This window comes from Ornithorhynchus anatinus, chromosome 21, assembly GCF_004115215.2.
Source record: "Ornithorhynchus anatinus isolate Pmale09 chromosome 21, mOrnAna1.pri.v4, whole genome shotgun sequence".
Lineage (NCBI taxonomy): Eukaryota > Metazoa > Chordata > Mammalia > Monotremata > Ornithorhynchidae > Ornithorhynchus > Ornithorhynchus anatinus.
In genome coordinates this window covers 23,614,541-23,754,764 of record NC_041748.1, presented here as the reverse complement: position 1 = coordinate 23,754,764, position 140,224 = coordinate 23,614,541, and the positions used below count along the sequence as shown (strand labels likewise).

Below are 140,224 nucleotides of genomic sequence, written 5' to 3'. Positions count from 1 at the left end.
ATCCACTACCAGAATGATTGCAGATGGAATTGGGGCATTCTGGGTGAGATGGGTCTATGGTGTCGCTACCGGTCAGACACGACGACAGCATAAGAACAACAACAACTCATCTAGCCTGAAAGGTCCTAGGAGGCAGGAAACCTGTCTACTAACTCTGTCTCACTGTCCTCTCCCAAGCCCTCAGTACAGTGTTCAATATACAGTAGGTACTCAAAAAATACCATTGATTGATTAATTAATCAATAGTAGCACAAGCGTTAGTAATAGTAATAGCTGCACTTACCAGAAGTGGCATGGCATAGTGAATAAAGGCCGGGCCTGGGAGTCAGAAGGTCTTGGGCTGTAATCCTGGCTCCGCCTGTCTGATGTGTGACGTTGGGCAAATCACTTCACTTCTCTGTGCTTCAGTTGCTTCACCTGTGAAATGGGGATGGAGACAATGAGCCTCACATGGGACAGGGATCTTATCCAACCCTATTTGCTTGTGTCCACCCCAGTGCTTAGAACAGTGCCTGGCAAATAGTAAGCACTTAAATTCCATTATTATTATTAATAATAATGATGATAAAGGTCTGTACTGAGCTCCCAGGGGGTGTGATGCACTGTACTAAGCCCTTGGGAAAGCAACAGAAACACACTCATGCCCACAAGGCGCTTTCCCAGTTCTAACAGGGAAGGTGAAGAGGGTGGGAGATTTGACACAACACCACTGACCACTGACCAGAAAGAAACAAAAGGGTCAGACAGGGAGTGACACCATCCGAATGGCTAAATGGGGGAGGAGAGGCTGGGGCAAACCTTTTGTTCTCATCTGCCCTGGGGCAGAGTTTTGTTGTATATCTGCCTATAATTGTATTTATATTGATGCCTGTTTAGTTGTTTTGATGTCTGCCTCCCCCCTTCTAGCCTGTAAGCTCCATGTGGGCAGGGATTGTCTCTCTTTATTGCTGAATTGTACTTTCCAAGTGCCTAATACAGTGCTCTGCACAAAGTAAGCACTCAATAAATACAATTGAATAAATTAAAAATCAGGGGCAGGTCAGGGAGGGAGGGTCAGATTAGGATGGGGCGGGACAGTCTGCCCGGTGGGAGGGGCTTTAGGAAGACTTTCCTATGGATTTTCTTTAAAATATATACTCTATTCATATTAATGTCTGTCTCCCCCTCTATAATGTAAGCTCATTATGGGCAGAGAACATGTCTGATAATTTTGTTCTGTTGTACTCTTCCAAGCATTTACTACAGGGACCTGCATGTACCAAATGTTCAATAAATACCACTGATTGATTATTCCTGATTTCTGCCCGGCTCAAAAGCCCAGTTGCCCTACCCCTCCCTGGCACCAGCCTCATCAGGCAATCGTATTTATCGAATGCTTACTCTGTGCAGAGCACTGTGGAAAATACAACAATAAACAGATGCAATCTACCCACCACCAACTCTCAGTCTACAGAGACCGACATTAATAGAAATAAATGATAGATATGGACATAAGTGCTGTGAGGTTGGGAGGGGAATGAATAAAGGGGGCAAGTCGGGGCGACACAGAAGGGAGTGGGCAAAGAGGAAAGGAGGGCTTAGTGAGGGAAGTACATTTATATTGTGGTCTCCCAAGTCCTCAGCACACAGCGCTCAAGAAATACAACTGAATGAACAGAAAGCCTTTTGGAGATGTGCATTCAATAAGGCTTTTAAGGGAGGGAGAGTGATCGTCTGGGGATAGAAGGGCGGATATGCCCGTCTATGCCAGCCTCCACCCCAGCAGCCCTAATCAGGGGGCAGAGCTAGCAAACGGGCCCAGAATCATTCACTCATTCAACTGTATTTATTGAGCGCTTATTTGTGCAGAGCACTGCTCTAAACGCTTGGGAGAGTACACTCTAACAACAAATAGCCACTTTCTCACCCATTAGGAGCTCACAGTCTAGAACCGGCATGGACCCAGAGCTTCCCTCTCCCCTGGCTCCTCCCCAAGCTCGCTGAGGGCGGTTTGAATCCTCTGCCCGGCCCCGGCCCGGGAGATGGGCAAAGGAAAAGAGACCCAGGAGGGGCCGGCAGGATCCCGCTCACCGGGGTCCACCCCGGGGATAACGGCCCCGCTCCTCGAAGCCTCCAGCCCCCGAGCAAAGCTGCCTCATGCCAGGCGGCCTGGGGTAAGGGGGTGGACGAGGCATGCAGCCAGTGCCCACCTGGACCCTCGGGGCCCTGGGACGTAGACCAGGGCCCCGGCCACCTACCAGGCCAGAGCGGGGAAGGGGAGGCCTAGAGCCCCCCAGCCCCTTCTCTGCAGGGCTCCGGACCCTCCCGCACCTGCTGCTCCTCCTGAGGCCGCTGCCTCAGCTGCACAACGTTGCTCAACTCCCGCGCTGCCTGACCTCGGTCGGAACGGCCCAGCAACCTTTGCCCCCACTACGTCAATTTCTGCCTGCAGCCCCCAGCTGTGGGGATGATGAGGGGGAGCTGTTCTCGGTTGTGACCCCCATCTCCTCCCCATCACTCATTGCATTTACTGAGCACCTACTCTGCACGAAGTGCAGACCACTGTACCGATCACTTGGGAGAACACAATAGATTTCATGTGTGACCTCTTCCCTCAAATGTTATCATCTAGTGAAGTGCAACAAGTTGCAGGTGGAAGGGGAGGTGGTGTGGAGGGAGCAGCATGAAGGGGACAATATGGTGGGGGGGGGGGCAGTATGGAGGAGACACTATAAACAGGCAGTTTGGAGGAGATAGTACGAAGCAGCATGGATAGAGCATGAGCCTGTGAGTCGGAAGGCCATGGGTTCTAATCCCCCCTCTTCCACTTGACTGCTGTGTGACCCTGAGTGAGTCACTTTAACTTCTCTGGACTGCAGTTCCCTCCTCTGTAAAATGGGAATTAAGATTATGAGCCCCATGTGGGACAGGGACTGTGTCCAACCTGATCATTTTCCATCTACCCCAGTATTTAGAACAGTGCCCGACACATAGTAAATGCTTAACAAATACCATAATCATTATTATTATTATTAGGGTGGAGGCAGTTTGGAGAAGATAGTATGGAGGTGACAATATGAAGAAGGTTGTATGGAGGAGACATTAAGAAGACCTTATCTCCTTTTCTGCTTTGCTCTGATGCAGAGCACATGGGCTGGTGAGGCAGAGAGCCTGGTCTTCACCTTTTCCCAATTTGGCCTCGGAAACACTTCCTCCTGTCCACCCCCTTCCAGCCCCCAGAGACCATAGCCTCCTGGACACTTCTCCCCCAGGCTGCCTTCCTAGATTGGTCCGCCCCACTGGTCCTGCCCTCCCATAACTCCCAGACTCAAGGAGGAACAGTGGGGGTTCTTTGTCCCAGAAACTTTTCTTCCCTTGTTCGGGTCTGTTCACTGAACCCGTCCTCGCACCCCTAACTTCTCCATACTCTATGATTTATCTCATCTCCCCCATTACTGTGGGAGCCCCTCAAGGGCAGGCCCACCTCTTGGCATCTTTCTAGATTAATGAGAGCCTTTTATGGTGCTCTGGACATAATAGGTGCCCAGTAATGCACTCTGCAAACAGCAAATGCCCAGTACCACACTCTGCACACAGCAGTGGTACGGTACAGTGGTCTGCACGCAACACGTGCCCACTACCGTGCTCCGCAAATCGTAGGTATCCAGTACCCTGCTCTGCACCCAACAGAAGTCTGGTACAGTGCTCTGCACACACTTGGCACCCAGTACTGTGTTCTACCCACAGCAGGCATTCAGTCCAAAGCAAAAATGTAATGATGCCAGGAGTATAGTGAGGAGGACGATGTTGCCCTCAAAGACAAGAATGGGGGTTCAAAGTTGACTAACCCTGATTTTTTACTGGTCCCCCCAACTGGATACATATTTCTCTTTCTACCCCGCCGGGGTAGGGTAGACCAGGCTTTTGTGCCCCCAGGCAAGGCCTCCGGAGAAGGAGGGGAATTCCGGGGTGAAGGTCCCATGGCTCCAGATTGAGGCCCCCTCCTCCCCCACCCCGCCACCCCCACCGCCTGTCAATATAGCCAGAGGGAGGGAGCTGACTCAGGAGAAATGCCATAGCCAGACACAATTCAGGAAAGAGAAAACCTGCAAATATTATCTTTGGAGAAAGAATGTTGAACTTGGGAATGCGAGTGCGAGTGTCAGGACAATAATCGAACTGAGAAAAACCTTTTCTCCCTCCCTCCCTCGCTTTCCCTCCTCCTTTCCTGCCTCTCCCCGCTCCCTCCAGGCCAGCTGCACACAGGCACATAGGCCCCTGCAGAGAACAAGTATGCCCGTGTGTACCCCAACATACTATGCACGGGGGCACATATTCATGCACAAGCCGAATCCTGCAGACCCAAGTGCCCATCCACACACACACACACGTGTGTCTCTGCGTGTCTGTGTATACGGACGTACAGAGGCAAGCGGGGCACCATCACTCACCCTGCAATCGCACGTACCATCCAAGCCCACCCTGGCACCGGCCTGGGGGTCCAGGGCATCTGAAGTCAGTCTTTCACCGCCCTGTGGTGAGAACCCCACTTCTTGTCTGAAGATGGGTCTCTCCCAAGGGGTCTGGAGGGAAAGCAGAGGGCTGGACAGCCTCTGTAGCCAGGCCAGGCCCTGCCAAAACCATCCAATTCGCTGCCAGTGTAAACGTGGCCCGGGAGCTGCAGGGGGCCTCCGGGAGGCCTGACCTAATTAATCTCTAATCTCCCCACCCTATATTCCCCCTTGAATACACACACACAAATCACCCCCACCACCACAACAACACTTACAGACATATCTCTGTACTCCTCTGCTTCCTCCTTGCCCGTAATTCATTTCAGCAGCCATCTCCACCACCCCCCGCAGACCGTAAACTCCTTGAAAGCAGAGGTGGTGTCTACCACTCTACTGAACGCTCCCAAACGCTCCATACACTGAACACAATAAGTGCTCCTTGAACAGACGGATTGACTAATTGAGTGGGGCTGAGAGAGAGGGAAGGGGGAAGGAGATGAGGGGAAGGGGCTAAAGGAGTAAGAAGGGGAAAAGGGGAAGGAGGATGGGGTGGGTGGGGGGGAGGGCAGGGTCCCGAGTTCAGGGGCAAGAAGTCCCTCGGTCTCTCCCGACCGCGTCCTCGGCCTTTCCGACGAAGAGGCCCTTCCCCAATTTCGCTGGGCCGAACTGGACCGGGCCGCACCATCCCGGGAGGAAGTTAGAGCCCCTCCATCGACAGCCGAGACCCCTCCCCCCACCCTGCCCCCGGGACCCCGGGTCGGGGGCTAGCGGAAAGGGGGCGACCCCGCCACTCAGGATTAGCGGGACCCGCCGGGGGGTAGAGGAGGGGGGTCGAGAGCTCCGGCCGGGCCGGTGAGCAGAGGTTATCTCCCGGCCCTGGCCCCTCCCAACCCCGCGCCCCCCGCCCCACAGCTGTTCTGGGGAGAGAAATTTACCCAGCTGTTTCCGCTGCGGGGGGGACGCGTGGAGGGGCGGAGGCGGAGTGACAGCTCGGACAGACGGACAGGCTGACGGACAGCTCCGCCACCGGGGAGCTGGGTCGGCCCAGGGAACTCCGCCGGGGTCGAATCCCGAAATCCTGGGGGCGGAGGGCGGGGTTTTATACGGTGGCCGGTGGGCCACACCTGATCCGACCTTTGCAGGGACTCACCGGCGGGCGAAGGGGAGACCCCTTCGACTCCCTCGTCTCGACCTCGGCCGACCCCGGCCCCAGCCCCAACACTTGCATCTGTAATTTATGGATTTATCTCTTCACGCGTTTATGTCTATTAATACCTGTCTCCCCCTCTAGACTGTCAGCTCGTTGTGGGCAGGGAATGTGCCTGATGTTATATTGTGCTCTCCCAACCTCTAAGTACAGTGCTTTGCGCACAGTAAGGGCTCAATAAATACGATTCATAATACTAGTAATAATAATAATACCGACCCAGCTCTTGGAACGCTCTTTGACGCATCGTAAGGGTTTAACGAATACTATTTAAAAAAGCCAATCAACTGTGGTATATGCCAAGCTCTGGGGTGGATATAAATTCGTCAGGTTGGCACAGCCCCTTTTGTCCCCCCGCACCCATCGTAGGTGTCCTGAGCCCCCGCCTGGGGATGGGAGGGGGCTCTGGGGCCAAAGAGGACATGAGGGGGGTCTTCAGCTCCATCCCCCAGGCTCCGGCCGGGCTACGGGGAGACCGGAGAACGGGGCCCTGACCGCCCTGGCCACCTTGGCTACCCTGGCCGCCCTCGCCCGCCGCGGGAGGGAAGGAGGGAGGGAGGGAGGGAGTGGTCCCGCCCTTATCCCGCCCTCACATCTGGGACCCAGCTGGTTTCCCCTTCCTGCCGGGGGCCGGGGGGTCCGGCGAGGGGAGAGCGCAGGGGGCGTCTCGCTGCAAGGAAACCCTTACCGAGGCGGGGCCCGTGGGACCGGACCGGACCCTGGGGCGGGGTTGTGTGTCCGCACTCATCCCCAAGCACTCTCCCCTCTTTGAACAGGGACTAAGTCCCCCCAGTGCATATAAAACCCTCTCGGGACCCAACCCACACCCCCGACTCTCCCCTCTCCATCTCTGAAGCTCCCCCCGTGACCCAGCACGGACCATCCCACACTCCTGACTCTCCCCACTCCACCTCTTTCTCCCACTGACCAGCACGGACCATCTCACACCCCTGACTCTCCCCTCTCCATTCCCTTCCTCTCATTCATTCGTTCGTGTTTATTAAGCGCTTACTGTGTGCAAAGCACTGTTCTAAGTGCTTCGGAAAGTATAATACAACAATGCCCGCCCGGTGACCCAACACGGACACTCCCACACTTCTCCTTCTCCCCTCTCTATCCCTGATTCTCAACCCAGTGACCCAGCACGGACCATCCCAAACGCCCAACTCTCTCCTCTCCATCCCTAACCGTCCCCCAGTGACCCGGGATGGACCAACGAACATCCCTAACTGTCCCTTGTCCCCTCTCCATCCCCGCCCCCGCCCCATTCTCCCGTGGGGCGATGCTGCCGAAGCTCGGTCAGTTCCACCCGAGAGAGATCTCAAGGATGTGCGTCCAGTTTCGTCTTTTCTTCCCCGTCCTCCACCCCGTGGGTCACCCGGACTCCACCCGCACCCGTGTCGCTCGGGAGACCGACCCCTTGTCCTCTCCAAACCCTCCAGACCCCAGCTCTCTTCATCTTCAAATCTCCTAAAAATCCCACCTCTTCCAAGAGACCTTCCCGGATTAACTCCCAGCACCCCCGGTCCCTTCAGACCCACGTAGATGACCTGAAGATCATGTCACCACCCCGGTGCTTAGTACAGTGCACGGCACATGGTAAGCGCTTAACAAACAAATCAACCCCATTATTCTTATTATTATTTTTATTATTATTATTATTCAGCACCCCCATACACACCACCATCAGCATTTGCGTTCTTTATTCCTGTCCTCAACCCTCGTGCACATCTGGATGTTTTTATTTGTTTGTATTGTATTTATTTAGTTATCTGTACGTTCAGTTATTTGTTCAGCTGTTTCTTTCCGGTGCGTTTGAAGTGCTTCCTGCTTTATCCCTCTTCTCCCTCCGGCTTTCACTCCCTGTCTTTCTCCCCCCATTAGACTCTCCTAAGATCCTGGAGATAATAGTATTAGTCTTTATTGAGCCCCCGCTTGTTACAAGCCACTGTAGTAGGCGCCTGCTGGCGGGGAAGGTGGGACGCGACTACTGTTTAGTACCTGGCTCTCGGCAGGAGCTCGGTCCAACCTGATTAACTTGTATCTATCCCAGCTCTTAGAACAGTGCTTGGCACGTAGTAAGCGCTTAACAAGGACCATAATTATTACCATTATCGATCGATAATCGATCGATCGCCCGGCTGGGGTTGCAGACCTTCCCGGGGCTCTCTGTCCTGGGACGAAACACCCCGTCTCTGCTCCCGCCCCCCTCTTTCCCCCACGGAGAGGATGGGCCGACTTTTCTCCCTGGATGGGTGGGGTACGACCCCCTCCCCAGCCTCCCACCCCTCGCCCCCCGGACCTGTCCGGAGCCCTGCGCTCTGAGCCCCTCCACCAGGAGCCCAGCGTGTCGTGGGGATCCCTCCTCGAGCCATCCCACCCGGTGGACGGCGTCGACCCCCGCCCCAAACCGAGGGCAGGAAGGGGGAGGGAAGCGGCCAAGACTTGGCGCGTCAGCTGGGAGTGGGGTCTCCTGGCTCCCGAGGACCGCGGTGGCCCCACCGGCTTCCCTTGCCACGCGCGCCCCCTGCAGGACCAGGCCTCTGCCGCTCGAGACCCCCCACCCATGGGTGGGTGAACCCCTCATAATAATCATTATAATAATAATAACGGCGTATGCACTGTTCTAAGCGCTGGGGGGATACAAGGTGATCAGGTTGTCCCACGTGGGGCTCACGGTCTTCATCCCCATTTTACAGACGAGGCCCAGAGAAGTTCGGTGACTTGCCCGGAGTCACACAGCTGACAAGCGAAGGAGCGGGGATTCGAACCCATGACCTCTGGCTCCCAAACCCGGGCTCTTTCCACTGAGCCGCGCCGCTTCATCCCGGATCCCTGCGGACCCAGACCCTTCCGGCCCCCTCTCTGCGTGGGGAGGGGCGGTTCTCCCGGCCCCCCCCCCCCCCCACGGCCCTTTCATGGCAGGGGGGTTATTGCACCTCAACGTCACCCCTCGAGCTGGTGAACCGGCCCGTAGACCCGATCCCGCGCTGAGGGTCCGGCCGGACTCACGGGTCACGGATCAAGGATGAGTGGCTGCGGCCTGGACCCCGCTTCATAATAATAATGATATTTGTTATGCGCTTACTAGGTGTCAAGCTGGGGTGGATACAAGGTAATCAGGTCGTTCCACGTGGGGCTCACAGTCTTCCTCCCCATTTTACAGATGAGGGAACTGAGACACAGAGAAACGAAGCGGCATGCTCAAGGTCCCAGAGCAGACAAGTGGCGGAGTCGGGATTAGAACCCACGTCCTCTGACTCACAAGCCCGTGCTCTTGGCGCTGGGCTATGTTGTTTCCCCTCGGCAAGTAACTCCCTTGCGGGCGGGCGGCCCCCTCCCCCCGAGACCCAGGAGGGGCTCCTCTGCCCGACCCCAGCTCTACCCGACCGCCTCGGGTCCCGGCCCGCGTCTAGGCGGGCAGCCTGTCCATGGAGACCCCTTCCGCTCCCCAAACAGCAGGTGTGGGGGGTGGGAGGGGGCGCTGGGCCTCAACCCGCCTCCCCTGTCGGTCCCTTGATCCGTTTGATCCGCGTAGACCCGGCCTCTCTCCCCAGGCAGCTCGGCAGTCGGGGGTGGATTGGGGTTGGAGTCCCAACCCCGGTCAGTGGCCTGAGCGTGGCATCGGCCAAGGCGGTCTTCCCCCCGGGGGACACGGACGACGACACTCAGTTGCCGCATCTGTAAAAGGGGAAGAATCTTCCCGTCCCCTCCCCACCGCCCCGCTCGTGAAGGGTCAATCAGAGCGCGGGAGACGCATCGTTCTGGGGCAGTGAAGACGCCGCAGAGCCCAAGCTCTAGCCCTGCGTATTTTCCAGCAAGGAGTGACCAAGAAGGAAAGGCGTGAAGTGGGTGGTCGACTTGGGGACGCTCCCAAAAACTCAGCCTGGACTTTCTAGAACCGGCCGCCCCGCTGGCCCGCTGGGTGACCTTGGTCAAGTCATTTAACCTTTCCGTTGCCTCAGTTTCTTCGACGGGGAACCCCGTTTGGGACAGGGACTGTGTCCGATCCGGTCGTCTTGTATCCACCCCAGGTCTCGGCACAGCGCTTGGCGCAGGGGAGGCGGGGAATAAATACCATCATCCGCACCGTCGAGGAAACGTCACGGCGCGGGCAGGAAAAGAACCGCGTGGGTCTGGGTTTGCTCTCGGTTTCCCGGGGCAGGCCCCGCCCCCCACTTCCAGACACCCCCGCCCCTCTCCGCAGTCCGGGGAAACCGACCTCTCTGCTGACCTCTGTCCTGATCTCTCCGGCATATCCGGGCTTGACCAGGAGAGCGAGAATTTCACCTGCTCTCCTTCCGCTCGGGAGAAATCCGTCTCGGAATAAGAACTCGGAACCTGGAAGATAAGAATAACAGTGGTATTTCTTAAGCGCTTACTATGCCGGGACTGTACTAAGCACTGGATACAAGCAAATCGGGATGGACGCGGTCCTTATCCCACGAGGGGCTCACAATCTCAATCCCTATTTTACACATGAGGTAACTGAGGCACAGGGAAGTGAAGTGATTTGCCCAAGGCGGCACAGCAGGCAAGTGGAGGTGCCGGGATTAGCACACATGATCTTCTGACTCCCAGGCCCGGGCTCTAATCCACTACTCCATGCTGCTTCTAATATTAATTTGGAAAACGGAATGAGAAATTAACTATCCTCCAGACGGTCTTAAAAAAGGCATCATCGCCATCACCGTGCCCTGTGCTGAGCGCCTGCCGTGTGCCGAGCGTGTGCCGGGCACCCGCCGTGCGTAGAGCACTGTGCCAGGCGCTCGCTGTGGGCAGAGCATCGTGCCGGGCTCCTGCTGCGTGCAGAGCATTATGCTGGGCACCTGCACTGCACAGAGCGCTGTGCTGGACCCTTGCTGTGCAGAGCGCTGGGCTGGGTGCTGTGCAGAGCGCTGGTGCTGGGCTCCTCCTGTGTGCCTAGGGCTATGCCGGACTCCTACTGTGGGCAGAGCACTGTGCTGGGCACCTGCTGGGCGCCGCGCTCTGCACAGGGCGCTTCGGGACATACCAGAGAAGTAGAAGAACGGGTCCGTGACTTGGAAGGGCTCCCAGCCCCGCTGACCTTGTGCCCCACGTTCCGCACAGACCCCTCGCCATCAGCCCTCAGCCTCTCCCACCCCGGGGAAAGGCGGCACACCCGTTGTCGTTCGCCCACAACGTCACCACCCTCTCCCCCGCACCGCGGCCGACGGGTCCTAGGAGCTGGGCGGGCTGGGCATGGGTGGGCGCGGGTGGGCGCGGGGGGCTTCCTCTTCTTTGGCACACACTAGTCCCTGCAGCGGACGAACGAAAGGAAACGTTTAAGGCGGACGACGGACTGATCTCCGCCCCTTCTACGCCGGCCCTCGGAGGCCTGCTCCGGTTTAAACCCTCTAGACTGGAAGATCGTTGTGCGCAGGGAATGTGCCTGTTCTATTGCTCTGTTAGACTCTCCCAAGCGCTTAGCACCGTGATCGGCACCCAGTAAGCGCTCAAACAATACGACTTATTGGCTATATTAATGTCTGTCTTTCCCTCTAGACTGTAAGCTGGTCGTGATCAGGGAGTGTGTCTGTTATATGGTTCTAGTGTACTCTTCCCAGCGCTCAGTACAGTGCTCGGCCCCCAGTAAGCGCTCAATAAATGTGATTGAATAACTATGTGAATGTCCGTCTTCCACTCTAGATTGTAAACTCGTTTGGGGGCAGGGAACGTGTCTGTTCTATTGGACTCCCCCAAGCGCTTAGAACAGTGCTCGACCCCCAGTAAGCGCTCAATAAATATGATTGAATAACTATTTATGTGAATGTCCGCCTTCCACTCTAGATTGTAAACTCGTTTGGGGGCAGGGAACGTGTCTGTTCTATTGGACTCCCCCAAGCGCTTAGAACAGTGCTCGGCACCCAATAAGCGCTCAATAAATACGACTGAGGGGTTGAGTGATTCTCCCGGTGCTCATGACGTCGCGCGAGCGGCCTCAAACCCGAGGGAAAGGAGCGAGATTTAGAGGGAGAGGAGCCGTGTCGGGTGAGCGCTGTGCTGCCGCGAACCCGCCATCCCGCGGGGTCGGCCGGCCGGGGTTGGGACTCGGGTGGGGGCTGGCGTGGGGCTGGGGCTCGGGTGGGGGCTCGGGTGGGGCTCGGGTGGGTCCGGAGGCTGAGCGGGGCGTGTCGCTCTCCGGACTCTCAGAAACCGATGCTCTCGCTTGGCTTAGTGGCAAGAGCACGGGCGTGGGAATCAGAGGACGTGTGAGTTCTAATCCCACCTACACCCCTGGCCTGCTGTGAGGCCTTGGGCAAGCCACTTCACTTCGCTGTACCTCAGTTACCTCATCTGTAAAATGGGGATGAAGACTGTGAGCTCCACGTGGGACAAAACTGATTTACTCTCTTCCTACCCCCAGGGCTTAGAATAGTGCTTGACACAGAGTAAGCGCTTAGCAAATACCATTATTATTAGGATCATATCTCTCGGGGGTCACCCCCGCCCTCGCTCTGCCCTCAGCTTCTCCCCGCCCCCCGGGATTCTATTGCCCTTTCCGGCGAGGAGCTAATCTCAGTGGAATTACGACCTCGCTGCTTCTGCGTCTCTGCCAGGGCCCGGTCCAACCCGCACGCCTTGAAATCAGGATTAGCGACACCTGGGTTTTACTCCTCTCTGGTCCCCCTCCCGACCTATAGATGGGTGGGGCCGAGAAAACGCTCAGCCTCCCTGAGCCTCAGTTAGCCCGTCTGTAAAATGGGCCCGAGGGCTGCAAGGCTAGATTCCGGTCAGAAACTCAGCCCTTTCTGGTCCAGCTCAAAAAGAGCTCCCCGGGGGAAGGGGAGGGGACTCCCGCCCTCCACTCTGTCCCCATTTCCTCCTCTCCCCCTCTCCGGGGGGTCTGCCCAGTCCCCCCTCCCGCCCCCCGACCTTCGGGCAGATCCCAGGAGCCCGAGGCTGGCGCGCTGGGTTTCCTTCTGGCTTCCCGGCCTCCGCGCGGGAGGAGAAGCCAGCGGCGCCGAACGAGGAAATGGGGATGGGGAAGGAGGGGGCGGGGGGCTGAAAGGGGGCCCATGGTGGGGGGTGGGAGTTGGGGGATGGAGAGGGGTGGAGGCCGGGGAGGAGGGGGAAAGGGATGAGGGCGGGGCACGGAAGCGGTGCGGGAGAGTGAGAGGGATAGAGTGGGATGGAGGGCGCAGAGTAGAGGGCCTGGGGGGAGATGGAGGACCGGAATGGAAGGGCGGCGTGGAAGGGAGGGGGATGAGGGTCGGGGGCGGAAAGCGGATGGGGGATGGAGGGGGTGAAGGGGGCGGGCGATGGAGAGGACGGCGTTGGAGGGGGAGGGTTGTGGGGGAGGGGAGCAAGGGCGGTGCTCCAGGGGCGACTCCGGCCGCCCGGCGGGAAGAAAAACTGACCCGAACCGAGAAGAGGGGACGCAGCAGCGTCCGACTCGGCTCGTCCTCCCCTGGGGTCGTCCCCTCCAGAAAGGCCGCCTCCCCGCACCGTCTCCTCGACTCCTCCGTTTCCCATTTCCCGGTCTCCCTTCCGGCTTTCCAAGTCGCCTCCCCCGAGAAGCCCTCCGGGTGAGGTGGACGGGCAAGGACTAGTGGGGCGGGGGGAGGGGCTTCCGATTTGTTCGGATTGTGAGGGGGGTAGGGGAGATGGACCCTCCTTCTGTCCCGAGTTGAAGTTAAACGGATTGTGGCTTCCGGGAGGGACGGGACGACACCCCCTTACTCCCATCAGTTCTGCTCCCCGAACGCCACGGACCTCGTCCCTCTCCCCCCACAACCCGGCTGGGGGGGTTGGAGGTCGGTGGGCGCAGGGCCAGGCTAGGACCCACCCGACCCACCGAGGTCGAGGGACCCGATCTAGTCCCGACTCTGTCTGACCTTGAAGAAGTCACTCACTCTCTCTGGGCCTCTGCCTCCCTTCTGGAAAATGCTGGGGATTGAGAAGCCTACCCTCTTCGCCAGGGGCGGGATGAGGAGGTCGGCAGATGAAGAAAGAACAGCATAAATTCAGACTGGGGAGGTTGGGGGGGGGGGTGAGATTGTAATGGTGTGGTTATGGTGTCTGTAACTGGGTGACTGTGATTGCGGTGGTGGGGTTTGCGGGGATTGTCGCTGAGTTTGAGGGAGGAAGAGCGGGAAAAGGAGAAGAAGGGGAAAGGCTTGGAGACCGCCCCCTAAAACCCTCAGAGAGACACTTTGGGAGACTCCTGCAGAGACGACCAGGCTAAACCGGGACACAGACAGCTGGACGGGGATGGGGACAACCAGGGAGAGGCCGAGCCCGGATTGGGGGGGGGGAGGGCGGAGGGGGCGCGGACCCTAGCCCTGCTCCGCCCCCGGATCGGGGACCCGGAGGGGACGAGACCGCGGGGCGGGGCCGCGAGGGAGCGAGTCTGTCCGCGTCCTCTCTTCTCCCTTAATAATAATAAAAATAATAATGCTATTCGTTTAGCTCTTACTATGTGCCAAGCACTGTTCTAAGCGCTGGGGTAGACACAAGGCTATCAGGTTGTCCCACGGAGGGCTCGCAGTCTTAATCCCTAGTTTAAACATAAGGTAACCGAGGCACAGAGAAGTGAAGTGACTCGCCCGAAGTCACACAGCTGACAAGGGGCGGAGCCGGGATTCGAATCCACGACCTCTGCTTCCCAAAGCCGTGCTCTTGCCACTAGGCCATGCTGCTTCCCCTTCCCATCACCTCCTCTCCCCGCTCGGCCCTGCCCTGCCCTACCCTGCCCTACCTCCGACACTCCACACCCGGTTCTCGTCCTTCGCTTTGTCCTCTGGCGGCCGGATCTGGGCGGGAGCCAGCGGGGGGAGTGGAGACAGCTGCCGGCCTGGGTCGGGGGGCGCGGGCCTGGGGCGGGCGGGGCCCGCGACCATCACCCGCTCGTCCCCCTCCTCGCCGCCTCCTCCCTGGGCCCACGGAACCCGGGGGCAGTGGGGGGCGGTGGGGGGCGGCGGCAGCGGTGACCCCGGGGGCTGGCAGGAGCCCTGCAGATAACCGGAGGGGCATCAGCTTCCACAACGATTGGGAACTGGGCCAGTCAAACGCCGGCCCGACGGCTCCCGGCCTCGGACCGTCGGGCGGGGAGAGGGCGAGTTCAAGGCCTCGATCCTCCTCCATCTCTGGGGTCCGTGGAGCTGGGCCCGGCCACCCCGGGAGTCGGGGGTCGGAACCAGGGCGGGGAGGGGAGAGGGACAGATCCTCCCCCCCCCCCCCAGCTTCCCCTGGGCAGCCCCGAGGCCGGGAGCTGGAGCCGAGGGCAGAGGCGGAGGGAGGAGCCGTTTAACGAGGTCGCTTCCCAGAACTCATAAAACGCGCATTCCCGAAGCTTTCTCTCTTCCTCGCTGATGGCACGTCCCCGAGGCGGTCGCGAACCATCCCGACGCGGACACACACTCAATCACACCCACACTTACACACCACCTCACCGCCGTCGCCCGCCCAGACACCTTCCCGTGTGCCCGCACCAGCACACGCATACACAAACTCCTCACACTCCCGCTCCCGCCCTACGTCTGTTTTCTAATCAACGAATCTTTGGTCCCGGCCGATCGGACGGGAAAGTGTAAGGGAGCCGGGGTGACAACGAAATGTCGAGGATGGAGAGAGACCAAGAGCGGGGGACAGAGATAGAGAGACGGGGGGCTGGGAGGGGAGTTGGGGGGCACCTACGCATAGGCGGAGAGGCAGAGATGGAGAAAGAAGAAAAAGAGAGAGGAAGAGCCAAGGGAAGAAAACGAATCAGAGAAAAAGATGAAGAAAGAGAGAAAAGGAGGAAGGAGGGAAGGAAGAGCTAAGGGAAAGGGAGAGAAAAGTCACAGAGCAGGGACGTTTCCGCGGGAGCTTTGGATACATAAATAGGAAAAAAAAGAATGAAAAAGAGAGAGAGAAAAAAAAGGGAGAGAGACCGATCAAAAAAAAGACATAGGCAGAGGAACTAAAAAGAGGCACAGGCAGAGGCAGAAGGATGAAAAAGATAGACGGGCAGAGATAGAGAGACCAAAAGAGAGAGAGGGAGAGGCAGGGAGGGAGAGAAGAGGGAGAGACCGAATCCTAGAGGAGCCGGGTCGCGGCGTCCGAGGGCGCTTCCCGGCCTCGGGGTGGGGGCGGCGGGGGGTCGTGTCTCTTACCTGGGGGGGTAGGGGATCCCCGAGGAGTTTGCCCACGGTCGTACGGATGTCCCTTCCTCGGTGGGGGGCGGAGGAACCGGGCCGGGCCGGGCCGAGGAGCCGAGAATTGCATCCCGTAGCTCCCCGCGGGCCCTTCTTCGTTGTGGCGGCTGACGGGGCCGAGCCCGGGACCGGGGCGGGGGGCTGCAGGCGGGACTCGGGGCATGGGGAGGGGGGCGGCCCAACCCCCGACCTCCGCTCCTCCGAAATCCCCAGCCGCCGGGCTCAGCTTCGAACCTCCTTCCTCTCTTACAATTCGGGGTGGGCTCGGGAAAGCGCGGGGCCCGGTCGACACGGGCAGAGGGGAGGGGGACACGGTGCAGACCCCCGTTCTCTCTGTCACCCGGAAAATGTCAGCGAAGAGGAGAGGGAGAACGGGGGGACGCGGGGTGCCTCGAATCCAGCCGATCGGCCCCTCCATTTCTCTGCAAGTGTAGACGCGGCCTCAGGGCCGGGGTCTGGGCCGGGGCTTGCTAGGGCGGGGGGCAGGACCCCGAAGACAGCCGGGCCTCCTTTCCAAAGAAACGGGAAGCCGAGCCCCTTTTCCCCGGCTCCTTCGAAGTCCGAATCTACAGTGTGGTTCGCGGCGGGGACGAGAGAGGGAGAATCGATGCATCCGAATTACCCGGATTCTTCGCTTCCAGGGTTGGAGACGTTCTCTCCTTCGGGGGAATCGATCGATGCTCCTTCGCGTCTGGGCAACGGGATTCATCTCGGCCGCGGAGCCCGGCGGCGGGAGCAGAGTTTACGCAGGCCGGAGTCGAGGGCTGGGGCCGGAGGCGTCTACGCGGGTCGGGGGCGGGGGAGGGTCAAGGGGAGACCGGCCCTGTCTCCCGCCAATTTCAGCCCGCGGCCTGCCGGGGGGAAAAAGAGTCGGTTGGAGGGGTGGGGGTAGGGAGATTGTGTCTACGGGCGTTGAATTGTCCGTGTCGGTGCTCAGTCCTCGCCTATCACCCACCGGTCCCGACCCGATCCGGGGCAGAGAGAGAAACCGACCCGCTCGTTTCAAGGACCCGGAACGGCCGGACCCGGGGGGTGATTTCGGGTCTCACCGTCTCCATCAGTGCTTGGCACATAGAAAGCGCTTAACAAATACCGCCAATATGATTATCATTATTATTAATAAATGCCAGGTCCCTCGTGTGCGTGACAGGGCGGGCGTGATGGTGTGTACGCGATGGTGCGGGCAAGGCAGTGCGGATGCGTGAGCCGCTGCGGGGGATTCGATGTGCGGGTGTGGGGGCGGGGGGCGAGTGGGTCTGATTGCGGGTAAATCTGCGTGCCTGCGTGTAAGCGTGCGTGGGTGCAAATGGGCGTGCAAGAGCGCGAACGGGAAAGTTCGGGACAAACGACTGTCGCGGAGGGGGAGACTCGCCGTCCCCGCAGTGTCGCCGCCGCGCTCTGGCTCGGCCCGGGCCGAACCGGGCCCAGCCGTTGGAGCCCGAGGCCTCGAAGCCCCTGGTTCCCGTGCTTAGCGTTTCTCCCGGGGCCCAGGGATCGGACCGGCCGAGGCGCGGTGCCGCGGCGAGCGCGGGAAGCGGGGCGGGAGATTCCCGGATTCGGCTTTTTGGAGCAGAACCGAGCAGCCTGTCTCGCTTCTACACCCTCCTCGCCGGAAACGGGGACCCACCCACTCCGTCCCCACTCGCCACCAAGTGCAGAGGGGCCGTTCGGAACGGATTCGCAGACGGGCCTGACTTTGCCTAGTATTGGTAGCCGCAGCAGGATTGGTGGTCTAAAGAGCAATCGCATTTACCGGGCACCTACTCTGTAAGACTGAGTTGGTGTGACCACGCCAAAGTGGGTGCCTGCCTGCCTTGGGAACGGGGGGGGGGGGGAAGTCAGTCGGTGCCTGCCTACGAATGTGCGTGCTCGCTCTCGCGTGTGTGCAAATCCGTCCATCTGTGCGGGGTGGGTTGGTGTGGCTCTCTAAAGCCACAGACGTTATTGTCCTTCGTACTCGGAAACGCCGCTGATGAGAAATTCACCCGTGGGGCCTTAGGTCAAAAGGCAAATGCGTCACCCAGGAGCGCACACACACTTTCTCTGGCCTATCTGTGAGTGTGGGCCTGTCGTGGGTGTGTTGAGGGTGTGTGGGTGTTGACGTGAGGGTCCGTGGCTGCGGTGCGGGACACGGGTGGGGGACGCGGGTTTGGGGGTACGAGGCCCCGGAGAGGCCGGTGAACTGCGCGGGGTTGCGCGGGGCGGGGCGGGAGCAGGAAGTGCCCGAGCTGCAGAGGAGCGGGAGGAGCAGGAGGAGGAGGAGGAGGAGGAGGAGGAGGGGTCTGCCCCGGCCCACGGGGGGTGGGGGGAGCCTGGGGGGCGGGGCCGGGCGAGGCGGGAGAGGGGGGAGGGGAGGCAGCTCCGGGCCGGGACTCCGCACTGCGGGTTCGGCTGCCGGTTCGGTTCCGCTCGGAGCTGCCGGCGCCCTCCCCCCCACCTCCGGCGGCGGGTGCAGGGGCCCATGGGGCCCGGGCCGGGAGCGCAGAGCGGCCTCTAGCCGGCCCAGGACGGACCGACGGACCGACGGACGGACCCGCGGATGTTCCGCGGTCGGAGCCGTGAGTGTCCGCCTCACCGCGGGACGGGGAAAGCGCTCCAGGGTCGGATCCGCGGGGTGGGGGGGGGCGAACGGGTCGCCCCCGAGGGGGCTGGAACCGGGGCTGGGACGAGGGGCAAGGACGGGACGGGGACTGGCTACGGGCTGGGGCAAACGGAAAAGAAAGGGCAAGGGGAGAGGGAAGGAATCGAGCGGCCCGTGCGGGAAAACCGGCGAGAATCGAATCCCCGTCCCGCCCCGCTTTGCTCCACGCCGCTGAGCACTGGGAGCACTGGGAGCACGGGAGCATCTGATGGGGAGGGGCGGGCCCGGTCCCCTGGAGCTCGGCTCAGGCCGGGCCCGGCGGCTCCAGGGCCTCCAGCGACTCCGGGCCCGCGGGCGAAGGGCGAGAAGCGCTGCTTCGCTCCGGAGGCCCCGCCCCCTCCCCAACCCCCCGGTCCCGCCCCTCGGCCCCCCAAACCCACCCGCCGGCCCCCCGGCACCTCGGCATCTCGCCACCCCGGTCAGGTTCGGCTTTTCCCAACTCCCAGCTCTGATGGAGCTACAGAGGGGTCACAGTGAGTGCGCGCACACACACACACACACACCCCTATACACATCACACACACACACACCACGGACACACGCTCACGCTGGCACACGGACACAGACTCACCCTGGCACACGCACACGCAAAGGCTTCCCCACCTCACCGGGACACGGACGAAAAACACACCCAGAGCGCACGTGGACCCACACACGGCCCCGACAGACACTCTCAGAATGGCCACCAGACACACACATGGCTCGCAGACAGGCCCGCACTCCCACCGGCACACGGCACACAGAGCCACACATGGCAGGCAGACACCGACTCGCACACTGCGGCCCACGGACATTCGCGCAGAAGGTCCACGGACCTCACACACCCAGGAGCCGACAACCGGGCCGTAGGCCCCGACCGTCTCCCACGTCCCCGCGTCTGGTCGGAGATGCCGGCCAGGCCGGGCGCTGGAGGTCCCCACTCGGACGGACAAAACCCACCTTCCCCAGACAGACGGACTCAGCCGGACCCAAGCGACCCTTCCCTCCCCCCCGGGACGCAGTCCCGCGCGGACCCGGGCTCGCCCCGGGCCCCCGCCGCGAGGAAGGGTCTCCGGGCCGAATGGGTCGGGGCTCCGCTGGACTGGTTTTCCCCAAGAGCGAAGGGGGCGACGACGGGGATCGCGCCGGCCGGCCGGGACCTCTCTTCGCCCCGACGGCCGCGGCCTGGCCGGTTTCCCCAGCTCTGCCGAGGCCCGTGGCGGCGGCGGCAGGGGGGCGGGGGTTACCTGGGGGTGGTCGGGGCTCGGGGACCGGGCCGCAGGGCTAACCGAGGCCCTGGGGTAGCCCGAGGACGGAGGAGGGAGGGACCCTGGAACGGGACCCTCCCTGGAACGGGAGGCAGCGGGGGCTCGCGTGGGTCTGAGTTAGCGGGCCGGCGCGTCGCGGGGAAGGGAAGGGAGGACTGTCGGTGCGGGAGCGCTTGGGGGTTTGCGCGTGGCCCCGGGTGGGAATGTCGAGGCGCCTATCCGTGCGAGTGAGGATGAGCGCCTGTGGGCGCCGGAGCGGGTCAGGCCCCGGGCTCCCGGCCGCGGCCGGTCGGGCCTGACTCGGAGGGGGCGGGGGACGGAGGGAAAGGGGGGAGCGGGGGGTGGGGGGCGGAAGGGGATGGAGGCCGGGGGTGGAGGCGCTTTGAACGGAGACACTTACGCCAGGAAAACAAACAAGCCAATCAATCAATCCATCGATCCGTGGACCCCCGCCGGGACCCCCGCCGGGACCCCCTTCCCCACCCCCCCTTCCCCGCCCCGCGTGCGACTCCCCCGACTGCGGGAGTTTGAGCGGCACTTCCGCCCGGCCCCCTCCTGCGGTCCCTGCCCCTCGCCCCCCCCCCTCCCCCCGGCTCTCCCGCCCCCCCCCCCCAGCGGGTCCCCTCCCCCAGCCCTCCCCGCTCTGCCCCCCGCCCCTCCGCCGGGCGCTGCGGCGCGGTGCGGGGCGCAGTCGGGCGGCTGCGGCGGGGGCTCCCCTATGGACGAGCCCAGCCCGCTCTCGCCCAAGGCCAACGCGTTCAGCATCGCCTCTCTGATCGCAGCGGCCGCCCAGCGCGCCGGCCGGGGAGCGCTCGCCGAGGGGCCGGCGGCCGGCGGCCTGGCCAAGCCTTGCGCGCTGGGCAGCGGCCCGCCGAGGATGCATTTCAGCGCCGTTACCAGGGACATGGAAGGTACGGCGGGCCGGGGGCGCGGGGGCGGTGCGGGGAGCGGCGGGGGCGGGGGACCCACGCAGGTGCGGTGAGCAGCCCACGGGGCCCGGGCCCGGGGAGGAGACGCGGGGGAGGGTCAGAGAGCGGATCGGAGGGGGCGCAGAGTCGGGGGGTGGAGGGCAGTGGAGGGCAGCGAAGGGCAGACCCGGGACCCCCAGGCTCGCCGGCCCGCTCTGCCCTCGACCCTGAGCGACCGGCGGCTCCAAGGACCGGGCCTGGGGCGGCGGTGCCCGCGGACGGAATCGGGGCGCAAACAGAGACCCTTTCTCGGGGCCCCGGTTGGGGCGGGAGCGGGGGGAGAAAAGGGGGAGGGATGGGGACTGGGGGGGGGGGGAGGGGCAGAAAAAGCGGAGGGGGTTGGGGTTGGAAATATCCAGGTCACGGCCCAGGCCCAACTCTCAGCGGGGCCTTATGGACGCGGCCTCAGGGACGAAGAGGACTTTGGTCAAGCCCGAGCCCGCTGGGCTCCCTCCCCGAGTGGGCCTTGCCCCCGGGGCCCGGCCCAATCCAGCCCCTGCCCGGTCCGGCCCCGGTCGGACCCCGCTGAACGTTGCGCCCAGGCCCGGGAGCCGGGGTCCAGCGACTAGGAGAGCCGAGCAGGCCTCGAGCGGTCCCTAGCTGGGGAAGCGCCCCTGGTTCCCCTCGAAATCCACCCGGCCCAGCCGCCCGCCCGCCTTCCTCCGGCCTGCGGACACCCGAATTCGCTGCGGCCCGCGGCCGGGGCGTGAGGCGGGAAGGGGGGTGACGGCCGGACCCGGGCGGAGGAGCGCAGGGAACGGGAGCTGCGGAGAGAAAGGGCAGAGAGACAGGTCAACAGACGGACAGGCGAGAAGACCGGCAGAGGGCCGAAGGGGAGACGGAAGGCAGAAGACGGGACGATGAAATCAGAGAGGTGCAGAGAGAAGCGAGATACACAAACAAAAAGGAAGAGAAAACGAACCGGAGGGGAAAAAAACAGAAACGAAAGGAACGGACAGGGGGAAGAAAGGGGAGAAGAAGAATAGAGACGGGAGAGGGAGAGGGAAAAGACGGAGGGAGGCGGAGAAATAGAAAAAGTAAACGAGTGGGAGAGAAAAGGGAAAAAGGAAATCGAGGCAAGGAAATAAGGTGGAGGGGGTTTTCTCTGGAGGGAGAGAATAGGCCATCGGGAGCGAGAAAAGAAGGGAGAGAATTGAGAAGGGAAGAAAGGGGGTCGTGAGGGAGACGGAGAGAAACGGAAGGGAGAAGGAAAGGGGGACAAGAACTAACGAAGACGGAGAGAAAGAAACAGGGCAAGGGCGAGAAGGGACGGGTGGGGAAGCGGGGAAGAGAGAGGCCGAAGGAGGAAAGAGAAGGCAAACGAAACAAGGCGGAAACGAAAGGAGGCGCAGAGCTCAGAGCGGCCCCGGTTGCGGGGAAAACCGGGCCGGGCTCGAAAGCCCTCGTCCCGGGGGGGGGCTTCTTCCCCGGCCTCTCGGGCCGCCGCACTCCCGCCCCCCACTCAATTAACCGCCCCCCCGGGGGTCCGGGCTGGCCGCGGCGGCGAGGGGAGGGGGCGGGAGGTCCCGCGGCGCCGTCAGTCCCGGCCGCGGGCCTCTGCCCGCATAAAGGGCCCGGGACGGCGCGGGACGGCGCGGGACGTCCGGCTGCCCGGCCCCGATGCGGGGGTCGGGGGAGCCGGTCCTGCACCGACCCCGGCCGGGGGGCCCGCGGTGCCGGCGCAGGAGGACGGGGAGGGGGAGGGGGAGGAGGCACGGCGGGGGAGGAGGGAGGAGGAGGAGGAGGGGAGAGGAGGCGGGGCGCAGGGGGCGGGGGCGGCGAGAGGAGCCCGGGCGGGAGGCAGGGAGCGCTGCGGGCGGAGGAGCGGGAGCCGGAGCGGGAGCGCCAGCGGGAGCGGGAGCCGGAGCGGGAGCCGGAGCCGGCCGGGAGCTGACGGAGCCAGGGAGGAAGGGAGGGCGGCCCCCCGCCCCCGGCCCGGGCATGATCTCGGCCATCTCCAGCCCGTGGCTGACGCAGCTGTCCCGCTTCTGCGACGTTGCAGCTTTCACCGCCAGCAGCCTGAGCAGCCTCAGCGGCGCGGGGGGCTACCACCTCTCCCCCCCGGCGGCGGACCCCTACGCCCACCATGAAGCGCCGCCGCCGCCTCCTCTGTACGACCCCTGCCCCGCCGGGCAGCCCGCGGCCGCCCCTCCGCCGGCCGCCCCTCCTCCGGCCCCGCCGCCGCCCCCGGCCCCGGTCCCGGCCCCGGCCCCGCACGGATACCCCTTCCCGGGCCCCGCGCAGCCCGGAGGCCCCGAGCGCGAAGCTGCCGGGCCCCGCTGCGCCGGAGCGGCCGCCCCCAAGGCGCCGGTGAAGAAGAACCCCAAGGTGGGCGGCGTGGCCGTGCAGCTGGAGATGAGCTCGCTGTGGGACGAGTTCAACCAGCTGGGAACCGAGATGATCGTCACCAAAGCCGGCAGGTCAGACACCCCCTCTCCCCCAACGCCAGCACCTCTCCACGCGGGGCCCCCTCCCCTTGGAAACCAGCGGGTTGGTGCGCGCGGGCGGCGGAGGGGAGGGGGGGACCCCTGGATCCGCTCCGCGACCCCCCCATTCCCCGTCCTGCCCTGCCCCCCACACCCACACCGGTCCCCCGGGCAGACTCCGGTGTGGGTCGGGAAGCGCCGCGGACCGAGGGGGTCCCCGGCCCCTGGAGAGGGACGAGGCAGTTGGGTGCCGGCCGGGCCGGGCCGGGCCGGGCCGGGGAGTCGGCTCTGCTCGGGAGCGGCTCCGGACGGGCTCGGGGGGGTCCGCGGGGCCGGAGAGGCAGGCCGGCCCGCAGCCCCTCCCTGACGACCCCCGAGCCCCCCGGCCCGAGCCGCCGCAGTCTCCCGGAGTCCCGGCCGGCCCGGGGACCCGCTCCGAACTGCGAGGGGCGAAAGTTTCGCTTTCCCCGGCGCCCAAGGCAGGGGCTCCCACGGGGAATTTCGGGCCCCTGATTCCCCAAGCGGGGACGGAGGGACGGAGGAGGAACGCGCGGGACCGGGAAACGGCGCCTTGGGGGTCGCAGGCGGCAAACCCCACCTCGGCCCACCGCCGCTCTCACCCCGAGGGCTCCCGGCTGCAAGGACGGACGGACGGACTTGGGGAGGCGGGGAGGCGGACGGGCACGGGGGGGAGACCGAGGCAGAGACGGACCGACGGAAACCCTTGGCGGAGGCGGACGGACAAACAGAAACCAGGCGGGGGAGGAGACAGGCAGAAACGGTGGCGGAGAGAACGGGACGGACAGACGGACAGTGGCGGGACAGACAGTGGGTCCGCGGGGGGCAGCCGTGCGAGCGGGGGACAAAGGCGGCGGGTCGGGGCAGGGTGGAGTAGACGCGCCCGCACAATTCCGGGTCGCGCACAATAAAAAGTGAACTCCGGTCCTGTTGGGAGAGCCAGGCGCGCTCCCACGCCCACGAACGCGCCCGCGGGGGTCGGGGTCCGCCACCCAAAATCGGTCGGAAGGAGCGAAAAGCGGGATCGGCTCGACTGGCCGCGGGCCCCGGCGAAATGGCCGGCCCCGGCAGGGCCCGGCCCGGCCTGGTCCGCCCGCCCGCCCTGGTCGGGCCTGGTCCGGCCGCGCTGTACGTTTGAGGATCGACCCTCTCCGGACGGGTCGAGCCGGGGGTCGGGGGTCGGGGGTCGGGAGCCGGCGGTCGGGACCCGGGATCCGGGGACGAGAGGAGCGAATCGGCCTCCCACTGCGCCAATCCCGGATTTTCAAGTCTGGGGCCGCGGCCGGACGAGAAGGGGCGGTCGAGACGTTACAGTGTTTGTTTTCGACTGAAAAAGCGAGCACAGGGTACACACACACACACACACACACACACACACACACCCCGACCCCCCCCACCACACACACCCACACACGCACACACACGACTCCCTCACTCGTACACTCACATGGATACACCCCCTTCTGTAAACACATTCTCACACACTCACAAGCCGCCGAACAAACACCAGCGTCCTACATTCGTGCATACGCGGACTCCCATAAATTCACACACCTATTCATGCTCACACACCCGTTCAGAGAAACAAACACGGTGCGCGCGCGTATACACACACATACACACACACGTATATACTCTCTCACACACACACAGCCTCCCGTCCACCGCCGGTCCTTGAGGCCCCGGGACTGACCCTGCCCGCCGCCTTTCACAAAACAAACAAACCGAATTCTTCCTCGAGATTTTATTTTCCCGGGATGGCGGGTCAGAGGTTGGGGCGGCCCGGCTGGGCCCGGTTGGGGTGTCCGGGCCTTCCCCAGCCAAAGCGCAGCCGGGGTCCAGGGCGGAATCTCAGGCCTAAAACATACGGCGATGGCGGAGAAGCAGAGCGTCATTCCCCGACCGGGCGAAACGGACACCGAGTCCGAGGGTCCCGAGTAGCCTTGGCGTTTCGGGACCGGGGGGGCCTGGGCCTCCCGTACGGCCCCCACCCGCACCCATCCTCCGCCCCCCCGCGCGTTTTCAAACGCCACCCGAGATCCGCGCGGGGAACTCGGAGCGGAAAATTGAGACGATTATCCGGAAAATTCAGGATTAGGGAAAATGGACCCAAATTCAAACCGGGTAATGGAGGGCGAAGCGGAGACGAGGGGGAAAGGGCGCTCCCGGCCTAGCCCCCGCGGCGGACCGGGCTTCGGTTTGGGCGGATTTTCCCACAGTCATATAAATCTATTCCGCTCCTTCTCCCGGCTCCCCCGGGGAGAACCGAGCCGGGGAACGGTAGGCCGAGGAGCGGTAGGCCCAGCGGGGCGAGCAGGGTGCGAATCGCACTCCAGAGAGCCGCGGTGGGGCGGGCGGCCGGTCGGCGCGGGAGTTTCGCGTGGTCGGAAACCCGGGTCCGCCGGTCGGGAGCCGCGGGCTCCTCCCGCCGGGCCGCCTCCGGTCTCCCCCCGATCCGCACGGAGCCCCGGGAGCCCCCCGACCTCCAACCGGGCCTCAAGGACCGGGGGGGGGAGAGGGGGGCGCCTCCATGAGGGACGCGAGATTTTGGAGGCGGCGGGAAGTGGGTTCGGGGGCGGGGAGACAGAGATAGACAGAGACAGAGAGAGACCGAGGGGGGAGAGATAGAAGCAGTGAAAGAGAGAAAGAAAGAGAGGAGACCGGCGAAGGAGAGGTCGAGAGATGGGGCTAGAGACAGAGACAAAGAGTTTGAGAGACCCACGGAGGAAAGACGGAGACAGAGCGGCGGGGAGATAGAGACAGAGCTGGAGTCAGAGCTGGAGACAGAGACAATCTGAGACCCACGAAGGAAAGGCAAGACAGAGCTGGAGACAGAGACAAAGAATCCGAGAGACCCACGGAGAAAAGGCAGAGACCGAGCGGCGGGGAGACAGAGACAAGAGCTGGAGACAGAGACACAACTGGAGACAATCTGAGAGACCCAAGGAGGAAAGACGGAGACCGAGCGGCGGGGAGACAGAGCTGGAGACAGAGACAAAGAATGTGAGAGACCCACGGTGGAAAGACAGAGACCGAGCTAGAGACAGAATCTGAGAGGTCAACGGACGAAAGGCAGAGACCGAGTGGCGGAGAGACAGCGACGGAGCTAGAGGCAGAGACGAGGAATCCGAGAGACCCACAGAGGAAAGACAGAGACTGAACGGCAGAGAGACAGAAAGATCGAGAGACAGAGACAAAGAATCTGAGACGCCAACGGAGGAAAGACAGAGACCGAGCGGCGAAGAGCCACAGTCAGAGCCGGGTCGACCCCCGCTTTTCCGGGGGTCCAGCCTGGACCCCTCTCCCCATTCATTCATTTAATCGTATTTATTGAGCGCTTACTGTGTGCAGAGCACTGTACTAAGCGCTTGGAAAGTACCTATGGGCAACGGATAGGGACAAACCTATCCAACGACGAGCTCACAGTCTGGAAGTCCATTCCGACCTTCCTCCGGCCCACCCGGTGGGTCGCTCTTTCCCGACCGAGCAGCCCCGGGCCCCGGCGTCTCTCCCTCCCGGGCCCTCCGGGATCGGCGAGAGAAATACCGTCGTTGTCGTTATCGAAGACCTCGGCCGGGGTCCCCCGGGCCCGTCCCCAGCTCCCAGCTCGCGGCTGACCGCTCCCCTCCAACGAGCTGACCGTCGTCCTCTCTCCAGCCGATCACCCCGTTCCCCAGCTGACCATTCCCCCTCCCTAACTGACCGTCCCCCTCTCCCTAGCTGGCCGCCGCCTTCCCTCAGCTGACCATCCCCCTCTCCAAAGCTGACGGCCGCCAGCCCCCCGACTGACCGTCCCCCTCTCCCCAGCTGACCGTCCCCCTTCCCCGCAGGCGGATGTTCCCCACCTTCCAGGTGAAGCTGTTCGGGATGGATCCCGTGGCCGATTACATGCTGCTCATGGACTTCGTGCCGGTGGACGACAAGCGCTACCGGCGAGTCCCGGGCGGGGAGTGGGCGCGGGTGGATAACGGGGTGCCCTCGACTGCCCAGGGACCTGGATGTGCTCCCCGAACGCGAGGGCCTGTCTGCCGGGTGTGTGCGAAGGGCGTGCTGTCCTGTCCCCCGGAGTGTACGAGCGCGTCCCCCCGTGTGAGCGCCCGCGTCCAGGTGTGTGCCCCTATTTCTGGTGTGTGCCTGGGTCCGCGTCCTGGAGAGGGTCCGGGTGCCCGTCCCCGCGTCTGGCGAGGTCCCTTTCCGTTTTGGGTCCCCGCCCGTGTCCCTTTCTCTGGGAAAGGGAAGCGGTCAGTCCCCGCTCGGCCGGACCCGCAGCTCGGCCAGCCGGGGCTGGACTCAGTGGAGCGGGATCCTGGACCGGCCCGGGACTCTGGCGCTCGGCCTCGCGGCCCCCGCCGAATCGGGCTGCGGGGGACAGGGAGCGGGGGTGGAGGGAGGGACGAAAGGAGGGGAGGGAATACCGGGAAAACCGTGGAGGGAGCACCCGGAAACAGTCCCGGTCCGTCCGGATGGACTGGGGACGCACGAAGGCAAGGATAAACAGACACACAGTCAGACACTCGCGGGTACACGCGAAACACACACGGAGACACAGGGACTCACCCGAAACAGCCCCATACATACAAATGCACGATGAGAACGGACATAAACACTGACGCGCACGTTTTAAACCCTCGAATTCACACCCGTTCGTACGAATCTGGACTCACGTCTACTCACACGAACTCCGCAACACACACCCAGAAACACGAAGCCCACGTCTTGATTTGCCTGCACGATCACATGGTTTCTGTCGTGACGATCTCAAAATCCCTGTTCACACCGGTCTACCCACACTCATTTCACCCCCAATATCATTCCAACCCATGTGCGTGCACACAAGCTCACACATTCCGGAGGGAGGAGACCCGGGAAATGTGCCCCTCCCCCGGCCTCGTTCTCCTATTTTCTCAGGACAGTGTCTGTTGCCGCGGGTGTGTCAGTGTGCGTCTGTGTACATGTGCCTGTGTTCTTCATGTTTCCATCTGTCTGTATCCTATGTGGGTCGTTATTTGTTATCCGTGTGCCAGTGCGTTTTCTGCTTGTTTTCCGAGCGGGCCTGAGTGTCTAATTTTGTGTGTAGGTTAGTTTGCGGGGGGAGTGAGGGCGGTGCTGAATGCATGCGGTGCGAACGAGGGTGCGTATTCCACGCGTGGGAATATGTATTCTGTGGGGGCCTGTATGTGTTCTTCGCGAGCCTGTGCGGGCATATTCGGTGCGTGTGATTGTGAGTTCTGAGGGGTTCCCCGTGCGTGTATTCTGAACGTGGGCCCAGGTGTGTGTCGGCGCCCCCAGGGCGGACGGGAGGTGGGGAGGGGTCTCCCCGGACCCTGAACTTGCCCCCTCTCCCCGACCCCAGATACGCCTTCCACAGCTCCTCGTGGCTGGTGGCGGGAAAGGCGGACCCCGCCACCCCCGGCCGCGTCCACTACCATCCGGACTCGCCCGCCAAGGGCGCGCAGTGGATGAAGCAGATCGTGTCCTTCGACAAGCTCAAACTGACCAACAACTTGCTGGACGACAACGGCCACGTGAGTGACCCCACTCTCCTCCCGCCCTCGGCCCGCCCGCTCCAACGGGGAATGGGACGGGGCCGCCTCCCTCCCCGCTGGACAGACGGGCGGACCGGCGGGCAGATGGGAGCCCCACGGGGGTGACAGTCACCAGGAGGGCAGAGGAGGCAGGGAGGGGACCGTGCCCAGAGCCAAAGGAAGACGCTCAGTAGTGCTCTGCACACAGTAAGCCCGTCAAAGGGCAGGGACTATCTCTATCTGTTGCCGATTGGTCCATTCCAAGCGCTTAGTCCAGTGCTCTGCACATAGTAAGCGCTCAGTAAATACTATCGAATGAATAAGTGCTCAGTAAATACGACTGAATGAAGACGGAGGACTGGGCTGGATTCTGGGCCTTTCGGGCCAAGCGGGTTTTTAGCGTGATTATTCATTCGTTCGTTCAATAGTATTTATTGAGCGCTTACTATGTGCAGAGAACTGTACTAAGCGCTTGGAATGGACAATCTGGCAACCGATAGAGACTCTCCCTGCCCAACGGCGGGCTCACAGTCTAATCGGACGGGTTGGGACCGCGGTTGTCCAGGAGGGTGGAGTGAAGAGGGGCTGGGCCGTCCGTAAGAAAGAAAAAAGGGTGTTCTCCCCGTCCCCGCTCAACCTCGAGGGCTTGGACTTCGGGGGTACGGATTCTTGGGGTCCCAGACCCTCGGGGTCATGGACCTCAGGGGCACAGGTCCCCCGATGAGACCGTAAGCCCGTCAAAGGGCAGGGACTGTCTCTATCTGTTACCGATTTGTACATTCCTAGCGCTTAGTGCAGTGCTCTGCACATAGTAAGCGTTCAATGAACACTATTGAAAGAAAAAAAAGGTCCTCGGGAACACGGACCCTCAGGGTCATGGACTCAGTGGGGCACAGATCCTGCCCTGGAGTGACACAGTCCCTTGGGACCTTGGCCGGGTCATCCATCCATTCATTCGATCGTATTTACTGAGCGCCTACTATGTGCAGAGCACTGTACTGAGCGCTTAGCACTGTACTCTTTGTCGGCACCATCATCACTTTAGTCTCTAATAATAATAATCACAATAATAATGACGACGGTATTTGTTAAGCACTTACTATGTGCCAAACACTGTTCTAAGCGCTGGGACAGGTACGAGATAACCAGGCTGTCCCACATGGGCTCGCAGTCTTAATCCCCATTTTTTTTTTACAAATGAGGGAACTGAGGCACAGAGAAGTCAAGTGATTTGCCCAAGGTCACACGGCAGAAAAGTATGGGCACCCACTCTTTTATGGTGTTTGATAAGCGCTTTCTATCCGCCAGGCACTGTAGGGAAGCACTGAGATAGATAATAGTAATCGGATTGGACACCGTCCCTGTCCCACAAGGGGCTCACGGTCTAAATCCCCATTTTTTTTACAGATGAGGTAACTGAGGCACAGAGAAGTTAAGCGGCTTGTCCAAGGTCACATAGCAGTGATTCATTCAATCGCATTGATTGAGCGCTTACTGGGTGCCAAGCACTGTACTGAGCGCTTAGTACTGCGCAGACAAGTGTCAGAGTCGGGATTAGAACCCAGTTCTTCCTGACTCGCAGGCCCATGGGAGACAAGTGGCAGAGTCAGGATCAGAAGCCGTGCTTTCCGTCGCGGCCAGTGCTCTATGGGAGCCTACTGCGTGCAGGGCACTGAATTAGATGCCTACGAAGTGCTATATCGGGAGCCCACTGTGAGCAGAGCGCTGGGAAGTGGAAAACATACCATCGAAATAGAAACAAGGTCCCTGCCCTGAGAAACGGAAAGACACATCTGTCCAGCTGCCTGACGGACGGAAGGACGGACATAACGGACCAACTGTAGGAGAAGGAGAATCTCGCCGGGGGGGGGGGAGGGGGAAGGGGCACCCAGGGTGGTCGGACCAGGCCCAACTCTCCCCCTGCCCCTGCCCCTGCAAGTCCGCGGGCCCGTTCTGAACCCAGAAGGGGACGGGACCGCGGGATAGAGAAGCAGTGGAAAGAGCCCGGGCTTGGGAGTCAGAGGTCATGGGTTCGAATCCCGGCTCTGCCACTGGTCAGCTGTGTGACTGCTCTGTGCCTCAGTGACCTCATCTGTAAAATGGGGGTTGGCTGTGAGCCTCACGTGGGACAACCTGATTACCGTGTATCTACCCCGGCGCTTAGAACAGTGCTCTGCACATAGTAAGCCCTTAACAGATACCCACGGTATTATACGCGAACCTTGGCAAAGAGGCAGCATGGCGCAGTGGCTAGAGCCCGGGCCCGGGAGTCAGAAGGTCGTGGGTTCTAATCCCGCCTCCGCCACTCGTCTGCTGTGTGGCCTCGGGCAAAGCGCCTCACTTCGCTGGGCCTCCGTGACCTCATCTGGAAAATGGGGATTGAGACCGTGAGCCCCGCGTGGGACAGGGACTGGGTCCCACCCGATCGGCTTGGGTCCACCCCAGCGCTTAGTACAGTGCCTGGCACATAGTGGGCGCTTAACGGATACTCTGATGGTTAGCCGAATTGACGCACGGTGCTAAGTGAGCTCAATTCCGGTCCGTTTTCCCCGTAACCCCGATCCTGCCCCCCTCTTCCCAGCGCCTCCCCAACAATCCTTCCACCCTCCCATCCCTGCCCCCTGGCTCCGTCCGCCCCCCCCCCTCCCCGGCCCGTGCCCCCCGGTTCTGACCGGCCCCCCCTTTTGTCACAGATCATTTTGAACTCCATGCACAGATACCAACCCCGCTTCCACGTGGTCTACGTGGACCCGCGCAAGGACAGCGAGAAGTACGCGGAGGAAAACTTCAAAACCTTCGTCTTCGAGGAGACGCGCTTCACCGCCGTCACGGCCTACCAGAACCACCGGGTGAGGGGCGGAGGGGACCCGGCTGGGGGAGGCTGGGGAGGTGGGACAAGGCCGGGACCCTCCCCCCGAGAGAAAAAGCCAAACCCCGGTAGGACTCCTCGCGCAGCGACGCCCAAACCCCGTGCCTTTAATTGCCCCCAGTTGGCCCCGAGTGGGTCTCCCCCGCTTTTAGAGAAGCAGCGCGGCTCAGTGGAAAGAGCCCGGGCTTTGGAGGCAGAGGTCACGGGTTCCAATCCCGGCTCTGCCACTCGTCAGCTGGGTGACTGGGGGCGAGTCACTTGTGGGCCTCAGTTCCCTCATCGGTAAAATGGGGATGAAGACTGTGAGCCCCACGTGGGACAAGCTGATTCCCCTGCGTCTACCCCAGCGCTTAGAACAGTGCTCTGCACCTAGTGAGCGTTTAACAACTACCAACATCATCATCATTATTATTATTTTACCCCCCTTTTCCCGCCCACGGAAAGGAAGAAAATAAAGCAAATCTCGGCTCGGTCCCGGGGCGAGGCCTCCCCTCAGAGACCTCCTCCCACTACCGCGTCATTCATTCAATCGTATTTACTGAGCGCTTACCGGGTGCAGAGCAGGGTACTAAGCGCTTCTCTTCTGTCCGGCCAAGCCTGCTCTCAGGCTGGGACCCCCGCCCTCTCCCCCGGGACGAGCCCTTCCCCCTCCCCCAAAGCCCCCACCTGGCCCAGGCTCCGTCCAGCCCCCGTGGCCCCCAGGATCGGTCCCCTAGCCCTCCCGGGAGTGGCGATCGATCAGTCGAAGGGGAGCGCGTCTGTTGCCGAATTGTCCATTCCAAGCGCTTAGTGCAGTGCTCTGCACCTAGTAAGCGCTCAATAAATACTAGTGATTGACTGAAGCCGGGCTTGAGAACCCTCGCCTCTCCGTCCCATCCCCCCTTTTTCGGCCCGTAGGGACCCTAACCCCCCCCCCGCCCCATCTGGGCGGCCCAGGGTCTTTGACCTTTCAGCGCACGGCCCGCAGCCCCGTCCCATCCAGCCCCCCGGCCCCGACCCCAGCCTTGCTTTCCCCGCCCCCCGCCCCCCGCAGTAGGGAAGCAGCGTGGCTCAGCGGAAAGAGCCCGGGCTCGGGAGTCAGGAGTCATGGGTTCGAATCCCTACTCCGCCGCTTGCCCGCTGGGTGACTTTGGGCAAGTCACTTCACTTCTCCGGGCCTCACTTCCCTCAGCTGGAAAATGGGGGTGAAGGCTGTGAGCCCCACGTGGGACAACCTGATCACCTTGTATCCTCCCCAGCGCTCAGAACAGTGCACAGAGTAAACGCTTACCAAATGGCATCGTATATAGGGGTCCGGCGACCACCTCCCCCTCCAGCCCCCGGCCCGGTTCCTCTCCGGATCCCCTCCCCTCGCCCCGAGGACCCTCCCCTGCGTGTCCCGCCCCCCGGGAGCTGCGGGGTCCGAGCCGGGGGGAGAGAGGGTTCCCCCGGATCCGGACTCCGGCTGGAGGGGGTCTCCGCCTCCCGGACTCAGGACCCCCCCCCCCCTCTTTTCTTTTCCCCCACCCCCAGATTACTCAGCTCAAGATCGCCAGCAACCCGTTCGCCAAAGGTTTCCGGGACTGTGACCCCGAGGACTGGTGAGGGGGGGGTCCCGGGGAGGGGGGAGGGGCAGGGGGAGGAGGGGGCTCCCCCGGACTGACCCCCCCCACCCCCACCCCCACCCCCGACCCCGTCCCTCGCTGCAGGCCCCGAAACCATCGACCCGGAGCCCTGCCCCTCATGAGCGCCTTCGCCCGCTCCCGGCCCCCCGGGGCCTCTCCCGCGCAGCACAGCATCCCCGACAAGGGTGAGTAGGACGGGGGTCCGGCGGGGATTTGGGGGGATCGAGCCCCCTCCCCCTGGCCCTTGAGGATATTTTTGGCGGGATTCCGGGGGCGGACTAATAATAATAATGTTGGTGTTTGTTAAGCGCTCACTAGGTGCCGAGCACTGTTCTAAACGCTGGGGTAGATGATACAGGGTAATCAGGTTGTCCCCCGTGGGGCTCACAGTTAACCCCCAATTTACAGATGAGGTAACCGAGGCCCAGAGAAGTTAAGTGACTTGCCCACGGTCACACAGCTGACAGAGCGGGGAGAGCAGGGACTAAGGCGCTCGGAACTCGCTCCAACCCCGGGGGGGCCCTGAGACGATCCGGGGCCCCGGGTTCCAGCGCTTAGGACAGTGCTGTGCACACAGTAAGCGCTCAATAAATACCAGTGATTGACTGATTACTTGAGAGGTGGGGAATTCGGACCGCCCCAAAAGAGGGGTCGGTCGGCGGGAGACGCATCGCCGCCTCGGGCCGGGGCCGCCGGGGAGAATTCATTCGTTCGTATTTCTTGAGCGCTTACCGTGTGCAGAGCACTGTGCTAAGCGCTTGGAATGTGCAATTCATTCATTCAATAGTATTTCGTGAGCGCTTACCCTGTGCAGAGCACTGTGCTAAGCGCTTGGAATGTGCAATTCATTCATTCAATAGTATTTCGTGAGCGCTTACCCTGTGCAGAGCACTGTGCTAAGCGCTTGGAATGTGCAATTCATTCATTCAATAGTATTTCGTGAGCGCTTACCCTGTGCAGAGCACTGTACTAAGCGCTTGGAATGTGCAATTCATTCATTCAATAGTATTTCTTGAGCGCTTACCGTGTGCAGAGCACTGTACTAAGCGCTTGGAATGGGCAATTCATTCAATAGTATTTCTTGAGCGCTTACCATGTGCAGAGCACTGTACTAAGCGCTTGGAATGGACAATTCGGCAACAGATAGAGACAATCCCCGCCCAACAACGGGCTCAGAGTCTCACTTAACTTCTCTGTGCCTCAGTTCCCTCATCTGTAAAATGGGGATTAAGACTGTGAGCCCCACGTGGGACAACCTGATTCCCCTGTGTTTACCCCAGCGCTTAGAACAGTGCTCTGCACATAGTAAGCGCTTAACAAATACCAACATTATTATTATTAAAAGGGGGAGAGAGAGACACACAACACGGCCCGGGGCGCTGTTTTCCCTGGTTTCCGCGTGGGTCGGAGCGACGGGGAAAGCCGGGGGAAAAGGAGTGGACGGATGTGTGTGTGTGCACCGTGTGTGTGCATTATGTGTGTGCAGGAGCGTAGATGGGAATCCGTGCGCTCGTGTGGGTTTGTGTGTGTGTGCGTGAATGGGTAGGTTTGTGTGTGAGTGTGCGTGAATGTGTATGGGTTTGTGTGCGTGAACGTGTATGTGTCCATGTGTGGGTTTGTGTGTGCACGCTGCCGGGAATCCACGCGTGCGTGTTGCTGTGTTGGGACGCGCGTCGATTACTCCCCGCGCTGTGTTTGGTGTGTGTGTGTGTGTGTGTGGATGCGTGTGTTAGAGAAGCGGTGTGGCTCAGCGGAAAGAGCCCGGGCTGGGGAGTCGTGGGTTCTCATCCCGCCTCCCCCGTCTGTCAGTTGTGTGACTTGGGGCAAGTCACCTCACTTCTCTGTGCCTCAATTCCCTCATCTGTAAAACGGGGATCAAGACTGTGAGCCCCAAGCGGGACAACCAAATACGCTTGTATCCGTCCCGGCGCTAGAACAAATACCGACATTATTATTATTTGCATTTGTGGGGGTGCACACGATCGTTGGAAATCCGTGAGCTCGTGGGTGTGGGTGCGCCTGTACGCACGATCGTTGCAAATCCGTGAGCTCACGGGTGCGTGTGCATGCGCGATCGTTGGAGATCCGTGAACTCGTGAGGGGTGTGTTGGGTGCGTGTGCATGCGCGATCGTTGGAGATCCGTGAGCCCGTGGGTGTGTGCGTGTGCATGCGCGATCGTTGGAAATCCGTGAGCCCGCGGGTGTGTGGGTGGATGCGTGTGTATGCACGATCGTTGGAAATCCGTGAACTCGTGGGGGGGGGGTGGGTGCGGGTGTACGCGCGATCGTTGGAAATCCGTGAGCTCGTGGGGGGGGGGGGGTGCCCGTGTGCATCTGGGGGCGTGCACGACGGCTGGAAATGGGTGGGCGTGGGGGCGGGCCCGGGGGGGCGGGGAGGTCGGCGGCCGGCCGGCGGTTTGGGGACGGGGGTCCCCTGAGCCCGACCCTCCCCGCCCCCCGCAGAGGCGGCCGACAGCCGGCGCGACTTCGAGCGCGAGTCCGGAGGGCCCCCCCTGCACGGCGACGCCGGGCCGCCCCACGCCCACCCGCCCCCGCCCCACCCGCACCAGCCGCCCCCGCAGCAGCTCCTGGCGCGGGGGCTGAGCCCGGGGGCCCTGGCGGTGGCCGGCGGGCTGGGAGCCCTGGCGGGGCCGGCGGCCGCCCGGCCCAGCCCCCCGCACCCCGACCTGCGCCTGGAGCCCCCGCAGGGCCCGGAGCCCCTGCACCACCCCTACAAATACCCGGGGGGGGCGGCGGCCGCCGCCGCCGCCGCAGCCGCCGCCGCCGCCGCCTACGACCACTACCTCGGGGCCAAGAGCCGGCCGACGCCCTACCCTCTGCCCGGCCTCCGCGGACCCGGCTACCCGCACCCGCACCCCACCGCCGCCGCCAACGTGTACTCGCCCCCGGGGGGTCCGGCCAGCTACGACTACGGGCCCCGATAGCGCCCGACGACCCCCGAAGACCACCCCCCTCCTCCCCCGGGACGCGCTCCTCGCCAAAATCCGGGCTCGGGACCGGCCTTCGTTGGAGCCCCCACGAGTCCCTCCCACCCGGCTCCCCTCTCCCACCCCGAACGGCCCGGGCCCCCCCCCCCCCCCAAACCCTTACACATCCTGGCTCCATCCCCCCCAGCTCGCCCTCCCTCCATCCCCTTCCCACCCCCACCCCCAGTGAACCTCCAGCTGTCCCCCACCCGCCTCCCTAAGGCCTCCCCGGGGCGGCGGAGGGGGCCTAGACCCTCCCCACCGGGCTCTCCGACCTCACCTGGACCCCTCCTCTTCCTCTTCCTCGGCCGCCCGCCAGGCTAGCTCGGCCCCGCCCCCGGCTAGCCACTTGGCGACGGCCGTAGGCCCGGCCCGGGCCCGGCCCATCCGACGCCTTGGGGCTCGGCTGGTTTTCTTCGTGTTGGTTTTTTGGTGTTTGCAGTGGATTGTGGACTGGACCGCGCCCGACCCCCTCCCCTCTGCCCCCCAACCCTCCCGCCTCGCCCCCCGACCCGGCCCACGGCCCCTCGCCCCGGGCCCGTCACCCCGGCCGGCCGCGTCCCTCCTCGCCCGTTAGTGCCAAACCCTTTGGTCAAATGTTTAATGAAGTTATATTTATTTTGTTTCTGCCAGAGATTATGCAAAAGCCTCCCCTCTCCCGTCCCCCCCGCCCCCTCCCGTCCGTCGCCCGGCCCGCCCCTGGTAGTTTCTGTTTAGGGAAGAAGGGAAGACCTCGAAGAGTCCTGTCTGCAGATGTTGTAGATATTTGTAGATATTTGTAGATAAACGTGTAGATAACCTCGTCGCTGTTCAATCGAGAAAACTTCGGCCATGGACGTTTACAAACGGTTTCCTGGGTGATTTGTTTTGGCCTGTCCTTTCTCCAGCGGCCTCCCGTCTCGGGAGGCGCCCCCCTTTTCCTCTCTGTCCCCCACCCCCGGCGGCCCCGGGGTCCCCGGAGGGGCTTCCGGATGGGGGAGCCCCCGGGAAGACCCTCGGCCTGGCCGACCCGCCCGAACGCGAGGATGGACTCCCCTTTCCCGCTCCCGCCCCCCGGGATCCGCCGGAATCAATGACCGGGATCGCCGCCCCCCAACCTGGTCCCCCTCCTGCCCCTGGGCGCCCCTCACACCCCAACGCCGGGTACGGCGCTCGCCGCATAGTAAGCCCTTAACAAATGCCATAATTATTATAATCATCCCACCAGTCCTTGCGCCGGGGACAAGGGGGCTCAAGCCAGCTGGCGATAGGGCCGGTGTCCCCCCGATCCCCGCCGTGAGGTGATGGGGAGGGTGTCAATCCATCGACTAAAAGTATTTGCAGAGCGCTTACTATGCGCAGGGCACTGTCCTAAGAGTTTGGGAGAGTACGCTCTAACAGGCACCTTCTCTGCCCACCGCGAGCTCCGGTTCCGGCCGTGGGGGCGATGGGGCTGGTGCACCCGGGTCCCAGCTATGGGAGTGACGGGGGACTTGTCCCCGGGTCCCGGCTGTGGGGGTGAAGCCACGGCTGGCCAGGCCGGATTCCAGCCTCGCTCCCCGGGGCTCGGATTAGACCCGAGGCCTACCACAACGGTCCACTCTGCAGCCCGCCCGTCCACGTCCCGCCCCTGGTAGCGAAAAGCGGCCCTCGAGGCCAGGGGGTGCGGGGTGGAGGCGGGAGCTTGTTTCTTCGGGGTGCCCCCTGGCCGGGCCAGAGCCGGCAATTCGGCAAGCTTCGCACCGAGCGAGCTGGAGGCGGGCCGGATCCGAGGTCAGGCGTCCTGCTGGACGCCCTCTCCGTCTACACCCCGTGCGTGACTCGGCTGGCCCACGCCCTCTCCCCCGACCCAGGTCCCAGGCTAGCTCAGCCACCCATGACCCGAGGTGGGGGAAGTTAGCCACCGGCTCCCACACATAATAATAAGCACTTAACAAATACCACTATTATAAGTGGAAAATGGAAAAACCACGGGCTTGGGAGTCAGAGGATGTGAGTTCTAATCCCCGCTCCGCCGCTTGTCTGCTGTGTGACCTTGGGCAAGCCACTTAACCTGATTACCTTGTATCTGCCTCAGTGCTTGGCACATAGTAAGCGCTTAACCAATTCCATCATCATCATAATAATGGTGATGTTAAGCGCTTATTACGTACCAAGTATTATTATTATTATTATTATTATGGTCATTTGTTAAGCGCTTACTATGAGCCTAGCCCTGTTCTAAACTCTATGGTGGATAGAAGATAATCAGTTTGTCCCACGTGGAGCTCACAGTCTTAATCCCCATTTTACAGATGAGGTCACTGAGGCCCAGAGAAGTGAAGCGACTTGCCCAAAGTCACACAGCTGACAAATGGCGGAGCCGGGATTAGAACCCAAGTCCTGACTCCCAAGCCCACGCTCTTGCCACTAAACCGCGTGGCTTCCCATGGCTCCCCCCGGGCCCCAGGTTTCTGTGGGACCCAGACCGGGACCATTCCGGGAGGGGAGGCCCGGCCTGGGCAGCAGCCTTCCCTCCCCTCCCCAAAGCCCCCAAGAAAGGAGGGTCTCCGGACCCATCGGAGGAAGGTCGGCGATGGGGAAAGCCGGAGCCATCGGAGCACCCGGGGAGTCTTGGGGTGGGGAGGTCACTGATCCCCAGTTACCCGCACCCCCTCCCCATCCGGCCCTGTCCCGTCCCCTGCCGAACGTTTCGAGCTGCGGGTGGGAAGGGTCTTAGCCAGCTAAGAGGGGAGAATGAGGACTGGGGACCGGGTTGGCCTGGGTCCCCGCCTCCGGGGGTGACACGCGGGGACGGTCTGCCCCGGAAAGGAGAAGCGGAGATCCGAACCGCCACCCCCGGCCTCGCCTCCGGATCCCGACCGAGGTCGAAGGGCTCCTTAGGATTCAATAATAATAATAATGGTTATTTGTTAAGCGCTTACTATGTGCCAGGCACTGTACTAAGCGCTGGGGCACTGATTCAAGAACCCGGAGAAATGCAGCCACCTCTGGGGATGAGTTGAGGAGGGGCGGGCCTGAGAGAAGGCCGGCTTCACTGCGAGAGGGTCAGAAATCCTCCATTGGGGATCTCTGCAGCAGCTCAGAAGCTGCTGAGTCCGGTCCGAATCAGACGGGGCTGGTCTAGCGGAAAGAGGCCCGGCCGGGGAGTCAGAGGACCTGGGTTCTAATCCCGCCTCTGCCACTTGCCCGCTATGTGTCCTTGGGCAAGTTACTTAAATTCCCCTTGCCCCGGTTTCCTCATCTGTGAAATGGGACTGAAATCCTACTCCCTCCTACTTAGACTGTGTGCCCCACGTGGGTCAGGGACTGAGTCCTACCTGAGTATCTTATACTTACCTCAGCACTTAGTACAGTGCTTGGCACACGATAGGGACTTAATAAAAACCTCAATTACATTTATTAAAATAACTTTCTCCCTACAGCTGGAAGACAGGTCGTACTGGCCATATCACCCCTCAGGCAGAACCGGGGGGCACCAGCCCCCTCATCCCCTTCTATCCCCTGTCATCCACCCATTAGCCCCAGATTTTGGCATATGAACCCCCACTGCCCCAGACTACGTCTTCCCTCCTCCTCTCGACCCCTTCTTCCCCCCAGGAGCTCCCTCGCCCCAGGTCCGGCAGGCCGGGGCAATCGAGCACCACCACGAAACGAGCTTTTAATCCCCTAGAGCTTCATCTCTCCTCCTCGTCCCCCCAGGGTTTGATCCGTGGGGCCCCCCGCCCCCAATTCCACACTCTTAATGGGGCAGCGGCGAGGGGGAGGGGCCCGGCCTCCATCTGGGGCACAGCTGGCAGGGAAGAAGCCGCCCTGGCGCTAAGGCGACCCCTTCGGTGGGATTCACTTGGGAACTCCTCCCCCAGATATGGGGGAAATGACCCCCTAGGGAGGAGGGGTGCCTCAAGAGAGGTTGGCCCAAAGCTTGCCCCTCCCAACTCCCTACGTGCAGTCCTCCTGGACTGGACCCCACTGGAATCAGATCGCCAACAAAGGCTCAGAGAACCCCCTCGTCCTGGAGAGGGTGGGACTACTAGCTGGGTGACCGGCACGGAAGAGGTGAGGGGTCAAGCCCAGTGCTCACTGTCCGGCACCCAGTGCCCAGTTTGGGGCCTGTCCCTACGCTGGAGGACGGGTAGGAGACCATGCCAAGCCGGCTCCCAACCCTGTGCCGCACTAATTGGGCAGTCACCACCCACTGCCCTCCTCCCCTGAGGCAGCACACCCGGCTCCGCTTCTTGCCCCGATGTCAGGGACGAGAGCCCCCGGCCATCCAGCCCAGGGTGCGGGACCTGCCCGTCCCTGGTCGCAGTTGACACCCCCACTCTGCCCTCCACGGTCAATCCCGGGAGCCCGTTCGGTCTGGAGACAGATCGCATTGTCATCCCGATGCGTCCGGGGGGGCGCCTGCCCTGGGCGGTGTCGATCCCCGGGTACCGGTCGTGGGCCCGCTGCTGAACTGGGCACTTACTGTATGCGGAATGCCACGCAGGGCACCGAACCCCCAGCTAACGAGGAAGCCGCACAAGCGGAGCTGGGGTGAGAGGACCCGGCTGGCCCCTTCTCTGCTCCGCCACCCCCAATCCACGAATTCGGTCTGTCACCAAACTCTGGCGGTTCTATCTCGACTCCACTCTTTCCTCTCCATCCAAACTGCTATCACATTATTCCACGCGCCACTTATCCCGGCTCCTTGTCTGCTGTGTGACCTTGGGTACGTCACTCAACTTCTCTGGGCCTCAGTTCCCTCATTTGTAAAATGGGGATTAAGAGGGTGAGTCCCGTGTGGGACAAGGACTGTGTCCAACCCTCTTATCTTGTACGTACCCCAGCGCTTTGAAGAGTGCCTGGAATACAGTAAGCACTTCACGAAAACCATTATCACTGATATTCTCCCGCCTGGATTACTCCATCGGCCTCCTCGCTGACCTCCCTGCCTCCTGCCTCTCCCCACTCCACTCCTTACTTCACGCTGCTGCCTGGGTCATTTTCCCACAGAAAACATTCAATCCCCATCTCCCCTCTCCTCAAAACCTCCAGTGGTTGCCCGTCCACTTCAACATTGTCTTCAAAGCACTCCATCCGTTATCCTCACCTCCCTGATTTCCCATCCAGCCCGCTGACTCCACTCCTCCGACACCAACCTGCTCACGGGAGCTTGGTCTCGTCTATCTCGCCATCAACCCCTTGCGCCCACGTCCTCCCTCTGGCCTGGAACTCCCTCCCCCTTCGTATCGGACAGACCGCCGTTCTCCCCATCTTTGAAGCCCTCCTAAAATCACACCTCCTCCCAGCGGCCTTCCCTGACTGAGCCCTCGCTTCCCCTATTTGCCCCACCTTTTGCAATTTCTTTGCAGTTGGCTATGTACCCTTTAAGTACTTGATACACTCCACTTTCAGCCCCAGAGCACTTAAGGACATATCTGTGATTGATTCTACTGTCTGCCTCCCCCTCTAGACTGTAAACTCCTTGTGGGCAGGGAACATGTCTACCAGCTCTGTTGGACTGTACTCACAAAACACTCCGTACAGTGCTTTGCACACAGTAAACCCTCGATAAATACCATTAAGTGATTGGAGAGTACTGTCTTACTACAAAACAGCGGGGAAAGCCAAGCGGCCTAGTGGATAAGGCGTGGACCTGGGTTCTAATCCCAGCTCCTCTGCTCGCCAGTTGGGGGAACTTGGGCATATCACTTCAATTCTCTGTGCCTCGGTTTCCGTAACTTCAAATGGAGATTTAATACCTGGTCTTCCTCCTACTTGAGCCTACTGTGAGCCCCATGTGGGACAGGGAATGCGTCCAACCCGATTAACTCGCATCTACCCCAGCGTTTAGAATAGTGCTTAACATAGAGTGAGCGCAAAATAAATACCATAAAACAGTCAAGGAGACCTGGGGGCTAATCCTGGCATCACCACTTACATACTGTGTGACCTTGGATATATCATTCAACTTCTCTGTGCCTCATCTGTACAACAGGGATTCGATGCCTGTTTTTCTACCCCCCGGGACTGTGAACCCCGTGTTGGACAGGGACTGGATTTGATCTGATCGTATTACACCCATTCCTCCATTTAGCACAGTATGTGCGCCACAAAATAAGTGTTTACCAATTATTATTATTACTATTATATACGTTATAATGTCAAGCACTGTACTAAGCACTGGGGTAGACATAAGATTATCAGGTCGGACAGTCACCGTCCAACATGAGGTTCATGGTCTAAGTAGGAAGAACGGGTGTTGAACCCCCATTTTACAGATGAGGAAACTAATTCCACCGTTGTTATGATAACGAGGACGAGGAGGAGGGAGAAAGAGGCTGCGAATGACAAACAGCCAGTGGATAGAGCCCAGGCCTGGGAGTCAGACAGAAAGACCTGGGTTCTAGTCCCGCTTCCGTTACTTGTCTGCTGTGTGACCTTGGGCAAGTCACTTCACTTCTCCGTGCCTCCATTATCTCAGCTGTAAAATGGGGATTAAGATTTATGGGACACGGACTGTATCCAATCTGATTTCCTTATATCTACCCCGGCTTTTAGAAGAGTGTCTGGCACATAGTAAGTGCATAACAAAAACCATTTAAAAAAAAAGGAAGAGGAGAAGGAGGAGGCATTGCTGGGGAGGGGGAGTGGAGAGCCACAGCGGGGGTGGGGGCGGAAAGCTGTTGCCGGGGAACCACCGAGGCACCACCGAGGCGCCACGAAGGCTGCCAGTTACGTTGGTGTGGTTGAAACAGCGGCCCCGGGTGCCTCCCATCCCCCGGTTGTCTCCCGGCCGGGCCGCTTACTCCCCACGTGGCTACCAGCCCCGGAGACGGGGTGCAGATCAGGGCGCTGGCATACGGGCAATCTGGCCCAGGGTGCAGCCTGGATAAAACATGCCGCCCCCTCCCCCACGCCGAGCCCCTAAACCAATCCCTCCGCCTCCTGGACCCCGACCCCAGCCTTACCTCCTCCGGGTACCGTATCCTGGGTGGTCTTTGGTCTCAAAGTCGGCATTCCTCTTTCCCTGGAAATGGACATCACCCCAGCCCCAGGAGTTATCAACATAAGAATTAGCATTTGTAGGCGCTCACTCTGTGCCCAGCACTCCTGCCCGGCCTCAGCTCCAGCCTACTGACAACCCAGGCTCAGTCCCAGCCTGCCCCCAGGCCAGCCTCAGCCCCGGCCGCCCTCTGCCCAGTCCTAGTCCAGCCTCAGGTGGAGTCTCTCTCTCCACCGCCCCCTCAATTAGGCAGTTGGCCCCCCACGGGTGCCCCGGCGTCCGACCCCGTCCGGGGTCCGTCCGTGGGTCACCGCGGGGAGGAGCCCGCCGGGCCGACGGGCACTGGGGCAGCTCAGATACCCCATCACCATCGGTGGAGTTGGGGTGGGATCGCAGCTGGTGGAGAAGGGGTCGGAAAGACTGGCAAACACCGGCCCTTGAACGCCGTCCCTCCGCCCGCCATGAACTCCCCTCTCCCCCACCCCGACCCTTCCCTATTCTGGGTGCGGCTGGGAGGGCCAAGCTTGGACTGTGCCCGGATCAGCCCCTCGGACCTTCCGTCGGGGACATCGCCCGCCCCCGCAAACTGTGGAGGAAGCACTGCCAGGGGAAAAGAGGTCAGTGCTGCCATTTCTAGTTCTGCAGCCGGCTCGCTGTGCGACCTCGGGCAAGTCACTCGTCCCTCTCTGGGCCTCGGTGTCCTCTTTGTGACCTTGGTGCTGAGACGCCAGCTGACCCTCCCTCGCTCCCCGGCCACCGGCGGACAGTCGCTAGGGGCTGGCTGAGCTGGGCTAGGGAGCCGGGGACGGGCAGGGCAGGCCGAAGGGGTGAGGGGCGCCGGGGGCGGGACCCCTCCCCAGAAGTCAGCGGCCCTGGCCGCATCTCTTCTCTCCCCCCTACGCCTGGCGCACAGGTGTGTGGCAGACGGCGCCGGGGCCCGCGCAGCCCGGCCCGATTGATAGCCTCTAACGCGGGGATTGGAAGAAGTTAAGCTAGTTGAGCGTCAAGTGCGTCAAAAAGAATCCCCTGGAGGAAATTTTTCTCCGGGGCGCAAACAGCACGCCCGTGTGCGCCGGCCGCCGCGCCCGTGCGCAGAGGTGCGGGCGGGAGGGCGACGCGAGGGGGCAGGCGGGAGGACCGATTACCGGGCGTCTGCTGAGTGCTAGGAACTGTACTAAGCGCCGGACTGCTGTGCTGCATCCCTGCTGACGCTTCCCACTGTCCTGAGCCCTTGGTGAGCAGCCATCAGTCAGTCCGTCGTACTTATTGAGCGCTTACCGTGTGCCGAGCACTGTACTAAGCCCTTGGAGAGTACACTGTAACAATAAATAGGACACATTGCTTGCCCCATAACAAGCTTACTGTCTAGGCACTGTGCTGAGCGCCGGGCACTGTGCTGAGCACAGGTACAGCAGACATCAGCTGCCACTTTCCCTGCCCTCAAGGTGCTTACAGCCCAATGCGGGAGACAGACAGGAAGTAATTCACAAAGGGTCAGTCGGGCCTTCCAACGGGCACGGTGGCAGAAACTCGGTGACACGGCAGGGCTCTGACCCTCCGCTCCGGCCCGGCTGGTAGGGCCAAGGACAGCGGGTCTTCGCCGCTGTGATTTGAGGGGTGTATTTGGTTGTTTTACCTCTCCTTCGGTTTCTGCAAGTCGAAAAAACTCCCTCAACCCTCACTTCACCGTGCCGTCGCACCGAAAAAGCAATATACCACACCCACGGGGGTGCCAGCTCGACAGCGGGGGGGACCGAGTGACCTCGGCACCCGTGCCCTTAATCCCGCCCTCAGCACCGGGACTCAGTAGCAGCGTCTCCCAATACGAAGAAAACAATCCCCACCCCACCCGGGCACCTATCTGTACATTCACACAATTATTTATTCGGCTATTTCATCCAGACCCTGGCCAGCTACTGTGTTCTGATCAATCAGTCAATCCACGGTACTTACTGAGCACTTTCTGGGTGCAGAGCACCGTACCAGGTTCTTGAGAGAGTTGAGTACAAGAGAGTTGGTAGACATGCTCCTTGCCCACGAAGTGTTTATAGTAGACAGGGGGAGGCAGATATTTAAAAGAAATGAGGCAAAATGGTGGCGTGTACGGGTCTGAAGCTAAGCGCTGTGGGAGCAGGGTGACTATCAAAGGACTGAAGGGTGACTAGCAAAGCCGGGGAAGCAGCGTTGTCTAGCGGAAAGAGCCCAGGCCCGGGAGTCAGAGGACGAGGGTCTAATTCCGTCTCCACCATCTGTCTGCTGCGTGGCCTTGAGCGAGTCACTTCATTTCCCTCTGCCTCACTTCCCTCATCTGTAACTGCTCTGTCCCTCAGTTACCTCATCTGTAAAATGGGGAATAAGACGGCGAATCCCAGGTGGGACAACCTGATTCCCTGATGGGGGACGGGACACGGGTCGGGCTGTGCGCCCGACCCTGGGTCAGTTGGTGGGAGTCCTCCTGAGGCTGCACGGACCCGGACAGACTCGGACAGAGACCACCTGCTGCGGCTGCACTGTCCAGCGAGGGCGTCTCGGATGGACCACGCTCCCGGGGAAAGACCCTCGCTGAACGGCGGTGCCCGTCTCTGCTGGCCGCCTGGAGTTGGCCTGGAGGCGGGGTTGGACACCCCCGGGAAGCCCGTGCACCTGTGGCTCAGTTCCCGCCTGACGGATCCCTCAATCAATCAGATTTACAGGGCACTTACTATGTGCAGAGAACGCTGGATTGAGAGTTTGGGAGAGAACCAACCGGGTAGGTCTATCAGAGCGGTTTCAGGGAGCAACACGCAATCGTCCTCGATGGCCACGCCAAAACCTGGCCCGGCTAACGAAACCGTGAGGCACGCTTGACGAATTAAGGGACCGGCCCCGGCACCCTGTCCAATTCACCCCCCAATGTGGCCACCATCAAGGCCCACGGGGCGAGAGGGTGGGCTAGTTCCCGCTCAGGACGGCTCCTAAGTCAGAGATGAGCCGGGCGCGAGGAGACACAACTGGTCAAGTACCCAGAAGCCGGCCCGGCCGGCAGGGGCACGCAACGGAGGGGCCTTCGCTGGCCCGGGAAGGGATGCCCGTTCTCACACGGTCACGGTGGCTTGTGTTTAAATCTGTGATGGGGGTGTCCCCGATCCCGGGGCTGCCATCTTCACCGCGCCCCACAAGGTCAGGCCTGCCGGCTGGAGGCGGGCTGGCTGACGCCACTCCGGCATTCACGCATCTTAAATGGAGACTTCTGGGATGGTTTTATTTTGGTTTCCGTAACTCAACAGCCAAGTCGAGGAAGACCGGGACGGCGGATCACCAAACCCAGAGGGGCCAGGTCAGCGGTTCGCCGAGCCCAGAGAGGTCAGGACAGCGGGCCCCTGAAACCAGAGGGGTCAGGACAACGGACCACCGAGGCCAGAGGAGTCGGGACAGTGGACCACCGAGACCGGATGTGACGGGGCTGGGAGTCCCCAGGTGTACGCAGTGGCCAACTCTAGCAGAGGGTAAGCCCGGGCAGGGGCCAGAGGCCGGGTGAGGCAGGCTGGGCCAGAATCCGCCGAGACCCCGCTGCCCCTTGGGGCCCGGGCGGGGGTCGGGGGAGACGGGAGACGGGGGCCGGAGGGGTTTCTCACGTCTGGTTGTAGATGGACCAGATGCTGATGCGCTGGTCTTTGGAACCCGCGGCCAGCAGCTGCCGGCCGGGCCCCCCGGGGGCCGAGAAGGCCAGGCAGTGCACCGCGGCACTGTGGTAGTCCAGCACGGCCAGCGGCTTCAGCTTCTTCCAGGCGAAGAGCCGGATGCGGTGGTCCCAGCCGGCCGTGGCCAGGATCTTCCGGTCCTGCCGCAGCAGCACGTCAGCCACCCCTGGGTTGGGGAGCTCCTGGGTGTGGGAAGCCTGTGTGTGTGGAGAAAAAAAGATTATGGGGCTTGTTACACTCTATGTGCCAAGCACTGTTCTAAGCGCTGGGGAAGAGACAGGTTGGACACAGTCCCCGGTTCCACGTGGAGCTCGCGTTCTTAATCCCCTTTTTAAAGATGAGGAAACTGAGGCCCAGAGGAGTTAAGTTACTTGACCGGGGTGACATGGCAGGCATGCGGCAAAGCGGGGATTAGAACCCAGGTCCTTCTGGCTCTCAGGCCCACCATGCTCGCACCAGGCTGCCGAGCGGGATGGGGCCCAGAGAGGGACTTTGCTGCCTCCTGCTCGGCCTTGGCCCTTCCCATTCCCATCCTCTGCCTCCCCTCTGCCCCACCTGTTGACTGCTCCTGGGAAGAAAGAGAGGAAGGAAGCGGTCTCCGGTCTGGACTCCGAGAGGTTTGGCTATAGGGAGAGGGTCCTGGGAGACTCGCCTGGGTGGGGACCCAGAGCCCACTCTGCAGATGGGGAAATAAAGGCCTGGGCTCCCCCTCAAGCCAGAGGTGGGCCGGTCCCATGCCCACCCCCGGTTCCAGCCCCCAGTGGTCTCTTTCTACTTGTGGAGACGGGAAGTCAGGAAAAGGGGAGGGAATCTTTGCTTCGCGGAGGGCTTCTTGGGCCCAAACTGAGCGTGCCTGCCTATAAATCAGCATTCTATCCACCAGACCGGCCACAGCTGCGGCCCCGGCTGGAAGCGGGGAGACGGGTCTGCTAGCCACCTGGTCGTCTGCGGCCCGGGTCCCCCCCCCCCCCGCCCGCCTCCCCGCGGCCCCGTTCCCGGGACAGCGGAGCCCTGCCCGAGGCATCCGATGTGCCGGCCGGGGGGTTTGGGAGCCCCCCGTGGATGCCGCAGACGCCCACGCTGCCCTCACCTGGACCCACGCGCCCGGATGCCATCCGCATCCCACCCGCCGAGCCCTGAGGCCCGACGGGGACCCCGGGCCTGGTCCCCGGCCGTGGTGGCGCCCGGTCCGTGGCTGACGTCCCCGGCCACCGAGGGGCTCGGCCGACCCTGCCATTACCTCAGGGGCCCGGAATGCACAGGGAGCGGCGGCCGCCATCTGGTTCCGGTTAGCGCGCACTCGCAGGAGAGGACCTCGGACTCCGCTCTCCTCTCGCACCGCTCCCTGGGCTCGTGGGGAAAAGCGCGGGGGGCCGTGGGCGCCTCGGCTCCCGGGGGTGACGGGACTCCCGGGCGGGCTCGACGGGGCTGCGGGCGACCGACACCGAGGCAGAGGTGCGCGCTGGGTTGGAGGGGATCTCGATCCTCAGCCTGGAGCAGCCGGGTGGCCGAGGGGTCTGATGTGACAGCGGGACTCCGGCGTGGATGGGGCCCGGTCGGTGAATGTGTGCGTGTAGTGGTTGGGGAGGGAAGTGGGCAGAGGTCCCTCTCCCCGGGACCTCCGTGCCCGCCAAAGCCGGTGCTCGAGGGAATCCCGGCACGGCCCCGCCCCGCCCCACCCCCGACAGCCGGCCCCCAGTGGGCCGCCGCCTCCTCCGCTGTTTCAACTTTGAAATTCATTAATACGAACCCTTCAGACGGGCTGGGAAGTCACGGATAAATGAAAGCCCTAAGTCACCACAGATGCTCCCCTAAACCAGGCGGTCCCGCGTCGGGAGACGGACCGGCCTGTGCCGGGGGGAGGGGGCCCCGCCTCCGCAATTCTGGAGCCCCGCTCCCACAATTTCAGCCGGCGACCGCCTCCGCCCTGGCTCCCAAACTCGGGATTTGGAGAAAATCCCTGCCCGCCCGTCCCTCCTTTAGCCAGGAAGGACACCTCGGTGGCGAGGGTGGGCCGTGGTCATTTCCCTACTCCTTCCCACGGGCCCCGGACGCTCGCTCGGTGAGCCACTGCGCGGAGGGCGCGGGGGGAGGCGCGCGTCAGCCGTCGTGGCGAGTGCGCGTCGGGAGAGCGTGAGGTGGGTGTGAGAGGAGGCTGTGAGCAGGTGTGAGGAAAATGTGTGAGGTTGTGAGCCGTGTGTGGTGAGCATGTGTGAGGGGTGTGGGCGAGGAGCGGCGTGTGGTGAGCACGTGTGAGGAGCCAAGGCGAATTAGCCCAAGGTGACGGAGCTGTTCACGCCGTTACCGGGATTCCTTGGCCCTTCCCTCCCGCCCGGCGCCCGAAGACGGCGATCCCAGCATCCTCTCTGAGCCAACACGTCAGAGGACCGCTCCCCTTCCCCTAGCCCCCGACTCCGGGGGTCGGGGAAAGCGGCCGCCGCGGTATTCCGCGGGAGGGAGGGGGAAGGGGAAGGGAGGCCGGACCGAGGAGTCGAGGGGTCCGGGCGGACCTCTTTATCCGGACAAGATGTGCCCGGGGCTCGCCGGAGCGTTCCCAAATCCCAGCCGTGTGAAAGGTTAAACGGAGCCCTCGCTCCGTCTCAGCCAGGCGTGGCGGCGGCCCCCCCGCCCCCCGCCCTGTGATTAATTAGCCGGGGACCTGCAACGACTCCTCTTCATGACTAAATATTTTTTCAGCCTATCAGACTGTTAGTGCAAAGCAGGATGAATGACCCGGGGGGGCGCTCCTCCTGACCTTTAAGGTCTGCTGTCCGTCCAGGCTCCAGACGTTGAGGGTCTTCTCTGAAGAGCCCGACACCCCCTTGGCCTTCTCCGAGTCAAAGTCAAGGCTGACGACCGGCTCGCGGTGGCTGCGGAGGCAGCTCAGGACCCTCCTCTCCGCCACGCTCCACAGCACCACCGACCCATCTTCGTACCCGGCCAGGAGGAGCGGGTCGGCCCCCGCCGCCTGCGCGACACAGAGAAGCCCCCCGCGCGCCGTCGCCGGCCTGAGCCCCCGACCAGAAGACGCCCCGGAGGACGTTCGGCTGCCCCGAGGCGAGGGTCTTTTCTCTAGCTTCGCTGCCCGCTGCTTGCCCGCAGGGTGACCGAGGGCAGGTCGCTTGATGTCTGTGCTTCAGTTTCCGCCAGACCTCCATGGGGATTACACGTCTGTTCTCCTTTCCCTTAGACTATGAGCCCCGGGCGGGACAGAGACCGTGTCTCATCCTCTTCTCCCGTATCTCCCCCAGTGCTCCGCACAGCGCTCGGCACGCAGCAAGCGCTGAACAGTGACCACGATGCTCGTCATCGTCGCCTTTCTGGTTCCCGCGCCCCACCTCCCGCCCCGGACTCTGCCCGGGGCGGCGGTCCCTGCCCCGCCTCGCCGCCACCCCCACGGTTCCTCCCGCGGGGACGGCGGCACCTCGGGCCGGCTGTGGTGGCCGTTGCCGCCATCTTGGCTGGCTCCCTCCCCGCGGGAGCTACGGCCCGGGGGCGCCACAAGGGTTAAGCGGCGGAACCCCCTGGAACCAATCGCGGGCGATTGTGATGGATGGGGGCCCGGGCCAAAGGGCACCGCACCCTGGGCACACACCTAATTTATTTAAGCCTCTGAAATAACTCGGGGAGGAGAGCGTTCCTGGGTTACGTGTCACACTCGAGGAATATATCCATCATTCCTTCAGCGCGGAGAGCGGCTGACCCTCAGGAGGGCGGTCCCCGCGATGGCCCCGGGGCCTGGGTGAGGCTGGACGGAGGGGAGGTGGGGGCGAGCGCAGGGGGAGGAGGAGGACGGGGAGGAGGTGGATGAAGAGGAGGAGGAAGGGAAGTCAGATTCTCACGGGGGCTCCTCTCGGGGGACGCCCACTGCTACGCCCCCCGGGCTCTCGCCCCACTGACGGGCCCGCACTCCCGGGCCGGGCCCCCACACCTCTCCAACCACCGGACGGGATGGACGTGGGAGGGGGCGGGGAGAGAGGGAGGGGGTTGGCCGGAGGTTCCGGCTCCGGCGGGATGGCGGGTGAGGACCTTGGGAGGAGCAGGATGAGGAATGAAGGGGAGAGGAGGGGAAGCTGGGGAGAGGAGAGGAAAGGAAAAGAAAGGGGGAAAAAGCAGGATGGAAGGGAGAGGGCTGGACCAGGGTGGGGCCCGTGTGCAGGGTGCTATATTGGGTGCCCACTGTGTGCCTGCCGGTGAAGAGCGCTGTACCGGGTCCCCACGGTTCCCACGGGAGCCACGATGGGTGTCCGTTTCCCCTGATGGTCTGGAGGCCAGTGAGAACTGGTTCGGGTTCCGCCTGGGAGGAGGCAGAGGGGAGCCCCACGACGGCTCTGCTGGGCAGCTGGGGAGGTTCAGGCCGATGCCAGGATACCGGCGGAACAAGGGGAGACCATCCAACCACCACCGCCAGGGAACGGCGCATCTCCGGCCGTCCCAGGCGCGGAGAGCATGAGCGGCAGAGAACCGGTTGCCCCGTACAGTGCCCTGCACTGTGTTAATGCCCAGACCAGCCCCCGTCTCAAAGTGCCCGCCCAGCTCGGCACCCTGCACACAGTAACTGCCCAGCACAGTGCCCTCCACAGTCACTGCTCAGCAGAGTTCCCCGCACACGGTAGCCGCCCAGCACACTGCTCTGCACTCAGCAGGCGCCCAGTACAGCATCCTGCACACAGTAACCACCCGGCACGATCTTCCGCCCGCAGCAGGCACCCAGCACAACAGTACTGATTCTCCAGGGTTGTTAAATGCCAGCCGCCAGGACCGGCGGTGATGGGGTATAACATGCTGGCCGGGACAACCTTCCTAAGGTGGATATTTCTTTTTAGGGTATTTGTCAAGTATCTACTATGTGCCAGATACTGTATTAAAGGCCGGGGTTGATACAAGATAATCAGGTGGGGCACAGACCATGTACCACATGGAGCTCACGGTATTAATCTCCATTTTACAGATGAGGCAAGTAACTGAGGCACAGAGAGGTTAAGTGACTTGCCCAGGGTCACAGAGCAGACAAGCGGAGGATTAGAACCCAGGTCCTTCTGACTCCCAGGCCCAGGCACTATCCATCAGGCCGTGCTGCTTCTCCTGCGGGACTCATCCTCCTTGGGCCCGGGACTGTCCTTTTTTTTTTAATGGTAATAAGCGTTTACTATGCATGAAACACTGTTCTAAGCACTGGGGGAATTACACGATACCCACGGCTGTCTGGAGCTCCCACTTGCCTGGGAAAGCGTGCGGGGAAACGGCCCCCAGTTTCAAGTGGAGACACTGGGGAGCTCAGGGAGATTCTTGCCCTGGCCCCCGCCGACCACTGGCCCCCAGGTAGTGGGATGGTCAGTCCCCAACTCTGGTGGCCACCTGGGTTTGGGGTCAAGGAAGAGGAAAAGAGCAAGCAGCCCTCTGGTAAAAATAATAATAATACTGGTATTTAAGGGCTTACTTTGTGTCAAGCACTGTTCTACGTGCTGGGTTAGATACAAGCTAATCAGGTTGGACACCGTCTCTGGCCCACAAGGGGCTCACAGTCCTAATCCCCATTTGATAGATGAGGTGACTGAGGTACAGAGAAGTGAAGTGACTTGCCCAAGGTCACTCGGCAGACACGTGGGGGAGCCGGGATCAGAATCCAGGTCCTCGGACTCCCGGCCGGGTGGTCTGTCCACCAGGCCGCGTTGTGCCCTCCGTGTTCCCCACCCGCTTTCCAAACAGCCTCCTTGGGAGGCTGGGGAGCGCCGAGGCCAGGCCAGCGGAGATGGAGACGGTGGAGCCCGGCCGGCGGCGGGGAATGGGACAGTGGAGGCCGGGAAAGCAGAGGCCAAAAGAGTGAAGCGGAGCCAGCAGAGGCCGGGCCAGTGAAGCCGGACCAGCAGGGGCTGAAAGACTAAAGGCAGACCAGCGGAGGTCCAGAGAGCAGAGGCCGGGGCGTAATATTTCTGAAACGATGGGGAAAGACTTGGCTACGCACACCGGGGTATGTGTGTGGGCAGCATCTGTGTGCATACCGGCATGTGTGTGTGTGTGTGCCCACGCGGGTGCCCACGTGTGCCCACGCAGGTGCCCATGCGTGCCCTGCGTTTCTCAAGAGCAGCGTTCCCCGGCACAGAGGATGATTCACGGGCTACGGAAGTGGTGGAGGAGGAGGTGGATGAGGAGGAGGAGGAGGAGGAGGAGGAGGGGAAGAAGATGGCGGTGGTGGGGGAGAACGGGGGGCGGGGAGCAAGGAGGAGGGAGCTGCGGGTGAGGGTTTCACAATTAGCAGGCTGGGGGCCTTACCTGCCACAGCTTCAGGCACATGGGCACGCCTAGCTTGGCACCCACCGCTGGCTTCAAGGTACAGACTGACGTCTTGGAGGGCAGATCCAGGACCTGAACCTGACATTGGGAAAACAAGTTAGCTGGCCGGGCGCCAGCCCAGCGTCTGCTGTACAAACAAGAGTGTTTTAAGATGATTAGCAGGGGTTGGGACAAGCTCCCCTCTATTGACTCCGAGGGAGTCTTGGAACGGAATCCCGTAATTAGACCTACCCCGGCCCCTGGGGGGGGGGAAGGATCGGGGAGGGGGGTGCAGTGAGGCTGGGGGCGGGGGGGGGGCGGACCGTTTTATCTGACATACTGAGTGGTCCCCCCGTGGCCCTCTCAGGGGCCTGTCATAGCGGACCGCTGGACGGTCCACCTCCTTGGCTCTATGCCCGCTTTTCCTCTAGCTGCCAACTGATTCAGGGTCCATCGCTCCCACTGGCCGGGAAGCTCCTTGTGGCCGGGGGTCGTGCTGACCAACTGGAGCGTCCTCCCGGCCGGCGCCGGGTATAGCGAACGCCCTGCACCCGGCAGGTGACCGTCGACCGAAGGGCGGCTCCGCCCCCCCACCTACCACGCGGGGCCCGATTTCCCACCTTCCTGCGTTGCCCGGACCTGCAGGTAACGCACCGCGCGGATAAGCGAGCGTGGGCTTGTGGCGTCCGAGGACGGAACACGCCTTGAGGCAGCGCGCGGCGGGGCTCCGCGGCAGACGGCTCCCGGTGCCCGCGGCCTCCTGGGTTGCCGGTCCCGGTGTACGCCGCGGGTTTCGGGGCTGGACCGTCTGTCACGCCAACCTCCGCGGCTGACTCACGGCACTCGGGGCTCCAGACGCGCCGTTCGCCTCCCCGGCGCACAGAACCCCGGGGGGGGAGGTGGGGGGCGGGGAGCGCTGACCGCGTACTGCGAGTCCGGGACCACCTCCCCGTCACCGGGCCCCGGGCCTCTCGCCGACCGACCGGTCGATCGCGGCAGAGCCGTACGACAAAGGGCGCCCGTGGGGGTTTAGGCCGCCCCGGCCCCCGCCTGCCTTGGTTCCGGGGCGGATGAACCGACAGAGGCCCGGTGCCCGTAGAAGGACACTGCCGTCCTGCTGTGGCCTCCCCCGGGTCCGGCCCGCCGCCCGGGGCGTCCGAGCGGGGCCGCGAGAAGCCTGGCTGGGGCGGCTCGCTGGGGGAGAGCAGGAGGGAGGGAGCCCCCCGGGCCCCGGCTCGGGAGGAAGAGGTTGTCAGTGCCCGAGGTGACGGGTGTTCCTGGTGGTTCCAGAGGGCGGAGAGGAAACCCGCCCTTTCCCTTCCCCGCATTAATGTGCCTCCCAATATGTTGCTGGCATATCGGCGGGAGGAGTGTGTGGAACTCACGACCGGCGATTTAAAATGCCACGGCCGACAAACAGATACCCAGTCTACACGGACTGAGCCCGCTGCGAGACAAGACCAGTCCCCTGGTCAGCGGCCAGTGCCTGCTGTGCTCGCCCACAGTCACCAACGCATGCGCCCACCTCACTCGGGGAGGCCGGCCGTCAGGGTGGGGGAAGCTCGGCGGGACGGATGGCCATCCCTGACCCTCTAACGTGGTGGGTCTGCAGGCGAGGAGATGGTGAGCGGCAGGTCCGGAGGGAAGGGGGTGGGATTTGGTGGGGGTCGGGGGGTGGGGGCGCATTGATCGCATCGACTGAGTGATTGGGAAATGAACTTAGACAGAAGGGAGAGTTAGCCCGGGAAGAATTCGTCAATCAAATCAATCGACTGACTGGCGGTATTGACCGGGAGCCAACGATGTGCAGAGTGCCGTACTGGGTGTCTAACGTTTGCAGGGTGATGTCCCGGGAACCTGCCGTGAGCAGCACACTGTACTGGATGCCTCCTGGGCGTGCAGCACTACGCCGGGTGTTTGGTGACTCTCAGCCTTCCTCCTGCCAGGTGTCCGGGCCCACCCCCACCGGCCCCCGCCCTGCAGACCCCCACGCCTGGCCCCGGCTGCTCCCGGACGCCAGCGGGCACTAGAGGGGGAGGACCGGCCGGCACCCACCTCCTCCATGTCCTTCCCCGGCACGGCCAGCAGCCAGCGTCCGGCGGCCGCGGCCAGCAGCGAACACTTGCAGAAGCCCACGCTCTCCGAGGACCAGGCATCGGCCACCGTGTTCCTTCCTTCCGCCAGGTCCCACAGACAGATCCGCAGGCCGCGTCCCTGGCTGGACAAGCGAGCGACTGTTCGACCACGCACGGAGGGCGGCGATGACGCGGACGGCCGTTGCTGAGCTACAGTGGGGTCACTGGATGGGGCGCGGGCCCGACCCCCTTGGGGCTCACAGGGCCTCACTGTTCGAAGGGGGAAACTGAAGCCCAGAGAGGGGGACTGACCCGAGGTCACACAGCGGATTCGGGAAGAGATGGGGCTAGAACTCAGGACTCCTGACTCCCAGTCCCGTGTTCTTTCTAGTAAGGCCATATCGATTCCCAATCAATCAATCCTCTGTACTGAGAACCTACTGTATGCAGAGCGGAAGCGGCGTGGCCTAGTGACACCCAAGCCTGGGTGGTGGGAGGGCCTGGGTTCTAATCCCGGCTCTGCCACTTGTCTGCTGGGTGACCTCGGGCAAGTCACTTCACTTCTCTATGCCTCAGTTACCTCATCTGTAAAATGGGGATTAAGCCTGCGAGCCCCATTGAGAATACGGACTGTGTCCAACCTGATTACTTTTAATAATAATCATGAATAATTACGGTATCTGTTAAGCGCTTACGATGTGCTAAGCACTGTTCTAAGAGCTGGGGTAGATGCAGGGTAATCAGGTTGTCCCACGTGGGGCTCACACTTTTAATCCCCATTTTACAGATGGGGTAACTGAGGCACGGAGAAGCTAAGTGACTTGCCCAAGGTCACAAAGCAGACAAATGGCGGAGGTGGCATGAGGACACACACGTCCTCTGACTCAGTACCTGGCACTCAGTAAGCGCTTAACAAATACCGAGAAGAAAACAAACAAAGAAAACCAAAGTAAGCGTTTGGGAGAGGATAAGAAAGTGCACAGACACAATCCCTGCCCTCAAACAACTTCCATTCCAACAGGGGAAATGGACATGAAGATAAATTCTAAATAGAGGGAAGGAAAAGAGTTTATGGGTCTGTACTTATGTGCTCCAGCGGGGAGGGGGGGATACTTAGGTGTTTAGGGGACACGTGCTGCGGGGTGATTTGGGGGGAAACGGGGTGGGGAGATGAGCAGTTGGCCCGGCAGGACCTCCTGAAGGGAGATGGGAGGTCAGAAGGGATTTGAAGAGGGGGCGAATGAGAGCCAAAGTCCAACCAGCCTGGACCTCCTTCCACAACAGAAACCGCATGCTGACGGCCCGATGGACCATCCCACACCCCGACCTCTCCTCACTGATCCCAACTCTCCCCCAGTGACCCAGCACTGACCCCCTCAACACCCCCTGAATCTCCCCCCTCCAACCCTGTCTCTCCCCCAGTGACCCTGCACGGACCCATCCAACACCTTTGACTCTCCCCCAGCCCGTCGATTAGACTGTAAGCCCGTTATTGGACGGGGACTGTCTCGATCTGTTGCCGATTTGTACGTTCCAAGCGCTTAGTCCAGTGCTCTGCACATAGTAAGCGTTCAATAAATGCTACTGAATGAATGAACCCAGCACGGACCGTCCAATATCTCCGCTTCTCCCTTCTCCATCCCTGATTGTCTCCCCGTGACCCAACACGGACCATCCCACACCCCACCCCTAACCCACCGTCTCTCCTTCCCCAACCCCACATAATCATGTCCCTTCTGGGGCTCAAAATCTAATCAGGAGGGACAACAGGTATTGAATCTTCATCGTCTAGCTGAGGGGATGAGACCTAGAGAGGTTAAGTGACTCGACCAAGGTCACAGAGCAGGTAAAGAGTGGGCTCGGGATTAGACCTCCCAGGCTCACGGTCGCTCCACTAGGCCAGGCTGCTTCTCATCCCCACGTCTCTCCCGCCTCCATCCCCACCATCTCAGAACCTCCTTTGAGACAGGGATGGTGTCCACTATCTCTGTTTTACTTCCCCGACACCTCGTCCAACAATAACAGGCGATGGGGTAGGCTGATGGATGGGTAGGTGGGGGGCGGGAGCAGGCGGGCGAGGCTCAGGGCAGGTGAGAGGGCCCGTCCAGGGGCCGCCGGGCTCCGGGTCGAGACAATGGGCGCGTGACAGACGCGGGGAAGTGGCCGGGGGCTGCTCGCCCTCAACTCATCACCTGGTAAGAGCAACTACAGAATCCTTTCAGGCGTCAGTCTTTAACGAGGCCCTTGTCGCTGGTATCGGCGGTGTTATCGCGGGGCGGAAGCTGTAGGCAAATAAGGCGGGGGAGCCCGGGCTCAGGCCCCCTCCCTCTCCATGCCCGGGATGGAGCCGAGATGCAGCTGCTGCCAGGGACTCGGGACATCAAACAGTGGAGGCGATGGAGGGCGGGCGGGCAGGAGAGCGGGGGAGCGGGAAGAGGGCCTCGGTTGCCTCCCCCCAACCCAGGTAGCCGTGCTGGGCCCTGTCCTTCATCAGGCCCTCGCCGGGCCCCCCGCGAGCTTGGGGATCCGTTCCTGGCCCGGGCTTGGGGCTCCTGGGCATCCAGCGTTGCGACTGCCGGTCCGCCCAAGGGATGCTGTAGCCCTGATCTCTTTTTCTCACTTCCCCTCGCACCCAGGGGCACCGGGACCTCGGAGGTGGGGGGAGGAATCTGGGGTGGGGGCTGATTGCAGGCTGACTGCTGTACCCAGTGTTTCCAAGAGCACAATGGAGGCAAGATCCACATCCCCCGCCCTCAAGGAGTTCCCCGTCTAACGGACGGACGTACACACAGACAGAAACGATGTCCAGGCAGTGAAAACCGGAGGAGGAGAAGGATAAGGCAGGAAGCTGCACACGCACAACCATCAGGACCAAAGAGCTGAACAGAGGAAAGGTGTGGCCTAGCAGAAAGAGCCTGAGAGTCAGAGGACCTGGGTTCTAAACCTAATTCTGCAACGTGTCTGCTGTGTGACCTCGGACAAGTCACTGCACTTCTCTGGGCCTCGGTTACTTCACTGGTCAAATGGGGATTAAATCCTTCCTACTTAGGCGGTGAGTCCCATGTGGGACAGGGAATGTAGCCAACCTGATTCACTCGTATCTGCCCCAGTGCTTAGAACAGTGCTTGGCACTTAGTAAGCACTTAACAAGTACCAAAGTAATTATAACTTAGATTGTCGAGAAAACTACATAAATGACACATAAATCAATCAGTCGAGAAGCAGCGGGACCTTAGTGGAAAGAGCATGGGCCTGGGGCTCTCATCTCAGCTCAGCCACTAATCCGGCTGCATGACCTTGAGCAGGTCACCTATGTTTTCCACGCCTCGGTTTAATAATGTTGGTATTTGTTAACAGCACTGTTCTAAGCGCTGGGATAGATACAGGGTCATCAGGTTGTCCTACGTGAGGCTCACAGTTAATCCCCATATTACAGATGAAGTAACTGAGGCCCAGAGAAGTGAAGTGACTTGCCCACCGTCACACAGCTGACCAGCGGCAGAGCCGGGATTCGAACCCATGACCTCTGACTCCCAAGCCCGGGCTCTTTCCACTGAGCCACGCTGCTTCTCTGTATAATGGGGGATCAATACCTGTAGCCCCTCCTACGTAGACTCTGAGCCCCACGTGGGACTTATCTTGCTTGTCTCTCTGCGCTTAGTACAGTGCTCGCCACAAAGTAAGCGCACGACAGATACCCCGGTTATCATCATCTCATCATCACCATCACCTGAAGCCTCCACTTCCGTGCAAGTGCGGGGACAGGAGTAAAGGACCCAAATGCCAGGGTTGGGTTCTCCCAAGTGCTTGGCACTAAATCTGAGGGTCCAAGGTCTCTGATTCCCATTTTTCGGAGGAGGAAACTGAGGCCCAGAGAGGTCAGGTGAGTTGGGACCAAGCCCGGGGCTCCCACCTCCCGGCGCTCTGCTCTGACCATCCGCAGGCCCGGCGAAGGCCGGGGTCCCTACCCTGGAGCCGCCCTCCCTTGCCCCCGACCTGAGGAGCAGGTTCTTCCCGGCCAGCGTCTCCAGCCACAGCACGGACTTCCCGTCGTGGCCATCCAGGACCGCGTCCACCCGACGGGTCTCCAGGTTCCAGACGTGGACCAGCCCGCTCAACGACCTGCAGACGGAAGCGAGGGGCGAGTTGGGGGGAGTGGGGAGAAAACCCTTGGCTGATTGACGATCGGAGGGCGGGGATGGGTGGAACTGAGGAGGGGCTGGGAGGGGAGATTCGGGGACCACGTTTGAGAGCGGGAGGCTGAGGTGAGCCCTGGGGCAAGTGGGGATGGTAGAGACCACCCTGGAGGGAATGGCGTGGCTGTGGAGACTGTGGCAGTGAAGATGGTGGAGACAGTGGAGGACGGACTTCAGCTGCCAGGTTTTTACTCACCCCGAGAGTAGAGCAGGGGGCCCGTGGGGGTCTCGCTGGCAGAAATGTAGAGCGTTGATGGCAGAGTTTGCCCCTCGGAGCACAAACTGGGGGTCTGGAGGGGGTGGGGCCATCGCGTCTTCCGGGCCGGCACGGGCACCTGTTTCGAGACGGACAGCGTGAGCACCTTCCCGGACCCCCGAGGCCGCTGACCCCAAGACTCCAGCCCGCACTGGCCCCCGCGTCTCTGGGCTGCCCGACACGCACTGGGTGCGGTGCCCTGTCCCTCCCCTGCGCTCCCTTCCCCATCCCTTCCTGGTCCTGCCCTCTTCGCCCAGGAGCCGAGTAAACGGGCAAACCTGGGCCAACCCAGTTCGGCCTGGGACGAGACGGGCCCAAGGGCTGGAAACCCGGTGTGGACACACACGCACCGTGCACGCTAACCCCCCCCCACCCACCCCCCCCCACACAGACTGCCAACTGAACCGGTCCCCTGGCCGGCTTCCCTGCCCCCGGCCTTTCCCCAATCCACTCCTCGTTTCCCCCGTGGGATTGGCCAAGGGGGCAGGGAGGTCCTTGAGCCCCGCGCCCTGGCACCGTCTTGATGTCCCCGGCGCCTGCAGTCGGCGGTGAGGGGTGAGGTCCGACGGGGCCTGGTACGGCTCTCCATCCCCCTAGGGAAGAGCGGGCCTCCTGTCCTCCACACCGTCGCCATCGGTCACTGTGAGACAGTCCCAGGTGACGGCTCACGTGGGGGGCCGGGGAGCGCCTCCGATGGAGGACCCGATCCCCTCCGGCCTTGCCGAAGAAGGATGGGGGTGGATCCCGGGACGCGGCGCTGAGCGCCCCTCCTCCCGCCCCCTCCCGGCCCCGTGGGTATCTATCCGGGCTCGGAACGGGCGGGCAAATGGCGTCCCGATGGAAACGGACGGATGGCGAGGATTTCCCCACTGAGGCAGCCGGGCCCCCTCAACGGGCCGACCTCGCGGGCCCACCCTCGGGCCCGCCACCGCCGCGACCCGCAGAAACGTGACGGGGAGCCCCGGCGGGGCGCGCCGGGGGCGGGCGGGGATGAACCTCTCCGCCGCCCGGATGGGCCTCCCGGCCAACACCACAGAAACGGCCAGGCCCGCTCGCACGAGCGCCCCCGGGCGGAACCGACGTCGGCCAGGTCGCGGTGCCGAGGGGCGGCCGGGCCCCGGTCTCACCTCACGCCGGGCGGAAACGACCACGCCGTCCGGCGTGAGGGGGTGGACGCCGGCGGGCCAGGCGGTCTGCCTCCTCACCTGGAGTCCCTCCAGACCCCGGGGCCAACCAGTGCCCACGGCCCAGCCTCTCCCCCGGCAGAGCCCGGGGCCCGGGAGTGGACGTCCAGACCTGGGGCCAAAGCAAACTCTGCCTCTTGGGATCCCCAAATTCCAGAGACCCAACCTCTCCGGTTGTTGCAGCACCGGAGTGCGCGGGCCAAAATGATGCATGGGTAATTAAGGCCTCCATCATTCTATGCAATTAAAATAAAGACTTGATTTGGAAACTAATTAATTCTAGCTGCATAGTTTTCCCATGACAATACCTTCGGCTGGCTTGATTTATGATGTCTAATTACTCTTTATTAATCTAATTTCACGTAATCTGGTCCGACTATCTTATTGGCGCGGGCGCCGCGAGCGAGGCCGGCGTTGACGGCGGGCCGCTTGCGCCACGGCCGCCCGCCCGGCGAGGCGCGGTTTCCACCGCGGGTTTATTTATTTGTCTGTTCCATAGCTTGTCTTCCCCTCCCACGGCGCGTAGGAACATGAAACCTAACCCGCACCGGATAACTCCTTTATTTTTAGTTCTTCAAAATGTCAAACCGAAGCACCCGGGACCCCCAAAAATGAAATCCATTTGAGACTTTAGAAATCGCGGGCCCTCTGACCCTCCGCGAGAAACGCCGGCTGTTTGTCGGCGCCGGCCGGGGCGGCCACGCGGAATGTCGGGAGCCGGAGGAACTCGAGGCCCGGCTGCCGGAGATACGGCACCCACCGCTCCTTCCCCTATCCGCCCCCTCCCCGGGCTGTCCCACACTGGGCCCGCCGGTGCCGCGCCCCTTCCGCCCACCCGGACCCTCCCTCTCCCCCTGCCGGCTGGCACCGCGGGGCCCCCCCGGCTCGTGCCGGTGTGCTCGTCCTGGGCCCTCCGGACCTGTGTGTTGGGGGGGCGATGGGACCGTGCCCAGGCCGCACAGAACGGGAACCGTTCCCAGCCCGGCGAGGCCCGGGGGCAAGGCTTCTGCCTGTCTCCTCCATCCCCGTCGTCCTCGGGGGCCTGGGCCGTGCCCCAGCTGTTGCTGCCCGGTGCTGCCCACAGCCTAGACAGGCCCGGGCCGGCCGGGGGAGCCCCGAGGGCCGACCCGTGGGGGTGGCGAGGATGCGGGGGTGGGTGCCGGGCACGGCCGGATTCACGGGGGAGCTGTTCGTTACCCGACACTGGGAGGGAGGAGGGATGGCTCCCCGGGTGGACGGGTCCCCTCCGGCCCCCAGCCGCTTTCCCCCGCTCTCAGGGCTCCAGCCCCGACGTGGGAAACTCCCCCCAACGCCACCGCTCCGATCGTCCGCGCTGCCTGACCTTGAAGCCCAGCCTCGGACCCCTCCTCAACGGCCCCTTTGTGCCGCCCCTCGGGGCTGGCGGGAGCCCAAGCGCCGGTCTTTCAGCGGACAGTCAGGCCGGGCCGCTCGCTGACCAAATTCATTAGAAAGAGACTTTCCCGGGCGCCCCCCGTCCACTCAAACCGGGAAACTGACATCAAAGGAGGCTGGTCGTAAAAACCCAACAAAACTCTGATAAATATTTAAACCCTAATTAAAGCATGGACCTGGGGTGGACAATCAATAATTCACCGTCGGCTCGGATCCCCAGTGTCCCTGGCCCGGCGCTTCCCGCGCCCCCTGCCAGCCCTCGACCCAAGGAGGGCAGGGTCAGCACCGGCAGAATGTCCCTTTACGCCCACCCGAACTATCTCTGTCCCAACATCTGATCCCCAGACACCTTGGTGGACATCAATAATAATAATAATAACGTTGGTATCTGTTAAGCGCTTACTATGTGCAGAGCACTGGGGTAGATACAGGGTCATCAGGTTGTCCCACGTGAGGCTCACAGTTAATCCCCATTTTACAGACGAGGGAACTGAAGCACCGAGAAGTAAAGTGACTTGCTCACAGTCACATAGCTGAGAGACGGCAGAGACCTCTGACTCCCATCAAGATGGCCGATTGCCCGTCACCCCTAGGGCCAGGCTCACCGGTGGCAACCCCACGACGCCAAGGGGCGACGGGGCAGGAGGAGAGAGTCCCCCCAAGGGCCGTGGCACCCCTGTGCTGACCGCGGGCTCCCCACTGGCCTGACCCCTGCCCGGCGCCAGGCTGTGGTGGCACTAAGGTCCCCCATGCCTCACTGCCCTGCCTGCCCGAGGCACAGGGGGCAATGACTGCTCCGCGTTGGCAGGGCTGTGACTCAGTGACCCCGGGGGGCCAGGCGCACCCACTTGGGAAGCCCAAGAAACCAAGTGCCCGCAGGGAACTTGCAAATTCTAGACTGTAAGCTCGCTGCGGACTAGGAATGGATCTGTTATATTGCTAAGGCGTATTCTCCCAAGCGCTTAGTACAGTGCTCGGCACACAGTAGTACGGGAGACAACGGTCTACAGTCAGAGCCGCCCAAATCCACCACCCAACCAACGTGTGTCCCTAGGTGCCGATGAGATGAGCCAAGAGGGGAGCCAGAGTGGTGGAGGGGGGAGGCGAGGGGATGGGGGGGCTTTTGCGACTAGGGACCCTGGGGCTGAAGCGGGCAAGGTCGGTTTAGCGGAGTTGAGGGGGTGTCGGGCGGATCCGGGGATCGGAACCCCGGTGGTCGGCGGGACCGGCCCGCTCCCGTCCTCCCTCTCCCCGAGATGGCGGGAGATGGCCCCCCCGGCCTCCCGGCAACGTACCCGGGCCTGCCCCCCGACAGCCCCCGACCCCAGTCGGGGAACCCGAGCCCAGGAGCCCCGGGACGGCGGGGGAAAGATGGAGGCGGCCGGGACCGGTAACCCGACCGTGCGCGGCCCCTGATATTTCATCAATTTATCTCCCAGAATGAGAAGCAGATTCCTCTCCGGTAATTCAAACTGAAAAATTAACGATAATTTATGGAAAGGGGATTAATTTGGCTCTCTCTCCAGTCAAAGCCGTATTTCATAGCTCCTCTCCAAATCCTGTATATTGTTAGGGTCCCCCTGCCTTTGAAGACTTGGTGAATGATTGAAGCTTCGACTCTCTGAGAAACAGATAACACAAGACTCGTAATCTGACTCTAAGCCACGGGATAAAGGCAGTTTGTTTCCTCTTCGCCGTCTGTCAACACCTCCTCAGTAATTAGTCCTAATTATTACAAAGGGCTAGCCTCTCGTTCGCATTATTAAATCAGAAATCGTATCGTGGCCAGGCATCTCTCAGCGCCTCCTGCCTGGAGACCTTCGATTTCATTGACTCTTCCATCAGTATCCACCGCGGGCAGAGCCCGGTCCGTAACCGGAGCCCCGGCCTCACAGATGCCCCCGGGCGGGGCCCCCCGGGGACCGCCCGCACCCCGGCCCGGCCCGGGGGGGGGGCCGCCGGCGGCACCCGCGCTCCAGGACCGCCGGCCACGGGCGTCCGACCGGGATCGGGGCTCCCGGGGCCCGCCACGCCCAGCCTGGGTCCGGTCGGAAAGGTCGCCTTCCCGGGCCCACGCAAACCCCGTCCTCCACCGCTGGAGACGGATGCCAGGGCCGTGGGCAGTTTTCCCGGCGGAGGGGGGTTCCTGGGGCATTTCCCCCACTCCCGGTGTAGCTGGTTTTCCCCTCCCAGTGCAGGCCGGGGCGGGGACCCGCAGGGCCGCTGGGTGGTCAACAGTGGAGTCGTGCCTGCTCCGAGCGAAGCCCCTGGGGGAGGGCTAGGAGCGGGCGCGGGGAGCCGGGCACCGACCAGAGGGCTCTCCGGGGCAGGGCCCCGTGGAATCTCCGCTCTGAAAACAGGTAGGCAAGGGCAGCAGAGGTCAGAAAGCCAAATCAGAGCGACTACAGCGAGCAGAGGTCACAGCCCATCCCAAGAGCCTCGCCAGAGAACTGCCCAACTCCTCCTCCTATCTTCCTCCCCTCTACCTCTCTTTTTCCTCCTCTCCTCCCCGGCCCCTCCTCCGACAGACTTGTCTTCCCCAAATCGCCGAATGGAGGAGGCACGTTATGATCCCAGGATTGGCCACCTCACCACTGGAATTTCACAAAATCACTCCTGACTCCCAACCTGATGGGGGAAGGCTGGAGTTAGAGGAAGCTCCTCGTGGGCAGGGGCCGTCTCAATCAATCGCATTTATCGAGCGCTTATTGTGTGCAGACCACCGTATGAAGGCTTGGGAAAGGACAGTATAACAAGAGTTGGTAGATCTTCCCTGCCCACAACAGGCTAACGGCCTAGAGGGGGAGACAGGCATTAATATAAATTTAAAAATTACTGATGTAATCTATCATAATCATCATCACAAAAATAATAGAATCTGTTACGCCCTTACTATGCGACAAGCATTGTCCTAAGTCCAACGGTAGATACGAGATAATCGGGTCCTACATGGGGCTCGGGGTTTAAGAGAGACACAGGTATCGAGCCCCCACGTTCCAGAAGAGAAAACTGAGGCGCAGAAGTCGGGCGACTTCTCAGGTCACGCAACGGACAGGTGACGGAGCCAGGGTTAGGACCCGGGTCCTCTGATTCCCAAGCCCGCGCGCTTTCTACTAGGCCACGCTGCTTCTCTCTTGTAGCGTCTTCTCTCCGGTGCTTCGCCGAGGACGCTGCGCACAGTAAGTGCTCAATCAACGTCACTGAGCGACCGATGGACTGAGGACAGACTCTGGTTTCATGAGGGAATTACACGAGCACCCTAGCCTGCTGGGCCTGGAAGGCGGCCGGGTCATCTTCTCCCCGAACCTACGGCCGCCGGGTCTTCCAGGCCCCCCAGGCTGGGTTTGGGGATGCATATGCGTGTGGGTGTAGGTGAATGTGTGTGCAGGGTGGGCTCAAGGACCACGTTTCTTTTGCGCGGGTTCTCTTTGAACTCCTTTCCTCAGGATGGGACCTAGGTCACAGAGCCATCTAACAGAGGGGATGCCAGGAACTCCTCACAACCCAGAAATGAGCTGGGCCCCCGCTGCTCCCGTGCTGGCCGAGACAAGCCCTCAACTCCGGAGTTGGGGCGGCTCCCCCTCCCTGGGCAGGGGGGGGGGGGGCAGGCACGGGCAGATTTGAGGCCTTATCAGCAATCGATCAATCAATCAATCAGTGACAGCCCGAAAGCCGGGGAGAGTACAGTAGAACGAGCGGATGCGAGCCCTTCCCTCAAAGAGGCTACAGTGCAGCGGAGGAGGGTGTCCTGGAAACCGTTCAGACACAGGAGAACGAAAGCCAAGACACGACGGGGCTGGGTCTGCATCCGCACTCTCCCGGCAATCGGGGAAGGCTTCCGAGAGGAGGTTTTGGCGGGTGGGAATGCGGACCGGGAGAGGAGTGGGAAGGCGGGCCCAGGGAATCACTGAGCCCAACTGCAGGGGCCGGAGGACGGCGGGAGGCGGGGGCCCGTTAGCAGGCTGGGACGGACGCGAGGAAGGACGCGGGGGACAGGCAGGGAGCCGGACGCGGGACCCCGGGGCGGGAGGCGAGAGTGGACGGGGCGAGGAGGGTGGCCGGGAGGAAGGGTTTCCGGGAGGGGCCCGTGCTTGCCAGGGAGGGGCTCGCGCCGGTTTTCGGCCCCGCGTTTCCCAACGGACGGACGGAAATCCGACCGGGTGAAGGAGGAGACGACTGAGGCGGCGGCTCCCCTCGTAACTCCCACGCGATAGCCTTCGGCCGGCGAGGCCGAGCCTCCAAATTAAGGGAGGCCTACCTCTGGACGGATGGGCAGCGAGGAAGTGGTCCCTTGCGGTTCGGGTCCGGGGGGGCAGAGCGGAGAGAGCCTGGAGGTCACGAGCTCTGAGTTCCAATCTAATCTAATCAGAAGAGTTTGCTGAATGACCCTGGGCAACTCACTTAACCTCTCTGGGCCTCCGTGTCCACTTCTGTAAATCACCGATAAGATCGCAGCTCTCCCTCCCTCTTGGACCGGGAGCCTTGTGCGGGGCAGGGACTGGATCTGATTTCATTGTCCTCTCTCGAATCCAGTGCTCAGCACAGTGCCTGGCACACAGGAAGAGCTGAGGAAATCAGTCAGTCGATCAAGGGTATTTATCGAGCACTTGATACCCCCACTATTAGAGAGGCAGCGTGGCTCAGTGGAAAGAGCACGGCCTTGGGGGTCAGAGGTCGAGGGTTCTAATCCCAGCTCCGCCACCTGTCAGCTGTGTGACTCTGGGCAAGTCACTTAACTTCGCGGTGCCTCAGTTACCTCATCTGTGAAATGGGGATTAAGACTGTGGGCCTCACGTGGGACAATCTGATTACCCTGTATCTACCCAGCGCTTAGAACAGTGCTCGGCACACAGTAAGCGCTTAACAAATGCCAAAATTATTATTATTGTTATTACTTGGGGCTGCACAGCAGATTCCAAGGTGATTTCTGGAATCCTGGGAGTCAGAAGGACCTGGATTCTAATCCTTAGTGCCCAACTCGTCTCCACGTGGGACGTGGACAGCGTCTAACCTGATTTTCTTCTATCTATTCCAGGCTTAGTAGGGGGCCTGGCACATAGTAAGCACTTAACAAATACCGCAGGAAAAGAGAGTCCCGGAGACGGTCAATTTAGAATCGCGTTCACAGATGATTGCACCCTCCAGCCCCATCCTCCCGAACACATGCAAATGATTCCAAACTGTTTCCCCAAATCAGCCAGGTGCTTTGGGATAACACAACCTAGATTGGAAACCCAGAGCTACCCGGCGTCAGAGCATTCTGTTACCTGGGCAGCACACCGCCCAACGATGCAGTGACCGACAAGGAAGGAGAAGAGCGAACGGAGGCCGACCCAGCCGCCGGGGGACGGTCAGAGTGAGACGGCAGTGAAGGATTGGGCTCCCGACCCCGGGTGAAGGACTAAATAAGCGGAGTGAGGTCCAACCTCCTCTCTGGGTGCGAGCTAGGCCCCACCCCGGTGTCACGTCCGGCTCCATCAGCTGTTTGCTAGGGTCAGTGGTGGGCCGGACTCAACATCCGACGGCAAGGCAAGATCGCGGACGGTGGAGTTCTGGCCCGTCGTCGGCCTCTGGGCATCGAAGCCCTGGGTACAGCTACGCCGGGCGGGACACGTGAGGAGAACGAGCAGGAGGCCCGGGCGGCTGCCCGGGTGGAGACCTGAAGTTGGGAAACACAAAGCCGGGAGGGCCGACCGAGCGCTTAAGGACCCGGTCGGACAAAGCCTCAGACAGTTGCTGTCAATTGCTGAGTCAATTGCTGAGACTAGACCGGGGTGGCGAGCTGCCACGGAGAAAGGAGTGGCTCTCCACGCGGAAGCTTCGGAAGGAACGAGAGACCAGGAGGCAAATGCGAAAACAGTACCAGGCGCTGAAATCATCAAACCGCACAACAAGGAGATGGTCTTCTTTTTTTCTCTCTTTCTTTCTTCCTCCCTTCCTCTCTGTCTCTCCCTTAAGTGAATTTCAGCACCAGGGGTGTCTTCTCCGAGCAGAAAGGACACCAACACATCTGTATCTTTATCCACATACACCCGATATCCATAAATAATATTCTTTTACATCATTCGTATCCACTCCCTTACTCTTTTACGTATTGAGTACGTATATAATGCCTGGCCCCGTGAATACATAGATGTACACAGACCACTATTATCATCACTCGCTCACTCACTCGTGTCATTAGAGAAGCAGCGTGGCTCAGTGGAAAGAGCACGGGCTTTGGAGTCAGAGGTCATGAGTTCGAATTCCAGCTCCGCCAGTTGTCAGCTGTGTGACTGTGGGCAAGTCACTTCACTTCTCTGTGCCTCAGTGACCTCATCTGTAAAATGGGGATTAAGACCGTGAGCCCCACAGGGGACAACCCGATTCCCCTGTGTCTACCCCAGCGCTTACAACAGTGCTCGGCACGTAGTAAGCGCTTAACAAGTCCCAACATTATTACGGACATAACCCCTTCTCCTCTTTCCTCCTCTATCTCTTATCAGACAGGTGATGGCAATCCAACCGGCGTAAGGCGGCATAGCCTAGGGGGAAGGGCTCGGGCCTGGGAGTCACAAAACCTGGGTTCTATACTATACCCAGCTCTCCCACTTGTCTGCTGTGTGACTCTGGGCAAGTCACTTCACTTCTCTGGACCTCGGTCACCTCATCTGTAAAATGGGGACTAAGACTGTGAGCCCCACGGGGGACAAGGGTATGTCTACTTTGATTATTCTGTATCTACGCAGAGCTTAGTACAGGGGTTGGGACCTCATAATACCTTAACAGATGCCATTAAGGAGAAACAAGATAAAACAAAAAACGCCCAGATCCTGAAATAACCAGATGCTTGGAGAAATGTCCTTTGTGATACTACTCCTCAGAGCTACAGGTAAACCGTTTTTCATCACACTCGACTCCTCCAGTGACCCAGCGCGGATCATCTAACACCCCTAACAGTCCCCTCTGGGTCAGTGTGGTAAGGGGCACTCGGATGAGGACATGGAGGGTGTCCTGGGGGTGTGTGGGGGCGAGAGGAGGGGAGACGCAGTGTGCGGAGATCAGCGAAGGAGCTTCGGTGGGGACTCTGGGAAGGAATGGCCGACTGATATTAACCTTTGCTGCCTCCCCGGCCGCTGGGCCGTGATCCTCCCCCTCATCCCTTTTCAGGGATGGCAGCCCATCGCGGCTCGGACCCCTGGGGCCCAAGGGCGGAGGGAGGGCCACGTTCTCTTTGGGTGTGTGGGGTTGTCAGGTGTGGCCAGTGCTGAACAAAGCGGTGTGACAACGGGGTCCCCCGGCTCTGCTGAGCCCGGAGCCGGCCAGCAAACCATATGGCCTGTTTTCCACCCGACTCCCGGCTACATCCCCCCCAACCCTCCCTCGGGTCAGACCCCCCGTATGGCCCTCCACAGGTCCCTCCACCCTTCCCCACCGAAACCCTCTCTCCTGAAGGATTATTAGCCCTAAGCGGCCTCCCCTCTGAGAGGAGAACGTCTTCAGCCAGTTGGGATTTTGCTTGAGCCCTGCCCAGGCTACCTGGACCTCAGTGGGGAGGAGGAAGGGGACCCCCACAGCTCTCAGAGCGGGTCACCGGGCCTCGCTCAGACCGGGCCTCTCGCATCACCTGAGGGATTCTGGTGGACCGGAAAGACCCCAGACGATGGTGATCTGAAGCCTACCCTGTCCGTCCCACTGCCCCCGTGGGCCGTGGGCTGCTGGTCGAAGGGAGGCCCGTCCCTAGGGGTACGATGGGGCAGCTAGAGAAGGTGCCACACCGGGCCCTTAACCATGCCGGGGAGAGAGTCAGCCCCGAGCGGGGCCCGAGACGACCAACCCGACCATCAGGGCCCCGAAGGCGGCGGCGACGCGGGAGCGATGCCTCATCGGCTCGGCTTGATTCCCGGGCGGCAGCCACCCCGCCCGCTGCAGCTGCCCGGTAGCGTCGCCGGGAAAGACACAGGATCAGCACGTGGTGTGGGAGGCGGGCAGACAGCGTGGCACCGGCCTGGCACGGAACCTCCCGGCGAGCTGCAGGCCTCTAGAGCCCCGGGGCGGGCCGTCCTGACCGCGATGGCCTGGACTGGACTGACCCCAGACCGCGTCTCGATCCGCCCCACGGGAGCCCCATGAGCCTCCCCGGCATCCGGCGGCAGAGCGGCCGGTGGCGGGGCAGGGACGCCTCGGGGTCCGGGAACGCCGCTGGCCCCCGGCACTCAGACAAGGCCGACCGCAACGTGCCGGCACTCTGCCAGTGGCTCCCTGAGACGAGGACGGACGGCAGCGGGACGCCCAAATAGGGCGGCCACAGCACCACGGCAGAGCTCGGCCCCCAACGTCCCTGATGATGATGAGGATGACGGTATTTGTTAAGCGCTTACTATGTGCCGAGCACTGTCCTAAGCAGGGGGGTACATAAAGAGAAATCAGGTTGGCCCAGGTGGGGCTCACGGTTTCAATACCCATTTTACAGATGAACTGAGGAACAGAGAAGTTCGGTGGCTCGCCCAAGGTCACCCAGGAGAGAAGTGGTGGAGCCCGGATTAGAACCCATTTCCTCTGACTCCCAAGTCCCTGCTCGAAGCAGCGTGGCTCAGTGGAAAGAGCACGGGCTCGGGAGTCAGAGGTCATGGGTTCTAATCCCTGCTCCGTCGCTTGCCAGCTGGGTGACTTTGGGCAAGTCACTTCACTTCTCTGGGCCTCGGTTCCCTCATGGGTAAAATGGGGATGAAAACTGGGAGCCCCACGTGGGACAACCTGATCACCTTGTATCCCCCAGCGCTTAGAACGGAGCTTGGCACATAGTAAGCGCTGAACAAATGCCACCATTATGATTATTATTATTCCATTAATCCACACTGCTTCCCTGGGTGGTGGATAGGGCTCCACGGGCACCGGGGCAGGTGAGAATCCACAGGCGTCACAACGGCCCACGGCTCACTGCCACTCGAGAGGTGGTGCGGCCTAACAGCGAAGGCTCAGGAGTCTCGGGTTCTAGTCCCGGCTCGGTCACTTGTCTGCTGGGTGACCTCGGCCCAGTCGCTATTCTGGGCCTCAGTTTCCCTCCTGTAAGATGGGAAGATGAGGTTGAAATACCCCTTCTCCCTCTCCGCTTAGACCGTGAGCTTCCTCTGGGACGGGGACTGTGTCTGACTTGATTCTCTGGATCTACTTTAATCAATCACTGGTATTCACTGAGTGCTTCTTCTAAGCAACCTGATTCCCCTGTGTTTACCCCAGCGCTTAGAACAGTGCTCTGCACATAGTAAGCGCTTAACAAATACCAGCATTAAGCAGAGGACTGAACTAAGCGCTTGGGAGAGGACAAGAGAGCAGAGTTGGGAGATTCGTCTCCTGCCCACAGGGAACTTACAGTCTATTTATTCGTTCAACAGTATTTACTGAGCGCTTACTATGTGCAGAGCACTGTACTAAGCGCTTGGAATGGACAATTCGGCAACAGATAGAGACCATCCCTGCCCACTGATGGGCTTACGGTCTAATCGGGGGAGACAGACGGACAAAAACAATAGCAATAAATAATAATAAAAATAATGATAATGCCGGTATTTGTTAAGCGCTTACTATGTGCAGAGCACTGTTCTAAGCACTGAGGTAGATCCAGGGTAATCAAGTTGTCCCACGTGAGGCTCACAGTCAATCCCCATTTTACGGATGAGGGAACTTGGGCCCAGAGAAGTCGCGACTTGCCCGCATTCACACAGCTGACAAGTGGAGCCGGGATTCGAGCCCATGACCTCCGACTCCCAAGCTCGGGCTCTTTCCACTGAGCCGCGCTGCTTCCCATGGGGATGGGCAGCTCATTAACAAAATAAATAGGGTAATGAAAATATATACAAATGAGCAGACGAGCAGAGTGCGGAGGGGAGGGGAAGGGAGAGGGGGAGGAGCAGAGGGAAAAGCGGGGAAAGAGGAGACCGGTCTAGAGGGACCGGTGCTCAGCGGAGTGTCTGGTGCTTAGTAAATACCCTGGTCATTATTTGGATGTGCGCATGGCAATGTGTAGGAGTCCAGGACAGCACATAATAATAATAATAATAATGTTGGTATTTGTTAAGCACTCAGTATGTGCAGAGCACTGTTCTAAGCGCTGGGGCAGATACAGGGTAATCAGGTTCTCCCATGTGAGGCTCAAAGTCTTAATCCCCATTTTAAAGATGAGGAAATTGAGGCACAGAGAAGTAATAATAATAATAATGATGTTGGCATTTGTTAAGCGCTATGTGCAGAGCACTGTTCTAAGCGCCGGGGTAGATGCAGGGTCCTCAGGCTGTCCCACGTGAGGCTCACAGTCTTCATCCCCATTTTGCAGATGAGGTCACTGAGCCTCATCTGCGACTGAAGCGACTTGCCCACGGTGCCACAGCCGCCAAGTGGCAGAGCCTGGATTCGAACCCATGACCTCCGTCTCCCAAGCCCGGGCTCTGGCCACTGAGCCACGCTGCTTCTCAGGTGGTCACCGCTGTATCTGCTGGGCGGGCCGCCTCATCCCGAGTGAAAGTCTGGGGGAAGGGCACTGTGCTGAACAGTGGGGAGAGGAAAGAAGGAACAGGAGACACGATGCCTGCCTTCAGAAGCTGACGATTCAACCTGGCAAATGGTCCTAAAATGAATTACAAAAGGTAGAAAGAAGAGAATGAGGAGAGGGATGTCTGATGGTCTAAAGAGGAGCTAAATAAGAGCTTAGTGCAGTGCTCTGCACACAGTAGGCGCTCAATAAATACGACTGAATAAATGAAAGAGAGGGTGAAGGGCCTAGAAGCACTTGAAGTGACTTACCCAAGGCCACACGGCAGACAAGCGGTAGAGCCGAGAGGAGAACCTAGGTCTTCTGACTCCCAGACGCGCGCTCTACCTACTAGGCCACACCGCTTCCCGGGGATATAATAATGTTGGCGTTTGTTAAGCGCTTATTATGTGCAGAGCACTGCTCTAAGCGTTGGGGTAGATGCAGGGTCATCCGGTTGTCCCACGTGAGGCTGACAGTTAATCCCCATTTTACAGATGAGGGAACTGAGGCACAGAGAAGTGAAGTGACTTGCCCACAGTCGCCCAGCTGCCAAGCGGCAGAGCCGGGATTCGAACCCATGACCTCTGACTCCAAAGCCCGTGCTCTTTCCACTGAGCCACGCTGCTTCTCTATTGCTGTTGGATGTGAAGGGGAAGCTGCTTGGGCGCAAAGAGCAGTATTACGCGGGAGTTTGTTCCTTTTACTCACCCTACCCTCAGCCCCGCAGCCCCGTCCTCCATATCTGTCACTTATTTGAATTGATTTTATTTGAGAAGCAGGGGCCCAGTGGGCGGAGCGCGGACCTGGGGGTCCACAGGACCCGGTTTGAACCCCGGCTCCGCCACTCGTCAGCTGTGTGACTTTGGGCAAGTGGCTTGACTTCTCTGTGCCTCAGTTCCCTCATCTGGAAAATGGGGATTAAGACCGTGAGCCCCACGTGGGGCAACCTGATTACCTCGCATCTAACCCAGCGCTTAGAACAGTGCTTGGCACAGTGTAAGCGCTTAACAAATACCATCATTATTAACAATAATAGAGAAGCAGCGTGGCTCAGTGGAAAGAGCCTGGGCTTGGGAGTCAGAGGTCACGGGTTCGAATCCCCGCTCCGCCACTTGTCAGCTGTGTGACTGTGGGCAAGTCACGTAACTTCTCTATGTCTCCGTTCCCTCATCTGTAAAATGGGGATTAACTGTGCGCCTCACGTGGGACAACCTGATGACCCTGTATCTATCCCAGCGCTTAGAACAGTGCTCTGCACTCCGTAAGCGTTTAACAGATACCAATTTTTTTCAATTTGTTAAGCGCTTACTATACGCCAGGCACTGTACTGTGCACTCTAAGAGAGTTGGCAGACACGTTCTCCGCCCACGACAAGCCGACGGTCTCGATGTGGAGACGGACATTTATATAAATCCCGGACAGGTACGTGGGGCTGAGGGAGGGGTGATTAAAGGGAGCAAATCCAAGTCAAGGGCAATTTAGGAGGAAGTGGAGAAGAGGAAACGAGGATTAAGTCGGGGAAGGTCTCTTGGAAGAGATACGCCTTCAATGAGGCTTTGCAGGTCGGGAGAGTCACCGTCTGTCGGATATGAAGCGGGAGGGTGCTCCGGGCCAGAGGCAGTTCCTTGTGGGCAGGGAACATGTCTCCCAAATCTGTCGCATCGTCCTCTGCACACGCTAAGCACTTAATAACTACCACTGACTGAGAGCTGAGAACGAGGCAGAGTGGCCAGTGAAGACAGGGAGCTGAGGTGGAGGGGGAGAAGAGACCGCAGGAAATGGATCACGGAGAGGACAAGTGGATCCAAGTGACAGGCAAGGAACTGGGAGTTTGGGAGAAGACACTGGAAGCAGGGCGCAGGGGGGCGGACGGTCGGTGGCGGTGCCAGACAGGCGGGAATCGACGACCGCCGATGGGAGCCGTAGGGAGAACGAGGACAAGTCACGGGGACGCTAAGCTGGGGTCAGAGGATCAGGCTGGAGCGGCAGAACGGAGAAACACACGAGTGCCGAGGGTGGGGATAAAACGCGGACGGTTCGAGGGCGGCAGCCGGGGCTGAGGACCCCGAGGCGGGGGACATTTTAGGGGTCCCCGACTCAGCCTGGGGCCCCAAGGACGCCAGAGAGACCCCGGCTCTTCTCCCAGGATACCACCAGGCTCCGCCGGCCCACTGGGCCGGGAACGGCACCACCGCCTGGGTGCGTCTACCGGTTCTGAGCCGTTAGCTCTGCCCCGGCGTGGACTCCCGCCCCGGTGCCGTAGGCCGCGCCGTCCTCCGGCCCACCGCCCGTCCGGCCCCTGCTGCCCGGGGAGCGGGCGGGCGCGGGGGGGGGTCCGGGGCCGGGCGTGGGTCAGACTTGGGGCCGAGCCCCCGGCGGAGGCGGCGAGGGCAGGGATGGGCACTCCGGGACCGCGGGGGAAGCACCCGACAGCGGAAAGACGAGCTCGCCGCGTTCTACTGCCGCTCGCAAGACGGAACAGGTCCCGCCGCCGGCACGCTGGGCTTTCTTGGCAATATGGACTGGCTCCGTCGGGACCCAGCCGCCCCTCGCTTCCCTCCCTCCTTCCCCTCCCTCCCTGCCGGCCAACCAGGCAACCAGCCGGCCGGCATCTTCTTAGGAAACTATTTTGGCAGGGGCAGCCGTGGTGACGAGGCAAACGGCAGGGCCGGCTACACGGAATGACTGCCGTCCGTCCCCGGGGAGCCAGCCACAGGGCCCCGGTGGTTTCTCACTCGTGTCCGGTGCCGGCCGGGGCTGGCCGAACCTCGGCCCGGGGCCACGGCTCCGGCGATCACCCATCGAAGATCGGCGCTCCAGTGCTTAGAACAGTGCTTGACCCGTAGGAAGTGCTTAACGCATACCGTTAACAACAACAACTGATAACATTAATACCACTAACGATATCATTAACAGTGAGCGGTCTGTCAGAGTGCCTACTCTACCGGGCGCGATCCGGAACGGAGCGGGGGACCCATCCGTCCGTCGCACTGACTGAGCACCTGCCGTGCGCACGGCACCGCACTGAACGATGCGGGGAGTAGGGTACGTTAAGGAGACGCAATCCCTGCCCTCGAGGACCTCGGAGAAACAGGCAAAGTGGAGAGCGGACAAAGCCAGGGCCTGGGAGCCAGAAGGACCGGGTTCTAATCCCGACTCCGTCACTTGTCCGCTGTATGAAGTCGAGCAAGGCACTTAACTTCCCTGCGTCTCAGCGACCTCGTCTGCAAAATAGGGATTAAGACCGTGAGCCCCACGGGGGACGTGGACTGTATCCACTCAATTACCTTGTGTCTGCCCCAGCGTTTAGTATAGTGCCCGGCACATGGTAAGTGCTTAAGAAACACCATGATCATTAGTATTATTATTACAGCCTAATAGGGAAATACCAGGGACTAACAGGAAGAAGAGCACGGGCCTAGGAGTCAGAGGACTTAGGTTCCAGTCCTGGTTCTGCCACTGATCTGCCGTGTGACCCTGGGGAAGTCATTTAGCTTCTCTGTGCCTCAGTTTCTTCATCTGTAAAATGGGAATTACATCCTAGTCACTCCTACTTAGTAGAGTGAACCCAATATGGAGCAGGGACTGTGTCCAACCCGATTACCTCGTATCCACCCCAGTGCTTAGAAGAGTGCTTGACACTTAGGTAAGCGTTCATCAAGCTGCATAGTTCATTTAATAGTATTTATTGAGCACTTACTATGTGCACAGCACTGTACCGAACGCCTGAAATATACAATTTGGCAACAAATGGAGACGATCCCTGCCCAATGACGGGCTTACAGTCTAATCGGGGGAGAGAGGACAAAAACAGAACAACATAAACACAAATAAATAGAATCAAGGGGATGCACACCTCATTAACCAAATAAATAGGGTAATAAAAATATATACAAATGAGCACAGTGCTGAGGGGAAGGGAAGGAAGAGGGGTAGGAGCAGAGGGAAAGGCGGCTTAGCTGAGGGGAGGTGAAGGGGAGGGAAAGGGGAGGGAGCAGAGGGCGGAGGGGGAGGAGAGAGGGAGCAGAGGGAAAAGGGGATAGTTATTATCATTATTGGGAAAACAGATAGTAAAAGAAACTCCAGACGGAATCAATCCTATTTATTGAGCGCCAACCACACGCAGGGCACTCTAGTAAGCATTTGGGAGAGTAACCTATAACGAAATCGGTGCCGATCTTCCCCGTCCACAAGGAGTTTACAATCTGGAGGGGTGACAGACGTTAAAATAAATCACGGATACGAACGGACGTGCTGTGGGGCTGAGGAAGGGTGGATGAAGGGTGCAAATCCAAGAGAAAGGGGGATGCAGAAGAGAGGGTGTAGGGGGAATGAAGGTGGAATGCGGAAGGCTGCTTGGAGGAGATGGGATTTTAATAAGGATCTGAAGGTGGGGAGATATCTACGTATCGTCTGTCGGATAGGTAGGAGGGAGTTCGAGGCCAGAGGTACGATGTCGCGAGAGGCTGACGGCGAGTTAGACGAGACGGAGGTACACTGAGTAGTTTCGCGTTAGAGGAGAGTGCAGGGTTGTGGTAGGAGATCAGCCAGGTAGGAGGGGACAAGGTGAGCGAGCGCTTTAAAGAAAACAGCTTCGGCTGGACGCAGAGGTGGATGGGCAACCTCTAGGGGTTCTTGAGGACTTTGGGGAGACGTGGACTGAACGTTTCTGGAGAAAAACCATCTGGGCAGCAGAGTGAACTACGGGCTGGAGTGGGGAGAGACAGGAGGCAGGGAGGTCAGCGAGGAGGAGGACGCGGTCATCACGGTGGGAAATGATAAACGCTCGGATCAGTGCGACGGCGGTCTGGCTGGAGAGGAAAGGGCGGATTTTAGCAGTGTCGGCAAGGTTGAAACGACAGGATCTGGTGAGAGACTGAATGCGTGGGTTTAATGAGATGAGTCTCCTTGTAGGCAGGGAACGCATCTAACCAACGCTCCGTATTGCACTCTCGCAAGGGGAGAGTACAGCGCCCTGCACACAGTAAGTGCTCAATAAATACCACTGATTGATCGATTGAGGAGGATGGGAGACTATAACAGGATACATAAGGTAGGTCCACAGTTGTTGAGGGTGGGGAGTGCGCGTTTGGGTAGCACCCCCACGCTCCCATCCCCAGTATCGTATCTGACCAACCTCCTGCTCAGGTAAGAAGGCCCCAACTCCCCCTTACAGCCAGGAAGCCCCCCCACCCTTAGATAAGCTCCTCAGTGGCAGGGATTAGGTCTACCAACTCTCCCTCTCAAGTGCTCAGTACAGTTCTCTGACCCAATAGCCCGCAAGTTCCTTGAGGGCAGGGATGGCGTCCACTGACTCTGTTGTCGCCCAAGCAATCGATCCAGCGCTCCGCACGTAAACGGGAAACTCCTTGAGGCAACTACTAACTGTAGCCTACACTCCCGAGCGTTTAGTACAGTGCCCTGACAGAGGAGACGGCAAGCTCCTTGAAGGGCAGGGAGGGCGTCCACTAACTGTACCGTACAATGCTCTGACACAGTAGAGAGGAAGCCCCTTGAAAGCAGGGATTGCATCCACTAAGTCCGCGGTGTCCTCCCTCCGCACACGGTAGGCGTTCAGCTCATACTGTGGGTTGCGTGACCGACCGATGGACGGAAACAGCACGGTCCGGTCAGTGTGGGGGGATGTGCGCGGGAGCCGTGTTGGTCTGGTGGTTCCCAAGAACCACAAACGGCCGTCGGACAGCGCGTGGCCGTTTTAATGTAATAATAATGATGATGGCATTTGTTAAGTGCTTACTATGTGCAAAGGACTGTTCTAAGCGCTGGGGGGATACAAAGTGATCGGGTCGTCCCACGTGGGGCTCACAGTCTTCATCCCCATTCTACAGATGAGGGAACCGAGGCCCAGAGAAGTAAATCGACTGGCCCAAAGTCACACAGCTGACAAGCGATGGAGCCGGGATATGAACCCATGACCTCTGACTCCCCAGCCCGTGCTCCTTCCACTGAGCCACGCCGCTGCTTCACTCGTTGGGGACCCTCCAGGTGAGACGTTGAATAGAGTGCAAGAGATTGGCAGGGGCCCGGGGGCGGTCAGGCGCCTGGGAGAAAAAAGGCAGTGTGGCCTGGTGGGAAACACCTGGCACCGGGTTCTGGTCCCAGCTCTGCTGCTGGCCTACGTGTCCTTGGGCATGCCAACGACTCTCTCTGGGCCTCGATTTTCCCATCGCATAACAGGGGTAACAGGAAGCGTGGCCTAGTGGACAGAGCAAAGGTGGGGAGCCCAGAGACCTGGGTTCGAGTCCTGTCAGGCACGGGTGGGCCGAGGGAGCAGGTCGCCGGCCTGCTGCCCGCTGATCCCCGTTAGGGATCAGGTTTGCAAAGTGGCAGGGCGGGCAGGCGGCAGCGGCGATGGGCCGAGCGACCCCCAGCCCTGAAGGAGCGGATGGGCGGCCGGTTGGCCGGTCCAGTCTGGCCTGGGGGGACGGCACCCCTCGGGCCCAGGGGGCCGCCGACTCAACCACAGACCCAAACGCCCACCCGCATTGTACCCAGGCGGACTGAGTGACGGACCACGGAGCGGAACGGGGGATGGACCGGAGTGGCGGAGGAGGAGACCGACCAGAGGACTCTTAGGAGGACGGGGCAAAGAGAGGGAGGAGACCAAGCGGGTGGTGGATGGCGGTGGAGGCGGGGGTCGGACGGACCGAGGACCAACCGGAGGCCGACCGGGGCCGGCCCGCGCCTTCCGGGCCCTGCTTTAGGAATGTCTGGGGCCGGGGATTTTTATCTGCCTTCCCCCACCCAGCCATATCCTGGGACAAACCGCTTCACCCCGGGGCCTCCTCCACCTCAAGAGTGAATCCTCAAATCCCTCACCAAATCCCAACTCCCCGTGAGGGGTTGCCCTTAGACTAGGACCTCCGGGATCCCGGAAACCCCTGGAACGCAGCCCGCCCTTACGAGGAATGAATACCAAAGGCTCTCCGGCCCAAGGGACTCAGCTCCCGGACCCGGGGCCCGGTGGCGGACGGCAGGGAGGCACCGGCGGAGGACAGGGGAGACGGAGCATCCCGGCAGGCGGCAGAGAGGTGGCGGGGGGGCCAGAAGAGGCTGACGTGGAGCTGCCCGCGGCAAATACTTAAGCGGACCCCGAACCGTCTGGGCGCAGAGCGCTGACCGCAGAACAACCTCCATCCGCGGTCCTGCACGCCCCCCTTGCAGACAGAGACCGCGTGGCCCGGGCGGGCTCGAGGAGGAGGGCGACACACTCACAGGGCATTACACCGGCCCAGCTTGGCGGGTCAGGCGAGGCCACGGGAAACGGCACTCCCGGCCCCGCCCCACGGGCCTCCCAGCTCACCTCTGTCACCCGCAGCGACTCCACCCGCCCTCCTGTCTTCCCGCCCGCCCCTCCAGGCTCCCCCACCCCAATCTCACCGCTCCGCGGCTGCAGAGACGGTCCTGAAGCCGACGGGTCTTAGCGGCCCTGTTGTCCAAACCCCCAGGCTGGTTTCCGGAGGGCGCCCGTGGGCACCCCCCGGGCGAGTTCCCCGTGGGCCGAGCCTCGCCGTCACGCCGAGACCCCCTCCTCACGACCGGCTCCCCTCACCTTCCTCCGGGCACCGCCCTCACCCAGCTCCCCGTGTGGCAGCCGGAGCGGGGGGCAGCGGTCGGTGGACGGGGACCCCGGGAGAGGGAGAACGGGGATACGATCCCACGGGCTCTGAGGCGTAGAGAGAGGCATGGGGGGAGAGTGGACAGCGACGAGGAACCCAATATTAACGGCTGACCCGGAATCCGAAAGTCAGCCGCTCAGGCCGAGCCGGCCCAATCCGGGCGAGGGACCTCCAGCCTTGTGGGGGGAAAAGGGGCACCGTGGGGGACCTCGGGCCTGGGGCGAAAGCTTCCCTCCTTCTCTCTTGCCCACGGCCCATACCTTCCCCTGCCCACAGATCTCAGCTTCCTCTCCAGGTGGTCCCACAAGGGCCCAGCTCGGGGGGTTGCGGTGGGCCGGGCGGAAATCCTTTAGGTGGGCAACCCGGCCCCAGGTGAGAGAGGGCTCCCCCCCGGCCCCCAGCCCCATGCGAAGCTCTCCGATCCCCGGCCTGGGGCGTGGGGAAGCCCACGGATCAACGCTCCAAGCAGCCGCTCACAATCCCGTCTGCCTGGCAGCCGCCTCCGCAGCGGGAGAGGGCGGAGAGATGGGGCCGTGAGGACCGTCCAGCCCCGGCCGGCCCGCTCTCGGGCCCCGGGAGAGCCCCGGGACGGGCAGAGCTGGGAGTCCCGCTGGTACAGCCCGTGGGGGTCGCCGGCGCCCCCTCCGCTCCCGGGGAGCGGGCCCCGACGCCCGCCGACCCCGCCGAACCCCGACCTCGGCGGGATGCAGAGGGCGGGGGGGTGGGCTGCGGGGGAGCAGGTGAGATGGGGCAGGACGGGGCAGCTCCGCTCTGGCTCACCGCGGAGCGGGTGCCCGGGCAGGACGGCGGGGGGACGGGGGAGGGGACGGCCGTTCCGGGAAGCTCCCGGATGAGGGCAGGGAGTGAATGGCAGCCCCTGGCCGCCCTCCAGGTCTGGCAGTCGCGTTCTGCCTCCCTCACGGCCCACCCCCCCCCCGCCGCCCCCCCCCGCCGCCGAAATCACCGCCGGGTTCAGCTCTCCTCCCTCCGGCCGGGCTCCCGGACCCCCTCGTCTGCCCGCCGGGGCTGCTGGAGCGGTTAGCAGAGCGCCACCCAAACCACGCTTCATCCTGACATACCTCCTTTCAGACGAGGAGCCGAAAGCACTTTACCAGATTAATCTCCCCAATACCCCTGCAAGGTAGGCAGGTAAGCAGCGAGCATTAGCGCTACCATTAACAGATGACTCTCTCAGGCACAGAGGGCTTAAGGGACTTACCGAGGTCTTAGGAGTTGAGTATTGTAACCGGCAACAGAACCCTAGCCCTCCACCCTTCAGCTCCCGCTCCTCCTCCTCCAGCCCTGAGCGGGGACTGTGGCCTCCGGAGGGGCTCGCCCACCCGGTCACGCCCACGGGAGCGGGGCCCCAACGGAGAGGGCCCCCCGGGGCCAGGGCCCAGAGACGGGGCAGGAGGAGGGGCTCGAGGAGGGGCTCCGCAGCCCTGGGGCCCTCTCCGTCTGGGTACGCGGTCCGGGCCCGCACGGACAGGGCCCCGATGAGGCCGGTCAAGCGGGTGCCCGGGCGAACAACCCAACGGGGCCCTCGGGAGCCCGGACCTCCCTCGTTTCCCGGAGCCTCCGAGGCGGCAGGACAGCACTGCCCCGCGGGGCCGGGCAGCCGGTTCTCTCCCAAACTGCCCTCACCCCGGGAGGAAAGGGTTCCCCAAAACGGCAAACCGCCTGTAGAAATGCCCAGGGTGGCCGGGGAGCCACGCGCGCACACAGACTCACGTGAACCACGTGGGCGGACGGGCACGGGTGGTGTGGAGGGCTCCCGCCAGGCCGGCGCTGCCGATCCCAGCCAAGGTCAGCGGAGAGAGCTCGGCTCCTGCGCGGACGGAAAGCGAAGGAAAGGGACGTGACGAGGGCACCACGGGGACGCGTCCGGGCTCTGCCCCTCGGCCACCGCCGGCCCCGGCCCCGGTGCCGATGGTGCCCTTCCCGGGTTCATTACAGGCCCTTCCGCGGTCATTCGAGGTCCGGAGGCTGAGGCGTGGGAGGCGAGGATTTTGGGGCAAGTCAATAAACACATTAGGCCGCTCCGGAGTCACGAGAGGTGGCCCTGCCACTTAGAGTTCTTGTTAAGCACTCAATATGTGTCAAGCACTGCACTAAGCACTGAGGTAGACATGAAATGATCACGTTGCATACAGTCCCGGTCCCCACCGAGGGCTCACGGTCTAAACAGGAGAGGTTAGGATTTAATCCCCACGGTATAGGTGAGGTAACTGAGACACAAAGAAGTGAAGTGACTTGTCCAAGGTCACACAGTACTTAAGGGGTGGAATTGGGATCGGAACCCAGGTCCTGAGTCCCAGGCCTGTGGTCTTTCCAGTAAACCACGCTGCTTCTGGCATTTAGAGAAGCACCGTGGCTTACTGGGAAAAGCACCGATTTGGGAGTCAGAGGGCCCAGGTGCTAGTCCTGACTCTGCTGTGAATCTGCATGGCTCATTTAATTTCCTCTACACTACCCTTTCATTCATTCAATCGTATTTACTGAACGTTTACTACGTGAAGAGCGCCGTACTAAGTGCTTGGAAAGTACACTTCAAACTTCTTGTGGGCAGGGAACGCGGCCACCGACTCTGTTGTGTCGTACTCAGCATGTCGGAGTGGAGAGAGCACGGGCCTAGGAGTCAGAAGGTCATGGGTTCTAATCCTGACTCTGCCAGTTGTCCGCTGTGTGACCTTGGGCAAATCACTTCACTTCTCTGCGCCTCAGTTCCCTCATCTGCAAAATGAGGATTGAGACTGTGAGCCCCCAGTGGGACAGGGACTGCATCCAACCTGATTTGCATGTATTCACCCCAGTGCTTAGCACAGTGCCTGGCACATAGGAAGCGCTTAACGAATACCATTATCATTATTATTACTACCAAGCGCTTAGTGCTCTACACACAGCAAGCGCTCCATAAATACCAGTGACTGCTTGACCGCCCCGTCGGCGGACCAGAGTCCGGGGATCCGGGCCCCGGGGGGCGGCCTTGGTGACCCAGAGGCTTGGGGCAGGGGGGAAGGATGTGTAAGTATGATAGCATTTGTTAAGCGCTTACTATGCGCCAAGCACCGTTCTAAGATCTGGGGTAGATACAAGGTCATCAGGGTGTCCCAGGAGGGGCTCACGGCCTTCATCCCCGCTTTCTAGAAGAGGATAATAATAAGAATAATAATACTGATGGCATTTGTTAAGTGCCTACTATGTGCCAAGCACTGTTCTAAGCGCTAAGGGGGTACAAGGTAATCAGGTTGTCCCGCGTGGGGCTCACAGTCTTCATCCCCATTTTCCAGATGAGGTCACTGAGGCCCAGAGAAGTGACTTGCCCAAGGTCAGAGGGCAGACAAGTGGGGGAGTTGGGATTAGAACCCATGTCCTCTGACTCTCAAACCCCATCGGGTTGTCAAGCCATGGATCTGCTTGGGGACTCGGGGGAGACGGAAGGGGTGGGTTCCTCAGCGGGGGGGCAGGGAGCAGTGAGGAGGGGGCTGGGGTGCAGTGAGGGGGCAGGGAGCAGTGAGGAGGGGGCCGGGGTGCAGTGAGAGGAGGTGGGAGCAGTGAGGAGGGGGTTGGGATGCAGTTAGAGGGACAAGAAGCAGTGAGGAGGGGGCTGGGGTGCAGTGAGAAGAGCAGGGAGCAGCGAGGAGGGGGCCGGGATGCAGTGAGAGGAGGCGGGAGCAGGGAGGAGGAGGCTGGGATGCAGTTAGAGGGAGCAGGGAGCAATGAGGAGGAGGCTGGAATGCAGTGAGAGGAGGTGGGGTGCAGTGAGAGGAGCAGGGAGCAGTGAGGAGGGGTCTGGGCTGCAGTGAGAGAAGGTGGGGTGCAGTGAGAAGAGCAGGGAGCAGGGAGGAGGGGGCCGGGATGCAGTGAGAGGAGGCGGGAGCAGGGAGGAGGAGGTTGGGATGCAGTGAGAGGGAGCAGGGAGAAGGGAGGAGGGGGCTGGGGTGCAGTGAGGAGGGGTCTGGGATGCAGTGAGAGGAGGTGGGGTGCAGTGAGAAGAGCAGGGAGCAGGGAGGAGGGGGCCGGGATGCAGTGAGAGGAGGCGGGAGCAGGGAGGAGGGGGCTGGGGTGCAGTGAGAGGGGGCGGGGTGCAGTGAGGGAGCAAAGGGCGGGGGCCAAGGCAATTTGGGGCCCAGTGGCTTCCAACCCCCCCAGCCCCCGGGCCGCGCCGCGCCGCCCCGCGCCCCCCGCCCCGCGCCGCCTCACCCGGCGTGACGTCACGGCGGCCTCGGGCCGGGCGCGCGCGGGGCCTGCCGGGAGCCGGCGGGAAGGAGGCCAACCCCGGCCCGGCGCGGGGGAGGGGAAGGGGCGCGCGGGAGAGCAGCCCCCGGCGAGCCCGGGCCTACTTCCGGTTGGGGCCTCCGGGAGCTCCCCGCCCGGGGACCAATCACCAAGCAGGCCTCCCCCCAGCGCCCCGCCCGGGGACCAATCACCAAGCGGGCCTCCCCCAGCGCCCCGCCCGGGGACCAATCACCAAACGGGCCTCCCCCAGCGCCCCGCCCGGGGACCAATCACCAACCGGGCCTCCCCCAGCGCCCCGCCCGGGGACCAATCACCAAGCGGGCCTCCCTCCCAACCCCCCGCTCGGGGACCAATCAGACACCACTCCTCCCTCCCCGCCATTCAATCACTCCATCGCATTTATTGAGCGCTCACTCTGTGCATAACACTGGACTAAGCGCTTGAATTGGACAATTCGGCAACAGAGAGAGCCCATCCCTGCCCAGTGATGATGTTGGGATTTGTTAAGCCCTTACCATGTGCCGAGCACTGTTCTAAGCACTGGGCTAAGGTGGTCAGGTTGTCCCACGTGGGGCTCACAGTCTTCATCCCCATTTTACAGCTGAGGGAACTGAGGCCCAGAGAAGTGAAGTGACTTGCCCCAGGTCACACAGCTGACATGTGGCGGAGCCGGGATTAGAACCTACAACCTCTGACTCCCAAGCCCGGGCTCGTTCCACTGAGCCACGCTGATGGGCTCACCTCCATCCCAGCCCTCACACTCTGCACCTCTGGTGCAGCTAACCTTCTCCCTGGGCCTCCTTCTCCCCTGTCATTCATTCATTCATTCATTCATTCATTCATTCATTCATTCATTCATTCGTATTTATTGAGCACTTACTATGTGCAGAGCACTGTATTAAGCGCTTGGAATGGACAAATCGGCAAACAGACTACAGTCCCCTGCCCACTGACCGGCTTACAGTCTAATCGGGGGAGACAGACAAAAACAATAGCAATACATAGAATCAAGCTGTCAACCCCTGGTCCAAGTCATTCATTCATTCATTCATTAGTATTTATTGAGCACTTACTATGTGCACAGCACTGTGCTAAGCACTTGGAATGTACAAATCAGCAACAGATAGAGACAGTCCCTGCCTACTGATAGGCTTACAGTCTAATCGGGGGAGACAGACACAAACAATAGCATTAAATAAAATCAAGATAGCAATAAATAGAATCAAGATAGCAATAAATAGAATCAAGCTGTCAACCCCCGGCCCAAGTCATTCATTCATTCAATAGCATTTATTGAGCGATTACTATGTGCAGAGCACTGTCCTAAGCACTTGGAATGGACAATTCGGTGAGAGATAGAGGCAGTCCCTGCCCATCGACAAGCTTACAGTCTGATCCCCTACCTCGGGCCTGGAACGCCCTCCCTCCTCAAATATCTATATTATTTTATTACCCTATTTATTCTGTTAATGAGGTGTCCATCTCCTTGATTCTATTTATCGTGATTATGTTGTCTTGTTTTTGTCCCTCTGCCTCCCCCGATTAGACTGTGAGCCCGTCATTGGGCAGGGACGGTCTCTGTTGCCGGACTGTCCATTCCAAGCGCTTAGTCCAGTGCTCTGCACATAGTAAGCGCTCAATAAATACTACTGAATGAATGAATGAAATTCGCCAAAGATTGACCCGTCCCCCCCTTCAAAGCCTTACTGAAGGCTCACCTCCTCCAAGAGGGCTTCCCACACTAAGCCCCCTTTGTCCTCAGCTCCGCCTCCCCTCTGCATCGCCCCGACTCGCTCCCTTTGCTCTACCCCCTGCCTGCCACACAGGACATGTGTATATACATAAAGATCTATGATCTTATTTATTTCTACTAATTCAATCGAATTTATTGAGCGCTTACGCTTACTATGTGCAAAGCACTGTACTAAGCAAGTGGAATGTACAATTTGGCAACAGATAGAGACAATCCCTGCCCAATAATGGGCTCACTGTCTTGCCTGTTTACTTGTTTTGATGTGATTTGTACGTTCCAAGCGCTTAGTACAGTGCTTTTCACATAGTAAGCGCTCAGTAAATACTATTGGATGAATGAATGATTTATACTGATGGCCTGTTTACTTGTTTTGATGTCCGTCTCCCCCCTTCTAGACTGTAAGCTTATTGTGGGCAGGGAGTGTTTCTAGATGTGGCTGAATTGTAGTAATAATAATAATAATCAGGATATTTGTTAAGCGCTTACTATGTGCCAAGCTCTGTTCTAAGAGCTGGGCAGGGGGATGGTGATCAGGTTGTCCCACGTGGGGCTCACAATCTTAATTCCATTTTAGAGATGAGGGAACTGAGGCACGGAGAAGTTAAGTGACTTGCTCGGGCACACAGTCGACAAGCGGCGGAGCCGGGTTTGGAACCCATGACCTCTGACTTCCAAGCCCGGGTTTCTCCATTGACCCACTCTGCCTCTACTTTCCAAGAGTTTAGTTCAGTTCTCTGCACACAGTAAGCGCTCAGTAAATGCGACTGAATGAATAAATGAACGAATGATTGACTCCTCTTCCCACCCTCGCACCCCACCCTGGTCTTCTCAAAAAACAATCACAAGAATAATTATGGTATTTCATTCATTCATTCAATCGTATTTGTTAAGTGCTTTACGAATGTGCCAGACACAATGCTCATTTTACAGGTGAGGTAACTGAGGCACAGAGAGGTGAAGTGACTTAATACTGTTGGTATTTGTTAAGCGCTTACTATGTGCAGAGCACTGTTCTAAGCGCTGGGGGAGATACAGGGGAATCAGGTTGTCCCACGTGAGGCTCACAGTTAATCCCCATTTTACAGATGAGGTAACTGAGGCACGGAGATGTTAAGTGACTTGCCCACAGTCACACAGCTGACGAGTGGCAGAGTCAGGATTCGAACCCATGACCTCTGACTCCCAAGCCCGGGCTCTTTCCGCTGAGCCACGCTGCGCTTGTCAGCTGTGTGACTTTGGGCAAGTCACTTCACTTCTCTAGGCCTCAGTTCCCTCCTCTGTAAAATGGGGATGAAGACTGTGAGCCCCACATGGGACAACCTGATCACCTTGTATCCCCCAGTGCTTTAAGTGCTTAGAACAGTGCTCTGCACATAGTAAGCACTCAATAAATACTATATGAATGAAAGCACTCAATAAATGCCATTGATTGATTGATTGATTGATTGATTGATTGACCCCATCCTCTGACCCCATGGAATCCTCCAGTTATCACCACATCTCCCTCCTACCATTCCTTTCCAAACTCCTCAAGCGAGTTGTTTACGCCCGCTGCCTCCCCTCCCTCTCCTCGACCTCCTGCAATCTGGCTTCCGCCCCTTCACTCCACAGAAACTGCCCTCTCAAAGGTGACCAATGACCTCCTTCTTGCCAAATAATAATAATAACAATAATAATAATGATAATGTTGGTATTTGTTAAGCGCTTACTATGTGCCGAGCACTGTTCTAAGCGCTGGGGTAGACACAGGGGAATCAGCTTGTCCCACGTGGGGCTCACGGTCTTAATCCCCATTTTACAGATGAGGTAACTGAGGCACCGAGAAGTTAAGTGACTTGCCCAAAGTCACACAGGTGACGAGTGGCCGAGCCGGGATTTGAACCCATGACCTCTGACTCCAAAGCCCGGGCTCTTTCCACTGAGCCACGCTGCTTCTCAAATCCAACAACCTCTACCCCACCCGAATCCTCCTCGACCTCTCAGGGGCCTCCGACACTGCGGACCACCCCCTCCTCCTGCAAACACCCAACTTCAGGGTCACTGACCCTGTCTCCTCCTCTTTCTTCTCGTTCTCGGTCTCTCAGGCGGGGTCCTCCCCTGCCTCCCACCCTCTGGCTGTGGGAGGCCCTCAAGGCTCAGTTCGGGGTCCCCTTCTATTCTCCATCTACACCCACTCCCTCAGAGAACTCATTTGCTCCCACGACTTCAACTATCATCTCTATCTGGGGATCCCCAAATCTCCATCTCCAGCCCCGGCCTCTCCTCCTCTGCAGTCTCGCATTTCCTCCTGCCTTCAGAACATCTCTACCTCTATGTTTCGCTGACTCCTCAAATTTAACATGTCCGAAACAGAACTCCTCATCGTCCCCATCAAACCCTGTCCTTCCTCAGATTTTCCCAAAACTGTGGACAACCCCGCTGTCCTTCCTGTTGGCCAAGCCCGTAAACTCGGCGTTATCCCTGCCTTTCCCTCTTGTTCAAACTGCATATTCAGTCAGCCAAGATATCCTGTCGGTTCTACCTTCACAACATTGCTCAAATCTGCCCTTTCCTGTACATTCCCCCTTTTCCTCTGCTACTGCGTTGGTCCAGCACTTATCACATCCTGACTTGAGTACTGTATTGACCTCCTCGCTGATCTCCCTGCCTGAAACTGTTTGAGAGGTGTGTGCGGGGGAAGGCAGGGGGAGATACCTTCTGAGGTTGATAGAGAGATGGCAGGGGGAGAAAATATCAGAGACAGGCCTCAATGTGATGAGTGGGGGCAAATCCCAACCCTAGTTCTAAGGAAGGCTTGTGTGAAGGAAGGAGGGGGAAATCAGTGGTATTTATTGAGCGTTTCCTGAGGGCAGAGCACTATACTAATCAAGTCCCACATGCGTTCCCAGTCTAAGTAGGAGGGGGAACAGGTATCGAATCCCCATTTTCCAGATGAGGGAACTGAAGCTCAGAGAAGTTAAAAGACTTGCCCCAAGTCATTCAGCAGCTAAGTGGTGGAGCGGGGATGAGAACCCGCGTCCTTGACTCCCAGGCTTGTGTTCTCTCCGCTGGGCCGTGCCGCTTCCCATTCGACCTCTCAGTTTCATTCCTTCATTCATTCAATAGTATTTTTGGAGAGCTTACTATGTGCAGAGCACTGTACTACGCGCTTGGAATGTACAGTTCGGCAACAGATAGAGACAATCCCTGCCCATTGACGGGCTTACGGTCTAATCCCAGCTCTGCCACTTGTCAGCTGGGTGACTATGGGGAGAAGCAGCGTGGCTCAGTGGAAAGAGCACGGGCTTTGGAGTCAGAGGTCAAGGGTTCGAATCCCGGCTCGGCCACTTGTCAGCTGTGTGACTGTGGGCAAGTCACTTTACTTCTCGGTGCCTCAGTTACCTCATCTGTAAAATGGGGATTAGGACTGTGAGCCCCACGTGGGACGACCTGATTCCCCTGTATCTACCCCAGTGCTTAGAACAGTGCTCTGCACCTAGTAAGCGCTTAACAAATACCAACATTATTTATTACTATTATTGTTAATCGGGGGAGACAGAAACAATAGTTTCCGCATTTGTAAAACGGGAAGAGGGTGATGAGCCCTGTGTGAGACAGGGACTGCGTCCCATCTGATCAACTTGTTTCTGCCCCGGAGCTCAGCACGTAGAAAGTGCTTAAGAACGGCAAAATAATAATAAAGATCATCAAAGTGGATTATCACAGTGGGTGGTGTGTGGTGCCAAGCTTCCCTAGGAAACTAAACTGCTACAATCCTGAAGCTCCTTTCATTATTTTCGTCACTTTTGTATTTTGTGTTTCTGTTCACCTTTCCTTACACGTCTCGCCAACACTCTCCCCACCCCGAGTCTTAGACTGTGAGCACCTTGGGAGTCAGGGACTGTGTCACACCTCATTCAGGCTTTGTTATTTCTCGGCACATAATAATAATAATAGTATTAGTTAAGTGCTCACTAAGTGCCAATTTACTAGGCGCCGGTGTAAATATAAGATGATCGAGTTGGACACAGTCCCTGTCCCACATAGGACTCCCGGTCTTAATCCCCATTTTACAGATGAGGTAACTGAGGCCCAGAGAAGTTGAGTGACTTGTCCAAGGTCACAAGAGCAGGCGTGCGGCAGAGCCGGGATTGTAACCCACATCCTCTGACTCCAAGACCCTGGGTTATTTCCACTAGGCCACACTGCTTCCCCTTCTAACTGTCCTTTGCACATAATAATAAATCACTGGTATTTACTGAGTGCTTTCTGTTTGCAAACGCTGTAATAATAATGATGATAATAATAATGTTGGTATTTGTTAAGGCTTACTATGTGCAGAGCACTGTTCTAAGCGCTGGGGTAGAGATAGGGGAATGAGGTTGTCCCACGTGAGGCTCACAGTTAATCCCCATTTTACAGATGAGGTAACTGAGGCCCAGAGAAGTGAAGTGACTTGCCCACAGTCAGCTGACAAGTGGCAGAGCAGGGATTCAAACCCATGACCTCTGGGTCCCAAGCCCGGGCTCTTTCCACTGAGCCATGCTGCCTCCCATGCTGTACTAAGTGCTTGATAATAAGCGCTCAATAACAAGGACAACAAACTTTAGTGCAACTATCGCTATGAAAACTTGGGAAGGTCCCAGCCTAATGGACACCTCCCCACTCCCTCCTTCCCACTCTCTCCTCTCCACCAGCTCCCATCTCCCACCCACTGGACCCACTATTCTTCGTTGGCTGGTGCATCTGTAGATTTCCTAGACACCCGCGGGACCGAAAGAGGATACCTAATTGTCGTTTCCTCTTCCAAACCAGAAATTCAGATCGACGCCGGAGTCCAAACCCCATCAACTCACAGCGGGAGAACAATGAGATTATTTTAGCGTAGGGAGAGTCGGCATAGGCTGGACGGGCCCTGCCTGTCCTTTCTCTTCAGAACACACGTCGGCCTGACCCCTGATGGGTCTCCAGAGCCGGGGGTCTCCTCCTGCTTGGATCCAAACATTTCAAGCCCATTGTTCCCAGCTGGCAGCTCCCCTTGTTCTGGTTCACTTCCCAGAATGGCCCACCTGCTAAATGAGAAAGGTGAATCGACAGCTCGGTGATGGAGGACGGAGGGACCAGAGCTCTGTACCCACTGAGCACTCAAAGAGCTGATCGACAACCATCCAAGTGGATAGAAAAAGTAAGGTGGAGGGAAAAAAAAGAGAAGAGGCCTTTCCTGACTAAACCCTCGTTTCCTTTTCAGTTCCCTTCTGTGCCGCCCTGACTTGTTCCCTTGACTCATCCCTGCTTCCAGCCCCACAGCATCGAGGTACAAACCCGTAATTTATTTATTTATATTAATGTCTGTCTCCCACTCTGGACTATAAGCTCACTGTAGGCAGGGAAGATATCTGGTTTTTTGTTATATTGTGCTCTCCCAAGCATTTAGTTCAGTGCTCTGCACACAGTCAGCGCTCAATAAATACGAATGACTGACTTACAGATGGAGAGAGAGGGAGGGAGGGAGGTGGAAGGAAGGTGAGAGGGAAATTGATGGCATTTTTCAAGCACCGGGTGCTGTACTAAATGCTTGGGAGAGTATACTACAATTGAGTTGATAGACATGACCCCTGTCCTCACAGTCCACAGGGGGAGAGAGACATTAAAAACATTTCCAGATAGGGAAAGAAGCAGAGTATAAGGATAATAGTAATAGTATTTACTAAGCGCTTACTATGTGTCAAGTACTGTTCTAAGCGCTGGGGTAGATGCATGGTAACCAGACTGTCCCACGTGGGTGGAGGGTGATTAGACTGTAAGCCCGTCAATGGGCAGGGACTGTATCTATCTGTTGCCGAATTGTACATTCCAAGTGCTTAGTACAGTGCTCTGCACATAGTAAGCGCTCAATAAATACTATTGAATGAATGAGCGTTTGAGGATTAAAGTGTTCAAGGGTACAGATCCAAATGCATAGGTGACAGAGGGAGGGAGCATAGGCTGAGGAGATGAGAGGTTCATCAAGAAGGACTTCCTGGAGGAGATGTGATTTTAGGAGTACTCTGAAGGTGGGGCGAGAGTTGGTCTGTCAGACATAATAATAATAATAATAATGATTGTGGTATTTGATAAGCGCTTACTATGTGCCAGGCACCGTACTAAGCACTGGTGTGGATATAAACAAATCAGGTTGGACACAATCCCTGCCCCGCGAGGAGCTCACAGTCTCAATCTCCATTTTACAGATGAGGTACCTGAAGCCCAGAGAAATCAAGTGGCTTGCCCAAGGTCACACAGCAGACGAGTGGCGGGACAGGGATTAGAACCCACGACCTTCTGAGAAGGAGGGAGTTCCAGGCCAAAAGAAGGAGATAGGTGTGCCGAGGAGATCGAGGCACAGTGAGTTGGTTGGCATTAAAGGAGTCCATTGGGTGGGCCGGGCTGCAGTAGTAGGAAATCAGCGAGGAAGAGTGGGGAGGGGGGAGAGCCGACTGAATCCCTTAAGGACTTATTACAATGCTCTGCACATAGTAAGTGATCAGTAAATACCACTGATGGATGGATTAAAAATATATATTGTTCTGACGGAGTACGGTAGAACAATAGGCAGACACATTCCCTTCCCACAATGAGCTTACATTCTAGAGGGGAAGAGAGACATTACTACAAAGGGCATTAATACAAATAAATAAACGACAGTTAGGGAAGTAAGTGCTGTGGGGCTGGGAGGGAGGATGAATAAAGGGACCCAATCAGGGTAATGCAGAAGGGAGTGGGAGAAGAGGAAAGGAGGATTTGGGGAAGACCTCTTGGAGGAGATGACCCTTCAATAAGGCTTAGAAGGGGGCGGGAGTCATTGTCGGATTTGAGGAGGGAGACTGTTCCAGGCCAGAGACAGGATGTGGGCTGGGGGTCGGCGGCGAGATAGGCGAGATGGAGGTACAGTGAGAAGGTTAAGATCGGAGGAGCGAAGTGTGCCGGCTGGGTTGGAGGAGGATAGCGAGGAGGTGAGGTAGGAGGAGACGGGTGATTGAGGGCTTTAAACTGATTGTGAAGAGTTTCTTTTTGATGCTCAGGTGGACGGGCAACCGCCGGAGGTTCTCGAGGAGTGGGGAAACACGGCCTGAACATTTTAAGAGCACAGTGTCTTTTTAAGGCTGGGACCCCAGGGAGGCGGGGCAGGGGGTGGGGGGCAGGTATCAGCCCTTGGGAGGGGGTGGGGTGGGGTGGACAGGCCCAGGGGCCAGCCGGAGGGGCTGGGACCTCTTTGTTCCTTCCACCTTTCTTCCTCCTTTTTGTCTCCCGCCCTGCCCGGCCTCCAACCCCACAGTCACTTCCACAGCTCATTCAGAGGGAAGATGGATTAGCAGGGTTATTGCCCAAGAGGAAGGGTCCCTCCAAGAGGGAGGGGCTGTCACAGATGAGCGTCCCCAGGGTCCCCCACCTCCCAGAGGGCACAGAGCTCAGCCCCTCCCCTCCGAGGAGATCCCCCACCCCCTACCCCAAGCCCAGGGGGCCAGGATCCACCCGGGAAGCAGGGCCTTCACCCAGGTCAATCCATCGGCAATAATAATAACGTGTCGAACGGTTACGATGTGCCAAGCCCTTTGCCGAGCACTGGGGTAGATAATAATAATAGTAATAATGATAATAATGGTACTTGTTAAGCATTTACTGGGTGCCAAGCACTGTTCTAAGCGCTGGGGTACATACAAATTAATCAGGTCGGACACCGTCCCTGATCTACATGGGGCTCACCGTCTAAGTAGGAGGGAGTAAGACTTAAACCCCACTTTTATAGAGGAAGCACCTGAGACATGGAGGAAGTGACTTGCCCAAGGTCACACACAGCAGACAAGCGGCAGAGCTGGAATTAGAACCCAGGTCCTTTGACGCCCAACCTGGGCTCCATCCACTAGTCCACGAGGCTTTCGTGTGGCGTCTCTCGTCAGCCCAACTCTTAGGACAGTGCTCTGACCTTTAGGAAGCGCTTCGTAAGTACTGTCATTAACTCAAACATATCCATCTTTCCGTTCTATTCTTCCTCCTCTCCGTAAATGATCTTGTGTCTGTCTCCTACGGTAGCCTGTAAGTTCCTGAGGGAAGGGATGGTGTCTACTAACTCTCAGGTACTCTCCCAAGCGCTCAGTACAGTGCTCAGCACACCACAGGCACTCAGTACAAGCGAATGACTGGGTTGAAGCTGCCAAGCCCTTCAGTTGGGCTCTCACCTCTGATAATAATAATACTAATAATTATGGCATTTGTTAAGTGCTTCCCTCAAATCGGGTTGGACACGGTCCCCGTCCCACGTCGGGCTCACAGCCACAATCCCCACTTTATAGATGAGGGAACTGAGGCCTGGAGAAGTATAATGACTTGACCAAGGTCCCACGGCAGACCGGCGGCGGAGCCGGGATTAGAAGCCACGACCTCTGACTCCCAAACCCAGGCTCTTTCCATTAAGCCACGCTGCTTCTCTATTTGTTAAGTGCTTATTATGTGCCAGGCACCGTACTACGTGCTGGGGTAGATACAAGATAATCAGGTTGGGCACCGTCCCTGTCTCACACGGGGCTCAGTCTTAATCCCCGTTTTACAGACGAGGTAACTGAGGCGCAGAGAAGGGAAGCGACTCACCCAAGGTCACACAGCAGACAAGTGGCGGAGCCGGGATGAGAACCTGGGAGAGGCCTGGCCGATCTGCTCTGGGCGCTCCGAGAGTTTCCCAGGATCTGGTCCCGATCGTCCGCTCTGGGGGGCTCCAAGAATTTCCCGGGATCTAGTCCCGGCCGGTCCATTCCAGGGGATTTTAGGGTTTCCCAGGCCCCGTCCCAGCGGGTCTGCTCCGGGAGCTCTGAGAGTTTCCCAGGATCCAGTCCCGGGCCCCATTCCATGGGGGTTGAGGGTTTCTCAGGCCCTTGTCCTGGCTGGTCGGCTCCGGGGGCTCCGAGGGTTGCCCGGGATCCAGTCTTGGGTTTCGGGATTAGGTGAAACCAGAGTGTGTTAAACCCCGTGAGGGCCGGGATTAGGCTGGGGTGAGGCCCGACATGGCGGGGTGGCGGCGGTGTTCCCCAGCACTGTGAAATGAAAGCCCCCGAGGCCCGGTCCCTGCCCAGGGAACCGCAGGCCGAAATGGACAAGATGGACAATGGGGCGGGGATGGGCGGGATGGTGGGCCGGCCTGACGGGCAGCTTCCTCTCCCGCGGTAACAACCTAGGTCGTTTCGGTGCCCACAGATGAGGGATTTTTGTTTGGGGATCACTTTAAGGGTGGGTTACGTGGCAGGGGGTAGGGGGAGCCCCGAGTCGGTCGTTCATGCCCCGCTCGGCCCCCAGCCCACTGGCCGGTCCCCGCGGCCGCCCGAGGTCCCCGGGGACTGGCGCCCTCCGGGATCGCCACCGCAGTAGCCGACTGGGGACTTTGGAGATCCGATTGCTCGGACGAGGTCGGAAGGGGCAGGGGCCCTTGTAGGGAGGGGGAGAGGGGCCGGGGCTCACCCGTCCCCCCTCCTGCCCCTGGAACACAGACCCCGCCTGACCGGGGTGGCCGCAGCGGGGGGCTACCGGCTCAAGGAGGGGAAGGGAGGGGTAGAGAGGTGCGAACCGAAGGGCAGGGAATGAGCTGCCGCGGGCCGGCCGGCCTGCCTCTTGGTCCGCCCGCCCGCCTTGCTTTTAAGGATGGAACACATGTTCCCAGCTGGGATCCTTGAGTCCCCGGCCCCAGTTAATCAACGGTAGTCGTGCCCCCTGCCCCCCACACCCGCCCCGCCGGCCCCCCACCCTGAATTCCGACCACAGCAATTAGAAAACTGACACCTGGCTCCCAGCAGCTGCGAAAACTGCCGGCCCCCGCCCCCCCCCCCCACCGCCCCCGCCTACCCACTTGACGGCCGGAAAGGTGGGGGGTGGGAGGGGGTCGGGCTGGGCCCGGGGTGCCAGTTCTCAGGCTGGTGGGGAGCGAGCAGGTGACCTGACTCCCACACAACCACCGAGTACCCCGCTCCTCCCCCGGAGCGGAATACCCTGCCCCGCCTCGATACCTGGGTACCCTGCCCCTCCCCAATATCTGGGTACTGGGTCCCACGCCCCTCCAGGAAAAAAACAAAAAACCTCCAGAAAACAAGAACGGAAAGTGACCCGTGTTAGTTGAGTGCCCTGAAATGAAGGTCTGGGGTACGCTCCCACTCTCACTGCCTCGGTCTCAACCGTTTTCTCTGACGAACCCCTCCCTTAATCCCCATTTTATAGATGAGGTATCCGAGGCCCAGAGAAGCGAAGCGATTTGCCCACGGTCACGCAGCAGACCCGTAGCGGAACCGGGATTGGAACCCGGGTTCTTCTGACTCCCGGGCCTGGGCTCTATCCATCAGGCCATATTGCTCCTTATGAACGGTGAGCAGCTTTTTGTGTGCAGAGCGCTATGCTGGGCTCCTAACCGTGTGCAGAGCACTGGGCCGGGTGCCTTCTGATTGCAGAGTGCTGTACTGAGCTCCTACGGTGTGCCAAATGCGGCGCTGTGTGCCTACTGTGTGCAGAGTGCTGTGCTGGGAGGCTACCGTGTGCAGAGTGCCGTGCTGGGTGCTTACTGTGTGCACGGCACTGTACTGGGCTCCTGCGGTGTGTAGTGTATGTATAGGACTATACTTGATGCCTTTGCCGTGCGGTTATACGGGTCAGGTTGGGGTCTCGCTGGGGGCTCAGAAAGCCTGGAGGTGGGGTGAAGGCACAAGGCTGGGAGTCTGGCCCAGAGAGTGCGGCGGAGGTGGGGAGGGGGGCACCCAGGACCACCCATCCAAACATCCCTCCCTAACCACTCTCCCACTGCCCCCCGCCCTCAACCTGGGGTCCGCAGGGCAGATTCTACAGAAGCCCCCAACCACTAAGATGTCTCTGGATCCCTGAGGCTGCAGCTACTGACCCTCCCTCCCCACCCCGAGCCCCCCTCCCCTGCTCCACTGCTCACCTCCTCCTCCCTGTCCGGCCCGGCCGGCTCTATCCACACCTTGTGTGCTCTCGGCTTTTGTGATCCGTGGCCCGTGACAGGGAGGGAGGAGCTGGGGAGCTGGGGAAGGACAGACAGCGGGAGTCGACTGGACCGCACGGATAAATCAGCCTCTGTCCACCCACCTTCTGCAGCCTGGAGGCCCTGAGGCCCCGGGGCAAGGACGGAATGTCCCATGGGACTCAGACCTGGAAACTCCCCCCGGGGCCGCACACCCGCACCGGCTCCTGGGAGACAAAAATGAAACACATCCCTTCCTCCCCACGCACAACTTTGCCATCTTCATCATCAGAAGCAGCGTGGCCTAGTGGACAGATCACGAGCCTGGGAGTCAGAAGGACCCGGATTCTAATTCCGGCTCCGCCACTCATCTTACCATAGTTATTAAGTGGGACGGGGACTGTGCCCGACCTGATTAGTTTGTATCTGGCCCGGCGCGTTATACGGTGCCTAGCACACAGAAAATGCTTAACAAATTCCATTTTTAAAAAATCATCACTCACTGAAGGCCCGTCGTGTACAGAACACCATACTGGGCACCTAGAGTTTGCACAGCACTGTACTGGGCACCTACAATAATAATTAATAACGATGGTATTTGTTAAACACTTACTATGTGCCAGACACTGTTCTGAGTGCTGGGGTAGATACAAGAGAATCGGGTTGGAAACAGTCCCGGTCTTATACAGGGTTCACAGTCTTAATCCCCATTTTCCAGATGAGGGAACTGAGGTGCAGAGAAGTGAAGTGACTTGCCCAAGGTCACCCAGCAGACAAGTGGCGGAGCTGGGATTAGAACCTATGACCTCCTGCCTCCCAGGCCCTCGCTCTATCCACTAGCACTTATTATGTGCCGAGCACCCGAGTGTGCAAAGCACGGTACTGGGCACCTACTACGTGCAGGGTACCGTACTGGGCACCTACTGTGTGCGGAATACAGTACCAGGCACCTACTCTGTGCAGGGCGCTGAAATGGGCACCTCCAGACTGCGGTGCCGGGAGCCTGCCGCGCGTAGAGCCGCTGATTCGGCACTTGGGAACGTCTACTAACAATAGGAGACGGGTCCCCCACCCCCTACCCCCCTACCCTGGACACCCCCCGGGGAGGACGGGCACACGTGTGCTCACCTGGGGTCCCACGGGGCCCGGCCAACGGAGAGGGAGCAGAAGGAGAGGGGCTGGGGCGGCTGACGGGCTGTCAGAGCGGGGCGGGCCGTGGGGATTAGCCAGGAGGGAAGGCCTTCTTCTGGAGACCACCCACCGCTGCTGTGGGGGACCCTCCCCTGGGGAACGCGGAGCCCTTCCTCGGGCTCATTTACAAACACCTGCGGGGCCCACACTCCTCTTCCTCCCCCCTCTCCATTCCACCCTCTCCTGGGAGCAACTCTAAGTCCACAGGCCCGGTTTCTGCAGACCGGAGGGCTGGGGGCCGGTGAGGGGGCTGGAGCCCGGGGCGTAGAGGGGGGCTGAGGGCTGGGGGGGTGGGGGGCCCGAGAGATCGGTGGGCTGGGGGACCGGGAAGCCTAGGGGAGGAGGTTACTAGGGGGCTGAGAGGTTGGGGGACTGAAGGTTTGGGGACTGGGGGGCTAAGGGACTGAGAGACTGGGGGCCGGAGGGGTTGGAGGATTTCGCCGATCTGCAAGGAACGCAGTCGACTCTCCACCCTACCTAACCTCTCTCCTCTCCCGCTACAGCCCAGGCGCCCCCTTTGCTTCTCTAATACCCACCTATTCACCGTGCCGCGATCTCACCTTTCCTGCTGCCAATCTCTTGCCCAACTCCTGTCTCCGACCTGGAACTCCCTCCCCCTTCATCTGACAGTCCATCGCCCTTCCTTCAAAGCCCTCCTAAAATCACACCGCCTCCTGGAAGCCTTCAACTCCCCACCCTTTCCTCCCCAAGGACTTAGTCCCATTCCTTAAGCACTTTGCTAAACATCCCACCCCAACTCCCTAGCACTTACGTACCTATCCTAATACTCCCATGCTTCCCTTACCTGAAATTTATTTTAGTGTCTCTCCCTCCTGCTAGACAGAAAGCTCCTTGAGGTCAGGGAGCGCGTCTCCTTATGCTATTCTCTCTCCCAAGGATTTAATACGGTGTTTTGCGCAAGGTGAGAACTCGATAAATCTCTCGGTCACTGCATCTGTAAAATGGGGATTAAGGCTGTGAGCTTCACGTGGGACACAGACTGTGTCCGATCTGATCGTCTCATATTTACCTAAGGCGTTTAGTAGAGTGCCTGGTACACCATGAGTGCTTAACAAATACCATTAAAAAAATAAATGCCAGTGATAGATCTCCCACTGTAATTGGGGTAAATGTCCTTTGATGTGAAGGATAACTCAGTGTTTTTAATGAACATTTTGTGGGTAGAGATCCCGTCTTCTAAGTCTATTGTTCTCACCCAAGTGCTTAGTACAATGCTCCGCACACAGTAGACAGTAAACTGTGTGATCTTTGTAGGCAGGGATCTTGCCTTCCAACTTTTCTGTACTTGGAATTTCCAAGGGCTTAAGGACGGTGCTCTGCACACAGAAAGTTCTCAAGAAATTCCAATGATTGAGTGATAACTGCTGCTAACGCTGCCTCTAGCGAAGTCCCTGGAGAGAAGAGTCTAATGGCAGCTTTGGTCCTGAAGTGCTGTGTGACCTTGGGCCAGGCTCTAAACCTCTCTGGGCCTCCGTTTCCTCCTCCGTAAACGGGGGATCAGATTCCGGCCTTCCCCCGCCCAGGGGGATGAGGGAGGTGGTCCGGCTGGGGACAGTGGAGGGGCCACACACACACTAGCCGTGAGGACGGGATCGCTCTGGGACCGAGATCCTGGAGGAGAGACAAAGCCAGTCGGTCACTCGGCCTGCTCAGGATCTCTGCCCGGCCTTGACTTCCCGTCGTGGGGGGTGGGGTGGGATCCCGGGGGGGGGGGGGGGGCGGGACAGGGCCGGGCGGGTGGGGTACGAGATGCCCCGTCCGGCTGCCGGACTTCGGGAGCCGTTGGGGAGACCAGCCGGCCGCACAGTGGCCTAATTCTGACCCCCACGATTCCTCCCGAGGCAGCCAAGTCACTTCTGCCCCAGTTGAGCAGGAGGGTCCCGTCCTCAGCTAGCAGGGGATGCTTCATCAATCAATCAAACAATGGCATTTATAGAGTGCTCACTGTGTGCGGAGCACTGTCCAGCCCCACAACACTTATTTACATATCTGTAATTTATTTATTTATAATAATGTCTGTCTCCTCCTCTAGACCGTAAACTTGTTGTGGGCAGGGAACGCATTCGTTTATTGTTAAATTGTAAAAATAATAATTGTGGGATCCGTTAAGTGCTTACTATTCATTCATTCAATTGTATTTATTGAGCGCTTACTATGTGCAGAGCACTGTACTAAGCGCTTGGAATGTACAAATCGGTAACAGATATACTAAGCTATATTAAGCGCTCACTATGTGCTAGGCACTGATCTAAGCGCTGGGGTGGATACAACATGGGGCAACCTGATCACCTTATATCCCCACCGGCACTTAGCACAGTGCTTTGCACATAGTAAGTGCTTAATAATGCCATCATCATTATTATTATTATTACAAGCAAATGGGGTTGGACAGAGTTCCTGTCCTCCCCATCTCAATCCCCTGTGCCTTCTCTGAGGCACAGAGAAGTGAAGTGACTTCCCCACGGCCACACAGCAGACAAGTGGCGGAGCTGGGATTAGAACCCATTACCTTCTGACTCCCAGGTCCATGCTCTATCCACTACACCATGCTGCTTCTACTCTCTCAAGGGCTTAGTACAGTGCTCTGCACACTGGACTCAATAAATGCACTTGAATGAACAGATACTAAGCACTTGGAAGAGTACAATACAACATTCTTGGTAGTCACACAAATAATAAGAATAATTGCATTTGTTAAGGGTTTACTACATGTCAAGCACTGTTCTAAGCACTGGGGTAGTTACAAGATCATCAGGTCACAGATGGGGCTCAGATCCTAACCAGGAGGGAGAACAGCTAATGAATCCCCATTTTGCAGACGAGGGAGGGAACCGAGGCACAGAGGAGCAAAGTGACTTGTCCGAGGTCACACAGCAGACAAGTGGCGGAGCTGGGATTAGAATCCCAGTCCTCTGATTCCCAGGCCTGGGCTCTTTCCATTATCAAACAAAAACGCCTCATTAATGGTTTCGAAGCTCTCCATCACCTTCCCCCGTCTTACCTCAGCTCACTTGTCTCCTTCTCCATCCCAGCCCGCACACACCACCCCTCTGGCGCCGTTAACCTTCTCTCTGGGCCTCGTTCTCCCCTGTCCCACCGTCGGCCCCTGGCCCGCGTCCGACCTCTGGCCTGGACGCCCTCCCTCCTCAAATCCGTCAAACCATCACATTTCCCCCCTTCGAAGCCCTACTGAAGGCTCACCTCCTCCAAGAGGCCTTCCCAGACTAAGCCCCCCCTTTCCTCAGCTCCCCCTCCCCTCCCGGCATTCCGACGCGCTCCCTTTGCTCTACCCCCTCTCCTTCCCGCCGCATTTATGTATATATGTACATACCCATCATTCTAATTATTTATATTTATGCCTGTTTACTTGTGTTGATGTTCATTTGTCTATAATTCTAATTATTTATACTGATGCCTGTTTACCTGTTTTGATGTCTGTCTCCCCCTTTTTAGACCGTAAGCCCGGCGTGGGCAGGGACTGTCTCCCTCTATTGCTGCATTGAACCTCCAAGCACTTAGTACAGTGCTCTGCACACAGTAAGCGCTCAATAAATACGATTGAATGAATGAACGTACGAACTAGGCCACTGTTTTACAACCAAATGAATTCCGGATATGTATGTAAGTGCTGTGGGGCTGAGGATGGAGAATACCATGTGCCCAGAGGGCTTCGTGAGGTATCACTGACCTCTGCGGCGACTGACCTGGATCCAAGAGGGGACAGCAGCAAGAAGACCACCCTCAAAACTGGGGGAGGAGGAGTGTGCACGGGTAGGGGAGAGATGTTCCCCCGACTTTCTGCCAGTGACCTGGCCCGGACCGTCCTGCACCCCTGACCCTCCCCTCTCCGTCCCTGACTTTCTCCCACCGACCCAGCACGGCCCATCCCACAACCCTGACTGTCCCTCCATCCCGATCATTCCCCCAGGGACCCGACACCGACCATCCCACACCCCAGCCTCTTTTAAAAAAGAAATTATATGGTAGCGTTCAGCACGTACTATGTGTCAGGCACTGTACTAATCAGTGCCTGACACAATCCCTGTAGCACATAGGCCTCCAAATCTTAATCCTCATTTTACAGATGAGGTAACTGAGGCGCAGGGAAGATAAGTGATTCGCCCAATGCTATACAGCAGACAGGTGGCGGAGCCGGGATGAGACCCATATTCTTCTGACTCCCGGGCCCGGGCTCTAATTATTAGAGCTTCTCTCCCCTCTTCATCCCTGACTCTTCTCTAATGAACGAGCATGGCCCACTCCACACCCCTGACTCTTCCCTCTCCATCCCCGATGCTCCCCGAGTGACCCAGCACGGACCATCCCACACCCCTGACTCTCCCCCGCTGACCAGACAGGGAGCACGGGGCCACCGTGAAGCGTGAGATTTCGGACCCCTGAGCCGCCGCTGCTGGCAGGGGAGGACGGAAAGGGAACTCAGCCTCCCCTCCCTGCCCCCTGCCCCTTGGAGAACTCATTCATCCATTCATTCATTTGATCATATTTACTGAGTGCTTACTCTGTGCAAAGCCCTATACTAAGCACTCGGGAGAGGACAATACAACAACCGACACGTCCCTTGCCCACAACGAGCTCACGCGAACCCCGTCCGTCCATGCATCCTCTGCCCGTCGTCCTGCGGGTCCCCAGGTCTGGGGCTCAGTCTGAAGAAACCCTGTCCAGGTTCGAACCTGGGTCCCAGCTACCCGGATGCCGGGTTTGAGCTCGGACCGTCCTCCCGGGCCTCAGTTTTCCTGGATGTAAATTGGAGTCGCGGTCCCAGGGCAGCCGGGAGACCGGAGGGGTTTTTGGCTTCACCGGGGGCATCCTGCCCAGCCACAGGTCTGCTGGGTGGCCCTCGGGCTAGGCACGCACCCTCTCTGGGTCTCCATCTCCTCTGCCCGAGGACAGGCCCCCTGTTCCTCCAGGCCCCGGGGGTGCCGTGAGGACCGAGCGAGGAAGATAAGGGGCAGCTCTTGTCGCCGCAGGGGGCTGGGCGGTGCGGGCTCGATGTGGGCACGGTACGGGCACGGGGCGGCCCCCGGGAATGCGCCCCGCCCGGCCCCTCCCCGTGACCAATCGCCCCGCGGAGGGATTAGATTAGGCCGGGGGCCGCTCGCAATTCCGCTGGTTTTCCGTGTCGCAAGCTTAGGGAAGCTTTTAGCTGGGGGCAGATCAGGAAATGTAATCTCCCCCTAATCTCTCCCTCCAGCTGCCGGGACCCAGTGCCCTGGGCCCCCAAGCCGCCTCCGCCACCGACCGCCCCCTCCCCAGGCTCGCCCCACCCCCAGGTCACCCCAGCCCCCGGCCTCGCTGGAGGCACCGCCGGGAGGGTCCCCCGGGACGCTGGCCCACTCCCCCGGCCTGGGAAGGCAGGAAGGCCCGGGAGGGGTGTCCGGAGCACCAAGCCGACAAGGCCCTTCGACTCCTGAGAGCAGGGGGCCAACTGGGACCTGGATGGAGACCCCACCCCATCACCGCTCTCCCCAACATGTCCCACCAGCCCCCCAACTCACTCTGGACCCCTGGACCCCGAGGATGCAGCCGGGGAGGGGCGCCCTGGGAGGTCCGGCCTGGGCAACTCCCGGGCCTGCTCTGCACGGGCCCTGAGCCTCATTCATTCATTCAACAGTATTTCCTGAGCGCTCACAGTGTGCAGAGCACTGTACTAAGCGCTCGGAAGAGTAGGCTACAACAATAAACAGACACAATCCCTGCCCACAACGAGCTTACAGTCGAGACGGGGCGACGGGTGGGGGAGACGGACATCAATACTGATAAATAAATTACGGTATTTAAAATTAAGTGCCCTTGACCTCCGGCACTTCGGCCCCACAGAGAAGCTGGGTATCGGGGGCTACCCAGGGTCCTCGGACCGAGGGGATGGGCCCCAGCCTCTGGGGAGTCATCTTCCGTCTCCCCGAATTTTCCAGAGGGTTTGACTTGTTTTCCCAAACGGTTTTCATCTCAGTGATCTGATTTGATCCACGCCACATCCCTGGGAGTAAGTCATGGTTATATCCCCACTCTACAGATGGGAAAGCAGAGGCCCAGAGAGGTCAAGCGACAGATCTGAGTCACACAGCGGGCCGGGGCATCGCTGGCGCTAGAACTCGGACCTTTTTAGATAATGAGCCTCTGGAGGGACGGGGACCACGGGTCTGATTCTCACCTGCGTATTTCGTCTCAGCATCGAGAACAGTGCTCCACACTCAGGGAGAGCTTAATAAATACTCCTGCTGCTTGCCGGGGTCCCACTCTTACCACCAGTCCACGATGCTTCTCGGGGCTCAGACCAAGAGCACGGGCATCAGGAGTTCACGTTGCATTCGGGGAACACGCTCGGCCAGATGGTGAACACGGGGCTGAGATGGACCGGCCCAGGGACCCGGCTGCGTGGGACGGCGCGCGGTGGCGTTTCCCGAACCCTTTCTTGTCTCTCCTACCACCCTCCACCACCGACTTCCAACCTTCTTCATCCTCGCCTGGAAATAAATAATAATGTTGGTATTCGTTGAGCGCTTACTATGTGCGGAGCACTTTTCTAAGCGCTGGGGGAGATACAGTAAACGGGTTGTCCCACGTGAGGTCCACGGTCTTAATCCCCATTTTCCAGATGAGGTGGCTGAGGCCCAGAGAAGTGAAGTGACTTGCCCACGGTCACACAGCCGACAAGGGGCAGAGCCGGGATTCAAACCCATGACCACTGACTTCCAAGCACACGCTCTTTCCACTGAGCCATGCTGCTCCTCTATAATAATAATATATAACTATAATAAATATAATAATGGTGGTATTGGTTAAGTGTTTACTCTGTGCCGGGCACTGTACTAAGTGCCGGAGTGGATACCAGCAAATCGGCTTGGATACAGTTCTGGTCCCACCTGGGGCTCAAAGTCTTAATCCCCATTTTACAGATGAGGGAACTGAGGCCCGGAACGGCCAAGTGACTTGCCCAAGGTCACACAGCACGCAAGCGGCGGAACCGGCATTAGAATCCAGGCCTCCTGACTCCCAGACCCAAGCTCTGTCCACTATGCCATGCTGGGAACTCGGCTGGGCCCCGCCCGGTTCTGCTTCGGGGATCCCCGCCTCCACCCGGCAGCTCCCTAAATCCCAAGGCTGGGCCCGAGATGGGTCAGTGAGCCCACCCTCCTTTCCGGCATCGGGCCGAGCCCCCGGCCCGTCTCCCTCAGCTCTCCGCGCCTGTCGGCCGGTCTCGCGTCGAGGGGAGGACATCCCAAGGCCACGGCGGGGCCGGCCGGGGGGCAGGAGGCAGTCGGCGGGGACGGCGTCCTCAGCGATGAGCCCCCGGGGAGGCCGCCCGCCAGGCCCCGGTCGGCCCCTCAGCCGTGACCGGGCGGGGGCCGACCGACTCCGGCGCCCAAGACCGAGCTGTGGGCGGCACAGGGTGGTCCCGGAGGCGACGCGAGGACCGGCCCGCAGCCGGGCGGACCCGCGGAATGGCATCGCGGGACGGGGCGCTGGAGAGAGTTGAGTCACAGTGACAAGGTGCTTCCCGGGTGCCGGCTCCCAGGTGGGAACGGAGCACCGGGCACCCTCCGGGCACCAGGCCAAGGGCGGCACCGGGCCAGGGCAAGACGGGTGGACGCCGGGGGACGGCCGCGGGAGGGGAAGCCACTGGGTGCCAGCGTGAGATTCAACGGGCGGCCCGGCGGTCGGCTGCAAAACCTCCCGGCGTTGGCGCTCACCGACGGACCGAAGGGCGATTCTATTACTACCGGCACCTACCGTTTGCAGAGCACTGTACTGGGCCCCTCCTGAGGGCTGAGCGCTACACTCGTCACTTGATGGTATTCAGACGCAGACTCGGTCCCGGTCCCGGAGGAGCCTCAGTCCAAGTGCCCAGGGTTGGTCAGAATGGAGGAAGATAATAATAATGTTGGTATTTGTTAAGCGCTTACTATGTGCAGAGCACCGTTCTAAGCACTGGGGTAGATACAGGGTAATCAGGTTGTCCCACAAGAGGCTCACAGTTAATCCCAATTTTACAGATGAGGTAACTGAGGCACAGAGAAATTAAGTGACTTGCCCATAGTCACACAGCTGACAAGTGGCGGAGCCGGGATTCGAACCCATGACCTCTGACTCCAAAGCCCGGGCTCTTTCCACTGAGGCACGCTGCTTCTCTAAGGAGGATGGTTGCCGCCTAAGGGAGCTGGCCTGCCGGGGCCGTCCGATGAGTGCCAAGCCACCCCCCAGGCCCCGGTTTTCTTCTCGAGGCATGAGACGGCTCCTGGGGGGTGTATGTGGGGGGCTACGATGGTAATAAAAATGGTGGTGTTTGTGAAGCGCTTACTATGTGCCAGGAGCTGTACTAAGTGCTGGGATGGGCACAAGCAAATGGGGTTGGACCCAGTCCCTGTCCCATGTGGGGCCCTCGGTCTCAATCCCCATTTTACAGACGAGGTCGCTGAGGCCCGAAGAAGTCAGTGACTTGCTCGAGGCCGCACGGCAGACAAGCGGCAGGGGCGGTTCTGCAGAAGAGACTCCTGGCATGTCAGGACCCCCGCGACCTTCCTCACCAAGGCTCCGGGGGCAGGCCCGGCCCCCGGGGCAGCCCGCGGGAGGCGGGAAGAGGCGGCAGAAGGAGCCGAGGACTGTTGCCCCGTGGCTTGGTGGAAAGAGCCTGGGCTTCGGAGTCAGAGGTCATGGGTTCGATTCCCGGCTCTGCCACTTGTCAGCTGTGTGACTGTGGGCAAGTCACTTAACTTCTCTGTGCCTGAGTGACCTCATCTGTAAAATGGGAATTAACTGTGAGCCTCACGTGGGACGACCTGATGACCCTGTATCTCCCCCAGCGCTTAGAACAGTGCTCGGCACTTAGTAAGCGCTTAACAAATACCAACATTATTATTATTATTATTATTATTGCCCCGAGCCCCTTCCGTGGCCCCGGGTGGGGAGTTTGGGAAAGGGAGGAGGGAGGGAGGGAGGGAGAGGGGAAAGTAAGGGGCACATACTCCTGGCTCAGGGCAAGCTAGGGCAAAAAGAGAAGCAGCGTGGCTCAGTGGAAAGAGCCCGGGCTTGGAAGTCAGAGGTCATGGGTTCGAATCCCGGCTCTGCCACCTGTCAGCTGTGGGACTGTGGGCCAGTCACTTCACTTCTCTGTGCCTCAGTGACCTCATCTGTAAAATGGGGATTAACTGTGAGCCTCCCGTGGGCCAACCTGATGACCCTGTATCTACCCCCGCGCTTAGAACAGTGCTCGGCACCTAGTAAGCGCATAACAAATACCGACATTATTATTATTAAGACTGTGAGCCCCACGGGAGACCTAGACTGTGTCCAACCGGATCATCTTGTATCTTCCCCAGCATTTAGTACAGTAACAGGAACATAGTAACCATTTTGCCGATGAGGCAAGGAGGCACAGAGAAGCGAAGTGAAATGCCCAAGGTCACACAGCAGACAAGTGGCAGAGCTGGGATTAGAACCCGAGACCTTCTCTCAGGTTTGAGCTCTTTCCCCTAGCCCACGCTGCTTCTCTGACATTCCCCCTCGCATCACTCCCAGCTCCAGGACTGACGAAGTTGGCTATATCGAGTTCCCGGGCCCGGACGCCAGGTCCCATTGCTGCGGTGGTGCTTCCCGGCCCGGATGGTGGGAGCCGGGTGCAGGGGCACGAAGGGTACAGTGCTCTGCACACAGTAAGCGCTCCATAAATACTACTGAATGAGTTCAAGGAGGGACAGCAGGGCCAATTCCCGGCCGGCCGGCCCATCCATCCACCTGCCCGCCTTGTCTTGGGTTTCCCTCTGGGTCACCTTCCCGGGCCCCAGTGAAGGAAGTTGGGGGAGGAGGGGAGCCCCGTGTGGTGAAGACACGAGACCCTCTAGGAACACCCCTCACCGCCCCCCGATGCGACTCACCCCTGCCCTCCGCCCCCTTCTTCCGAGGGTAACCCGTTTCTGTGGAGGAAAGCTTCGGCCTCCGGGAAAACCCACCAGAGGCGCCTTTCGCTTCTCAAAACTCTTGGGGAGCCCCCTCTCCTGACCCTACCTCCGCCCCTCTTCCCCCCGCCGGCTCTGCTGGCACCAGGAAAGGGAGGCCCGGCTCTCCCTTCTGCGGGTGACACACGGTCACACCTCCAGCCTCCGAACTTGACCCTGCCCCGGGCCCACACCCCAAGGCTTTCATTCTCCTCAGCCCCCCAGGGGGTCGGGGCAGGGTTGTGGGCACCGCCGGCTCTTGGGAAGGCAGGCTGGGGGGCCCCACCGAGGAAGGCCAGCCGTGGGCACCCCCAGCCCATTCCAACACGCTGCCCGGTGCCCCTCTCCACGGTGCCTGCCTTTTCCAGGAGCCACTCTGGCAGAGGTGCCCGGACCCCGCCTCCCTCTGCCGCTCAGCCTCTCCGGAGAGGGATGGCCCCCTTCTCCCTCAGGCCCCTGGAATCTCGTCAGCAACTGCGGGGACAAATCTTTCTCCTGGCCGGGAACGACGGCCCGGCCCCCCAGGAGACTCCCGCACGGGCGAGGTTGGGCAGGGGGGACCCGGAGTGGTCGGGTGACTTACCCGGGCTCCGCTCAGAGGGTGAGGCCAGATGGACGCCTTCTGTCCCGGCAGGAACCGGACCCACCTCCAGCCCCTCATCCCCTCCTCGCCCACCTCCTACCGTAACCCAGCCCACGCATTCTGCTCCTCTAACGCCACCCTACTCTCTTGTCCTCGATCTCATTCATTTCGCTGTCACCCCCTTGCCCACTTCCTCCTTCATCTAGGACAGATCCCCTCTCTGCCCACCTTCAAAGACCTCCTAAAAAAAGTCACACTTCCTCCGAGACGCCTTCCTTCTCCTACTCCCTCTCCGGTCCGTATCGTCTAAGCACTGGGTTCCGACCTCTTTAGCACATGATATTCACCCCCCTTTCAGCCCCACAGTTATGTCTACGTCCTCCCTCACACTCCGCCACGTCTCCTGTTGGTCACTTATTTGAGCGTCTGCCTCCCTCTAGACCGGAAACTCCTCGTAGGCAGGGACCGTTTAATAATGATGGTGTTTGTTAAGCACTTGCTACGTGCCAAGCACCGTTCTAAGCGCCGTATCTACCCACTCTACTGCGTGGTCCTCTCCCAAGCGCTTAGCCCAGCGGCCCGCCCGCGGTAACTGCTCAACCGATGACATCGGCTGATCGACGGGATGATGAGAAGGAGCGTTGCCTAGTGGAAAGAACCCGGGCCCGGGAGGCGGAAGGACCTGGGTTCCGATCCAGGCTCTGCCCCATGTCTACTGTGTGACCTTGGGAAGTCACTTCGCTTCCCTCGAGCCTCAGTTCCCGCATCTGTAAAATGAGGATTGAGACTGTGAGCGACTGTGTCCCATCCGATTTGCTTGTATCCACCCCAGCGCTTAGTACAGTGCCTGGCACATTGTAGGTACCGTATTTATCATCATCACTCTGAATTTGAACATCTGCAGCCTGAAACGGCTCCCCGTGCCCACTCCGGAGCGGGAAACCCATCAAGTACTGAGAGGGCAGTGTGGCTCAATGGGGAGAGGGCGGGGCTGGGGGGCAGGAGACCGGGGTTGTAGTCCCAGCCCTCTGACGGGCCTCTAGACTGTAAACTTGTTTTGGGCAGGGAACAGTACCCGTTTATTGTTCTGTTATCCTCCCCCAAGCACTTACCACAGTGCCCTGCACATCGTAAGCACTCAAAAAATACAATGGACTGACTGACAGGCCTGCTGGGTGGCCTCAGGCAAACTGTTTCCCCTCTCTGGGCCCCTGTTTCCTCCTCTCTACAATGGGGATGAGACTCCTGCCCTCCCTTCCTCCCTCTGTCTCAGACAATGTGTCCGGGGGAAGGGGTGGGGCCCGGGTGTCCCACATCGACCCAGTGCTCGGTAGGGCGCTGAATCAGTGCCACTGAAGCGGCACGGCCTAGCGGCTAGAGCACGGGCCTGGGAATGGGAAGGTCACGGGTTCTAATCCCGAATCCGCCACTTGTCTGCTTGTAAAATGGGGAAGGAGACTGGAAGTCCCACATGGCACAGGGGCTGTGGCCAACCCAATTTGCTTGCATCCACCCCAGTGCTTAGTCCAGGGCCTGGCGCACGCTAAGCGCTTCACAGTACCACGACTGTTATTATTATTCCTCGAGACCGTCCGCCCTCAGCTCTTCCCGGCCCGCGGTTCCGAGGCGCGACTTTGGGTCCGGGCTCCGCCGGGGCGGCCCGGTCCGGCCGGGGATGGCGCGGCGCCGGAAACGGGTCTCCCCGGCCCTGGCACCCCGAGCCGGGCCCTCTCCGGAGCGTTCGCCCCTTCCAGATGAGGCCTGGCTAATCTCAGCGCTCGGCTCGCCGAAGCCGGGCGCCAGGTCTCCGCCGGAGCTTCGCCCGGTAACAGGGAGTCACCCCGGGTCTCGCAGGCTCGGCTATTGACGTGTCTTAAGGGTTGCATTATTCCCATCAGGTGAAAAAAATTTTCCTTTGTTCCCCAACAAGTAAGATCCCATCCACGTCTACCCAGCACCAGCCGAGTAAGTGATGTTTTCTTAAGGAGAAATACACATCAGCTTAGGGGTGGCTGGGGCACCCGCGGAAGACGCAGAGGCTGCCAGGGATTTCGGTGAGTGGCGGCTTCTTTCTCAAGGAAGAGCTGACTGACGGGCCCGGGGAGGGGGGCGGGCGCTGAAGGGACTCCGCTTCCCGGGGCCCATCAAACCTCAATGCGGAGGATTAAGGCGAAGAATAGCTGACAATATTGCCTTCGAGTGCCACAATGCAAACATAATTAGGTACCTGACGTTTAGTGGACAGGAATACTCAAACACTCATACCAATTAAAATAATTACCCCGAATCTTCCGCGCGCCGCTTCGGAACAAGGCCGTGGGGGTTGGAGTGTGGGTGAGTTGCTTGTGTGTGCGCGCACGGGAGCTCACGTGTGGATCCATGTGGCGTAAGGGAGCGCGGGCCCAGAAGCGCCGAGAGCCTGCGGTGTGTGAGAGCGTGTGAGGGGGAGCGGTGAAAGTGGAGGGGGTGTCTGTGATGCGTGAGGGTTTACGGCGCGTGTGATTTACGAGGATGTGGAGTGGGGGGCGGGGGGGGGAGTTGTTGCGTGTGTGTCGGTGAGAGCTCGTGTGAGAGGGTGGTGCCGGAGTCTGTGAGTGGTGCGACAGAGGCGGCTTGGGGGAGTGGGCGTGAGAGCCGTGTCGGTGTGTGAGGGGTCCGCGGAAGTGTGAGTGGGGCGCGAGAGCCTGTAAGCGAGACTGTGGGCGTTCGGGTGACACGGCTGGTTTGCGGAGGTGGGTGGGAGGGGTGAGTGCCGGCGAGGGGTATGAGAGTGTGCGATCTGGGTGTGTGTAGGTGGTGGAAGGGTGTGAATTATGAGTGAGGGTGGGAGGTGGGAGCGTGCGTAGAGTCCGTGGAAGTGTACGACGTGTGAGAGCGTGGGGTCTGTGAGAACGTGCGGAAAGTCTGTGGGGGTGGGCGGTGTCTCTCTCCCCCCGGCCGAGGCTTCGGTTGGAGGAGGCAGCCGCTGAAGTGGCCGGAGGGCCCCGCGGGCTCTCTGGATTGCGGTGGGCAGAGGCTGCTGACGGGGGGCAGTGGGTGGGGGACAGCAGGCGGGCGGCCCGCAGAGCCCCGCCAGGGCACGCACGGCGGCGCGGGATCCGGAGGGTTCCATCGCCTGCGGCTCATCGGCTGCGCCAGCCGTGCCCGTCCCCGCCATCAATCAATCGATGGCATTTATCAAGCGCTTACTGCGTGCAGAGCACCGCACGAAGTCCTCGGGAGAGGATGACATGCCATGTGCCCTTTTCCTGGCGGGCCCCGGGCTTCGCTCACCCCGTCCACCCGTCAGCTGGCCGGGGGTCCCCCAGGGGAGGGGCCCGCTGGGCGGACAGATTTGGGAGGGGTGGTGGGAGGCAGGGAGTGGGACGGTGGGGCGGACGTTGGGACGGATCTCCCCCGTGGTTAACCCCAGTGGTCCCCGGGGAGGGTGACAGACGTGGCGTCAGAGGCGGCAGGTGAAGCGAGGGAGCGATGGCAGAGGCACCCGGGGATGAGGGGGTGGAGGGGCAGGGGACGGGGGTGGCGGCGGAGGCCTCTCCAGAGATGGAGTCGGTTCTGTTAACGCTCTTCTTTATTGGAAGCCAACAACCTCACGGATGCCAGGATCGTTCAGCCTCACCCGGCCCACCGGGTGGGTTTCCGGACGAGGCGTCATTAACTGGCATTCTCAAGGAGCTGGCCGGGCCTTCTCGCTCCGGCCAACGCGTCGCAAGATGGTTCCGCCCGAGCCCGGGGGCGCCTCGCGGCCCGGCCCAGGTGGTCCGAGGGCAAGGGGCGGGCCGGCCCGTGGAGCGCACGCGATCAGCCCGCCCGTCGGTGAGGGAAGGACCGTCTCGGGGGTCCCGCGCCACTCGCCTATCCCGCTCTAGCACGCCTGGGGGCCGCGGTCCTGGGTTTGGTCGGCACCCGACACGCAGAAGATTGAGGCGCCGCTCCCGGGCCGCTCTGGTGTGGATTCTGCCGCTTCCAGGGCGGTCCTGGGCACGCGCTGGCCGCGGCAGCTCGGGCGGGGGCAGCGGAAGGGAAGCGAACGTCACGCCTCCCTACCCACCCCCTGGGCCGGACCCCCACGGAGCCCCCAGCGAAGTCACCCTTCGGCGACATCACCCCACCACAGGCCTGGAGGACAGAGAGGCGGCAACCCGTGACCGACGCGCCCCGGGTTCGGAGGCCGCCCGGCCGGGAGAAGCGACACCGAGACCCGCGGGCGGGCTGGGCGCTAACGGCGGCCCTCGGCACCAGGTGAGGAGGGCAGGAAGCAGCCGTTTCCGTCCGCGCCTCACGGCCCTTCCGCCTTCCCACGCACAATCACGGGTTCGGGGCGGGGGAGCCGGGAGAACCCTCAGCATCACAAGACTGAAAAATACACCAGGTCGCTCTGCTGGGCCTCACAGAAGGCACATCCCCGGGGGCCGAGACCCCCTTCCCCTCTCCGCCGGTCACGTCCCGACTTCCACCTACGGAGACTGCCCCCTGGACTCGGGCTTTCTCCGCGAAGACGGAGAGGGGAGGCCCCCGCTCCGGGAGTCCTTGCCGCGACCGCAGGGCGAGTTCGGAACGGCACGGGAATGAGCGGGGGCCTCCGGGTCTCCCCACTGAGCAATAACCCCCGGACCCCGGTGTGGCCAGACCGGCTCTACCTCTCCGGGCCCCGGGCCGGCTCCTCTCCCGGCCTCCACCCGTGAGGCGGCACCTCCCCCTTCTGGACGGCACGGAAAGAACCAGCGTCTGGTCCTCCTGGCCGGCCACCCCGAGGGCCGCTGCGGGCCACGGCGACTCCGCCTCGCCGGCCGATGGCCGCCGGTCTCGGCTCCGCTGCCCCGGGCCCCCACCGAGCCCCTCCAATGCTGCTCGAGGGCCTCAGAGGTGGGGGTGGATCGCACTGGCTTCGGACCGAGGGCACGGTGGGGCGTGGGGCACCGTCACTCCCCAACCCCGGGAGCCTCTCGGGCCCCGTCAGCTTGCCGGGGAGCGGACTGGCTCATCCCACCGGGGGCTGGGATCCCGACACGTCCCTCCGCCCCCAGCTCTGGCGTCCACTGTCCCGTGGATGGTCCGGGGTCGGCCTCGTTCTGGGTCCCGGGCTTGCCCGTCCACAGGGGAGTGCCACTCCAGTCGGAGAGTGGCCGTTCTCGGCGGACGGCTGACTGACGGCGGGGCGACGGTGTGCTACCGCGGGAGGGGGCGCCTCGAGATCTGGACCTGCCGCGGTGGGGGCCTGGGGGCCTCAACCGCTCCCAAACCGGGGGCTCGAGCCGTGGGGGAGATCACCCGGGCCTTCCTGGAATCGACGGACGGACGGACCGACGGGTTGACGGCGTCCGCGTACCCTCCGCTCGCTCGGCCGCAGCGGGTCGGCGATGGGGGGGCCGGTCACTTCCTGGGGTGGACGGGCGGAGTCCGCAGGCTGGGTGCTCGCTCGGCCGGGGGATTACCTAGGTGGCCCGTGACCGTGGCGTCGGACCCGGAGCGCTAGGTGATGGGGAGGCCGGTCACCGGGAGACTTACTGGGACGGACGGACGGACGGACGGACGGGTGGAGTCTGGGCGCTCTCTGCTCGTTCGGCTGAGGGCGGCCGGGGGCTTACCCTCAGCAGCCCGTGACCGTGGCGTCCAGCCCGGAGCGCTTGGTGATGCGAAGCTTGGTCACCTCCTCGGCACACGTCGGGTGGATGCCGGCCGTCTGCATGAGCTGGGCGTAGGTCGCGCCGCACCTGCCGACGGCCAATCGCGGTGGGTCGGCCAGCCCGGGGGCTGCCCACCCTGCAGGACCCCCGCCCGCGCCCAGCGTGGCAAGGAGGCGGCCGGGGGAGGGCCCCGATTTACAGACCGGCTGTCACCGGGGCCTCAAACCCATTAACCACCTAGAGGCCGAGCCAGGCCTCTCTCTCCCGTCTGGGGGGACCACGGGGTGGTCTCGGGTCCCGCCCCCCAAGCTCCCACTGGGCTGCAGGGGCTCCAGAGGTGTCTCCGGGGACACTGAGGCCGGCCTCTGACGAACCGCTCTCCAACCGGGTGAGGGAAGCGAGGAGAGGCAGGCTGCTTGTTGGGACTTTGGGGCTTAGAGAAGGGGCAGGGGGATGTGATCTCCCCTCCTCCCCCCGCCCCCCACGAGGCTGGGTGGGCTCCCCAAGGAAGGGGTGGGTGGGGGGAATCCTGCCAGGTAACGGTCTGATTATCCCGCATCTACCCCAGCACTCGGCATAGTGCTTGGCACCCTAACGAATACTCTAACGATGACTGCGGCCCACTGAGGCCCACCAGGGTCCTGGCCCGGCTCGTAGCGAGCGGGGAATGCGTCCGTTACATCGTTGCAGTGTACTCTCCCAAGCGCTCCCAACAGTGGTCTGCACACAGTAAGCGCTCGATAAATTCAACCGAATGAATGACCGAAAGCTCTGCGCACATTACGTGCTCGGCAAATATAATCGACTGACTTCATTCCAATGTCACGTTGCAGGTGGCACGTTGTCTGGGAGGACCCAGGGCACGAGGGCTCCTCCGGGCCTCCCCAGGAAAGGGAGAGGGCAGCACGGCCCCGGGGGCGGAGACGGGCTCAGGCCCCGGGTCGGCCGGCCGGTCTCACACCATTCCCCGCGGTGGTTATTTCGGACGGCCGAGAGAGAACGCGGCCCGGGGCCCGGGGCCGGCCACCCAACACGGCAAACACATGTCCCAAATATGTACGCGAAAGCCACGCCCGCCGGCAGTCCAGGGGGCCCCTCCCCGGGGAGCCCCCGGCTCCCCACCCCACCCGGGCCTGCTCCTCATTTGCTCCGGCCCCTCCCGGCGGGAAGTTGACGGGACGGAATCGCTCGGCGGCGAGGTCGTTTATAAGGAGCCGCCGACATCGTCTTCGATGGGGGGAGGGGGCTAGGGGGAGGGGGTGCGCGGAGGCCAGAGCTGCCGTCCTTCCACAGCCGGGGGAGGGGCTGAACGCCGGGGCGGGGAGGGAAGGCCCTGTGGGCGGCGTGAGCCCACCCTGCCGGGGAGAGAAGGCCGCCTGCCTAGCCCCCACTGACTACCAGCCCTCCGGTCCTTCTGCACACCCGCTTTCCGGCCACTCGATGACCGTGCTGTCCCGCTCTCCGGCCCTCCTTCTGGACCACCCACTGATCACCCAACGGCCCCTCCGGTGACCCTCGTTCTGGCCTCTCAATGTCTCCACTACACCGGAAGCTCCTTGAGGGCAGGGATCGAGTCTACCAACGCCACTGGATTGTCCTCTCCCAAGTGCACACAGTCAGCGCTCGGTGAACACCACTGACTGACTGATTGATTCCGACCGGCCTCTGACTGAATATGGGCTACCTGCTGACCCTTCCTTCGGCTGCCCCGGCCTCCGGGTCCGGACGTGGTCTGTGCACTCCTCGGTTGGCTCGGGAAACGTGAGGACGGCGGACAACGGCTCCCCGGGGCTGCCCCTCCTTCGGTCAAGGGTCTTCAGAGACCCCCGTTTCGGGGGCCAGGACAGATCGCGCAACAAGACCCCGACTGACCGCTCCCCCTCCGCCCAACGCCCCGGCCTCCAGCTACAGCGGGGATGCTGCCCAAGGGTCGTGGTGGGCCGCGATGGGAGGGGGCTCCCTCCCTGGACAACCGGGGGGGCTCCCCGGCCCCCTCTCCTCCCTCTGGCCCCCAAGATGAGCTGGGTTTTCAGATGGGGAAGGAGGACACCGGCCCTCTGCCCTCCCGGGATATGCCCGGGAAGCCCCTCACCAGTTTCCCCTAAGGGAAGTCTCTGCTCGCAGGTAGACGACCTCCCCCACGCCGCCCACCCCCCGCCCGTTCCCAAACCCCGGGACTCTGTCGCCTCAACAAGGTTTGGCTCGAGAAGAAAGCTGGAGTCTTCTTGAACTAAACCCAGTCTGTCTTCATCAAGGCCTGAACTACTTTTGCTGAAAATCTGGGTAATGCTACATAAAAGTAACATAAAACGTGGAGCCCTTTCAATTGTAGTGTTGCCAAAATTAAGCGGTTCTACTTTAGAATCTTTCGATCATTTAAAGGCAGACTTCGAAACCGAAGACATTCTTTTGTACTTACTTTATTCCGAGAGCAAATCCTTGAATCACTTCACCGGCATGTGGGCCAACGAAGTGGAGGCCGACAATCTTCAGGTCCCTTTCCTGCAGGCAGACCATCTGAAAACAATAAGGGCGCCATCAATCAGGGACAGAGCCGGCCGGCCGGACCCTTCGGTAGGGGAGAAAACACAGACCGGCGGGAAACTTGATTCGAGTCGCTTCCTCCGGGCTGGGACTCCCGGGAGCCACCCCAGGGGGGCTTGAGCGGAAGCAGCCGGCGGGCCGGCGGGGCTCCGGGGTCCCACGGCCCGGGCCGACGGGACCGGGCAGAGCGGGCGGGCCTGGCGGGAGAGTCCTCGGAGAGCGTGGTGTTTCGTCACCAGCCTCCAACGGAACGCAAAGCCCGGCCGGGCGAGGGAACGTTTCTCTCCCTGGCTCTCAGGGGGCAACTGGGACCAGGCCCGGTCGGGGGCGGAGAGTGAGGCTACGTGACCCGGGCCCTGAGGGGGATGGGGGCACAACCCCCGTCATTCCCCGACGTGCCCAGGCAGCAGAAAGTTAATAGTAGCGGGGGCTTGGGCAGTGTGAAAGCTGGGGAGGGGTCGGGGCGCTTTCTCTTCACGTGCCTTGGGGAGACGCCCTCGGGGGGAGGCCGCCATGCCTTTTGCGCCGGCCACACGACCCGAGTGGACATTACTCCCAAGCCCCATGTAGGACAGGGACTGTGTCCAAACAGATTATCTTGTATCTACCCCAGTGTTTAGTACAGTGCCTGTCACACAGTACAGGCTTAATCAATACCATAATGAAGTAACTGATCTTTTCACAGACACACATACTCACACACAGACATACCGACTGACGGGGGGATATTCTCTGCCCATGCTCACCACCTTCCGGTTTTGGGGGAGGCCCCAGCCCCGTCCCATCCACCAGGTCCGTCGGCTGGCCGGGAAGCTACCGTCCAGCGGGCCCAGCTCCGGCCCCAAGTTGGGGAGGGCCTCAGTGTCGCACATAAGGCTGAGGCCTCACTCCGAACGGTGCGACCGACTGGCGAGGCCCAGCCCAGCCTGCAGTTCAGAACATATCGGGGAATCCAGAGGGAAAGATCGGTGATCGGATTTTAGGAGGGCTCGGGTCTCCGCTGGCCAGCGAACCCGACTGAGATTTGGGAGAAGCAGGGGCTGGAGAGGTGGGAGCCCCAGGCCCTAGACACTTTCCTGCCAGCGGCCCACGGGGCAACCTCAGGCACGTCACCCAACCTCGCTGGGCCTCTGGGTCCTAGTCTGTAAAACGGGGGCAAGAATCCCGACCCGAGTCCTGCCTCTCGAGGCTGACAGGAGGAGAAATGGGGTCCCTGCTGGGCCGGGGCTGGGGGAGGTACAAGCCCCCTCGAGGAGCCCACCCACATTTGGGCCCAGAGCCGGGAGAATTGACGGGGGACAGACTTGAGGGCCGACCACCTGGCTTGCCTTGGGCCTGCCCCGCAGGGGTGGAGTAGAAAGTGGGGAGGGAGGGTCAGGGGCTCTTCGGGGGGATGCAGAGACCTGGCCCGGCCTGGCGGCAGGGAGCCGGTCTTGCTCATCCAGCTGTGGGGAGCTGGGGGTCGCCGCTGCCAGGCGAGGGGCTGGGGAGAGACAGCCTCGGGAGCCGACTCAAAGCACCAGCGGGCCCCGAGGCGGTAACGGGAACTCGCTCCCCTGGACTGGAAGGCCCGGAGGCCAGAATGGGCTCCCGGAGGGGCTCTGGGAGACTCTCGGCGTTCACGCTGGGCTTGAGAGTGCTGACAGATAGGCTAGCCGACGCAAAGCCCACCGCCCTGCCGGTCAACTTCCCCGCTCCCCTGGGCCGGGGCGGGGAGGGGAGCTGGGGGGGGGAGGGGGGACGTCCACTTGGCCGCTGGGGCAGGGCCGTCGTCACCCAACTCCTGGTTGAAAGATGCCTTTTGAGGGTCAGGGAGCCACGGCGGAGCTGCCTGGGGATTCCGGGGCTTCGCTGGACGGGAAGCCGAGACGGGGCCGGGGAGGGGGCCGGGGAGGAGGCCGGGGGAGGAGAAGGGAGGCCAGGGAGCATAAGTTGGGGGGGAGGGAGCAGGCAGGGAGTGCGAGGGAAGGCCGTGGAAGCAGGAGGGAGGCCAAAGAGCAGGAGGGAAGGCTGGGGAGAGTGATGGGAGGTCAGGGTGGGTGAAGGGAGGCTGGGGAGGCTGGGGGGGCGTGAGGGGAGGCCGGGGAGGATGATGGTAAGTCAAAGTGTGTGAGGGCAGCTTGGGGAATGTGAAGGAAGCATGAGGGGATGCCGGAGAAGCACGAGGGAGGCCAGGGAACACGAGTGGGTGCCGGGGAGCGAGTGGGGAGTGTGAGGGAAGGCTACTTGTTTTGATGTCTGTCTTCCTCCTTTTAGGCTGTAAGCCCAGGGCTTAACTGCCCTTTTAAGAGCTTAGCACAGTGCCCTGCACACAGTAAGTGCTCAATAAATAGGACTGAATGAATGAATTAGGAAGGTGAGAGGAGGGCAGGGTGTGTCAGGAGAGGCCAGGGAGTGTGAGGGAGGCTGGGGGAACGAATGGGAGAGAGGCCGGGGTCAGAGAGGGAGGTTGGGGAGCAGGAGGGAAGCTGGGAAAAGAGGAAGGGCCCCCGGGCGGGTCCCGGTCTCGCCAGGCACCCGGGTCGCTCAACACGGCGGGTTAAGGCGGCGGAGGCCCAGCCCCAGTTCAGGCCGCGGTCGCTGCCTTCCCGACTTCCTGTCGGTGGGCAGCTTGCGGCCAAGGCCAGAGCCGGAGCCTCGGCAGAGGGTAGGGAGGGGTGTGGGGTCGGTTTGGAGCTCCATCTCCCGGGTCTGCCTTGGCTTTAGCCCCACGGCCATCGTCCGCCTCCATTCCCACTCGCAATCTAAGGCCAGTAGCCTCATGGCATTAGCCCCTGGGCTCAGTGCAAGGGGCTGTTGGGATCCGGATTCACGGCAACGCTCGCCTCAGGATCTGAACGGATGCAAGAGCCTCCCGCCAGGCCCGGAAAGACCCGAAATGGTTGTTGCATCCTGAAATCGGGGCCCTCCCGTCACCTGGAAACGTTCATCCTAGCCCCGTCCCTGTCACCTCATGGTCCCCGGCCGGGATCACAAGGAGAAATCGCACCTACGTCTCCATCACACCATCTTCCCCCAAAGCGGGGTCCCGGGAGAGGCCAGTCACAGCCGCGCCGGAAACGGCGGCAGACTAATCCGGGCAGGATCTGGGCCTGGTCCTCGGCAGGCAATTCTGGGCCCGGCCGACTCCAGGCCCGGTCCCAGGTACGCTTGGTTCCTACACAGCAGTTCTGGGACCAGCAGGTTCTGGTCCCTGGAAGGCTTAGCCTCCAGGAGGGTCGGTCCCCGCCGGCAGACCCGATCCCCAGTAGGCAAAACCGTGCCCGGCTTCCGCCCGGCGGGCGATCGCGGAAGGGGGCCGCCTCGGGCTCACTCACCTTTACGTAGCACTGAGAGGCATCCCTGTCCGCCACGGTGAACTCCAGAGGTTTGTAATAGGCGTGGAACACCTGCAGTCGAGCAAACAGCCAGTGAGACAACGCCCAGGCACCCACGGACCCTCACCCGACCTTAGCCGCACGTGGGCGAAATCACGGGGCTCAGCCGGGAGAGGCCCGTCTCCCGCTCTGCTTCCCTGAGTGCCTCAGGTGATCAATCAGGGCTATTTATTGAGCGCTCACCGTGCGCAGAATACAGTACCGAGGGCTTGGGAAAGTTCAATACAACGGAGTCGCGAAGCGATCCCTGCCCACTATGGGCCTGGATCGAGGCCGCCGGCTGGCAGGGCAGCTGCCAACGCCGGACCCGAGGAGGGAGAATCTGGTGGTCCGGAGCCGTAGCCCGGGCCCCCGCTGGGGAAGGCCGATCACCCGGGGCATTGGCTGCCTTTCAAGTATTTTTTTTTTTCTCCCTGAAACAGATTTTCTTAATTTTCTTCCCCAAGACAAACTTTGAACTTTCTCTTTCTTCAGTACAGTAAATTCTCCTTCTGGTGAAAAATTATATCCTCTCTCGGTTTCTCGGGGAGCTGGGCCCTTACGCCTCTCCGGCGATGGCCCCCCAGGCCCGCAACTCTCTCCCTCCCCACCTTCAAATCCCTCCTGGAATCGCACCTCCTCCGGCAAGCCTTCCCCGATCAGCTCCCAGCAGCATCTGTCCACCAGCCGCCTCTAGTGCTCCCTGACTTCTCGGTCCCCTCCCCTGGCAGGTGGGTCTATATGCCAGACCGACTGTGCCGTCTACCGTTTATTCTGATGACCCAATTGGCAGAGCTTTCTAGGTCTGCCTCTCCGTTGGCACGGAAGCTCTTGGCCGGCGGAGAACGTGTCCTTTCCCCAGTGCTTAGTAAAGCGCAGGGTGACGGGTGAGTCCAGCTTACTGCCAACCGTCACGGTCACTGCCAAGGGCCTGGAGCGGGTTTCCGGGGGGGGGGGGGGGGAGTGAAGGAGGTGGGAGCCGAGACCCCCGCGCCCATCCGAGGACGGTGATGACTGCAACTAACATCGCCAAATCTCCCGGCGGCTACTCGGCCCAGCTCTCCGAGAAACCGAGACAGGATATAATTTTTCACCAGGAGGAGAATTTACTGTACTGAAGAAAGAGAAAGTTCAAAGTTTGTCTTCGGGAAGAAAATTAAGAAAATCTGTTTCGGGGGAAAAAAACCACTTAACTTGAAAGGCAGTCGATGTCCCGGGTGATCGGCCTTCCCCAGCGGGGGCCAGGGCTACGGCTCCGGACCACCAGATTCTCCCTCCTCGGGCCCGGTGCCGGAGGCTGCATTTCTTCTGCCCTAGGCTGACTGGGTCTCCGTGGCCCAGCTGACCAGCCCGATTCCTCTCTCGCTGGCCTCCTCCCCTTCCCACCCCTCTCAGGTGGTTCCGAGGCCCGGAAGGCTTGGCCGGTCCGGCATGATCAGCCTGGAAGCCCTCAGTAGACGAGTGTCAACGGGCCGGGGGAGACGCTCCTATTTCCAAGATGCCCTCAGAGGCCAGGATGCTGTCACGGGGGGCGTCTCTGGCTTAGTTTCTGGACTCCAGAGATTCCTAGACTCAGACGGCCCCTTCGTGCTGCGTGAGGAAAAGGGCAGGGAGTGAGAGGACACATGCGGGGGAGACGGGTCTGTGGCGGGAGAGATGGATTGGGGGTGGGGGGGGGTGTTCTGAACGGTTGACACCTCCCCACGAGGGCGGGCATCCGGGGGGGGCAGGCTCGCGACGTTCTTCCCACCGCCCCCCGAGCCTGGGCCGGCCCTCTTCTTCCTCCTCTTATAAGATTTTGTGTCTGTCTCCCACGGTAGCTTGTAAGCTCCTGAGGGAAGGGATGGTGTTACTAACTCTCAGATACTGTCCCAAGTGCCCAGCACAGTGCTCAGCACACCAGAGGCACTCAGTACAAACATATGACTGGGTGAGTGCTGCCAAACCCTTTAGTTGGGTTCTCACCTCTCATAATAACAATAATAGTAATAATAATGGCATTTGTTAAGTTCCTACTATGTGCCATGCACTATTCTACGCACCGGGGTGGACACAAGCAAATGAGGGTGGACACAGTCCCTGTCCCACCCGGGGCTCACAGTCTTCACCCCCGTTTTACAGAGGAGATAACTGAGGCACAGAGAAGTGAAGTGACTTGCCCAAGGTCACGCAACAGACAAGCGGCGGAGCTGGGATTAGAACCCAGGTCCTTCTGACTCCCCGACCTACGCTCCAACCACTAGATCACTCTGCTTTTTCGAGTCTTGGGGGCGGGGGGGGGGGGGGGTACCCCGTGGAAGAAGCACCGTAAATGCCCACGGAACCTGGCACCGGCAGGGCCGAGCCCAGAGACATGTGGTCCCGCCGCCCGGTTCGCACGCACGCGCGTCCTTACTCGTGCCTGGAAGAATGTTCGTCTAACCCAATCAGGGATGCAAAGACAATAAACAAAAATATCTGGAAATGAAAGCTCACGCAACATGAGGGAACGTGGCGAGACGCCCCGGGCAGCAGCTGGCCGGGAATGTGGTCTGCCAGCCCCGAGATCGGCAGGACAAAGAACGTGTCCTTTCCCCAGTGCTTAGTATAACGCAGGGTGACCACTGAGTCCAGCTTCCTGTCAACCGTCAGGGTTACTGCCAAGGGCCCGGGGCGGGTTTCGGAGGGGGGCAGAGGCCGGGGGGGTCAGCGCCGGGCTGGAGGGGCCCCAGGGGAGGGCCGGGAAGACCCGCCTCACCCCACCCGAGAGACCCGGACAGGCCCAAAGCGTGCCTGCCGCCAAGGACAAGTGAAAATCCCTCTCGTCCCACCTGCCGGCGGGTCCCGTGGTGCTCCCACCCCGCTCGGGTCCGGCAGCCGCAGAAGGGAGATGCGACCCCGGGGAAAGCCCGGAGGGAGGAGGGAGGGAACTGGCCCTCGGGCGGAATTTGATCTCAAAGATTTATTCATACCGACACGGCACATCACCAGTAATGTGCTTTGGCCTGACCAGAAGACAAGAGAGAGAGCGAGAGAGCAAGAAGGCGAGAGAGAAAGGGAGAGGGGAAGGAAGCCCGGGGCCGCCTGGAGCCCGGCCCACGGTTTCTAAGGTCACCCGACTCTTTGATAAATGGGGCTCGGCCTTGCCAACAGCTGGGCTCTTCGGCTCCCGGGGCCGGCATTCCGGGGCCGCCCGGCTCCCGCGACCGGCGTTCCGGGGGCCGTTTGGCTCCCGCGGCCGACGCTCCGCCCAAATCCCAGAAAAGGGTGCAGACAGACGGGATGGAGGCGGGCTTTTTCCGAGCCGAGCTCCCATCCTACAAGGCGGCGGCTTCCCGCCAGGTGAGTGGACCCCTAGATAACAGTAATAATAATAATTACGGTACGTACTAATCGCTTACTAGGTGCCAAGGACTGTTCTAAGCACCGGGGCAGATACAGGTTGGACGCAATCCCTGTCCCACGTGGGGCTCACATTCTCATCCCTCTTTTAATAACAGTACTAATAATGGTATTTGTTAAGCGCTTACTATGTGCCAAGCACTGTTCTAAGCACCGGGGGGATACAAGATAATCAGGTTGTCCCACACGGGATTTACAGTCTTAATCCCCATTTTACAGATGAGGCAACTGAGGCCCAGAGAAGTTACGGATGAGCTAAGTGAGGCCCAGAGAAGTGAAGGGACTTGCTCAAGGTCACACAGCAGCCAAGTGGAGGAGCCAGGATGAGAACTCAGGTCCTTCTGACTCCCGGGCCCGGGCTCTCTCCACTTCCTTAAACATCTGCTATTTACCCGACCCCTACCCCACAGCACTTCGAGGTCCGTAGCTTTATCCTCTGCCATTTGCCTTACTTGTGCCTGGAAGAATGTCATTTATTTTAATGCCCGTCTCCCGCCTGTCAGCTCCATATGGGCAGGGAATGTGTCTACCTACTAAAGTAATGCGTTTCCCCCAAGCGCTTAGTACAGTCAGCGCTTCCTAAATCCCTCTGCCGATGTCAAGCGCTCAATAAACAGGACTGAATGAACGACGGCATCTGTTGAGCGCTTACCACGTGCCCCTCACGGACTGGTGGGGCCGGGGGCGGCCCGTCGCCGCCCGGGAGGGGCCGGGCCGCCCCGGCTGACTAGGGAGGGGCGTCTACCCCGCTCCCAGATGAAACCTAGAGTCCATTCCTTCGGGATTCATCCCGGCACATCTCCGGTGCTCCTGCGCTCCTTCGGGGAAGACGGAGCTGTCGGAGGGAGAGGGTGGTAATAAAAGCAGTCATCACCAGCCTGGCTGACTGTCGTGGACCTGAAAGAAATCACCACCCTCACTAGTCACTACCCTTCCACGACACCTATTCCGGCTCGCCCTGGTTACGCTCTTTATTACACTCTTCACTAGCTCGCCGCTGTTTACTACAAAATTATTCTGCCTTGCTCCTCTCAAGCCTGTAAACTTACTGTGGGCATTCATTTATTCATCCAGGTGTATTTACTGAGCGCTTACGGTGTGCATAGCACTTTACTGAGCGCTTGGGAGGGTACAATATGACGACAGACACATTCCCACCCATTACCGGGCTCACACTGCTCACCACAATTTACCCGGTTTCCCACGGTGCTCCCTATTTGCACAGCCGATCGGTTCACTGCAGTTTTCCGTGTTCCCGCTGCTGACCGGTTTCCCGGTTTACTTCAGTTTTCCACGTTCACACTACTGACCAGTTTCCTGAATGTACCGCACGGTTCCGCGAGTTCCCTGAGTCTCTGAGCGCAATTTCGCGGGTTCGCCGCCGTTTACCTCGATATTCTCCTCTCCGTAGCGTTCCGCGGCCCGTTCCTCGGACAGCCCCACGCAGCCATACTCTAGCGGGGTGAACACCGTAGTGGGCACCTACAGGGAGCAAAGACGGACGTGATGACAGTCGGATGTTTGTTAAGAGCTTATTACGGGCCAAGCACCGTACTAAGCGGCGGGGTAGACGGCCGGCACCCGAAGGCGAGCGAGCCGGCTTCTCAACCAACGGGCCCCGGATCTTACAAAGAGACCACCCTGGCCGCGCTCACGGCCCAGCACCGCCAACGTCCGCCCCTCGCCCCAGTCAACGGTTCGGACCCGGGTAACCGCCCATTCACCGGCGGCCCCCTCCACCCGCGATGGCGCCCGTCGGGGAGCGGCGGGAGTCGGCCAGTTTGGCGAAGCGCCGGGAGCAGACTCACGTTGTCGTAGTCCATGAGCTCCGAGCTCCGGGCAAACAAGCGTCGGGCCAGGAGCCTCCCGGCCGCGATGGCTGTCGGGGTCAATTCGGGGCGACCCTGGGGGACGGGAAGAAAGCACGGAAACGGTCTCGGCCGGAAGCTCGCCGTCCGCGCGCGTCCAGGTGGGGGGCGGCCTGTCCCTCTCCCCCCCCCCCCCCGCCGCCTTCGGTTCCGGCCCACCCCCACAGAGCCCTCGGCCCCCACCTCCCTGCCCCGCGCCCGGCAGCCTGAAAGCTCCTTGAGAGCTGGGATGATGTTTATGAAGTACCGTCCTCTTCTTAGCACTCGGTATAGTGTCGTGCACACAGTAGACTGGGAGCTCTTTGTGGACGGGGATCAGGCCCACTCTCCTCTCCCAAAAACTCCGAACAAGACCGCGCGCACAGAAGATCGCAAGCTCCTTGAGAGCAGGAATTGGCTCTTCTAACTCCGTTGCCCTCTCCCAAGTCCCCAGTATACGCTCCAAGCAACGTGGCCCTGGGTTCTAATCCTGACCTCGCACTAGCTCGCTTTGTAACCTTGGACAAGTCATTTAACTTCTCTATGCCACCGTTTCCCCAACTGTAAAATGGGGATGCGATACTCGTTCTCCCTCCTTCTTAGACTGTGAGCCCCACGTGAGACGGGGACCCCGTGTGTCCTGATTATCCTGTATCCGTCCCAGCATTTAGAACAGTGCTTTTCTTTTTTTTTGATGGTAGCGGTTAAGCGCTTACTATGTGCCAGGCACTGTACTAAGTGCTGGAGTAGATACAAGCTAGTCAAATGAGACACAGACTAATAATAATAATATTAATAACGTTGGTATTCGTTAAGCACTTACTATGTGCAGAGCACTGTTCTAAGCGCTGGTGTAGATACAGGGTGACCAGGTTGTCCCACGTGAGGCTCACAGTCTTCATCCCCATTTTACAGATGAGGGAACTGAGGCACAGAGAAGTTAAATGACTTGCCCACAGTCACACAGCTGACAAGTGGCAGAGCCGGGATTCGAACTCGTGACCCCTGACTCCCAAGCCCGGGCTCTAGCCACTGAGCCACGCTGCTTCTCATGGGGCTCACGGTCTTAGAGAAGCAACATGGCCTAGTGGCGAGAGCCCGGGCCTGGGAGTCAGAGGTCGTGGGTTCTAATCCCGCCTCCGCCACTAGTCTGCTGCGTGACCTTGGGTAGGTCACTTCACTTCCTCTGTGCCTCAGTCACCTCATCTGTAAAATGGGGACTGAGACTGTGAGCCTCACGTGGGGCAACCTGATGACCTTGTATTTAGCCCAGGGCTTAGAACAGTGCTTGGCACACAGTAAACGCTTAACAAATAATGTCGCGGTTTTTTTTAATCCCCATTTTCCAAATGAGGGAACTGACGCACAAGAAGTGAAGTCACTTGCCCAAGGTCATGCAGCAGATGGGATTAGAACCCAGGTCCTTCTGACTCCCAGGCCCGTGCTCTGTCGGCTTCTCGTTCATTCACTGATTCAATAGTATTTATTGAACGCTTATTATGTGCAGAGCACTGTACTGAGCGCTTGGGATGTACAATTCGGCAACAGATAGAGACCATCCCTGCCCAATAACGGGCTCACAGTCTAAACGGGGGAGACAGACAGCAAAACGAAACAACATCATCGGGATAAAATAGAATCATAGAGATATACAGATCATTAACAAAATAAATAGGGTAATAAATAATATAAACAAATATGCACAGTGCTGAGGGGAAGGGAAGGGGGAAGAGAGGGGGCGGGGGGGGGGGAATTGGGAGGGGAGAAGCTTGATACATAGTGTGACTCAGTGGAAAGAGCCCGGGCTTGGGAGTCAGAGGTCATGGGTTCGAATTCAGACTCTGCCACTTGTCAGCTGTGTGACTGTGGGCAAGTCACTTAGCCTCTCTGTGCCTCAGTTCCCTCATCTGTAAAATGGGGATGAAGACTGTGAGCCTCACGTGGGACAACCTGATGACCCTGTATCTACCCCAGCGCTTCAAACAGTGCTCTGCACATAGTAAGCGCTTAACAAATACCGACATTATTATTATTATTATTAACAAATACCAACATTATTATAGTAAGCACTTAAATATTATTATTATTATTATTCTTTATTACAGTACTCTGCCCACAGTAGATTGTCCTTGAGGGCAGGGATTGTGTTTGCCAACTCTATTGTCTTCTCCCAAGTGCTCAGTACATCACTCTGAATATAGTAAGCACCCTGAGGGCAGGGCTCATGTAGTCTAACTACTGTCCTCTTCCAAGCGCTCAGTACAGCAGGGCGCAGACCGTAAACCCCAGAGTACCGTCGACCCGAGGAACGGAGCACTTTCGCTTCAAACCCACCGAGAGAGAGGCGGCGTGGCCAAGTGGAAAGTGACGGGGTTGGGAGCCGGGAGGCTCTAATCTCGACTCTGTCACTTGCCTGCTGTGTGACCTTGGACCAGTCCCTTGACTTCTTTACGGCCTCCTCTGTAAAATGAGGATCGGATTCCCGTCCTCACTCCCCTCACGCTTGGCCTGTGAGCCTCATGCGAGACCGGCACAGTTCTGGGCACAGGGTAGAGAAGCAGCGTGGCTCGGTGGAAAGAGCACGGGCTTTGGAGTCAGAGGTCATGGGTTCGAATCCCGGCTCGGCCACCCGTCCGCTGTGTGACTTTGGGCAAGTCACTTAACTTCTCGGTGCCTCAGTTACCTCGTCTGTAAAATGGGGATTAAGACTGTGAGGCCCCCGTGGGACAACCTGATTCCCCTGTGTCTACCGCAGCGCTCGGAACGGTGCCCGGCACACAGTAAGCGCTTAACAAACACCAACATTATTATTAAAAGCGCTTATCAAACCCCCCAGTCATTCTGTGATGGCGGAGAGCCCAGCTGAATGAAGCCTGGTCCCGACATCTGGGTGGAAGCAAAGCTTGGTCCCGGCCCAGGGAAGGCTCGGGCCCTCGGACCGCCCCGCGGCTGCCGGATCGGGACCGTGATGAGCGCCCCGGCTTCTGCCCTCGGGTCCCACAGGGAGCCCCTCGATTCCCGGATCGCGCCTGCAGAGAGGCCCCCAGAACCGGTCCGCGGACGGCCCCCTGGATCCCGGACCGTGGTGGGCTCATCTCTAGACCGTCAGCTCATGGGGACAGTGAATGTGTCTGTTTATTGTTAGACCGCCCTCTCCGAAGCACTTAGTACAGTGCACTAAGCGCTCGATAAATGCGACCGACTGAAAGGATGAATGGCTCCCGGACGGGACCCAAAGAGAGTCCCCCAGATCCCCAACCAGTACCACGCTAAGCTCCCGGACCGGGCCGGGGGTGAACCCCTCCCCCGCCCCCCCCGGCGACGCTCGGCTCCGGGACGGGGCCCGCGGGGAGCCCGCCGTTTTCCGGACCGGGTCCGCGGCGAGCCCCCGCGGCTCTCGGTCCGGTGTCCCGGCCCGCACGCATCCGCGGTGAGCGGGCCTGCTGATCCATAAGCGCTGTGCTCAGTAAGATGCGATCGAATGAATGAATCGGTCGAAAGCAGCAGCAGGAAGTACAGATGTTGTTTTGGCATTCCCCAGATGAATAGGAGATTGGAATGAGAGATAAAAGTGGGAAAGCCCTGCCAGGCATTCCATTAAATCTGACTAATTACTAAAACATCCATGAATACAAAGCGCCGTTTTTAATTAAACAATGGTTTCTCAGGACCCTTCCCGGCCTATGGATCAATCGATTTACTGAGCGCTTGCTGGGTGCGGAGCACTGTCCCGAACGCTTGGGAGAGGTCGATATTACAGAGTTGGCGGACGCGTCCCCTGCCCTCAACGAGCTTACGGTCTGGAGGGGGACAGTCCCGGTCTTCCCTTCCGCTTCATCTACGCACCTGAATCCGGACCTTTTAAGCACTTGACGCTCACCCCGGGCCCCACAGCACTTACGTTCCTATCCGCCATTTGTGGGGGAGTGCAGGCGCCTAGTACAGTCCTCAGCCCGCGGCAAACGTTCAGTAAATACTAATGACCGATGGATAATAATAATAATGTCGGTACTTGCTAAGCGCTTACTATGTGCAGAGCCCCGTTCTAAGCGCTGGGGTAGATTCGAGGTCATCAGGTTGGCCCACGTGAGGCTCACGGTCTTCATCCCCATTTTTACAGATGAGGTCACTGAGGCCAAGAGAGGTGAAGTGACTCGCCCACAGTCACACAGCCGACAAGCGGCAGAGGCGGGATTCGAACCCACGACCTCGGACTCCCAAGCCCGGGCTTCTTCCACGGAGCCACGCTGCTTCTCTAAATGATTCCCTCACAGCCTGCCCTGACGACATTATATTAAAGTCTGTGTCCCCCTCTAGACTGGAAGCGCGTTGTGGGCAGGGGATGTGTCTGTTGATTGTTCCACTGTCCTCTCCCAAGCGCTTAGTACAGCGCTCTGCTCACCGTGGGCGCTCAGTACATATGATTTAGTGTATGAATGAATGAGCAAACCCGGGCCCCAGAACGGGAAGAAGAACCCTCGCAATTTCCGCCACGAGCCGGAATCAGGCAGTTGTTTGCTTTACGATATTTGTCAAGCGCTTTCTGTGTGTCAAACGCCGGGGTGGATACAAGTGAATTAAACTGGACACAGACCCCGTGTGGAGGGCTTACAGTCTAAGAAGGAGGGAGAACGGGAGAATAACAACGTTGGTATTTGTTAAGCGCTTACTATGTGCACAGCACCGTTCTAAGCGCTGGGGGAGATACGGGGTCATCAGGTTGTCCCACGTGGGGCTCACGGTTAATCCCTATTTTACAGATGAGGTAACTGAGGCACAGCCAAGTGAAGTGACTTGCCCACAGCCACACGGCTGACAAGCGGCAGAACCGGGATTCGAACCCATGACCTCCGACTCCCAAGCCCGGGCTCTTTCCACCGAGCCAGAGGCACAGAGAAGTTGAGTGATTTGCCCGAGATCGAACGGCATGCGATCGAAGCTAGGTCCCCTGACTCGTAGGCCCGTGCTCTTTCCCGGCGGCTGCGAGAAGCAGCGCGGCTCAGTGGAAGGAGCCCGGGCTTGGGAGTCGGAGGTCACGGGTTCAAATCCCGACCCCGCCGCTTGTCAGCTGTGGGACTGCGGGCGAGTCACTTCGCTTCTCCGGGCCCCAGTTACCTCATCTGGAAAAGGGGGATGAAGCCTGGGAGCCTCACGTGGGACGACCTGATGACCCCGTATCTCCCCCGGCGCTTAGAACAGTGCTCTGCACAGAGTGAGCGCTTAACAAATACCAACGTTATTATTATTTGAGCCGTCCTGCTGGTCGCTGGTGTTTCTACCCCTCGACCCTGACTCGGTTTCTCTCTGGCCTTGTGAATCCCTATCTCACCTGCAGACCGAGAAGCAGTGCGACCTTACGGGTCCCGGAGTTGGCAGGACCTGGGTTTTAATCCTGCGTGGCTCAGTGGAAAGCACCCGGGCTTGGGAGTCAGAGGTCGTGGGTTCTAATCCCGACCCCGCCGCTTGTCAGCTGTGTGACTTTGGGCAAGTCGCTTCACTTCTCTGGGCCTCAGTACCTCATCTGTCAAATGGGGATCGAGACTGTGAGCCTCACATGGGACAGGGACTGTGTCCAACCCAATCTGCTTGCATCCATCCCAGCGCTTAGTACAGTGCCTGGCACATAGTTAAGCGCTTAACAAATACCGTAATAATACTCCTGCTCCTCCACTTGCCTGCGATATGACTCTGGGGACGTCGCTTCACTCCTCTGGGCCTCAGTTACCTCATCTGTAAAATGGGGATTAAGACGGTGAGTCCCGTGTGGGACAAGGACTGTTTCCAACCTGATGAGCTTCTATCGACCCCAGCGCTCAGTACAGCGCCTGGCACCTAGCACGCCCTTAACCAACAACAATTAAAACAATAAAACCCCCCAGCCTCCCGTCACCCCAGACCCGTCGGAAGCCCCTCTTGGGAGAGGGGCCGTCCTAGCAGCTCCCGACTCTAGAGAAGCAGCGTGGCTCAGTGGAAAGGGCCCGGGCTTGGGAGTCAGAGGTCATGAGTTTGAATCCCGGCTCTGCCACTTGTCAGCCGGGCGACTGTGGGCGAGTCGCTTCCCTTCTCTGTGCCTCAGCGACCTCATCTGGAAAATGGGGATTAACTGTGAGCCTCACGTGGGACGACCCGATGACCCCGTATCTCCCCCAGCGCTCAGAACGGTGCTGTGCACCTAGTAAGCGCTTAACAAATACCAACATTATTAGCTGTGCACCGTGGCCCGTCGGGGAAACGGCTCGTATACACAGAGCGTTCTCGGCCAAGAATAACGGTGTTATCTTAGGGTGGAGCGTAGACAAAATCGACACAAAAGCCTACGGTTAAATGATCCGTTTTACGGACTATTCACGAGCGGAGGACGAATCGTCGGGCTCTCACACTCCGCACAGCTGCACGGCTCTGATAAAGGCACGGCCTCCACGCCTGGCGCGGGGGGACCCGGAGCCAAGTCTCCAGAACGTCGAGGCGGGTGGGAGAGGGTGACCGGGGCACCCTGGGGGTCTGGATTCATCCGTCCAACGCTTCCCACATCAGCCGGGCCCGGCGGGCACCGGCGGCCACCGAGAGCCCTCTGCCCGGCCGGGCTGGGGGGCCTGGAAGGGCCCCTCTAATAATAATAATAATAATGTTGGCATTTGTTAAAGCGCTTACTACGTGCCGAGCACCGTTCTAAGCGCTGGGGTAGACACAGGGGAATCGGGTTGTCCCACGTGGGGCTCACGGTCTTAATCCCCATTTTACAGATGAGGGAACTGAGGCACAGAGAAGTGAAGTGACTCGCCCACGGTCACACGGCCGACAAGCGGCAGAGCTGGGGTTCGAACTCATGAGCCCCGACTCCAAAGCCCGTGCTCTTTCCACTGAGCCACGCGGAAGCTCGTGGCGCGAGCTGTTGCGTGACCTTGGACAAGTCACTTCACTTCTCTGGACTTTAGTCGAGAGAAGCAGCGTGGCTCAGTGGAAAGAGCCCGGGCGCGGGAGTCGGCGGTCATGGGTTCGAATCCCGGCTCGGCCACTTGGCAGCCGTGTGACCGCGGGCCAGTCACTTAACTTCTCTGTGCCTCAGTGACCTCAACTGTAAAATGGGGGTGAAGACTGTGCGCCTCACGTGGGACAACCCGATGACCCTGTATCTCCCCCAGCGCTTAGAACAGTGCTCTGCACATAGTAGGCGCTTAACAAGTACCAACATTATTATTATTATTAGTTACCTCATCCGTAAAATGGGGATTAATACTGTGAACCCCATCCAGTGTCAGGAACAGTGCCTGGCCCACAGTAAGCGCTTAACAAGTACCAAAAATATTATTATCTCACGGGCAGGGACTGGGTCCAACTTGTGTCGGCATTTGTACAGTGCCTTGCACACAGTAAGCGCTTAACGAATACCGTAATTATCGTTATCATTACTATTATTATACTGTCACGCATTCTCCTAAGGGCTTAATACAGTGATTCATTCATTCATTCATTCAGTAGTACTTATTGAGCGCTTACTATGTGCAGAGCACCGTACCGAGCGCTTGGAACCGACGAGTCGGCGACAGACAGAGACGGTCCCCGCCCTCCGACGGGCTCGCGGTCCGATCGGGGGAGACGGGCGGACGAGGACGGCGGCGATGGATAGGGTCGAGGGGAAGGACGTCTCGTAAAAACCGATGGCGACTAAATAGAATCGGGGTGACGTACAGCTCGTTGAACAAAATAAACAAAATAAATGGGGTGATAAAGATATATACAGTCGAGCGGACGAGTACGGTGCTGAGGGGGAGGAGGAGAGGGAAACGGGGGAGAAGAGGATCTGCAAAGAGTAAATAGAAGTGACTGAAAGGCTGGGCTGAGGGCTGTCACCCTGCAAAAACCCGCTCCGGGCCAACCCCGGAGCCGACCGGCTCCAACGGCGGAGGGGAAACGGGGCGACCGGGACCAGGTTAGGAATACGGACACGCCCGGGCGGCCGGGATTCTCCACCCGACTGCCGCCGGGTGAGGCTTCAGGGCTGTCCATCACCTCGCCCCTTCCTACCTCTCCTCCCTTCTCTCCTTCTACTAGCCCACCCCGCACGCCCGGCTCCTCCGCCGCCCGCCTCCTCGCCGTCCCCCGGTCTCGCCCGTCCCGCCGTCGACCCCCGGGCCGCGCCCTCCCGCGGTCCCGGAACGCCCTCCCTCCTCGCCTCCGCCGGACCCGTTCTCTTCCCCTCTTCGAATCCCTACTTAAAGCTCGCCTCCTCCGAGAGGCCTTCCCACACTGAGCTCCCCTTCTCCCTCTACAGCCCCTTCACCTCTCCGCGGCTTAACCCTCTTCTCCCCCCATCTCCCTCCGCTCCTCCCCCTCTCCCTTCCCCTCCCCTCGGCACCGTACTCGTCCGCTCGACCGCCTGTATTTTCATCACCCTGTTTATTCTGTTAACGACATGCACGTCGCCTCGATTCTATTTAGTCGCCACTGTTTTTACGAGACGTCCTTCCCCTCGACCCTATCCATCGCCGCCGTCCTCGTCCGCCCGTCTCCCCCCGATCGGACCGCGAGCCCGTCGGAGGGCGGGGACCGTCTCTATCTGTCGCCGACTCGTCCGTTCCAAGCGCTCGGTGCGGTGCTCTGCACATAGTAAGCGCTCAATAAATACTACCGAATGAACTTCAGACAAGTCGCTCGACCTCTCTGGGCCCCCGAGACCACATCCGTGGAAAGGGGATGAGGGCCCTGCTCTCCCTCGCTCCGGGATGGGGTGGGGCTGGGCCTGACCTGATGAGCTCCGGCCACCCCAGTGCTGCGCACAGTGCTTCGGCACTTAGTAAGTGCTTTTTTTGAAACGGTATTTGTTAAGCGCTTCGGACACTGTACTAAGCACCGGAGTAGATGCAAGCTAGTGGGACTGGACACGGTGCCTGTCCCACATGGGGCCCGGAGTCTTCAAACCCATTTTTACAGACGAGGTAACTGAGTCACAGAGGAGTGAAGCGATTTGCCCAAGGTCAAACAGCGGACAGGTGGCCGAGCCAGGATGAGAACCCAGGTCCTTCTGACTCCCAGGCCTGAGCTCTATCCACTAGGCCACACTGCTTCCCCTAAGCCAAGGGCTTCCAGAGTCCCAGGATCAGTGGACTTGGCTCAGTGGCAAGAGCCCGGGCTTGGGAGTCGGGGGACATGGGTTCGAATCCCGGCTCCGCCACTTGGCGGCCGTGTGACGGTGGGCGAGTCACTTCACTTCTCCGGGCCTCAGCTCCCTCATCCGTAAAACGGGGATGAACACTGTGAGCCTCACGTGCGGCAACCTGATGACCCTGGATCTCCCCCGGCGCTTAGAACAGTGCTCGGCACATGTAAGCGCTTAACGAACACCGACGTTATTATTATTATCGAGCACTCACTGTACGCACAGCACTGTATTAAACGCTTTGGAGGGCACAATAAAGTAGGCATCATCCCTGCCCTCAGATAATAATTACAATAATAATAGCACTTATGAGCTTACTAACACCCATCCTCAGCACTCCGTATATATATTTTTTTCAGTTCTTTATCTTGATTCCTCTCTTCATTAATAATGTTATATCCATTATGAGTGTAGGCTCCCCGTGAGCAGGGAATGTGTCACTTCCTTGTTTCACACTTGCACCGATAATCATAATAATCGTAAGTGTGGTATTTGTTAAGTGCCTTCTCTGGGTCAAGCGCCGTCTGAAGCGCTGGAGAAGATACGAGATCATCAGGTCAGGCACGGTCTGTCCCACGCAGCGCTCGCGGTCTACGTAGGAAGGAGAACAGGTATCGTATCCCCATCTTACAGATGAGTAAACTGAGGCACAGAGAAGGCGGGGGACTTTCCCAAGGTCACCCAGCAGGCTTGAGACAGAGCTGGGATTAGAACCCAGGTCCTCAGACCCCCAGGCCTGTGAGCTTTCCACCAAAAGCCATACCGTTCCTCATACTTTCTCCAGTGCTCACTTAGTACAAAGCACTGGGCCCAGGGTGGCGCTCGGTAAATACCACCACCGCCAATAACAGTCACTGTGGTATCTGTTAAGCCCTTAATATGTGCCGAGCCCCGCGCTAAATGCCGGGGTAAATACAAGATCATCGGGTCAGATGCGGTCGCCGTCCCACCCACGGCTCACAGCCCGTCGGGGAGGGAGAAAAGGGAATGACCTCCCGTGTTTCAGACGCGGAAACCGAGGCCCGGAGAAGTGCCCGAGGTCACCCGGCGGGCAAGCGGTGGAGCCGAGATTAGAACACAGGTCCTCGGATTCTCAGACGCGTGCTCTTTCCACTAAGCCACGCTACGGCTTTTTCCCAAGTGCTCAGAACTGTGCTCTCCACAAAATAAGCCCTCAAATACCACTAATTTATCATTAAGTGCCACTCTTAATATTATTATTACTTCAGGGCTCAGCCCAGTGGCTCGTTTCCTCTTCTCCCTTCTGCGTCCCCCTTGCATTCGGATTTGCCCCCTTTATTCATCCCTCCCTCAGCCCCACAGCACTTATGTCCGTATCCTTAATTTACTCATTTCTTCATTCACTCGTATTTACTGAGCGCTTACTGTGTGCAGAGCACGGTACTACGTGCTGGCCATGGGTTCAAATTCCGGCTCAGCCACTTGTCAGCTGTGGGACTTCGGGCGAGTCCCTTCGCTTCCTCTGGGCCTCAGCTGCCCCATCTGTAATTGGAAGACAGTGAGCCCCACGTGGGCCGACCGGATCGCCTTGGATCCTTCCCAGCACTCAGAACGGTGCTTTGCACATAGTAAGCGCTCAACGAATGCCATCGTTATCATCACCATTCGGCAATACAGAGAGACAGTCGCTGCCCACACCGAGCTCACAGTCTAGAGGCGGGGTGACAGACATCAAAACAAGGCCAAAGGCATTAAGAGAAACAGAATTATAGACATTTATATTTAAAGACATGAGATTTTGGAGGAGGGGGGTGAACGCTCCTGCAGAAAAACAATCCGGGCAGTGGAACGAAGAACTGACTGGCGAGGGGAGAGACGGGAGGTTGGGAGGTCGGAAGGGGGGCTGACGGAACAATCCGGTCGGGATACAGATTGTACTAACACGGTAGCGATAGCGCTTAGGACAGTGCTCGGCACATAGTAAGCGCTTAACAAATACCAACGTTATTATTATTAATATGTCTGCCTGCCTCCCCCTGTAAGGCCCGTAAACTTTCATGTCAAGCAACTTTTACTGTACTCGCCCAAGTGTTTAGCACAGTGCCCTGCCCACGGTAAGCGCTCAGTAAATACATCTGATTGATTGGGGTGCAGGAAGCGCCGCATCTAAGCGACCCAGACCATCCCTCATTTTAGAAAGGATGTGGTGAGGGGAGGTGAAGACCTGGTTACGCCCTCGTGGTGGACCGGACCCGACCCAGGGGTCCCCTGTCCCCCCAGGATTCCATGGGGGGGTTCGTCCAGATTCCCAAATAATTATAATAAATAACTGCTATATTGGTTAAGCGCTTCGTTTATTCATTCAGTCGTATTTATCGAGCACTTACTGAGTGCGGAGTATTTGTACGCTTGTGTGCTTGGGAGAGGAGAGTACAACCATCACCAGATGCATTCCCTGCCCACAGCGAGCTTACAGTGTGCCAAGCGCTGCCCTAAACGCTGGGGAAGATACGAGGTAGGCACGTCGGACCCAGTCCCTGTCGCACACGGGGCTCACGGCTTTAATCCCCATTTTACAGATGAGGGAACGGAGGCACAGGGGAGTGAAGTGACTTGCCCAAAGTCACACGACAGACATGAGAAGCAGGGGGGGCTCAGTGGCAAGGGCACGGGCTTGGGAGTCAGAGGTCATGGGTTCGAATCCCACTTGGCAGCTGACTGTGGGCAAGTCACTTTACTTCTCTGTGCCTCAGTTACCTCATCTGTAAAATGGGGACGCAGACGGGGAGCCCCACATGGGACAACCCCATTACCCTGTATCAGCCCCAGCGCTCAGGACAGCGCTCGGCACCCGGTAAGCGCTTAACAAATACCAACATTATTGTGTGGCAGAGTGGGAATTAGAACCCACGTCTTTCTGACTCCCAGTCCACGAAGCGCTGTGTGCCGAGCGCTGTTCTAAACGCCGGGGTGGACGCGGTCCCCGGCTCACCCTCTTCATCCCCACTTGGCGGATGACCCAACTGAGGTCCAGAGAGGTCAAGAGACTCGCCGAAGGTCACAGTGCAGACACGTGGCAGAGCCGGGATTAGAACCCAGGCCCCCCAACTCCCAGGGCCGGGCTCTTTCCGCTCGACAGTGCCCGCTTCCCCGGGCGGAGTCGCCCACCCTTCCGTCAGCCCTCCTAGAATCACCATCCTCAGCCCGTCGCGCCTCGTCAGCGCCAGCTGGCCGTCCCGACGCCCCCTCGGTGGCGGGCGACGTTACCTCGGCGACGTCCCCGATGGCGTAGACGTGGGGCAGCGAGGTGGTCTCCCCGGCGTCGACGATGATCTTCCGGGAGCTCGGGTTCAGCTCCACGCCCACCTCCCGCAGGTTCAGAGCCTTGGTCTCGGGAGCCCGACCTAAGGGAAAAGGGCGTTAGAAGCCGAGCGTCTCTTGGGCGGCTTTGATCTCCGCGGCTGCGCCTCCGAACGCGACTCTCCGGAAACATTCCGCGGCTAAAACCCTACATCGAGGAGCCGGGAACCTAAGGAGGTGGGAAATGCCGTCTCCCCGGCCAGACCGTGGGGTCCGAACAGGTTGGGGATCGGGTCTCCTGTCGCTGGCGGGCTCACCCGAGCGCTTACAACAGTGCTCTGCGCACAGATTCTATTTATTTGCCATTGTCTTTACGAGACGTTCTTCCCCTCGACTCTATTTACCGCCATCGTCCTCGCCCGCCCGTCTCCCCCGATCAGACCGGAAGCCCGTCAAAGGGCAGGGACCGTCTCGATCTGCTGCCGATCTGTCCGTTCCAAGCGCTTAGTCCAGTGCTCTGCACATAGTAAGCGCTCAATAAATACCACTGAATGAAGAAGGGACTCTCTGACTGATGCTGACTACATTTCCTCTTCTGCGTTGCCGTCATTTACGCCCTTTATTCACCCCTCCCTCAGCCCCACTGCACTTATGTCGTGGGTTCTAATCCCGGCTCCGCCACCGGTCTGCTGGGTGACCTTGGGCAGCAAGTGGCTTCCCTTCTCTGGGCCTCAGTTCCCTCATCTGGAAAATGGGGATTGAGACCGTGAGCCCCACGTGGGACAGGGACTGTGTCCAACCCGATTATCTTGTATCCACCCCAGCGCTCAATACAGTGCCTGGCACACAGGAAGCGCTTAACAAATACTGCTATTACGTACATATCCACAATAGATTTATTTGTACTCATGTCTGTCTCTCCCTCTAGACCGTAGTATGCGCGTTCGTTCATTCGACAGTATTTACTGAGCGCTTACTACGGGCAGAGCACTGTACTAAGCGCTTGGAATGAACAATTCGGTAACAGACAGGGTGAATCGCTGCCCACTGACGGGCTTACGGTCTAATCGACTCGCTACGGGCAAGGAATGTGTCCTTCCAACTCCTATATCGTACTCTCCCGAGAGCTTAACACAGTGCTCCGCAGATATTAAGTGCTCAATAAATCTGATGTAACGACTGACCCCAGGGGCCCTAGCACAGTGCTCTGCAGACACTAGGCACTCGATCGATAGCTCTGATTGATTCGAATGCCGGCGGACACTCCCTAGTCCTCCCTCACAGACCCCAGCCCACAATCAGCACTCGATGGAAACCCCGGCTTAGTCCATCGACCGACTGGTCAGACGGGAACATCACAATATCGAAAATGCCTTATCAGATCCGGCACGAGACCCATAATAATCATAATAATGAATAATGTTGGTATTTGTTAAGCGCTTACTACGCGCCGGGCACCGTTCTAAGCGCTGGGGGAGACACAGGGGAATCAGGTTGTCCCACGTGGGGCTCGCGGTCTTCATCCCCATTTTCCAGATGAGGGAACTGAGGCACCGAGAAGTGAAGTGACTCGCCCAAAGTCACCCAGCTGACAAGGGGCCGAGCCGGGATCCGAACCCATGACCTCTGACTCCGAAGCCCGGGCTCTTTCCACTGAGCCACGCCGTGATATTAAGCACTTACTCTGCTAGTACTCAGAGTCGTAGAACATAGTATTAATTTGTTAAGCGCTCACTATGTGCCAAGCACTAGAAGCAGCCTGGCTTAGTGGCAGGAGTCCGGGCTTGGGAGCCAGGGGTCGTGGGTTCTAATCCCGGCTCTGCCACTTGTCAACTGTGTGACTTTGGGCAAGTCACTTCACTTCTCTGGGCCTCAGTGACCTCATCTGGAAAATGGGGATGAAGACGGTGAGCCCCATGTGGGACAACCTGATGACCTCGTAGTAGCCCAGCGCTTGGCACGTAGTAAGCGCTTAACAGATACCAACATTATTATTATTA

General features: G+C 60.0%; 3 protein-coding genes across 5 annotated transcripts in view; 1 reads left to right on the top strand and 2 right to left on the bottom strand.

The window, feature by feature from the left end:
- The first annotated feature begins 20,466 nt into the window (after positions 1–20,466).
- TBX1 (T-box transcription factor 1) lies at positions 20,467–36,216 on the top strand. Its single transcript, XM_029049050.2, has 8 exons — positions 20,467–20,659; positions 22,719–23,136; positions 26,991–27,092; positions 28,514–28,685; positions 31,379–31,534; positions 33,067–33,134; positions 33,243–33,343; positions 35,622–36,216. The coding sequence occupies exons 1-8, from the start codon at positions 20,467–20,469 to the stop codon at positions 36,101–36,103; spliced, it is 1,692 nt and encodes a 563-aa protein (XP_028904883.2). The 3' UTR covers positions 36,104–36,216.
- Positions 36,217–46,330: 10,114 nt separating this feature from the next.
- On the bottom strand, positions 46,331–84,680 carry GNB1L (G protein subunit beta 1 like). Of its 2 annotated transcripts, none has more exons than XM_029049060.1 (8): positions 84,546–84,680; positions 82,074–82,170; positions 59,536–59,674; positions 59,140–59,265; positions 55,124–55,286; positions 53,069–53,167; positions 49,551–49,763; positions 46,331–46,992 (listed from the first exon to the last, which is right to left on the bottom strand). In XM_029049060.1, the coding sequence occupies exons 3-8, from the start codon at positions 59,646–59,648 to the stop codon at positions 46,726–46,728; spliced, it is 981 nt and encodes a 326-aa protein (XP_028904893.1). In that variant the 5' UTR covers positions 59,649–59,674; positions 82,074–82,170; positions 84,546–84,680; the 3' UTR covers positions 46,331–46,725. The 2 variants fall into 2 exon arrangements, with proteins under 2 accessions (XP_028904893.1, XP_028904894.1); XM_029049061.2 differs by lacking the exon at positions 84,546–84,680 and adding an exon at positions 82,944–82,975.
- A 27,924-nt stretch (positions 84,681–112,604) lies between these two features.
- Positions 112,605–140,224, bottom strand: part of TXNRD2 (thioredoxin reductase 2) — a 93,909-nt gene continuing 66,289 nt past the window's right edge. For both annotated transcript variants that reach the window (XM_029049048.2, XM_029049049.2), the window contains 6 exons: positions 138,192–138,328; positions 125,768–125,863; positions 125,349–125,441; positions 120,540–120,611; positions 117,098–117,195; positions 112,605–114,765 (listed from right to left, as the gene is read on the bottom strand). In XM_029049048.2, coding sequence (XP_028904881.1) covers positions 114,642–114,765; positions 117,098–117,195; positions 120,540–120,611; positions 125,349–125,441; positions 125,768–125,863; positions 138,192–138,328 — 620 coding nt within the window. In that variant the 3' untranslated portion in view covers positions 112,605–114,641. The remainder of the gene's footprint in view (positions 114,766–117,097; positions 117,196–120,539; positions 120,612–125,348; positions 125,442–125,767; positions 125,864–138,191; positions 138,329–140,224) is intronic.

Excerpts from the sequence above, each read along its gene's own strand:
- TBX1 (XM_029049050.2), top strand. The coding sequence starts at position 20,467 with ATGGACGAGCCCAGCCCGCTCTCGCCCAAGGCCAACGCGTTCAGCATC. Across the intron at positions 27,093-28,513 it reads GTGGACGACAAGCGCTACCG|ATACGCCTTCCACAGCTCCT; the intron begins GCGAGTCCCGGG and ends CCCCGACCCCAG. Across the intron at positions 33,344-35,621 it reads GCACAGCATCCCCGACAAGG|AGGCGGCCGACAGCCGGCGC; the intron begins GTGAGTAGGACG and ends CGCCCCCCGCAG.
- GNB1L (XM_029049060.1), bottom strand. The coding sequence starts at position 59,648 with ATGGCCCCACCCCCTCCAGACCCCCAGTTTGTGCTCCGAGGGGCAAAC. Across the intron at positions 59,266-59,535 it reads CCCCCTGCTCTACTCTCGGG|GTCGTTGAGCGGGCTGGTCC; the intron begins GTGAGTAAAAAC and ends TTCCGTCTGCAG. Across the intron at positions 53,168-55,123 it reads CGGGGAAGGACATGGAGGAG|GTTCAGGTCCTGGATCTGCC; the intron begins GTGGGTGCCGGC and ends TCCCAATGTCAG.